General features: G+C 43.1%; 1 protein-coding gene across 1 annotated transcript; it reads left to right on the top strand.

Annotated features, from left to right (window-relative positions):
• Nucleotides 1-19,356: 19,356 nt before the first annotated feature.
• THBS3 (thrombospondin 3) lies at nt 19,357-93,977 on the top strand. Its single transcript, XM_063439396.1, has 23 exons — nt 19,357-19,609; nt 60,109-60,315; nt 60,452-60,708; nt 61,364-61,466; nt 61,895-61,921; nt 63,883-63,965; nt 64,954-65,005; nt 65,927-66,075; nt 66,938-67,078; nt 67,717-67,794; nt 68,158-68,310; nt 68,608-68,718; nt 69,073-69,180; nt 69,382-69,541; nt 69,708-69,826; nt 73,518-73,570; nt 77,876-78,069; nt 78,150-78,328; nt 83,912-83,960; nt 84,641-84,837; nt 89,219-89,391; nt 92,414-92,553; nt 93,299-93,977. Exons 1-23 carry the CDS (start codon nt 19,522-19,524, stop codon nt 93,355-93,357), a joined length of 2,880 nt encoding a protein of 959 aa, XP_063295466.1. The 5' UTR covers nt 19,357-19,521; the 3' UTR covers nt 93,358-93,977.
• The last annotated feature ends 34,830 nt before the right edge of the window (nt 93,978-128,807 follow it).

The following is a 128,807-nucleotide window of genomic DNA, read 5'->3' as shown; positions in this document are numbered from 1 at the left end:
ACAGGTTTTTAGCATTATGGGGGATCTTATTATCTATACTCATCTCTTCGTAAAAGGAATGGTATACTTGATGAGTCTGGGAGGATACCGTATCAGTCTCTATTCCTATAAACAATAATGTCCCAGGATCTAAACCCGTCCCGTATATTTGAAACCCAAATAAATTACCATATTTATCTAAGAACTTGTCGGGGTTATTTATAAGAATATGGACTGGATTGCATTCCATAGACTTACAATAAGGGCTAGTCGGCAACTTAGTCACTATCATGTCTTTGTCTACTGTCTGTCCCCAAGTTGCCCACCCCACACAAGACCAATATGGACAAAAGTTATAGTCTTTATTTGGGCATCTAGGACTTACATATTTATTTTTGCTACTGAGACAAATATATTTATCGTTAGACCCATACGTCCTCTCCCATCTAAGATCCCCACATACATTCCACGGCTTTCTACCACTCGATATCGCTTTACACGCATCAAATAGCAGAACACCCGAAGAATGTACGGATTCTAACACCGTTTTATTAATTAGGGTCCCCTGAGGATCTCCATTCCTGAGAGTCAACCAAATTGTACGAGGCTGATACTCCGGACTGAAGCACTTAGGTTCTCCTACTCCTAAATGGCACACACTATAATCTATATTTAAGTATCTACATCTCGATACATCTCCTTTACATTCGTATTGTGAATGCCAAATTAGGGTTTGGGAAATATGGTTACCTGTTCTCGTAGTCTTAATGCATACCTCACAGCTAGGAGTGTCGGTACCTCTACCTTCCTGAATATAAAAACACATATAAATAAACACTATCAAAAGCACATCTTTCGCCGTCATCCTCAGTCTTCGTCCGTGCGATGGCGCCTCAGCTTCCAGGATGTGAGGGGCTGCAGGGAATGGAGTTCTGCTCATCTTCACAGGTGTCCCTTCGAGACTTTCCTGGCTTATACACTATGTGATGGTAAGCGGACAGGCTTTATTATGGCCTTCTCACTCACACCTGTAACAATAAAATTTGTAATCCACAATAATTCCTCGTTACTCCGACTGAGTAGTGCGTTTTAACCGGATCTTGCAGGGATTCTCTGGATCTGCTGTAACTTGCCAAGAATCGACTGCTGCTGGTTTAACCCTGGAGTGATGTATCCACGGAGTCACTTCTGCTACTTTTATTGCTGTAGGGGTAGACAAGAGAACAACATAAGGACCTCTCCACTTGGGCCCTAACGGTACAGTATTCCACTCTTTAATCCACACTTGGTCTCCTGGATGATAACTATGAACAGGGGGATAAATATTCACAGGTAATCTATCTTGTACCCATTTCTGTACCTCCTCCATAGTCTTACCCAACTCTACAACCTGCTGCCGGGTAATTCCTTCTCCCAACTGACTCAAGTCCCCCCTTAAGTTACCAAGTACGGGAGGTGGTCGCCCATACATGATTTCAAAAGGAGAGAGGCCCATCCTTCTGGTAGGGGTACTGCGGATTCGCAATAAGGCTATAGGTAAGAGAACGTTCCACTTAAGTTGGGTTTCCTGACACATTTTAGCCAACTGGTTCTTTATAGTTCTATTCATTCTCTCTACCTTACCAGAACTCTGGGGTCTATATGCAGTATGAAGCCTCCACTTTATACCAAGCATATGAGTCAGTTGTTGTAGGCACTGATGAACAAAAGCTGGACCATTGTCCGATCCTATAGAACAGGGTAGTCCATATCGGGGTATTATTTCTCGTAGCAGGAATCTCACAACTTCTCCTGCTTTCTCTGTACGAGTAGGACATGCTTCTACCCAGCCTGAATAGGTGCACACAATTACCAGCAGGTAACGATGTCCACCCGATTTAGGCATCACTGTAAAGTCTATTTGTAGATCGGACATGGGGAGTCCCCCCATAAACTGAACTCCTGGTGGCTTTACTGGTCCTTGTCTTGCATTATTCTTAGCACACGTTACACATCTGCGTACAATGGCCTGAGTCAAGTTGGACAATCTTGGTATGTAGAAATGTTTTCTAAGAGATTCTTCAGTACTGTCTCTCCCAGAATGTGTCCCGTTGTGATAATTTTGGACAATTTCTACCGCTAGCGATGCTGGTATAACTATTCTTCCATCTTCTAGCTGATACCACTTGTTCTCCAGATACTTTCCCGGTTCAGTCTTTAACCACTCCTCTTCTTGAGCTGTATAAACTGGAGTCCATTGGGACAGTGGAGTTGGTATAAGAGCAGCTATATGCCCTACATACTCCTGTCTTCCTGATTCAGCAGCACGCTTAGCTGCACTATCTGCCATCCGATTTCCCTTGGTTACATCACCATCTCCTCTCAGATGCGCTCGACAATGTATGATACCGACTTCTTTCGGCTCCCACACTGCTTCCAATAGTTGTAGGATTTCAGCTGCGTACTTGATTTCTTTGCCTTCTGAATTCAGTAGTCCTCTTTCTTTATACAAAGCTCCGTGGGCATGAGTGGTTAAAAACGCATACTTAGAGTCCGTATAGATATTTACTCTTAAACCTTCAGCCAATTGTAACGCTCGTGTTAGTGCTATTAATTCTGCCTTTTGTGCTGATGTTCCTTTCGCCAGTGGCCGAGCTTCTATCACCTTGTCTATTGTTGTCACTGCATATCCTGCATAGCGGATCCCTTCTTTCACATAACTACTGCCGTCGGTGTAATATTGAACATCGGGGTTCTGGATGGGAAAATCACGAAGATCTGGTCTACTTGAGAATACTTCATCCATTACTTCCAAACAATCATGTTGACTTTCAGTAGGTTGTGGCAAAAGGGTAGCTGGATTTAAGGTGTTTACAGTCTCTAAATGCACTCTTGGGTTTTCACACAACATTGCTTGATACTTGGTCATACGGCTATTACTAAACCAATGATTTCCTTTGTAATCCAACAACGTCTGTACTGCATGTGGGACTCGTACATAAAGTTCTTGACCCAGAGTGAGTTTATCGGCTTCAGCTACTAGCAGGGCGGCTGCAGCTACGGCTCTTAGACAAGGTGGAAGTCCGCTGGCCACTGCATCCAGTTGCTTAGACATGTAGGCAACAGGTCTTTGCCATGATCCCAAGTACTGTGTCAATACTCCCACAGCCATTCTTCTTTGCTCGTGTACATATAAGTAGAATGGTCGTGTGTGATCAGGTAGACCTAATGCTGGGGCACTCATCAAAGCCTTCTTCACATCTTCAAATGCCGTTTGCTGTTCTTGGGTCCATAGGAAGGGGTCGTGCTCTGTACCTTTGATAGCTGCGTACAGAGGTTTTGCTAGTATCGCATAACTGGGAATCCATATCCTACAGAAGCCTGCTGCCCCCAAGAATTCTCGCACTTGTCTTCTATTCTTGGGTATTGGTATTTGGCAGACAGCTTCTTTTCTCTCTGGCCCCGTAATTCTTTGACCTTCAGAGATATGGAATCCTAGATACTTGACAGTTGGCAAACACAACTGAGCCTTCTTTCTAGACACCTTGTATCCTGCCTTCCAGAGAATGTGTAGTAGATCGTGCGTTGCTTGCTGACAGATTTCTTTTGTAACTGCTGCTATCAACAAGTCATCTACATATTGTAACAATACACACTCTCCTGGGATGGACTCGAAATCCAATAGATCTTGACTTAGGGCTGAACCAAATAGGGTAGGTGAATTTTTAAACCCTTGGGGCAGTCTTGTCCAAGTCATTTGGCGTTTTGAGCCCGTTACAGCGTTCTCCCATTGGAAAGCGAAAATACATTGACTTTCTGCGGCAATTCGGAGGCAAAAGAAGGCATCTTTGAGATCTAAGACTGTGAAGTAAGTAGCCCCGCCCGGAATTAAAGCAAGCAGGTTATATGGATTGGGTACAACTGGATGTATGCTAACAACCGCATCATTGACTGCTCTTAAGTCCTGCACAGGTCGATACTCATCTGTGCCGGGCTTTTGAACAGGCAGCAATGGGGTGTTCCAGGGGGAAGTACAGAATTTTAGGATACCATACCGTATGAACTTATCCAGATAGGATTGGATGTTCTTCTTAGCCTTCTGCGGAATGTGATATTGTCTTAGGCTCACTGGATAAACCCCATGTTTCAGTTCAATTTTTATTGGTGGAATATTGCGGGCCAGTCCTGGTGGGTTGTTCTCTGCCCAAACTCCTGGTATGTTAAACAATGTCTCATCACTCCTAGGGTTTTGGCTAGTCAACGCTGTATAAAGTCGCCACTCTTCTTCCTTTGGTACGGATAAAGTCATAATACCTGAAGGTCCATTAAACTTTAAAGATGTTGTTCCATCTGGTAGGAACGTAATCTGCGCTTGTAATTTGGATAGCATATCACGTCCCAGCAATTGGACTGGACATTCAGGCATATAAAGGAATTGGTGTTTTACTACGTGGCCTCCCAATGTACAGAGTCGACTTTTAAGAACCGGTCTTTCAGCACTTCTTCCAGTTGCTCCTATCACAGTAATAGTCCTTCCAGATGGAGGAGCAACTAGATTAGTCACCACTGAATGTTCAGCACCAGTGTCGATCATGAACGCACTCCTTTTCCCCCCTATTGATACATCGACCATAGGCTCCGCTCGACCAAGGGGGATGGAGCCCGGTCGGTATCAATAGTCCTCCATGACCGTGTCAGCCAATCCTACAAAGTCCCTACCTTCTCTATCGCGAGACCTTTGCGCTGCTGGAATATACCTGTCTTCCCTAACACTTCCTCTGTTCCCATTACTCCCTCTATAACCATTACTCCCTCCGGGACCTCCTCTACCTCTCGCTCTGCCTCTAAAGTTTCCGTAGCCTGCCCTGGGTTGGTCTCTCTCGTACTGCTCTCTTTGCGGACATTCGTTCCTCCAATGCCCTTCTTCCTTGCAATACGCACACTGATCCCTACTCAAAGGCTCCCTACTCCATCTATTATTGCCTCTATCTGGGCCCCGTTTATCTACGCCTGCGATCGCTACCGCTAGCATATCAGCCTTTTTACGCATCTTGCGCTCCTCCTCTTTCTTGCTTTCTGTTTCCCTATTCATATACACCTTATTAGCTACCTCCATTAGTTGGGTGATTGACATACCTGCAAACCCTTCTAACTTTTGTAGCTTGCGCTTAATATCTCCGTAAGCTTGGCTGACAAAGGCGGAGTTAACCATTCGGGAATTGTCTGCGTCTTCCGGATTAAAGGGGGTGTACAAGCGGTACGCCTCCAATAATCGGTCATAAAAGACACTGGGCGCTTCATCGCTTTTCTGGATCACCTCAACTGTCTTCGACATGTTAATGGCTTTCTTTCCTCCGGCTTTCATGCCAGCAATTATAGCGTCTCTATAGGCTCTGAGTTGAACCATATCAGCACCATTTACGTTCCAATCGGGATCAGTGTTGGGATAATGTGTTGCGGCCCATGCTGCTGGATTAGCTTGGTTCAAAGCACGGGCTCTATCCTCTAATGCTTTAATGGCTGCTTGATTTATTCTTGTCCTTTCCTCATTGTTAAATAAAGTCATTAATAACTGCTGGCAATCAGCCCATGTCGGATTATGTGTCTGTACTATTGAGGTGAACAGATCAGTCATGGCTTGTGGTTTCTCAGTATACGAGGAATTGTGGGTCTTCCAGTTTAAAAGATCGGTTGTAGTGAAGGGAACATATACGAAGACAGGGTCAGCTTGTGCCATTTGACCTGCGGCATTAATATAGGCTGACCCGGGATTCAGACGAAGAGGCATCTGATAGTGTCTCAATTGTTGGGCACCGGTCAACTGTCGGGTCTGTATGGGGCTACGTGGAGGGGCGTCAGTCATGGGTTCCGGTCGGGGAGAGATAGGGTATGGGGATGTGGGAGGTTGGTTTTGGGAAAAGGTGGTAAATAGAACACTTCGGGCCGAGCTAGATGAAGCTTGACCGGAAGTCTGAAGTGGCGCCAAATCAGGATATTCGTTTCTAATGGGGGTGGGTTCTGGTTCCGGAAGGGGAGATTTAGTACGAGGGGGGGTGGATCCTGTACTGGAGGAGGAAGCGGAAGTGGATGAGGGTAATGAGGGAAGGGTTACAGGACTTCCTGTATTTGCGTCACTTCCTCTTACCGGAAAGTAAGGGGGCGGCAAAGGGATCTCGGACTCAGGGGGCGTGTCCAAAATGGGCCTAACACCAGCCCTAGTGGACGAACAAGTCCTAGCTACCATGAGGCGACACTGTTCCTCGTGGCATGTCCGGAGCCATTTTGGCGAGTCATTTACGGCCTGTCTCCAACAGTCAATATAAGGAAACTGGCCGTAAAGTTCAGGCCTACCCGATACAGCCACGTGTAAGCGCTGTACCAGAGTTGGATCCAAACTGCCACGTGGCGGCCATGCCGCAACCAAAGTAGGCCACTCCCTAGTGCACAAAGTGACCAAACGTACAGGGGACATCTTAACCCCAAAATCACAAACTTTGAATCCCTTTTTAAAATTCTTAACCATACATCCTAAGGGATCCGGAATCGTTGACTGCGACGCGCCCATATTTAACAGTGGAACGTCGTCGACAACGATTACTATACACGCGTACTATTCAACAGTCACACCCGTTTCCTCTGGCAACAGCACCACGTGGTATGGTTACCAAGTGAAACGTACACCATAACAATAAACACTCAGGGAATTCCCGTACACACACAGCTGCTACACCAGTCACTATATAATCAATATTATGCCCTTTGGCGTAACTACACAGTCACCCACGCTATAATTCTCTATATACGAATTACCCGTCTATAACACACCCAGTAACATCGTCTTTTACAAATAGCGGTTACAGTACGGTTAGCATAGGTCAAAGCACAAGTTAAGGTCACAATACAATTATTAGTGGTTATGGTGTTAAAACATGCAATGGACGACAATGATTAGTACTTATTATACAATGTCAGTAAATATACAGGGTTATGGTACCGTGCACTATAATACAGCAACACACTATTAACACTCTCGCTAGACGGCTGAGCTCGCGCTATCTAACAAGATATACACTTTACTAAAACAATCGTTAACACATTTACAATTCCCAACTAAACTATTGGCCAGTACCTTGAATGGACTACCTAAAACTATATACACCCGTTTTGGTTAGCCACACTGCCCAATCACCACATATACATAGCGAGCTAGAGAACCGAATTTACACAGGCGCCTCTTAGTCGCACTATACAACGAGCTAGAGATCCGAATTTACACAGGCGCCTCTTAGTCGTACTATCAAAAGTCTAGTGGGTTCCAAATTTACACGCCTTCCCACTTAGCCCAGATAGGATGAGAACTAGCGAACCGAATTTACACAGGCGCCGCTTAGTCTCCCGGTCCCTCCGACCTAGCGAACGTAATATACACCCTAGAACGCTAGTCTAGACAAGACACCGGTGTCCGGCTAGGGCTATCTTACACCAGGACCCCGCCTGACTAACCAAATCAAACGGTCTGACTAAAGAGCGTTCGATCGAGCGGTGCGCCTTCGCTCCTTCCCTCCGACAGAGGGGGCAGATACAGATTCAAAAACCCCTTTGGGCCTACCGCACAATCGGTATACCCCTAGCGGGTCCTGCCGTCTAAAACAGCAGTTATCTTACCTCCTCGTTCCTGAACCTGAGTTCACACTCATCGACGGGGACACCCCAGCACTTCTCACGTAGAGGCCGATGATCTCCTGGACAACAGACCAGTGGCGCCGAGACGAAGGGAGGTCCACGCAGAAGTTCAGGGGTGCAGCCGTAGAGAACGTGGGCAAAGATAGACCGTCTCACGCCTCTGCCTCTCAGCTACCGTTGAACGATGAGCTTCCCGGCCAATGCACCAAATGATACCGGAGAAACTGACGGAAGCCAAGCACAGAGAGATGGACACAGGTTTCTTCAGGAAGGAAGAGATTCTTTATTGGATCACCGATCGGGACTCAGAGGGACTAGCGTCACCAAAATACAGCAAAGTCTGAGTACTGAATACATAGAGTACATTCCTTATATAGCACTGTAGCTCCTCCCACAATTAACTACACCCACACATACCCTTAACCTATTTAATGAATAGAGTCTAAACTCATCCATCCGGTCTAACCACGTGGCTCATCTGATACAAAGGAGAGGGACGCGTAATTCCAGTTCTTACATTCCTGCACCTGGTCAGTACAGTGATGACAGTATCTTAGCTACGTGTTATTAACTAACTGATACTACAAACACATATACATACATATGCCTTGTGGCAATCTTAGCCTGCTAAACTTGTATTTTACTGGAATTACATCACAGTAATAATGCAAGTGTGAATGTAAAACGTGGATATCTCCAGTGTAATGATATGAACAATAATTAAAATACTTCCCGGTACTACTGTGGTTGTCATTAAACTTGTCCTATACTAATATTTTTATATGACATAACTATTGACCTGTGGAATAATTTTGCCTGGTAATTATCTAGAAAGAAAACAGATTATTTTAAAGGAACATTCCAAACCCCTAAAGCATGTCATGTTGCTGAAGTCTTTTAAGGGTAACATTCCAAGCACCATAACCACTACAAAATGCGGTGACGTTTATGATGATAGGATTGCCCTGGCACCCCTCACCCCAATTTTAAGTACTCAAACTGGTTTTGAACAGTTTGAGTTCTAAACTGGTCTCCGCCGGTCACCACTTCCGTGTGCACTGCTTCCATCAGAGAGCCAGACGCCCTGTGTTTGAGCTAAACCTAGTGGTTCAGGTGAGAGCGATCAGCTCTTGTTCTCAGCCAATGAGCTGGCTTAGTTCAGGATCTTCCTGCTCTCCATCGGAAGTACTGGACGTCAGAAGAAATCATGCCATTCTAAAATGGTTTAAACTCCTTACAATTGAGGAAGCCACGGCACTCCTGTCACCACTTCAGTAGTGATTATGGTGCTTGGATTTAAGATATCATTCATAACCTTTTTCTTACTTTATAAAAAAGTGTTGAAAGTGCAGATTTCAAGAGAAGTTTGTATTTTTTATAAAGCTCCTTATTGACTGCTTTGTGCCCTAGCTCTGTGAAAAGCATTGCTGACGCAGGGTGACCATTATCGCACATGCATCCTTCTCTATGAGAAGCATTGGATTGTGGGAAGACCATCATTACTGACGATCTCTCTAAAGGGAAGTGGGGCTCAGTTAACTTTACACTGCTCCAATGTTATAAATAAATGCATTCATTTATAGCATTGTAGTATTTAATATTAATATTGGATTATGGATTTTATGAGCCTGGAGCTGGAGTTTATAATGGGCCTAATAATGACATTTTTATTCCAGACTTATATAAAACTAATTCCATGTGCATTTCTAAACTGGAAATGTCAACCAAATAACGTCTTATCTTCACAAGTAGGCTAAGCTACCGACAAATTCAGCGGAGTAGCATCCACCTAGGGCCCTGGACTTGGCCTGGCCACTTCACCCTCACTTGATAACGTGTGTATCTTGCGAATGGGTCCTGGTACATGTTACAAGGGGGGAAGTTTCCCCATTGAGTTCCCCTTGTAAATTCACCAGCAGGATGCGGGTAGTCAGCACTTTCAATGGACGCATTACACTTGAAGTGCTCCCTCATGTTATGGCGCTCCTAAGCCTGCTCTCTGTCTAATCATTGAGTGCCAGACCAGAACAAGGGATTACTCACTGGCCCCACCAGGGAATTTAACTCTGCTGGTCCACAAGGGAATCAGGACCTTGTGACTAGGATTATCTCCCACTGGACCATCAGGAATACAGAACCACCAATGGACCAGCAGAGATCATAGTCCTATCCCTGCTGGAGTAGAGTAAAAAACATCTCAACAAATTATACTCAGCCAACACACCCACTACCCAGCACATGCATCACACACAACAAGCACAAACTGTATACATACTCAGCTGCCCGCATAGACATAACACACAGCCAGTACACTAATACACATCATACACATCCACCACTATGGGGGAGGCAGAGGATGAGACACTAATTGTAGTAGCAGCTAGGCTGTGTCACAGTCAGGACACCCATTGCAAATACGAAGGAGAAACCATTTCTTTCTGGACCCCACTTCCACATATTATGTTAAATGCCAAAAAAAACTGATCTTACAATGATTGACAGGAACCCAAGATGGCTGCACTCTGTTCCAGCATAGAATAATGTCAATTTATAAAACTGAAATGTATTTTTCAGATCCCTCGCATATTTGATAAATATAAGAAAAATGTAAGCAATAATATTAAAAAAAATCTTGTGAACTTAACCCCTTAAGGACCAAACATCTGGAATAAAAGGGAATCATGACATTTCACACAGGTCATGTGTCCTTAAGGGGTTAAGCAAGAGTTTAATATACACTGAACAGCTATAACATTAAAACCACTGACAGGTGAAGTGAATAGCATTGATGATATCACAGTGCCACCTGTCAGGGGTTGGGATATATTAGGCAGTAAGTAAACAGTAATTTCTTAGATTTCATATGTTGGAGGCAGGAAAAATGGGCAAGTGAAAATATCTGAGAGTGAGTCTGACAAGGGCCAAATAGTGATGACAAGATGATTGGGTAAGAGCATCTCCAAAACGGCATGTCTTGTAGGGTGTTTCCGGTATGCATTGCTTAGTACCTACCAAAAGTGATGCAAGGATTGACAACCCGTGAACCAATGTCAGGGCCATGGGCACCCAAAGTTTGCTGATGCACGTGGGGAGTGATCACACAGAAGAGATACCGTAGCTCAAATTGCTGAAAAACGTAATGATAGAAAGGTGTCAGATCACACAGTGCATTGCAGTTTGCGAATGCCCCTGATGACCACTGTACATCGCCAAAAGTGCTTTCATTGGGGACTTGAGCATCAGAATAGGATCATGGAACCATGGAAGAAGGTTGCCTGGTCTGATGAATCAAGTTTTCTTTTAGATTAGATGAATGGCCCAATGTGCGTCAACGTTTACCCGGGGAAGAGATGACTGCAGGATGCACTATGGGAAGAAGACAGGTCAGCGGAGGAGGTTTTCTGCTGGGAAACGTTGGGTGCTGGCATTCATATGGATGTGACTTTGATATGTACCACCTATCTAGAGATTGTTGCAGACCCCCGTGCGGTTGTTCAGTAACCGAACCATATAATGTCAATTGCACGAACAGAGACTTTTACATTATATTTCACGGGGTCCATAGTCTGTGGGCACGAGGCTGGGAAGCAGGCTCCTCCAGGAACTCATGGCAAACTCACTGGAAAAGGGGAGTTTGTCACAGCTAACATGCAACGTATTCTCCGAACACAGCTCCTTCCAAGGACGGAACATATAAATACACATAATTATATATTCTGAGAGCATGGTGTTAGCTCTTCGCTCATTGCTTCTGGAGATGCCACTTACCTTCTCTCATGGCAATGGTGTTTCCTGAAGACAGTGGCCTCTTTCAGCAGGATAATGTACCCTGCCACACTGCAAAAAATGCTCAGGAATGTTGCATTGGCCTGTTCAGGGATGCCTAATGTCAAAACCGTATATATTTTACGCCTGTCATCAACATGCACAACACACTGGTAACAAATGTAAACATTGTCAGAGCGCAATAGGGCAATATAAATTAAAATAAATATTGTTTTATAAGGGTTGGAGTAACCCTTTAAAGACAACTGGAAAATAATGCAATGTCTGACAGTAACACTCCAAGCACCCTAACCACTATGGCTTGCTCCCTGGTGCCTCCCCAGCAGTCTAAGGTTTAAAACCCAAGGTTTAAAACACAAGGTTTAAAACTCAACATCTGAGGAAAGGGATTTAGGGGTGATTATTTCTGATGTCTTAAAGGTAGGCAGACAATGTAATAGAGCAGCAGGAAATGCTAGCAGAATGCTTGGTTGTATAGGGAGAGGTATTAGCAGTAGAAAGAGGGAAGTGCTCATGCCATTGTACAGAACACTGGTGAGACCTCACTTGGAGTACTGTACACAGTACTGGAGACCCTATCTTCAGAAGGATATTGATACCTTAGATAGAGTTCAAAGAAGGGCTACTAAACTGGTTCATGGATTGCAGGATAAAACTTACCAGGAAAGGTTAAAGGATCTTAACATGTATAGCTTGGAGGAAAGACGAGACAGGGGGGATATGATAGAAACATTTAAATACATAAAGGCAATCAACACAGTAAAGGAGGAGACTATATTTAAAATAAGAAAAACTACCACAACAAGAGGACATAGTCTTAAAATAGAGGGACAAAGGTTTAAAAATAATATCCGGAAGTATTACTTTACTGAGAGGGTAGTGGATGCATGGAATAGCCTTCCAGATGAAGTGGTAGAGGTTAACACAGTAAAGGAGTTTAAGCATACGTAGTCTAAAGCTAATGTAACTGAGCTCTCTGTACCCCTGGCTGGGTACCTCCGCCATAGACCGCTTCCTAGCTGGAACAGGGTACAAACCGCAACACTTCTGCCCATAGTCACCGTGGCTTGACTGGGGCCCTGGAACCACTCCTTCCTGAATCCGAATGGTGAATTCGCTCTGACGGCACTGGACAACACTCAGTCTTGGGAGCTCTAGTCCTTACAAGGACTTTCCCAGTTGAATCTCCTGCAAGCTGGAACAGCAGACACAGGGGTTAAATCTTCATTCCCTCCAATAACAGGACGACACACAGTTTTGGAGTGCAAGCTGGAGTGATTTAATGGCAGCCACAAGTGGCCTTATATGCATGTCCCCATGCAAGGGGCACTCCCCCTGGATCTGAGAATAAACCACAGTATAAACAATTACACAATCACATTGGCTCTCAGATCCAGGACACTCCCACACATAATAGGTTAATCCCTCCTCTGTACCTGGGAGATAATTGAGTCAAGCACTTATACTAAACTCAATTATCTCCAAACACAAAACACACATTTTTATGAAAAAAAAAAAAATTCTTGAAAATTACATAAAACCCCACAAAAGTTACATCCCATGATAGCCGTGATCTGAGTGACCAACATATCCAAAAATCACCCAGATCAGTTCAGGGGTTTAGGAATTTCCTGGAAGTCATTTATTTGACCGACCGCAGGCATGGTCCCATGCCCAAAACAGTTCCAGAGAATCAGGACTTATGGTCGGTCTAGTTCAGTAGTTTGAAAATGAACAAACTACCAAACAGAGTCAATAGTCTTACCCTGGAGCTTGTTCCCCTCATCCAGACGAACGATTTCACCGAATAGTGCCCTTCTAAGTTAAATAGAACCGAACGCAGGCGATGATACAAGTCCAGTGGTGTTTGGGAGTTTCTGTGTCCGATGTTAGTTCCATGAGATTCATGCCCAAAAACAGCTGTGAACAAGATGGCCGCCACCTCGTGGTTGTCCATAGGAATTGCGGCCACCCAGACGAACACTTAGAACACTGCGGTGAGAAACGTTTCAAGTTGGTAAGAGGTGTGAACAAGCTCCAGGGTGGACTCCGGTTCATGCGGTTATTCAGTAACCAAACCATATAATCCCAATTGCACGAACAGAGACTTTTACATTATATTTCACGGGGTCCATAGTCTGTGGGCAGGAGGCTGGGAAGCAGGCTCCTCCAGGAACTCGTGGCAAACTCACTGGAAAAAGGGAGTTTGTTACAGCTAACATGCAACGTATTCTCCTAACACAGCTCCTTCCAAGGACGGAACATATAAATACACATAATTATATATTCTGAGAGCATGGTGTTAGCTCTTCGCTCATTGCTTCTGGAGATGCCACTTACCTTCTCTCATCTTTTGACACATTGCCAAGTCTCCCATTACTTGCTCACCATCCATAGAAGAAAACACTGCCTTACCAGGACACAGCTCGAGAACTTTGTGGTTACGATGCCATGACGCTGTAGTGGTTACTATGACAGGAGTTCACGGGTGCCATGCAACGGTAACAGTGGCGGGGATGGGAAAAAAGAACATACCCATCTGTTGTACAACTCCCACAATGCTTTGCCAGCTGGGGATCTACTATTTGACAATTCTTGCAGGGTTGTATTTAGCAGGGAGCAGTGTTTGTATGTAATCATGTTTTGTATGCACTAAATGTGTGTGTGAATGTAGGGGTGTATTTGTGTATAATAGTGTTGTGTTTCTACATACTGTCGCCATTTGACAGCAGTGTTTTACTTGTGTGTAGTGTTTGCCTTTGAATGCTGGTGTGTGTCTCTATGTAGTGTTGAAGTTTGAATGTAGGGGTGTGTATATGTATGCACATATACATTTATACACATACACACACTGACAGACATACAGATTCCCAGACATACAGGTGCACACACAGACAGGGGCGTATTAGCCGCGAGGCAAACAAGGCATTTGCCTTGGGCGGCATTTTCCAGGGGGCGGCAAAAAAAGCCGCCCCCAAATGCCCAAGGCAAATGTCTTGTTAGCCTTGCGGCTAACAGACATGCCGGCGGGCTGCTGGGCGATCGGGCGGCACTGCCTGCCTGCCTGGCGGGCGGGCGGCCGGCGAGGGAGCACTTCCCCTGAGCTGTCTGCTCAGCTCCCTCGCCAGCCGCAGAGTGAGGCTGGGAGGCGGAGCCGGAATATGACGTCATATTCCGGCTCCCAGCCTCACTCTGAGGCTGGCGAGGGAGCTGAGCAGACAGCTCAGGGGAAGTGCTCCCTTGCCGGCCGGCCGGCTGCCCGCCCGCCAGGCAGTGCCGCCCGATCGCCCAGCAGCCACTGGACCACCAGGGAGGAAGAGACAGCCCCCCTCCCCAGCATTCCCAAAGGTAAGGAGGCTGGGGGGGGGGGGGGGTGTTAAATAAAAAAATAAAAAATGTGTTAAAAATAAATACAAAAAAAATGTGTTAAAAATAAATTTAAAAAAGTCTTAAAAATAAATTTAAAAAAAATATGTTAAAATATTTTTACAAAAAATGTGTTAAAAATTTTTTTTTAAAAAATGTGTTAAAAAATTTTTACAAAAAAATATGTTACATTTTTTTTACAAAAAATGTGTTAATGTGGGTGGGTGAGTGTGTGTCTGTTAGTGTCTGTGTCTGTTAGTGTGTGTGTCTGTGTGTCAGTGTGTCTGTGTGTCAGTGTGTGTGTCTGTTAGTGTTTGTGTCTGTTAGTGTTTCTGTCTGTGTCTGTTAGTGTGTGTGTGTCTGTTAGTGTGTGTGTCTGTTAGTGTGTCTGTGTCTGTTAGTGTGTGTGTCTGTTAGTGTGTGTGTCTGTGTCTTAGTGTGTGTGTCTGTGTCTTAGTGTGTGTGTCTGTTAGTGTGTGTGTCTGACTGTGTGTGTCTGTTAGTGTGTGTTTGCCTGTGAGTGTGTGTGTATGTTAGTGAGTGTGTGTCTGCTAGTTTGTGTCTGCTAGTGAGTGAGTGTGTGTCTGTTAGTGTGTGTCTGTTACTGAGTGTGAGTGTGTCTGTTAGTGTGTGTGTTTCTGTTAGTTAGTGTATGCGTATCTGTCAGTGAATGTGTGTGTATTTAGAATGCGGGGCGGGGGGAAAGGTTGGGTGGGGGTGGCGCGGGGGGAGGGGGGGCGCCTGAGTTTTGTCCTGCCTAGGGCAGCACAAAACCAGGATACACCACTGCACACAGACACACATACATATACACATATTAACAGACATCCAGGTACACACACTAACACACATATAAATACACAGACACACATGCAGATACACAGGAACACAGATACACAGACACACACGACACTCATACAAATACAAACACTGATACACTTAAAGATACATAGGGGCACAAAATGGCACACATGCAGACACACAGATAGATACACTAACACACATACAGACACCAGTGGCGTACACACAATCCATGGGGCCCCGGTGCGAAAACTGATTTGTGGGCCCCTCCCCTGGTGATTACACCGCGCGGGCCCGGCCGCAACCTATGCCGAATTTCTGTGTTATCACAGCAACTGAGACTGGAAGGAACATGAGTGCCCGACAAAGGTAAGTGACACCGTCAAAGGTAAGTGAGTACCGTCAGTGAATTTACAAATTGAGGCCAAAATAACCATTTCAGGTATTTTGGTGTAAAATATGACTTCCATACAACTCACATTTGAGTGAATAACCCTGATCGCTTTCCCAAAGGAAACAAACAGTTCTAGAACTGGGTCATGAGTCTTTTCCCGTGTTCCTTCAAGCAGTTAATTTCCAAAGTGTAACAGGGTTTTTGGAAAAGGCAGTTTATTAGAATTGACTGCTACTTGAGCTTATTGCCTGTCTAGAAACGACAAAGTGACTGGAAATAAACTAATTAAATAGGCCCGAGGCTCAGTTGTGTTCCTACAAGTCGCTGTGCCGTGACCTCACCTGGAAGGTATGCAAATCTTTCTGGAAAAGGAAAGGCATTTTCTCTCCATGAATACTTCTTAATCGTATGTTAAGAGCCCACCTTGTCTCCTTTTCAATAAACTGCCCGTATGTGGACAAGACCACAGCGCTGTTTCACTCCCCCTCCACCCCCCGCACCATCACCACTAATAAAGGGATAATCATTACTATTCTGTGCAGAATATGTGTGTGCCGTTATTTGCGGAGTCCACACGTGGCTGCCACAGGCTACATGCAGTGTATTGTTCAGTCGGAGCAGCGCCGTGCTGAGCAGAGAAATTTGGCTTTTTTTCTCTGTTTATATCTGATGCTTTGTGTTGCTATAGTGATCCAACACTGTTTTGGGAGCAGTCCAGACTTGTGTGGATAAACTGCTAGGCTCCTCTTATAAGTAATCATGAATTCAGAGGAATCATTCCAGACTTTATATCGTAGTTTAAAGGAACACTATAGCGTTAGGAATACAAATGTCACATCCCGTGGAGAATAAATGGTTAATTAACCATTTATTTACTTACCTTTATCTAGCGCCATGCTTCCTCGGCGCTGGTGACCTCTCCTCCTTCGTTGATGTCAGCTCCCGAGTGGAGCCAAATGCACATGCGCGGCCAGAGGCACGTGCGCATTCAAACCCGCCCGTAGGAAAGCATTACTCAATGCTTCCCTATGAGCATCTTTTTTGACACTGGACTCGGTGAGGACATCCAGCGTCAAATAAGTGCGATTTACTCAGTGTAAATCGCGGAAGCGGCCTCTAGCGGCTGTAAGGGAGACAGCCACTAGAGCCTGGATTAACCCTGCAGTGTAAACATAGCAGTTTCACTGAAACTGCTATGTTTTCAGCTGCAGGGTTTAAAACGAGGGGGACCTGGCACCCAAACCACTTCATTGAGCTGAAGTGGTCTGGGTGCCTGTAGTGGTCCTTTAACTGTGTAAGGGGCATTCTTATTTGTTGCTTTTATCTGTGATAGGTGTGGAAGTGGAGAAACTGGGAAACTGTATTCAGAGGGCGCTTGCTGTGATTGTCTCGCTTTTGCTAAATAGTTTATTCACTAAATGGAGAGTTGAAGGAAATAATAATAAATCAGATAAATTAGCCAACGCAGTTATTCTCCGAACATGCCTGTTTTGGCCTAACAAGTACCCTGGTGAGTTATCTACACTTCCAAGTCTAGTGGGCTATTCCAAATTGTAGGACAAAATAGCATAGATGCTATAGAATGCTTAGAACATGCTGAGAGTTGGAACATGTTTTCTGGTTCAGCTACTTTGGCCTGAAATGTGAAAATCACTTAAGGCTTATTTACTAAACTCTGAATTCTTGAGAAATGAAAGACAAAAGACAACCTTTAAGCAAATATCTAGAAAATAATTATGTAGAAAAATCCAATAGATGTAATTGGTGTCCCAAGTAAATTGTCGAACCCTTCTTAAAGTGTGAAAAATGATGCTGGAAGATCGCCAGCTGGCTGTAGTGGTTATGGTGTTTGGAGTGTTCCTTTAATGCTGAATTAGTGTACACTTAAATTTTTCAAAGTTCTGCAGTTTATACCGTGTCATTATATTTTGTTTCTCAAGATAGCTGTGCGTAGAATCTCCAGCGTTTATCCTCATACTTCGTCCTTGACAGGTTAAGCTGTTCAGGTTCACCATTTAATAAAGTTGCAATGGTCTGAACTCACACTCAACTGTTATCACGCAATTGTACCTCTTCTCCACTGAAATCCAATCTTCTTCCCAACAATCTGAGACAAAGAGTCCACTTACCCTGGGGCAGATGAACCTGCATTCCTGCTGTGGTCCATTAGCCTCTCATAGAGGCTCTGAATAATGCTTACTTTGCGAGTATCGTCTTCTAAAACAAACTTACCGGCAGCCAGCGCGTAACTTTTATTGTGTAAATGTAATGAAAATTCTTTACCTGGAAAGATGCAATTTAATTTACCTGCTTTTCAGCAATGTCCTGAGACACAGAAGATCGTGTTACCCTGGTCAGTTGTTTTTATTTTATCAACCTTGAAAGCATGAAAAACCCAAAAAGATAATTGCCGGGCACCATTCAACAGGTGAAAAAGTTATTTAGAACTTGAGTAAGCCCTATTGTTAGATTGAAACGTTGTTTGGCTAGCTGTGGAGACCTCAATAAATTTGGAGTACTTTTTCACCTATTGACGTGCGCTGGACATTTTTCCCTTTTTGGCTTCCATATTGAATGGGTGCGGAATTAGAGTCAATTTTTTCACTTTGAAAGATTGAGTAGATATTTTTTTGTATGTTATGAACGAATTAAATGCGGAGTTAACATATCATTAAGTTTAACGCTTGAACTATTTCTACATTTTCTGTGTTAACCAACTAATCCATCATATTGCCCTTTCTTTATTTTTTTTAATGTACACCGAATGCCCGGATTATTGAGCTCTATACAATCTGGATATTTAGCCAAACTTGAACCCACGCTGCTGTTGGCTCATAGCCTGGCTGAAAACTCATGCGTTGTGGCACAGGTGCCCTGCTGGGCAGCATGAATTCCCTATAATATCTGATGCCAGAGGAGTCTCTGGGTATTAGCTCCAGACAGACTGACCCCTCTGTGAACCTCTCGCTATGGCGGATGGTGTACCCTTGCAAGGAATTACCTTTGTCATTCTCTCTCGAGCAATAACAATACCCCAGGAATGAATTGAAAACTAGTAGAAGCTAAACGTATTAAATCATCTGAAAATATTATTATCCCGTAGCCTCACTTGGCACAGGACTGATAATGAGCCGTCTCCAAACCCGCCTGTTCATGGCGTCACTCAGCGGCGAGACAACTGCTTGCGTCCCACACTTATCCATCTCCTGGCAGGCGTGGGGTTAAACATCCATTTACACAAAGAATGTAAAGTGTAAACACTTAGGAGGGATCCCTGGTTGGAGTCTGTGTCCCAGGCTGTGCTGTGTGTGTGCAGGAGGAGAGGCAGGGTGAGGGTGGGAGAGGAGGGGGGGGGAGAGTTACTCACACTTACCCAGACAGAGAGCTGACTCTGTCATTCAAACCTTGCACTGTGCACAAAGAGCTGTGTGCGAGAGATGCCTCTGAGTGACTGACACCTTAGTGTCACTACTGTCCTGTCCTCAGCCCGAGTCTTCCCCCCGTGTCTCCCCTGTGCACCGTCTGGCTCCAGCATGGGAAAGTTGCAGTTTGTGAGATTAATCCTGCTGGTTTATTTGTGTTTCCCGTATTTTGGCAATTCAGCAAGGCAAGAACTGCAAGGTAAGAGGGATGTGTTCTCCCTGGGATTTCCATCAGTCTGTCTGTCTTTAACCATTAAAAATACACGTGTCGGTAGAGAATGGACAAATCCATTGTCCCATTCTCTATCTTCCCCTGTATTATCACACAGAATATGGGACTGCAACAGGTTTTCTCAAGCAGTGGGTTCTAAAAACTAGAAGTACATCCATTGACATCCTTTGGGATGCCTGTACCATGCTCCCTGGATCATTGTGTATCCAAGTGTGTCCTGCGCACGCGTAACCCTTTCTGTCCCAGCAACAGGAGAGAGATGCCCTCTTAATTACTGATGTACTTTTAGGAGGAGGTGTTAAGACCAGGCGTCTAAGTAGCACTAAGTAGGTCCATTGTGGGGATCAGAAAGTGTTTGAGTAAGGATTCTTAGAGCTGCTTCAGTTAGTTTGTACCGTATACTTTACAATTATATTTCAATGCAACACTGCGGAGCATGTTGGTGCTATATAAAAAATAGTAATTATTAATATTGTTGTAGCTGCAGATGAGGCGAGGGTTTTTAGTTGATCAGACCTGGAGAGATACCTATGCTACAAACTCACATATTTTGGGGTGTCTGAAGGTTTTCTTTTAATTGGAAATGCAAGAATAATGCAGATTTTATTCAGGGCTTGACATCTGAAGCATCTCAAAGCCAGTAATTGGCACCTTGGTGGGTGACCCCCTCCAGAAAGAAGTGTCAAATGCAAATATATAGGAGTATAAGTGTGTTTGTTTTGCCCTAATATATAACGAAGAAGGCCCTTACTAGGTAGTAACGTTGTGTTGAGCCCATGTGTTCAACAACTACACTGGTAGATTTAACTGAATATAGATTTACCGAAAAATGTTTAACCTGCTTCTGCACACAGAAATAAAAATGCCCACATTCCTATATCATGTCTGACGTTCTCCAGTAAAAGGGCAGCTTGGCAGTTCTCGCCCATCATGACTGAAGAAAATTAAACATTCAAACTTACCCAGATACACAAAGGAAATTAATCAGATCACAGCTACAGTCAACCTTAATTCACACCTTTCTCTCCATGTGGCGTCTCCTCCGTACATGGCTCCACCTCTTTACCTGCATTAACCCCTTAAGGACACATGACATGTTTGACATGTCATGATTCCCTTTTATTCCAGAAGTTTGGTCCTTAAGGGGTTAAAGGGACACTATAGTCACCAGAACAACTACAGCTTATTGAATTTGTTCTGGTGAGTAAAATCCTTACCTTCAGGCTTTTTCAGAGAAAATGCAGTGTTTACATTACAGCCTAGTGATAACTTCATTGGACACTCCTTAGATGTCTGTTATAGATCCTTCCTGGGTCATGGCTGCCTAAAATGCATCCAAACATTCAGTATCTCTTCCCTCTGCATGCAGACACTGAACTTTCCTCATAGAGATTCATTGATTCAATTCATCTCTATGAGGAGATGCTGATTGGCCAGGGCTGTGTTTGAATTGTGCTGGCTCTGCCCCTGATCTGCCTCTTTGTCAGTCTCAGCCAATCCTATGGGGAAGCATTGTGATTGGATCAGGCTACCACTTCTGATGAGGTCAGCAGACAGCTTGTTTTTCTGAGGCATACAGCATGCAGAGTTACAGCTTCAGGCTTGAATACAGTAAGATTTTGCTATATTTATGGAGGCATGAGGGGTCCAGGGGGCTATATGGTGTTTTTAACACTATAGGGTCAGGAAAACATGTTTGTATTCTGCTGCTTCGTGATTGGTTAATGTAGAAATCTGGCTTAACCATTTATCTCATACTGGGGGCTCTGCTCCCCTTCTGAATGGTTAATGTAGAAATCTGGCTCCACCACTTATCTTATACTGAAGGCTCAGCTCCCCTTCTGATTGGTTAATGTAGATATATGGCTCCACCACTTCTCTTATACTGAGGGCTCTGCTCCCCTTCTGATTGGTTAATGTAGAAATCTGGCTCCACCACTTATCTTATATTGAGGGCTCTGCTCCTCTTCTGATTGGTTAATGTAGATATCTGGCTCCACCACTTATCTTATACTGAGGGCTCTGCTCCCCTTCTGATAGGTTAATGTAGAAATCTGGCTCCACCACTTCTCTTATACTGAGGGCTCTGCTCCCCTTCTGATTGGTTAATGTAGAAATCTGGCTCCACCACTTATCTTATACTGAGGGCTCTGCTCCCCTTCTGATAGGTTAATGTAGAAATCTGGCTCCACCACTTATCTTATACTGAGGGCTCTGCTCCCCTTCTGATTTGTTAATGTAGATATATGGCTCCACCACTTCTCTTATACTGAGGGCTCTGCTCCCCTTCTGATTGGTTAATGTAGAAATCTGGCTCCACCACTTATCTTATATTGAGGGCTCTGCTCCTCTTCTGATTGGTTAATGTAGATATCTGGCTCCACCACTTATCTTATACTGAGGGCTCTGCTCCCCTTCTGATAGGTTAATGTAGAAATCTGGCTCCACCACTTCTCTTATACTGAGGGCTCTGCTCCCCTTCTGATTGGTTAATGTAGAAATCTGGCTCCACCACTTATCTTATACTGAGGGCTCTGCTCCCCTTCTGATAGGTTAATGTAGAAATCTGGCTCCACCACTTATCTTATACTGAGGGCTCTGCTCCCCTTCTGATTTGTTAATGTAGATATCTGGCTCCACCACTTATCTTATACGGAGGGCTCTGCTCCCCTTCTGATTGGTTAATGTAGATATCTGGCTCCACCACTTATCTTATACTGAGGGCTCTGCTCCCCTTCTGATTGGTTAATGTAGATATCTGGCTCCACCACTTATCTTATACTGTGGGCTCTGCTCCCCTTCTGATTGGTTAATGTAGAAATCTGGCTCCACCACTTATCTTATACCAAGGGTTCTGCAGCTGCTCCCCTTCTGATTGGTTAATGTAGAAAACTGGCTCCACCACTTATCTCATAGTAACAGGATGATTCACTATACTCTTAAAGGGACACTGTATCTGCTTCATCTCATTAAACTGGTTATAAAGTTTGAATTCCCCATGTGCCATAATTTCATTCAGTGTTTAATGTTTCCATACTAAATGAGAGACCCCAGCAGCCCATCCCCCTCTGTGCTGCTTTGGCTAATGAGGAAGTATTGGCCTTAAAGGACCACTCTAGGCACCCAGACCACTTCAGCTTAATGAAGTGGTCTGGGTGCCAGGTCCAGCTAGCTTTTACCCTTTTTTTTTATAAACATAGCAGTTTCAGAGAAACTGCTATGTTTATTCTGAGGGTTAAGCCAGCCTCCAGAGCCTCTAGTGGCTGTCTCACTGACAGCCGCTAGAGGCGCTTGCGGGCTTCTCACTGTGAAAATCACAGTGAGAGCACGCAAGTGTCCATAGGAAAGCATTATGAATGCTTTCCTATGCGACCGGCTGAATGCGAGCGCGGCTCCTGCCGCGCATGCGCATTCAGCCGATGACGTCGCGAGGAAGAAGAGGAGGAGGAGTAGAGCTCCCCACCCGGCGCTGGAGAAAGAGGTAAGTTTAACCCCTTCCTCCCCCCAGAGCCCGGCGGGAGTGGGTCCCTGAGGGTGGGGGCACCCTCAGGGCACTCTAGTGCCAGGAAAACGAGTATGTTTTCCTGGCACTAGAGTGGTCCTTTAACAGCAATGAGCAGCTGTGATTGGTTGAGAGTGTCAGCTGACTGCTTTTATCCTATCAGAGCTCCAAATGACAGTATGAAAGGTATGACTACAAGGAAGTGTATAATCTCTTCCTTAGCCACACCTCCAGAAGGGGCCTGACTGTGGGTGGCCAGGGACCTATATTTATTGTTAAACTGCTGGTTTAACACTGAATGTGGGACAGTACCAGAGGACTCCAGGCTCTATAACCAATTCAAAGAGATGAAATTATTACAGTGACTACTTTGTTCCTTTAATTTTCACAATTTAAACCCAAATAGCAGAACTGAAGTATAGTTGTGAATTATTACCAATTATTTTTGCCTCAGTTTTGCCCTTCATATTTAATTTGCGAAAAGTTAAAGTTTATTAAACAATCCTATCAAGGTTATTAAAGGACCACTATAGGCACCCAGACCACTTCAGCTTAATGAAGTGGTCTGGGTGCCAGGTCCAGCTAGGGTTAACCTTTTTTTCTATAAACATAGCAGTTTCAGAGAAACTGCTATGTTTATAAATGGGTTAATCCAGCCTCTAGTAGCTGTCTCATTGACAGCCGCTAGAGGCGCTTGCGTGCTTCTCACTGTGAAAATCACAGTGAGAAGACGCCAGCGTCCATAGGAAAGCATTGTAAATGCTTTCCTATGAGACTGGCTGAATGCGTGCGCGGCTCTTGCCGCGCATGCACATTCAGCCGAAGAGGAGGCGGAGAGGAGAGCTCCCCGCCCGGCGCTGGAGAAAGAGGTAAGTTTAACCGCTTCCTCTCCATCCAGCCCGGTGGGAGGGGGTCCCTGAGGGTGGGGGCACCCCCAGGGCACTATAGTGCCAGGAAAACTTTATGATCTAGACAGGACTGCGGATTTATACCATATACAACAAGCTGGTGAATATTTTAAATATTTCTATTCTATTCTCATAATATATTAATATATTTATATCAATTATCAAAGGAAAAATGTGCTTCAACTAGTGCATACATTATTCCTTTAATGGCATATCTGTTTGGCTGGCTGTGTGAATGGTGTACACAGTGACTGTATGTGTGGCTGGCTGTGTGAATGGTGTATACTGTCACAGTATGTGTGGCTGGCTGTGTGAATGGTGTACACAGTGACTGTATGTGTGGCTGGCTGTGTGAATGGTGTATACTGTCACAGTATGTGTGGCTGGCTGTGTGAATGGTGTACACAGTGACTGTATGTGTGGCTGGCTGTGTGAATGGTGTATACAGTGACTGTATGTGTGGCTGGCTCTGTGAATGGTATATACAGTGACTGTATGTGTGGCTGGCTGTGTAAATGGTGTATACTGTCACAGTATGTGTGGCTGGCTGTGTGAATGGTATTTACAGTGACTGTACGTGTGGCTGGCTGTGTGAATGGTGTATACTGTCACAGAATGTGTGGCTGGCTGTGTGAATGGTGTATACTGTCACAGTATGTGTGGCTGGCTGTGTGAATGGTGTACACAGTGACTGTATGTGTGGCTGGCTCTGTGAATGGTATATACAGTGACTGTATGTGTGGCTGGCTGTGTAAATGGTGTATACTGTCACAGTATGTGTGGCTGGCTGTGTGAATGGTATTTACAGTGACTGTACGTGTGGCTGGCTGTGTGAATGGTGTATACTGTCACAGTATGTGTGGCTGGCTGTGTGAATGGTATTTACAGTGACTGTACGTGTGGCTGGCTGTGTGAATGGTGTATACTGTCACAGTATGTGTGGCTCGCCGTGTGAATGGTATTTACAGTGACTGTATGTGTGGCTGGCTGTGTAAATGGTGTATACTGTCACAGTATGTGTGGCTGGCTGTGTGAATGGTATTTACAGTGACTGTACGTGTGGCTGGCTGTGTGAATGGTATATACAGTGACTGTATGTGTGGCTGGCTGTGTAAATGGTGTATACTGTCACAGTATGTGTGGCTGGCTGTGTGAATGGTATTTACAGTGACTGTATGTGTGGCTGGCTGTGTGAATGGTATATACAGTGACTGTACGTGTGGCTGGCTGTGTGAATGGTGTATACTGTCACAGTATGTGTGGCTCGCTGTGTGAATTGTGTCAGTAAATATCATTCACACAGCCGGCCACATTGTAGTAACAATACTTCCCACCCCTTTTTCTACCATTTGGAAGTGAAACTTCATGGCTTACTTTTTAAAGTCAGGGATATGAAGGGCAGGAGGTATGTGAGCATGCCGCAGTATTTTTTTGCAGACTGCAATAACCACCTGCAATTCCATTTATGTTACAAATGCTTGGTGTAAGTGCATCTCTTGAATGCGGGCAATGTACTCAATGTTTTCAATTTATCATTCTGATGGTATTTTTAGGATTCACACTTACAGTGACAGTCACTGACTAAATCACACCATCCCATTTTACTGATATAACTCACAGGAATCCGTACATGAAGTTCCTGATTAATCTAATGTTTAACTATTAGTTGTATGATTCAAACTGATTTAACCCCTTAAGGACACATGACATGTGTGACATGTCATGATTCCCTTTTATTCCAGAAGTTTGGTCTTTAAGGGGTTAAGGTAAAGTTGGTACTGAAACTGTTAACCAGCATCATACTTATTCACAAATCCGGTAACTTGGGGAGAATTTCAGGAAATTACACGTTTTCAAGCAATTATATTTCAACCAGAAAAAAATAAAAATTGTTAGCACAGTTATCTTTCCATCTATGCTTATTTTGACCTATATTTCTCAGTACTCCAAAACAATTCTAATTTAATAGATAACCATGTGGGATTAATCACTGGACTGTCAATTGCGGTGAAATGAAAAAAAGGATTGAAGTTTTCAGACATAAATAGCCGAACTATAGTCAAATTGGAGATCTTTCCAGCTCAGTATTTTGGCCGGAACTTAACAATTCTTGATTTCAATTCACTAAATTTCATTATTTAATGAATAAAACCCTTATACTTGTGTGTTGATCATTTACAAGACAATGTATCTTATTTACAGAGTATAATTTCTAAACACATTTTTATTGTAGTTTAAAGACACATTACTGGGAGTGTTATTGCTGTGGAGCTCTGTTATACACTCAGACACATTACTGGGAGTATTATTGCTGTGGAGCTCTGTTATACACTCAGACACATTACTGGGAGTATTATTGCGGTGGAGCTCTGTTTTACACTCAGACACATTACTGGGAGTATTATTGCTGTGGAGCTCTGTTATACACTCAGATACATTACTGGGAGTATTATTGCTGTGGAGCTCTGTTATACACTCAGACACATTACTGGGAGTATTATTGCTGTGGAGCTCTGTTATACATTCAGACACATTACTGGGAGTATTATTGCTGTGGGGCTCTGTTATACATTCAGACACATTACTGGGAGTATTATTGCTGTGGAGCTCTGTTATACACTCAGACACATTACTGGGAGTATTATTGCTGTGGAGCTCTGTTATACATTCAGACACATTACTGGGAGTATTATTGCTGTGGGGCTCTGTTATACATTCAGACACATTACTGGAAGTATTATTGCTGTGGAGCTATGTTATACACTCAGACACATTACTGGGAGTATTATTGCTGTGGAGCTCTGTTATACATTCAGACACATTACTGGGAGTATTATTGCTGTGGAGCTCTGTTATACACTCAGACACATTACTGGGAGTATTATTGCTGTGGGGCTCTGTTATACACTCAGACACATTACTGGGAATATTATTGCTGTGGAGCTCTGTTATACATTCAGACACATTACTGGGAGTATTATTGCTGTGGAGCTCTGTTATACATTCAGACACATTACTGGGAGTATTATTGCTGTGGAGCTCTGTTATACACGCAGACACATTACTGGGAGTATTATTGCTGTGGAGCTCTGTTATACATTCAGACACATTACTGGGAGTATTATTGCTGTGGAGCTCTGTTATACACGCAGACACATTACTGGGAGTATTATTGCTGTGGAGCTCTGTTATACACTCAGACACATTACTGGGAGTATTATTGCTGTGGAGCTCTGTTATACACTCAGACACATTACTGGGAGTGTTATTGCTGTGGAGCTCTGTTATACACTCAGACACATTACTGGGAGTATTATTGCTGTGGAGCTCTGTTATACACTCAGACACATTACTGGGAATATTATTGCTGTGGAGCTCTGTTATACACTCAGACACATTACTGGGAGTATTATTGCTGTGGAGCTCTGTTATACACTCAGACACATTACTGGGAGTATTATTGCTGTGGAGCTCTGTTTTACACTCAGACACATTACTGGGAGTATTATTGCTGTGGGGCTCTGTTATACACTCAGACACATTACTGGGAGTATTATTGCTGTGGAGCTCTGTTATACACTCAGACAAAATACTGGGAGTATTATTGCTGTGGAGCTCTGTTATACACTCAGACACATTACTGGGAGTATTATTGATGTGGAGCTCTGTTATACACTCAGATACATTACTGGGAGTATTATTGCTGTGGAGCTCTGTTATACACTCAGACACATTACTGGGAGTATTATTGCTGTGGAGCTCTGTTATACACTCAGACACATTACTGGGAGTATTATTGCTGTGGAGCTCTGTTATACACTCAGACAAAATACTGGGAGTATTATTGCTGTGGAGCTCTGTTATACACTCAGACACATTACTGGGAGTATTATTGCTGTGGAGCTCTGTTATTCACTCAGATACATTACTGGGAGTATTATTGCTGTGGAGCTCTGTTATACACTCAGACACATTACTGGGAGTATTATTGCTGTGGAGCTCTGTTTTACACTCAGACACATTACTGGGAGTATTATTGCTGTGGAGCTCTGTTATACACTCAGACACATTACTGGGAGTATTATTGCTGTGGAGCTCTGTTATACATTCAGACACATTACTGGGAGTATTATTGCTGTGGAGCTCTGTTATACACTCAGACACATTACTGGGAGTATTATTGCTGTGGAGCTCTGTTTTACACTCAGACACATTACTGGGAGTATTATTGCTGTGGGGCTCTGTTATACACTCAGACACATTACTGGGAGTATTATTGCTGTGGAGCTCTATTATACACTCAGACAAAATACTGGGAGTATTATTGCTGTGGAGCTCTGTTATACACTCAGACACATTACTGGGAGTATTATTGCTGTGGAGCTCTGTTATACACTCAGATACATTACTGGGAGTATTATTGCTGTGGAGCTCTGTTATACACTCAGACACATTACTGGGAGTATTATTGCTGTGGAGCTCTGTTATACACTCAGACACATTACTGGGAGTATTATTGCTGTGGAGCTCTGTTATACACTCAGACACATTACTGGGAGTATTATTGCTGTGGAGCTCTGTTATACACTCAGACACATTACTGGGAGTGTTATTGCTGTGGAGCTCTGTTTTACACTCAGACACATTACTGGGAGTATTATTGCTGTGGAGCTCTGTTATACACTCAGACACATTACTGGGAATATTATTGCTGTGGAGCTCTGTTATACACTCAGACACATTACTGGGAGTATTATTGCTGTGGAGCTCTGTTATACACTCAGACACATTACTGGGAGTATTATTGCTGTGGAGCTCTGTTTTACACTCAGACACATTACTGGGAGTATTATTGCTGTGGGGCTCTGTTATACACTCAGACACATTACTGGGAGTATTATTGCTGTGGAGCTCTGTTATACACTCAGACAAAATACTGGGAGTATTATTGCTGTGGAGCTCTGTTATACACTCAGACACATTACTGGGAGTATTATTGATGTGGAGCTCTGTTATACACTCAGATACATTACTGGGAGTATTATTGCTGTGGAGCTCTGTTATACACTCAGACACATTACTGGGAGTATTATTGCTGTGGAGCTCTGTTATACACTCAGACACATTACTGGGAGTATTATTGCTGTGGAGCTCTGTTATACACTCAGACAAAATACTGGGAGTATTATTGCTGTGGAGCTCTGTTATACACTCAGACACATTACTGGGAGTATTATTGCTGTGGAGCTCTGTTATTCACTCAGATACATTACTGGGAGTATTATTGCTGTGGAGCTCTGTTATACACTCAGACACATTACTGGGAGTATTATTGCTGTGGAGCTCTGTTTTACACTCAGACACATTACTGGGAGTATTATTGCTGTGGAGCTCTGTTATACACTCAGACACATTACTGGGAGTATTATTGCTGTGGAGCTCTGTTATACATTCAGACACATTACTGGGAGTATTATTGCTGTGGAGCTCTGTTATACACTCAGACACATTACTGGGAGTATTATTGCTGTGGAGCTCTGTTTTACACTCAGACACATTACTGGGAGTATTATTGCTGTGGGGCTCTGTTATACACTCAGACACATTACTGGGAGTATTATTGCTGTGGAGCTCTATTATACACTCAGACAAAATACTGGGAGTATTATTGCTGTGGAGCTCTGTTATACACTCAGACACATTACTGGGAGTATTATTGCTGTGGAGCTCTGTTATACACTCAGATACATTACTGGGAGTATTATTGCTGTGGAGCTCTGTTATACACTCAGACACATTACTGGGAGTATTATTGCTGTGGAGCTCTGTTATACACTCAGACACATTACTGGGAGTATTATTGCTGTGGAGCTCTGTTATACACTCAGACAAAATACTGGGAGTATTATTGCTGTGGAGCTCTGTTATACACTCAGACACATTACTGGGAGTATTATTGCTGTGGAGCTCTGTTTTACACTCAGACACATTACTGGGAGTATTATTGCTGTGGAGCTCTGTTATACACTCAGATACATTACTGGGAGTATTATTGCTGTGGAGCTCTGTTATACACTCAGACACATTACTGGGAGTATTATTGCTGTGGAGCTCTGTTATACACTCAGACACATTACTGGGAGTATTATTGCTGTGGAGCTCTGTTATACACTCAGACAAAATACTGGGAGTATTATTGCTGTGGAGCTCTGTTATACACTCAGACACATTACTGGGAGTATTATTACTGTGGAGCTCTGTTATACACTCAGATACATTACTGGGAGTATTATTACTGTGGAGCTCTGTTATACACTCAGGCATATTACTGGGAGTATTATTGCTGTGGAGCTCTGTTATACACTCAGACACATTACTGGGAGTATTATTGCTGTGGAGCTCTGTTATACACTCAGATACATTACTGGGAGTATTATTACTGTGGAGCTCTGTTATACACTCAGGCATATTACTGGGAGTATTATTGCTGTGGAGCTCTGTTATACACTCAGATACATTACTGGGAGTATTATTGCTGTGGAGCTCTGTTATACACTCAGACACATTACTGGGAGTATCATTGCTGTGGGGCTCTGTTATACACTCAGACACATTACTGGGAGTATTATTGCTGTGGAGCTCTGTTATACACTCAGACACAATACTGGGAGTATTATTGCTGTGGAGCTCTGTTATACACTCAGACACAATACTGGGAGTATTATTGCTGTGGAGCTCTGGTATAAGTATAGCAGTAGGGAACACAACATTATTGTAAAAATAATTTAACCTTTTAGGCCAAAATAGCTCAACTAAAAACATTGATGACTTTCATTTGGCAATTCTTTCCTAAAATTTTACATTCAATTTGTATTCCTGAAATTTGACATTTTATTGAATAACCCTGTGTATAATTCTTGCAGATTTTGCACACCAAACAGAACCAAAACCTAACTAAAGTGCAGTAACATCTTGGTTTCGTACGATAACATACGTCAAAACGTATATTCGATATTTTTATAACATGTCAGTATGTTCAGCACAGATCAACATTTACAGTTTTAAGTATGCAAACAAAGTTCATCTGTTCGAAATGCTTCGTCATAGGAAGTGACTCTAATTCCAACGGAAAAAAACAATCTCATAAAAAGAGCTATATTCATTTTAAGACGAGTCCGTCTGGAGTGGTTATTAGGAGTAGCTCCTGGCGTCATGTATAACCAATATAGACTAATAAACTGAAACCACGTTTTGCACTAAGTATGTAGCAATATTTAAAAGGTCGGAAATTTGGGCTGAAAACATCTACTCAGTGAGGGAGATTTATAAAATGAATGTGGTCAGAAAAGTGACGCTCGAACTGGCTGACACTACAACTACCGCATCTCTAATGAGCTGTTCCACTGACGTTCCCTGTGGTCAATGTCCTGGGCGTCCTATACCTCCCCTTTCTCTCACTCTCCTTCTTCTCTCCCACTTTACCTTTCCACCCTCCTCTACTGTATTTACTTAACCTATTTAATATTACTCCATCACTTTCTGCAATGGGCACAGAGACGGTGATCTTAAGATCTCATGGGTCACTAGAACGTCGCTATGCCACATTGAAAGTAACTGTTGCATTAATGCCAGACCATTTGATTTCTCTGAACCTGTGTATATGACTAAGATTTGCTGAATTATAAATAAATAAAAAAGAAGTGATGCTTACAACAACCTTATGGGTGTTTTGTATATTTTGCAAAGACCCCCAATGTTGCCTGGGGGTAAAGGGTAAGGATGTTTTAAAGGGACACTATAATCACCAAAAAAAAACAAACAGTTTTGGTGTATAGATCATGTCACTGCAGTCTCACTGCTCAATTTACTGCCATTTAGGCGTTAAATCACTTTTTTTCTCTGTTTATGTAGCCCTAACCGCACCTCTCTGCCTGTATGAAACAGCCAGCATGAAAACAAAATTATTTGATTTTCAATTAGATGTAACTTACTGGACATTGGAGAGGCCTGGCTGCCCGCCTCCTACCTGCTGACTATGGCCCCTGGTAAATTTGTACTTTTGAATGCAAAATTTGGGCATGTGGTATTTTATATTGCTGCTACTGGTCCTTTAAGGGCCATCCGTGGACATATTATGACTTTTAGGAACAATGCCCTTTAAGACTGTGTAGCAGATTGCATTCAGGCTGTCTTAAATATTATGTTATTATGTTCGGTAAATTGTTATGTGTATGCAGCATTTGTCTGATTGTTCGGTAGAATCACTCCATTCATTATATTGAGTGAAACTACTGAACAACCAGACCACCCAGGAATAAGTGTGCCTCCAATTACCATTTGCAACAATGTTGCAAACAGGTAATTGGACATTTATGTAATGTGTTCTTCGTCCTCTGGGTGGCCGTCATTCGGGAAACAAACACGTGGCGGCGGCCATCTTAAACTCCCGAACAGCGGTGTTTTGCCGTTGAGTGTCTGGAACTAAAATCGGACACTCGACTAGGCAAACACCGCTGAGACCTCCAGACTTCCAGCAATTCGTGTAGAAACTACCGAACGGCCCGCCGTTCGGTAGAAAGAACCCCACGAACAAGGGGATTCATTCGAATCCTCCCCAGGCTCCATAACCCAGGCAATTCGTGTGTTTTCATTCCCTTTTCTGTGACCAACTTCAGGGCCAAAATACATGGAACTATTTTCGGATACTTTTGCCATGCGGTCGGTCAAAACTTTAACCCTCCATAATTCCCGAACCCTGGTCCGATCTGGGTGATTTTTGGATATGTGTCTCACCCAGATCAGGGCTACCAGGGGATGTAACATTTAAAGGGGTAACCCTATGTTTAGGGGTACATCCAGAAACCCAGGGAATTTGTGTCTGGAATAATGGGATTATGTGTCACACTAAGAGGAGGAGATGTGTGGGAGGTAACTGGTACATTATTGGCTGTGGTACTAATTGTTGTGGATCCCTCCCTTGCATGGGAGGATGTCTTAAAAGGAGGTTGTGTGAATAAATCTGGAGTTCCTGCTTAACCCTCAAAGTGAAGTGTCGTCTCATTATTGGGGGAGGATTTATTGTATGCTGTTCCAGTTTGACTGCTAGGAGTGTAAACCCATTCACATGGTTTTTCCTTTTCGGCTGTATACAACATTCATATGCTTAAAAGTACTTATATGCTTCTCCGGTTCGGTGATTGTGGTGTCTGCCAGAGTGCTTGGAGTCCTCAGGAAGCGCTAGGAGCATCCTTCAACGGAGGTACCCAGTCGGGGTGCCCGTCGATCCGTTACACTTACTTTAAAAGTTTTTATCTCATGCTCTGTAAATTGAACTTTAATTATATACAGGAGGAACCTGCGGGGTCTAGCAAACTATTAACCCCTTAACGCCGTTACGGCGTTCTATGCCGTCGCGGCTTTAAAGGGCTTTAAAGCCGTTGCGGCGGCATAGAACGCCGTAACGGCTTGCAGCCCCAGGAGCAGAGGTGTACTCACCTCCGCCGCGATCCTCTTCTGGGGAGCTGTCTGAGAGCCCAGGCAGCCCCCCTCCGGCAAATGAGGCCCCCGGGGGCCATGTGATCGCTCTCAAAGAGCGATCACATGGCCCCCTATAGCTGGCTATGGATCTGCCAGCAGGGGGACTGTCTAAAATATTAGACAGTCCCCCTGCTGGTAGGTAGTGTAAAAAAAAAAATATTAAAATGTTATAAAATAAATTAAATGCCTTTTTATATATATATAATATGTATATATATTATATATATAATATATATACATATTATATATATGTAACGTCATACGTAATGTATTTTAATATTAATATTAGTATATATATTAATATTAAAATACACTTAGAATGACGTTACATATATATAATATGTATATATATTATATATATAATAGATCTACATATATATATTATATATATATACGCATAATTACAATAATAAATAAATAAAATAATTAAATAAATAAATAAAATATTGAAACAAAATATAAAATAAATTATATATTCATATGTAATTTCATTCTAACTGTATTTTGTTATTAATATATATATATTGGAAACAGAATACACTTAGAATGACATTCTATATATGTCTATCTATATATAAAATACAAATAACCGCAAATATATATATAGAGATAAATACATATAATTACATAAAAGATTACATTAGTATACACGTAGAATTTATATACCTATAAATGCATATATATTAAAATTCTACGTGTATATTTAAGTAATTTTTTTAACATAATTATGTCATTTGATTAATTAAAATTTGATTGACATGCCTGACAACACAGGGAGAAAGTGCAGAGAATTTAATTCGCAAGCACTATATTAGACCCTGTAACTCTCCAAGACACCATAAAACCTGTACATAGGGGGTACTGTTTTACTCGGGAGACTTCGCTGAACTCAAATATTAGTGTTTAAAACTGGTAAATTGTATTACAACGATGATATTTTAAGTAAAAGTGACGTTTTTTGCATTTTTTACAAACAAACGGCACTTTTATGGACTATATTATTGTTGTAATATGTTTTACTGTTTTAAAACACTAATATTTGTGTTTAGTGAAATCTCCCGAGAATAACAGTACCCCACATGTACAGGTTTTATGGTGTTTTGGAAAGTTAGAGAGTCACATATAAGGCTTGCATTTCATTTTTTTGACATTGAAATTTGCCAGATTAGTTATGTTGCCTTTGAGACCGTATGGTAGCCCAGGAATAAGAATTACCCCCATGATGGCATACCATTTGCAAAAGTAGACAACCCAAGGTATTGCAAATGGGGTATGTCCAGTCATTTTTAGTAGCCACTTAGTCACAAACACTGGCCAAATATTAGTTTTTTGCTTTTTTCACACAAAAACAAATATGAACGCTAACTTTGGCCAGTGTTTGTGACTACGTGGCTACTAAAAACAACTAAACATACCCCACGTTCAATACCTTGGGTTGTCTACTTTTTCAAATGGTATGCCATTATGGGGGTAATTCTCATTCCTGGGCTACCACACCGTCTCAAAGGTAACATTACTAATCTGGCAAATTTCAATTTGAAAATGGAACGTTCTATATTTGACCCTGTAACTTTCCAAAACACCATAAAACCTGTTAATGGGGGGTACTGTTGTACTCGTGAGACATCGCTGATTACAAATATGTGCATTTTGTTGCCGTAAAACCTAACAGTATTATGACATTTACAGCTAAAATGTGAGGCGGAACTACAAATTTAAAAAAAAAATAAAAATTTCTCACAGTTTTTTTAAATTTTATTCATAATAAATTGTTTCAAATACAAATATTTTATATGAAATGAAAGCCCTGTTTCTCCTGAACAAAATGATATATAATAAGTGTGTGTGCATTTAATATGAAAGAGGGGAACTACGGGTGAACAGACATATAGCGCAAATTCCAGTTTTTGTTTACGTTTTGTTTTGATCAGAACGTGTACTATTGACTCCGTCCTGAAGGGGTTAAAAAACCAGGAGATAAAAAAAATCTAAATTAGGTATACAGAATATGCAATGAAGAAAGTGTAAACATTAGAGGACTCTTTACACGAAGTGTTTAGGAAGGCTGTGTAAGTCACATGCAGGGAGGTGTGACTAGGGCTGCATAAGCAAAGTTATTTAACTCCTAAATGGCAGAGAATTGAGCAGTGAAACTGCAGGGATGATGATCAATACACCAAAACTCCTTTTTAGGGTTAAGTTGTTTTGGTGACTATAGTGTCCCTTTAAGTGCAAAAGTAGAAAAATCTCAGGTGGAATGTTTGTGCTGATTCTGTTGGTTTGCATAGTTACTGTCACACCTTTAGAACTTTGCTCCACCTTTCTGGTTATTGCACTTTTATAAATATTTCGATATACATTGGGTTTACATTCTATCCCTGGACTACAAGTGGACTACTGACCCATTTTCTTCTAATTTCTTATTATGTTTTTTTATGACTTGTTTTTTTATATCTTGTGGGTTTAAATGGAAGCTTGCCTGATTTACAATCAGGAGTGTTACAAAGTGATCGGAAATGGATCACATACCCTCTTTATGCCAAGTCTGAAACAGGTTCATTCAGCCACCCAATAGATTTGAGCGTGCATTAATTCAACATCCATGGATTAACTCACAAAACACCAGAATTGCAGCGAAAAATAACTAATCTATAAATAAAGCTCCAATTCAGTTAATGTCCCAACTATTGGAGGCGGCCGACTGAGGCAGCATGGAGGTGGCGAGGGAGCAGTAATCTTCCTGCAGTTCTTGCTCTGCTTCCTCACTTGCTGTTTACAGACGATGAGAGCCGGAATATGACGTCACTACGGCGCTGGCGTCACTAAAAAGCGCACGAGGGAGCAGAGCAAGGAGAGCAGGAAGATTATAGAGCAGCCACACTGAACCCCAGGGAAACAATGCACTCAGGTCTCCCAAAGGTAGGGAGGCTGGATGGACTTAAATAAACATGTCAATAATGTGTGTGTCTTCTCAGAATGTGTGTGTTTGTCAGAGAGAGTGTGTGTCTGTCTGTCAGTGAGTGTGCCTGTTTAGGTTACCTGCCCCCTCCGATTGCATGGAATAGGTGTTTTTATTCACCTTTTTGCCATGCCAGTTACGCCATGCCTGGTCCCGCCTCCATGGCTGTGATCACCAATCTTAATCTCAGGTAAGCCAATGCTTTCCTATAGGGAAGCATTGGGAGAATGTTACGCATGCGCGGCAAAACGCCTCATAGAGATGCATTGAACCAAACTGTGCAGCATGGCCCAGGACTTTCTAGTGGCCGTCTGAGTGGCTGTCATTAGAGGTGTTACTAGGCAGCAATGTAAACACCGCCTTTACTCTGCAAAGGCAGTATTTACATTGAAAAGCCTATAGGGAGAGGCTATGGACACCAGAACCACTACATTAAGCTGTAGTGGATCTGATGGCTATAGTGTCCTCTTAAGAATTGTATTTTTCTAATTGAAAATTTTATTTTTTTGTGTCAATCTCTTTTTATTGAGGCAATGATAAAGAATAGTATGTACATACAGGAGTTAAAGGGATACTGTAGTGCCAGGAATATAAAGCGGTATTCCTGGCCCTACTGATCCCTCTGCCTCCCTCACAACCCCCATCCCCGGCAAATAAAGGGTTAAAAACCCTTTATTTACTTACCTTATCCCAGCGCCGATGTCCCTCGGCGCTGGGTTGAAGCTCCGCCCCTCCTCCGTCAATGCTTTCCTATGGGGAAAAATCTGACGCTGGAGGTCGTCAGCCACAATATCTAAGCAATTGCAAAATACTAATTAGTCTCTTCAGGTAACGTTATTCTTAACCAGACAAAGGCAGAACTAATTATGGAATATTTATTATGAGCAAAAAAAGTCACAGTGCATGCAAAAAATAGATTTAAAAAAACGAATTATTTACACCAACAACAGATAAAAACAAAAGGGATAAAATAACAGAAGTCCTAAACATTTTTTCATTTCTGAGGAAGCCCAGCCGGGTGAAACGCGTTAAGTGTTGGTACTATAAGTATTTACTCCCTATTTGCTTTTTTTTTTAATATATATATACCGTACCCTAACAATAAAGTATTTATAATTTAAAAATAAATTTTTTAAAATATTTCCATTTTTATTATTATATATATTTTATTCATCATATTCCGGTCATCATGTATCCTGCAAATCGTAGGTGGACATAATACCACCAACGCTCTTCAAACCAGAGCAGGCCATTGCTCTGGATACTGCAAGTAGGAGAATTTGAGTATGTACATACTACACCATAAGACTTCTCTCTATTGTGTCTCCCTACATATATTGGACGTCAAGAATCACAAAGCTACAAATATCCATAGACAGGGATTGTACCGTCCAGGTGATTAACTTAGTAGCTCAACCAAGTGTGAGTGAGCACTCTATACACTTTATTTAAAATGTTTAAAATACTATTACATATTGCACTGTTTTGTTTGTTTGTTTCTGCTTCCCTTTAAGCTTATAGAAGCCACCTACTTCCAACAAATTGCAATTGATGAAAATATATCTTTCTATTTAGACACATTACATTTTGTATATATGCACCTTATTGGGGTGTGGTTTGCCAATATTCAAAGTAAAACTTCTGCCTAGGGGGCCTCTGGAAAGGAAGATGGTGACTTGTTCAAAATTAGATTTTGGCCCCAAGCAAGCACACAGACATTTCAGTATCATTGGATATATACCCTGTGGATTACCACACCTGGTCTAGAGGTGGAATTAAGGCATATCTATAGAGATAATGAGTGACCACCCCTTGTGTTCCAGACCAACATCAATCCAAATTGAAACATTTGGCTCTATCTTCTGTTATGTACCTGCCACAGAAATATTAATTGCATCTACGAATTTGTTATTATCTTCCCATTCTATACATAAGGCGGACATCACAATTCCTCCCCCTATGGCTAAGTTATGCCAATCATGTTTGGGCTTGTTTAGAAGATGGCGCTTGTCACATTCAAAATATACCAAAAATGAGGCTTAATTATTATTCTGTGGGTAAATATGAATATTTTTTCCTTTTGGATATGATACTGGAACAAGGCTAATGGCCATTAACATATCAAAGAGAATGACTCATCAATTAATAAGTACAGGCCAAATGGCTGAGCCAGACATTCAAGCTTCTCCAGTGTAGAATCTCACACCTTGCAGAGCCTTTGAGTAATCACAGGATCCATTCATAGGATAAACCCTTTTCCATATTCCTATGCAATTTACATTACCCCTTCTGTCATCTGACCTTTCATAAATCAAACTAACCCCTTTTGACCTTGACAATATTCCATCTCTACCAGGCAAGTAGATTATCTATGCACTACACAAATTACAATAAAGGACAATATTCCATAGTGCAATAATGAGTTATGCACCCTTGCCATGACACTGTCTCCTAAGGGCTTCACTTCTCATGATCCCAACGGTGCTCCCTCAGTTCTGGCTCCTGACTCCATTATGGGGTTCAGTGTCCTTCCGCTTGTGCTGCGCTGTGATTGGCAGCAGCACAACATTGAGGGGGATTCAGCACTCCGACATAAAACACTCCAGCTAGTAACCACTAAAGGTCCGGAATGCACAGCAAGTAATCACAGAGCACTGGAACATCAGTTGAGCATGAGTTACATGTCAGCCTCCACCTTCCTATCCCCTGACTAAGAGCTTTCCCCAACTGGTTAGTATCTTGTTAGAAAATGACAGGGGCGTCAAAATGCCGCCCCCAGTCAAAATGCCATCTGGAGCCATGACCCCACCGGACCCTTTGGACGAGCCGGCTCTGCATACACACATAGTGCCCAATAAATAAATCCATACACACATACTGCCTAATGCGTACACCCATACACACATACTGCCTATAAATAAATCCATACACACATACTGCCTAATGCGTACACCCATACTGCCTAATACATAAATCCATACACACATACTGCCTAATGCGTACACCTATACACACATACTGCCCAATACATCAATCCATACACCCACACTGCCTAATGCATACACCCACACTGCCTAATGCATATACCCACATTGCCAAATGCATATACCCACATTGCCAAATGCATATACCCACATTGCCAAATGCATATACCTACATTGCCAAATGCATACACCCACACTGCCTAATGCATACACCCACACTGCCTAATGCATACACCCATACTGCCTAATGTATACACCTATACTGCCTAATACATAAAACCATAAGCACATAACTGCCTAATGCATACACCCATACTGAATAGATACATGCACCCATACATTTTACATTGAATACATAATTTATAGCTGTTATAAATTATGTATTTTGGTGGTATTTAAATTTTATGTTACTTGGGTACGTTAATATCAGAGTCCCGGCATTTAGGTAAGTCTGGTGGGTGCCACTCTGCCAGCCCCAGGCACAACATGAGCCTTCAACCTGTGCCCGCTGTACTGGCACCATTTGGGGTCAACAACAGGGGTCCAAGATATGAACCAGCTTGAGATCTGAGCAGGGGCCCACCGAAGGGCAGGCTAATTGACCTGTTGTCCATTCTCACCTCTCTTGCTACTTGTTTTTTCTGTCCTGGATATAATGTTCCACCCAGGCTTAGGGCAGTGGTTTGAGATATCACCTCCGGGGACTCAAAGCACAGGAAGGCAGGCGTGGGGACTATTCTAAATCACCCAGTACGGAGGCTCGGCTTGTGGGACAGAAGTCCAGTAATAGGAACTGTAACTAGCAGACGCCATAGCTAAAAAAAATTATCTGTGAACAGACAGTGCAGCTTTGCCCATTGTAAGCTGCATAGTTGCCATTTTGTTTGTCTGTCGTGGGTGTTCGACAGCACCCTCCAGTGGGGACCGGCATAAGCTCCACTGGTCCACGGGGGGGGGTTGGGGGCTGTCAAGAGTGTCAAGGAGCTGTTGTATGGGAGCCAGGCATATGAGCAAGGCACCGGCTGTCTGCCCCGCTCCTCTCACGAGTGGACTGCAGGCTCCAAAGTTTTAAAATACCCGTATGGGCCTCAAAACTCCTGGTCTGATAGTTCACAGTAGACCATCAACTACTCGCACAGTGAGTTCACATAGCATAGATGGTAGTAGTAATCCCTGAATTTCTGCATAAAAAGGCCAGGTTCTGCAGGTGCCTCTCCAGCATGTGACCGATCAGCATGGCAGGCAGGCACCCTCTAATTGAAAATTAAACTTTGTTAATAAAACTGGCGGTGGGCCCAAGCCCAATACAAGACAGGGCTCAGGGGTACCAAGGAAGATTCTATGAGTTTACTCTTGTATGGAAATAAAAACACCTTTATTATAGGGTACACATTCCCCAAAAAGATAAAGGAAACTTATAAATAATGCTAACACATCTAATAAAATATGTATATATGTATATAAGAATTTGTCTACTCGTGACCCATTTAGCACCTAAGATACAACAGGGTTTTATTATTTAACATAAGCTAACTCATAATGTGACACTAGCCCAGCACATCTACTTCCCATCACTTAATAAGAAGGCACATGAACCCAATGGTGACTTTTATTGAGCATACAGGATCACCAGGGATAACATAGATACAGACCATATAAAATGGAGATATGTTATTCAAGCAATAAGAGTCTGAGATGAGGATAACAGAATTATTCAAACCATAAGTGGTGATAACCTCTGTTACCGCTACACACCTCGACCCTGCTGAATAAAAAACATATCCCCCTTAAGTGAGCATCTATTAGCCTTAATAATCGGGATAGGCACATCACACTATATTGCCCTAGTAGCATCTCTCTTAGGATTTCCATATACTCCTAATAGAGGAAATTGCCCTCTGATCATATTTGCATTCGACAAAGCAATTTGTTTCCCTGGAATTTGGGATAACTTGAAGACATAAATTATGGTACAGTAGGGTAATAGGACAGTAATATATATATACTCCCTCTCTACAATCCGTTAGGGGAGTAAACTGTGTCTAGGATCGATCTTCAGGATCGATATAATGTGCAACACAATTATCTCGTCCCCACATAACCTTTTTCGGTCATGCTAATTCAGGATCACATGGGCGGCAGTCTCACACACGCCCCCAATGACGTGGATGGGCGGAGCTACGATACATAGACCGCCCACTACAATTCTGGCGCGAGAGTATCCCAATAGGGGCGCCCTCTGATTGGCTACCTGACGAAAGGAAGGTGTTATAAAAACGAGCCGACGGCAGTGTCTTCTTTACCTTTGAGAAAGGCGCTTGCATAGCGCCGAAACGTGCGTTAGGTTAATGCTTTTTTAAACTATCACCGAGCACTTTGTGTGTGTTCACTAGGTGGGGGGAGGTAGATGAGTATATAGGAGTCTGATGGACATATCAGTTTAGAGTGATTCTGGGCTTCTTCGAGTTTTGTGGCCGTGTTTTCTCAGGTTTAGAACTTCAGTTTAGCACCTCTGTTACAGGAGTACTAGTGTGATCACTATTATGCCTAGGGTGTGCTGCAATTTCCTGGAGAGACTATAATTTAATGATGCCTGTATAAGATTTCCAGTGGCTAGACAACATCATATTAAGAGTACCAGTGTGATCACTGTTATGCCTAGGGTGTACTGCAATTTTTTGGAGAGACTTTAGTTTAATGAGGCCTGCATAAGATTTCCAGTGGTTAGCACTTGGGGCATTTTACCCCGTATGTAGATAATTCAACGCAGACTCAGAGATATAGGTTTAATAACCCTCCGTTAAGAGTAATAGCGTGTTTTATCTGCTGCCTATGCTGTTGCATACCACAGCAATAGCCCTTCACTTCTGGGCTGAGCAACTCATATATGGTTTTGGGGCATCCAAACCCCTTATACGAATAATGTACTGTTTGGAACTCATATGAAGGTTAAACTACTTTCCAATAGGCACAATACCGTCCTGTAATTTAAGCCTATACGAATAGTGCATTCTTGGCACTCGTGTAAAGGCAAATTATTTCTAATAGGCACAACAGTGTGGTCTCACGCTATTCGAGCTAGATACTAAATAGATATTTTTTCTATCCTAGTGCTTAAGCAGTACACCAAGCACTGGGAACGTCCTCAACTCTTTTTATGGACAGCCTAATAAAGTAGCCATATGTTGAAGCCCAGCAACTAGAAGCATTGAGTAATAGATCCAATAAGACTTTTTCAGTCCTGGATACATTTGACACAATGTTCTAAGCTTTATTACCTAACTGTATCTATCGCATTGTTGACAAAGTTATAGCTCTACATATAATACTATTTCTTTTAGGGGCTTTTTTAGCCCTCAACAAGCCGTGTCTGTATTTTACACTGACCTCTCAGATACACAAGTTAACCCTGGTCAAAGGGTCTTAGGTACTCTATTGCTCACTCCTGTCTCATTTGTATATATTACTACCTCTCTCGATTTATTTTATTAGATGTGTTAGCATTATTTATAAGTTTCCTTTATCTTTTTGGGGAATGTGTACCCTATAATAAAGGTGTTTTTATTTCCATACAAGAGTAAACTCATAGAATCTTCCTTGGTACCCCTGAGCCCTGTCTTGTATTGGGCTTGTGCCCACCAGCAGTTCCTACATTCATTTTGACATTAAGGGTTATCCCCTATCTAAGATTCTATGGACACACCATAAGACCCTGTTCTATCAGGGATCTTATTTCTTTATAACTATAATTATTCGTTCTATCCAATAGAGGTTTCAATACCAATCATAGTGTGTCAACTCTTAAATACATGACTCTTTCATAACAATATTTTACAATGGCAAATTTCTTGTCTCAACTCAAAGAGCCGAATCAATGGTGCACAGATGTGGAATCAGTTTTTTCAGATAAAGATGTAACATACCTACCAGAACATGACAATATAAATTCAAAGTTCAGGAATTTATCTAATATGTGTAAACAACAGATAAGGCTGGGGTGGGAAATAACCTCTTTACAAAAATATCAAAGTAAGTCTATGATACCGAGGGGACTGAGAATCCAGACCACACCGAATATAGAAATGGATGACCCGGCCCTATTAAAAGAATGGGAGGAAGCGGCCGATACCTGTTCAAAAAAATTTATGGATATCCTGCAAAGATTTGAGGCAGCTAGATTAAAAACGGTCAATGAAAGAGTAAAGACCGCAATAGAGGATATACAAAGCTGCAAGGATGATCCCTCTTTCAGCACACAGGAACAGAGATTAGAACAAAATCTGAAGAAATATCAGGGCAATATAAAAAGCCGTAAACACGGGAAATTCATCCGTGATAATGATGATTACAAAAAAGGTAATGTGTATAGACGCTTCAAAAAAACTATGAGGATGGACTCTGACAACTATGAGACATCTGAGTATGAAACGTCTGACACAGACAGCGAACCAACCCCCACTACCAGTAGCAATAGGAGACAACAGGGCAATAAAGGAATTCTTAAAAAAGGTGTGACTTTTTTAGGACAGCCCCCCCGAGAGGGGGAAACACAAAACTACAGACTAACAAGGAACAGGGGAAGGGCACGCAGGAGATATTAAAAGAAGATATGAGAATAGTTAACCTGTCAGATATCGTTCTCACCTCTACCCAAACAGAAGTATTGATGAGAGGACTGTCTTTTGTCCCGATCCCCCCATTCAATCATTTTGAATGGATCAAAGATGTCAATCTGTTTGGCAGAAGACTAGCCCTACACAAATTCTTTAAAATCAAAGATGAAAAAAAGGCCAAAGAATTGGGTTTCAACCTAAGAGAGTACCAATGCCTACAGGAACTGGTTACTCTTTTAGAGGAAAATGACGATACCACCATATCTACCCCCTATACAAACCTGCGACCCAGGAGCAAATTTACCCCCAACCTAAGGGAGTATAAAAATATTGATATGTTTGTAGAATCCACTACCAATTTGATAAAAACAATCAATACAGATATGCTCACGATGCAACCCAAAGGAAACCTATCCAGGACAGAATGGAGGGCACTCTGCAGCTTAAAAGAGAATGATAATATCATCATCAAGCCAGCGGATAAAGGTGGCAATATTGTGGTAATGAACAAACCACATTACATACAGACAATAGAAAACATTCTCCTGGACAATAAGACCTACAGAGTGCTTGCCAATGACCCATCAACCAAATATCAAATGGAGTACAAGGAACTCCTTGATCAAGCATATGATGATGGTATCCTGACAAAAGAAGAACACTGTAGTATCTTTATAAAGTATCCAACAACTTCAACCTTTTATGGTCTTCCCAAAATTCACAAACAATATGTAACACTTACGGCTAGACCTATCGTTTCATGCTCCAACAATCTGACCAGTAAGGGAAGCATATACGTAGATAAAATCTTACGACCATATGTAGAAACCTTACCCTCCTATCTCAAGGACACAAAGGATACCTTGAAATACCTGCAATCATTGACGGTACCAAGTGGATCTATACTCTGCAGTCTGGACGTAGAGAGCCTATACTCATCTATCCCACACTCAAGTGGGCTAGACCATGTAGGCTATTTCCTGGAAAAAAGGGGTCCGGAACATGACACCCATACCAAGTTTGTACTTAACCTTTTGAAATTCATATTGACTCACAATTTTTTCATATTCAAGGATAAATACTACCACCAGGTGCAGGGGACTGCTATGGGGACATCTTGTGCCCCCGCATATGCCAACCTGCACCTGGGTTGGTGGGAAAAGGAGGTGGTATTCTCTGCACAAAACTCACAATACACAGACTTCATCTATGCATGGAAACGGTACATAGATGATATCCTAGTGATATGGACAGGTACCAAGCAATGCTTTGAGGATTTTGTGACAACACTAAATGTAAACAAAATAAACTTGAAATTCACTATGGAATTCGGTGATCAAGTCCTCAATTTCCTCGACTGCACTTTCACGATAACTGAATCTTTGAAGATTAATACCACCCTCTTCCGTAAACCCACTTCAACAAATAACATGCTCAGATGGGAGAGCTATCATCCGATCCCTCTGAAAAGAGGTATCCCAGTGGGACAATACCTGAGGCTGAGGAGAAATTGTTCATCAACAGATGATTTCAAGACGAAAGCCAGGGTATTGAGGGAAAGATTCAGGGAACGAGGGTACCCCATAAGATGCCTCAAACAAGCCTACCAAAAGGCACTGGAAAGTGACCGAGAATCCCTTCTACAGAAAAATAAGAAGGATACGGACAAACAAATTAGGTGCATAGCCACGTATGATGCCGGCTGGGAGGAAGCGAAAAAGATCCTAAGCAGATTTTGGCCGCTCTTGACACAAGACCCACACCTAAGGGACATTATCCCCTCTAAAGTATCGGTCACGGCCAGAAGGGGGAGAAATATAAAAGATATACTGGTACCTAGCCATCTATCCACATCCAGACACACATCAAAAAATTGGCTGATGGTGCAGGGCACATATCAGTGTGGGAGATGTGTCGCGTGCAGTTTTATTGCCAAGGGGTCCAAAACAATTATGGACTCAACTGACACCACCACTATCCCCATAAAACAGTTTTTTAACTGTAATACGTCAGGAATGGTGTACCTGCTAACATGCAAATGCGGGATGAAATACGTTGGCAAAACCATACGCCCATTCAAGAAAAGAATAATGGAACACGTGCATTCAGTGACGACAAATAGAGGAAATTGCCCTCTGATCATACTTGCATTCGTCAAAGCAATTTGTTTCCCTGGAATATGGGATAACTCGAAGACATAAATTATGGTACAGTAGGGCAATAGGACAGTAATATATATATACTCCCTCTCTACAATCCGTTAGGGGAGTAAACTGTGTCTAGGATCGATCTTCAGGATCGATATAATGTGCAACACAATTATCTCGTCCCCACATAACCTTTTTCGGTCATGCTAATTCAGGATCACATGGGCGGCAGTCTCACACACGCCCCCAATGACGTGGATGGGCGGAGCTACGATACATAGACCGCCCACTACAATTCTGGCGCGAGAGTATCCCAATAGGGGCGCCCTCTGATTGGCTACCTGACGAAAGGAAGGTGTTATAAAAACGAGCCGACGGCAGTGTCTTCTTTACCTTTGAGAAAGGCGCTTGCATAGCGCCGAAACGTGCGTTAGGTTAATGCTTTTTTAAACTATCACCGAGCACTTTGTGTGTGTTCACTAGGTGGGGGGAGGTAGATGAGTATATAGGAGTCTGATGGACATATCAGTTTAGAGTGATTCTGGGCTTCTTCGAGTTTTGTGGCCGTGTTTTCTCAGGTTTAGAACTTCAGTTTAGCACCTCTGTTACAGGAGTACTAGTGTGATCACTATTATGCCTAGGGTGTGCTGCAATTTCCTGGAGAGACTATAATTTAATGATGCCTGTATAAGATTTCCAGTGGCTAGACAACATCATATTAAGAGTAAACTCATAGAATCTTCCTTGGTACCCCTGAGCCCTGTATTGTATTGGGCTTGGGCCCACCAGCAGTTCCTACATTCATTTTGACATTAAGGGTTATCCCCTATCTAAGATTCTATGGACACACCATAAGACCCTGTTCTATCAGGGATCTTATTTCTTTATAACTATAATTAATAAAACTGGCTCCTTACTTTTTTGGCTGGATCCTAGATTCCACCAAAATATGTGTCAAGACCTGCATTACTGTGAGTATTTTTGCTGTGGAGCTCTGTTATACACACAGACACGTCAACAATATGAAGCCTAGAGGAGAGAAAAAAGGGACATAAGGATCTCAGCCCAAAATAGGGTCTGTCCTTCCTAAATAGGGACGGTTTGGAGGAATGTATAGAGGAGATGTAATGGAGTCCCACGGACATGGAAAACTGTGATAAAGAGTTTATAGATAACATAGATAATTTATATTAGAGAATATAATATACATATTTCCCATCAGTACCAATAAAATATGAGACCTCTGCACTGCCGTTTTGGACCAGAACTTGGGGATTTTTGTTTTGTTTGTATGTCAGTATGTGTGCTTTTTTTGCCACCAGGGGGCTCTGTTCTGGACTATTCTGCATTACGCTCCTCTGCCATGACCATGACTGGTCATTGCTATCAGCTTCACCTGTGTTCCCACCTGCAGGCCGCTGAGCGAATGAGCTATTTCTTAGTTATATATATATCCCTCCTCACTGCCCACCGCTCCAGTCTGTGCTTTAGAAATAGACCTGCTAGTATTCATTTGTTGCTGCTATACCTAACATCTTGTGGGTTTTGGTTGTGAATTGCCCTTTTGGCTTTATTCTTTAATTAACACACCACCCTAGTGCATGACAACTGCATATCACATCAGCCCAAGCCTATTCTGGTCAGTGATGTTCTCAGTTTATCTGGACATGTCACTTAGTAAGGTATAAGTGTTTGGCATCTTCACTGAGATTCACACTTGTGCTCAAGTCTCTGAGACCATTGACATGTGATTTAGCCCACGTGAGAGTGCTTTAGCTATGTTGTGTGTATGGGCAGCTCTGGTTAACTAGTATGATCCACCGTAGCCACTAGACACCACTGAACTTGGCACAATGCATTGTTGGCATACCAGCCTACTGTATAACAACCCACAAGAATGGCTTAGTTCACGTATAGCTTGTCACCTGTGACGAGTAAGTGGTCAGGCATACCAACCTACTGACTTCACCTACATTTGAGCCTGTTTTATACCCCCAGTGTTGATAAATATGTGCAAGTCATTCATAATGTATCTTAGATAATCAATTTAGACATATTTCTCTGGTTTGAAAGACGTATTTTAAAAATTTGAATCCTTAGAACAACTGGGTACTTCTCAAGGAACGGGGTTGAGGTGCTAATGGTTGGCATTGTTCACATTTGTAGGTCTCTGCTTTTTAACCGGGCATCATAAATATGTATTTTTCATGCTATTTTATACTGAATTGCCAGTGCTTTGGTCCAGGCAAAAATGTCTGCAGGGCAGGTATGACAGGATTCTTAGATTAAGATCATGTTAATATACATTTTTTTTTTAAAATATTGACTCAATATGCAGTTTAATAAAAATGTGTGCAAACCATGGTAGGTGTACCTTTTTAATTCCTGACTGCAAATCTTTAGAAGCTGCACATGTGCAAAATGAATGCAGATGTTAGATTCAGATATGTCCGCACTCCCACTTTAAGGATAAAGAGGCAGTACTTTTTGTGTGATGTTGTGTAGGGTAGGGTAGGGTTTCTTTGTGAATTGCGGTTCACATGTTGGCTTTCTACAGTACAAAGCTACCAAATTAACAACTGCCAAATAAATCCCTGCTCTAAAAAGGAAAATGAGCATTGTGATTGGATGGGACCCTTCCTGGTCTCGGTAGTGCTTACTGGCAATGACCAGGGATTTGCAAAACATGTCAATTCTTCAAATGTGAGTGTCATTTTTTAATTTTGAATTTATTTATGCATCTTTAATAAAGTGGGTCATGTTTAGCCCAGATTTTCCTTTTGATGTTTCATATACCTACACGACAATGATCATTTCTTTTTTTTTTTTTTTTTAATTCTTTATTTTTAGTTGTGCATGGCATAACAACGAGCCCACGTAGCCACGACAGCTAGCGTAGGCGACAACAGTCAAAACAGTGTATACATGGTTTTCAAATATGCTGCACAATTTTACATTTTGGTGATACAAAAACACAGACAGTGAGCAAGTAAGACCTATTGTAATTGAGTCTTCCTGGCCGCCCTGCCCCTTTAGTTATCTATGTAGCTAGTGTTCCCTACTGGCAAACCAAGGGTGACTCTTGTAGCATACACGGGTAGCATTAGCATAGCTGTATCGAAAAACAGGAGCTATAAAGGTGGTCAAAGTCAACCCACTATCGTGTCTGAGGCCCTTGTAGGGATCTCCCGAGAACTGATTAGGCATTTCAGCTGCCGTCTGTCAGCTCGAGTTCTGAGTTTTTGCAAAAATAATCAGAGAACGCTACATGAGGGAAGAAGTATTTCGTGCGTCTTTAGTGTATATGGGCACAAGAGCCTGAATGGTGCGTGGCCTCCCCTAACAAGGAAGCCTCTGTGATACTTGGGGCTCTCTATGGGGACGAGCCCGCGGGCCCCGCTGCAGTGCCCATACCTCTCAGGTAGGTCCCTCCCAACGGCCTCCGGCCAATATATGCTAACCATATTAACAACAAGAAAGAAAGAAAAGAGAAAGGTCAAGAAGAGAACAATGATCATTTCTAATGTCAAATGAAGAGGCACATTGCAACAAACAGGACGCCAACACAAAAATATAAAAATGAGTGAAGGTCACTGCTACAGCGTCAGAGTGATGCAATCGAGACCTAGTTGGACCGTGTCACTGTCAATAAAACTGAATGGATTGATTCGTTGTGTCAGTATTGAAGTAAGGAGCAAGTCATTGGAGAAAATGAGAATACCCTAAATTAGAATGTGGACATTTCTAAAAGCTGAAGAAAAGGCTGATCACTATTGTGGTTTGTATACGGTATATTCTCCGTTGCAATACTCTTATCACCAAACACAAAGGAAGTATGTTTTTTACAACTTCTGACCGATTGTAGATAAAGATTACCACAGCCATAACTTCTGGATCTATTCTCCGACTTCATCTGTAAAATGTGGTCAAAAATGTAAGTGAGACAAAAAAAGGTTTTCAAAGAAGAAACTCTGATGAAACACCTTGATTAACATAATTTGCAGCAATCTACTGGTTATCGAATTAAAATCTACAGGCACGTTGCCTAATCCAGGAACATATGCTTTTGAGCATATACCTTGATCTACATGGACATGACAAATATTGGCCAACATTGGAAGATCTATGGATCTATGGCTGATGCTTCAAAAAAGTAACAATTCACTTTGCTCGTTGTCCGTGCCAGCACATCCACCAGGAACTTTAAGACATTGATATGGACAATTCAGTTTTCTTTTAAGCATTACCTAAGACTTGGAGCATATTCAGAAAAAAATATCTATTCTTGTATCTCAATACTGGGACTAATACCTGAATAATGTTTTTAGAATGAGTCGGACAGGCTCAGTAATGTAATAGCCATGGAATGATATCTTGATGCTAGAAATAGTCTCCCTATCTCCACTCAATTGCGTAATGTTATTCTTCATTGTTTTAACTGTTCTGAATTCTGTCCAAATATTTTCCAGATTGCTTTCTGGCAAACACAGAGCTATTTTGGATTAATTCACTGGAGATCCTAGAAATTCTGTTTCATGTAAATCTCAGAACAGATTTATTCCAATTTATGTATGAATCATGGCTAAATTATATTGGTACTTGTGTTGTATAAGCACGTCTTTGTGTTTCTATATAGAGTTTGCTCAAAACAAATGTATTTTTCCTCTTGTTACTTTTCAGTTCCTGGATAAATAAAAACCCCTACGGACTAGATATCCTTGTTTCTCTTTTCTGCAAATCTATGGGTGGTTTTAACTCTTGAGTTTTTTGTTCATGCAAAAATAAAAGAATTAGAAAAATAGCCATTGATTTGACCACCATTTAGACATGCCTTTTTACTCCAAATTGGCGCAAAGCCTGATATTTCAGACCCACTGGTACTTCAATGTATTTTTGCAATGCAATATGGAAGGACTAGAAAATCTTGACACTATGGTTGGACCAATGGTAAATCCCCTGATGTTATACAGCTTTCATGATACTTTGCTGGCTAAAGGATGGTAGTTGTAAACATATAGGGATCTACATTTTGCCCAGCCCTGCTCTATTTGTTTTATTTTTTTCAATTTGAATTTTATTTATTGAGTCAATAAAGGGGCAGTTGGGTACAGAAAGAAAGAGGGTATTCATATTCAAACAGTGGGTATACCATATATAATTTAGGTACACATCATTACATCTCTTGGCAATTAATACATACATGGATTGTGTCCAATGCTTTAAACTTTTGAAGTTGACTAGGTATCGTCTCGGGTAGATTTGCCGGATGTGAGGCGACATGTCATTGAACAAGGTACATACCCCGGGTTAGAACTAATTCTCAGCCCTAACAACCCGGCTATGCCCGTACTGTGCCTTGCCTAGGAGGTTCTTTCTCGTCAGGATGCCACGTGAAGGCAAATAGATGGTAAGCCAAATAGGCTCCTGGTGGTGGTTACTTATCCCAGGAATAAGACGGCTTTTGTAATTGGTGGATGTCTAGACTACTAGGTAGTCTGATATTGCTTTTCTTTTTATTAATGCTTCTGCCTCCAGTTCAATAGTTAGTGTGCTAGTAGTTCTAAGTTACCCTTACTAGTCCTGTGAGACTGCCAAGCTTCTATGACTATTTTGTTTTGAAAAAAGAAAAAGGTAAAGGGGGAGTTGAGGAGGAGGGAAATAAAAAAAAACAAAGGGGAGGAAGTAAACTACTTACAATGTGGGTTTATTTGACCTGTCTCTCGTGAGGATGAACTCATCACTTAGGGTGAAGCCCCCTTACTTGTAAGCTTCATAGTGCCCAGTGTTTACAGTATTTGCCATTGCCGATCTTGTAGTGCTGCTATCTATGAAATTTGAGTCGAGCCCAGCCCAGCCCAGATATCAGTCTTCGTTATCCTCTCACTGCGCCAGCTCTCTTACCCCTCTGCCTCTAGTGGTGAAGCTGCTCTACTAGTTAATTTTTTAATTTTTTTTTTGTGCACGTGTTATATAACTTGTTCCCCTTCCTCCCCTCGTTAGCGAAATGCTCATGGGGTATGGATGTTATCAGTGTTTGTATGGGCTGCAATGTATGTATCCCATATGGTGCCATGCTTTTTTGGAATGATATGCTTATGGGCCATGGATTCGTAGTCCAGATTTAAGGATATTTGAGCTAAAAGAGCAGAACACGCCGGCACTTCTGTAGTTTTCCATGCTCGGGCTATCAGCAAATTTGCTGCAATAAGAATATGGAAAATTATGGAAAATGAAAGTAGAGGCCAGGCGTGGAAAATTGTTCAGTGATATAAATAGTAAACACAAGTCAGGGGTAAGCGCGATGTCTGTCCTCAAAGTTTTGGATATTATGTCTCCCACTATGCGCCAATATCCCTCAAGCTTGGGACATGTCCACCAAATGTGGTGCATGGTCCCTTGACCTTGTAAGCATCTCCAATATACGTTAGATATGTTTGGGTATATGCTCGGTAATCTTTCCTGTACCATATACCATCTATCCTGAATTTTTCTCATCAGTTCTAGTTGAGCCACGCATCTTGACCTTCCCTTGTGGGCTATCAGTGCTTTATTCCAGACGTTCGTGTCAAATGGCTTATCTAAGTCACATTACATACACTTTTCATAAGTATGTGCTGCTGGGCCTGTCAGTACGCGGTATATTGAGGATAGTATTTTTTTGGGTGTGGTAGGGGCGAGGAATGCTCTTTCAAAAAGGTTATGATCGGTGTTTGTGTGAGTGGGGGTTATGCGTGAGTAATGTTTTCAGTTGGAGATAGGAGAACAATGCCCTTGCCGGTAAGTTGAATTTGTGTTGATGGTCTGGTAACTGCATCATACCGTTCCGCTCAAACAGCTGGCCAATGGAGGTACAGCCTCCTTCCTGCCAAAGTCTGTAGTCAAAGGATTGACAGGTTGACAGTATGTTAGCAAGATATAGGAGTAGTGTGAGCCTATTTGTTTTCCCAGCCCAGTTGTTTTTTTAGTCTATCCAATGTGTGGACAAGTAAATCAGTAGTACATAACATAGATGGCATGTTTGGGCGTTTATGTTTGGGCATCCAGGAAAGACGTTTCAGGCCCTAGGGTCAAGACCAGTGCGACTCAATTCCAATCCATCGAGGGGTGTTAATCATAGCATGGGAGGCTATCAATGTGGACAGTAGGGCTGCCCTGTAGTACTCTTTAACGTTAGGCAGTCCAAGTCTGCCGTGTTCTAGGGGTCTATGCAGGAGTTTTGTAGCTACATGGATACTGCGGTTGTCCCATATAAAACGGGTTAGCATGGTCTGGAGCTTTTCTAAGTAAGTTTTAGGGACTGATATTTGCAGCGTTCTGAGTAGGTATTGCAATTTAGGGAGGACAGCCCTGCATTAAAAGGGCACTCTAGTTTCTGCTTCCTCTAGCTTGAAGATCTTCATTGAGCTAAGCCCAGCGGTGTATGGTTTCACTCACTGGCTGAGTAAACAGTAGATGCTCTCATCCAATGAGTTTGCTATGCACGGCAGGGTTTGCGCAGGAGAGTAAACAGTTAGGTAGGGATTGGAGCACAATGGACCCCAGGTAAAAAGTCAAGCCTTTGGCAAAAGGTTTGACTAATTGTATGTGGGGGGTGGGTGCATTTCTGGTACCATAATCACTATGATGCACCACAGTGATTATGGTGCTTGGCATGTTTAACTTCTGGGTAATTAGACATTTTCCAGTGTTGCAAAAGTATTAAAATCATTTCTAAGTGTTTTATTTTTCCAAGAATTAAATATCCACTGGCTAGTCAGCTGAGAAACCATTTTTAATTACATGACTTCTCCTTTAAGCTTCCAGAGCAGAATTTGCTTTCCTCAAAAGGCATATTGTCCACGTTACCCTGTCTCTTAAGATCCTGATGTTGGTTTCTATCCAGCTAATATAAACAAAAACAATTATGTCTTGGTATTTTTCTAGTGATCTACCAAAACTTTCCTTGACTTGCTTCGGCATCAAACCTCTATCTGCCCTGAAATTCTGGGCAATTCTTCCACCAATAAATTCCTCACATTCCTAGTTACATTATAAAGTATTTAGCTGTGTGTTGTGAGTGTCTAGTCGAATGACCAAGGGTTTCTGATTCCCTCCGGATCAAACAGGGGCTCTTCTTTCTGATCCAAATTATTTACTGTCAATAATTACATTATATTTCGCTATTTTCTGACTTTTATCCTTTTTCATACCATACATCTAACATCATCATTCTTAAATTTTCCTCAATCTGAAGAACAATACGAATTTAGTCTTTTCTATATTGGCTTTTAAACAAAAAAACTATTTCTGCACAGCCAGAGAATATTTGGCAGGAATAATTCTGCTCACCTGTCAATACTCTACTGTTTTGGTAGTAGATTATGTTTGGGTTTGTTCATCAGTGTTTCCTATTTCCCTAAATTTACTGATCACCTATGGCTAGATTTCTAGGCAGTCTTCCTAAATGTAATATTGCCCTAGACACTTCTGCCAACCCAACCCTACTTGGAATAAGATATTTTAGTCCACATTTGTATATCTAGTTCAGGTCAGTGCTGACGTCAAAGACTTTGTCGGTTTTTGATTTATAATTAATAGTGCAGAACATTAACATAAGAACAATCTACTTATGCCGAATCTGCTTCTCTAGATAAAGTTCAGTACACTACATGCACGTTTTCAATTGACCTGGAAGGTAGATTTGTCAGATGCACTTCTCATTGACCTTTTGCGATAATTAATTTGCTCTTGACAAATTGTATTCATGTTATATATTTGGGTGAAGGAGAAGCCAACATTAAATGTTTCAATAATTTCATAATTTAATAGGTTTAATCCCAGATTATTATTTTTTTGACTTGTATATACGTACCCCAGAGACGAGGTCCCAATAAGTCACCACCAGTGTTCGGTCTATACGAGAGTGTTCAACAGCAATCTATGCATGGGCTACAAAGAGTGGCTGCCAAGCAGATCGTCCCATTACTGGATAGTTCAACCCCTGTTTTTGGGAGAGCTGCCCCCCTTTGTCACTTTTGATAGGCACAGGGTCACTGGTACGCACCATATAGCATGCTCCCTTTTCTGACTCCATACCTCCTTATGTGAGGCATGCTGCCATTGTAAATAAAAAACAGAAACACAACGAAATGTACTAAGTAGAGCAGTGCATTTATAATGAGTTCAGTATTTTAAAGGATTCAATGTAAGCACAAACAACTTACTAAATGCAAAGCCCCCATTTACCTGTACGTAGTGGCTTATAAATTCAACAATATGTGAAATTCACTTAATCTGTAAGACTGTCCCTCTGACGACAAGGGAGCTAGTTTCAGTGTCGGAACGAATGTACTGAGGGCTCTGATGCAAGAAATTAGCCATCTCCATCTAGCGCAAGTATGGCCAAAAGGTAGTTCAGCATCATACAACCCCCACAATGCTATGCCAGCTAGGCATCTTCCATTTGCCCATCCTTGCAGGGTTGTATTTGTGAGCAGTGTTTGTGCGTTTGATTGTAATCATGTTTTTGTATGGAGTATGTGTGTGCATGTAGGGTTGTGTATGTATGTATGTAGTTTTGTTAAATTAATGCAGTGGTGTACTTTTATGCAGGTCCGGACTGGCCATCGGGCACACCGGGCAAATGCTTGGTGGGCCACGGTGGCCATGGGCCGAGGCCGGCAGGAGCGATCACAGGATCTCCCCTGCCGGTCTATGCAGGGCCGGCACTATCCGAGCACCATCCCTGCTGCATTACATGACGGGCCATGGGGAGATCAAAGATCTCCCTCACCGGCCCACATGCAGGATATTGCAGCCACTGGCAGGGGAGAGACGGAGGGAGACAGGAGAGGAACCCGGAGGAGCTCTAACTTGCAGCTCCGCCGGGTTCCTCTCGCGAGATTCACAGGCTAGAGTTCACTCACCACTAGGACCACCAGGGATGGCAGCAGCACAATTCCCCTCCCAGGCTAAAGGTAAGAAGGGAGGGGGGATATAATCACACACACACCCTGCACCCCTGACACTCATAGCACCCACACACACGCACACATCACCCTTACTCAAACACAGCACACCACACACACTGCACCCTTACCCACACATCACCCTCACACACACACTGCACTCCTCTTGCACACACACTAAACCCCTAACACACACACTAAACCCCTGATACTCATAGCACCCTCACTCACACACTGCACCCCCCCACACACACACACACACTGCACCCCTGACACTCACAGCACACTCACACACACACACTGCACCCATCACACACAGCACAATACTCTTTCCTGGCATTTTTGTCTCCTGGTATCCCATCTATGGAGACACCAGAGAAAAAATTCAAGCAAACAGTGCAAGCAGGTTATTAAATTTGCTTGCGCTGTACAGAACAAATACAGGGTCCTTTTCTCATGCTAGACCTCTTCAGCTGCGCATGGTCTGCCCTGGAAGAGCATTGGACTAACATGCTCACTTTCTGATGAAGCGTTCTTGTCATTGGTGATGACAAAACACACCCTACCTGGCCCCACCCCCTTTTTAGTGGGCCACTGTAATTAAAAAATGCCTGGCCCGAATTTTCTTCCCAGTCCGTCCCTGCTTCTATGTAATGTTTCCAATTAAATTTAATGGGTGTGTTTGTAATGTTTGCATTTAAATGCAATTGTGTTTGTATGAAGTGTTGGCTTTTAAATGCGGTTCTATCTATATATGTGTGTGTAGTATTGGTGTGAAGAAGTGTGTTTGTATATAATTTTGGCATTTACAAAGGTGTCCAGAGGAGCACCGGCCCCTCAAATGCTGCAGCCGCCTGAGCGCTCTATAGAGAGCCACAGGTGGCTGCAGCACTGCCTGGGCTGGTGCGTCCATGAGAGCGTGCAAGAAAAGAGGGATCGGCAGGAGAGAAGCGCACAGCGCTCCCTCCTGTCAGTCCCTCAGTGTAGCGTGGCTGAGCTCTGGTCTGCAGTACAGGAACATTCGTTTCCTGTACCTGGCCAGAATGACAGGAAGTCAGTGAGCACTTCCTGTCAGTCCGGCCTGGTACATGAAACAGAAGCTCCTGTACTGCGGACTGGACCAGAGCTCGGCCATGCTACAACAAACATGCTCTATGGGAGGAGAGACCACTAGGGGTGGAGGGTGGAGTAAAGACCACTAAGGGAGGAGGGGGGGGATGGAGGAGAGACCAGTATGGAGGGAGTGGGGGGAGGAGAAGAGACCACTATGGGAGGGTGGAGGAGAGACCACTATGGGAGGGGGGAGGGTGAGGAGAGACCACTAAGGGTGAGGGGAGAAGAGAGGCTACTAAGGGTGAGGTGAGTAGAGAGACCACTAAGGGGCAGGGGAGGAGAGACCACTAAGGGGAAGGGAAGAGCTCTATGGGACGCAAGAGAGAGCTCTAAAGAACGGGGGGGAGCACCAAGGGACTAATTGGGGTTCCGCCAAAGAATTTGAAACAAAAAATGGCCGCGGGCGGCATGGGAGCAGTGAGCTCTGATCTCCCTGCTCAGCTCCCTCGCGCACACAGCAGTGATGCTGGAGCCGGAATATGACGTCACTCCGGCATCACTAGGAGGCATGCGAGGGAGCTGAGCAGGGAGAACAGAGCTCACTGCTCCCTCGCCGCCTGCCTCCACCGCTGACCTGTCTGCCAGACCTCCCGACCGCCCGCCAAGCTGCAGCCAGCCCCACGGGACCACAGGGACTTCATGCCAGCAGCCCCACTGGACCCCAGGGACTCCATGCCAGCACTCCTAAAGGTAGGGGGTCTGGGTGGAGTAAAATGTAAAAATAAAATAAAAAATTGTATGTGTTTGTCAGTGAGAGTGAATGTGTGCTTGTCAGTGAGTGTATGTGTTTGTCAGTGAGAATGTATCTGTTCTTGTCAATGAGAGTGTATATGTGTTTGTATGTGTGTCTGTAAAAGAGTGTGTGTTTGTCAGTGAGAGTGTATGTGTATCTGTAAAACAGTGTGTGTCAGTGTGTGCATCTGTGTTAAGGTTTGTGTATGTGTCACTGTGTGCATCTAAGTGTGTGTGTGTGTATGTGCCAGTATGTATCAGTGTGTTTGTATGTGCCTGTGTGTGTATCTGAGTGTGTCAGTGTGTATCTGTTGGTGCAAGTGTGTGTATGTCACTGTGTATCTGAGTGTGTGTGTATTTGTAAGTCAATACAGAGATACACACACTGGCACTTACAAACACAGATATACACACCTTGACACACACCGGCACAATTAAAAAAAAAACAAAATACGTCGCAATTGAATTTGATACACAATGTCAAAGAGTTCCACGGGAAAAATTATTGGGAACCCCTGCTCTAGACAAACACATAACACATGCCCTACACACTCCACTCCCTGTGAGCAAACTGATGGGTGGAACATGTAGGTGGACTTATAGGTGGGCCTTATGGGCATACTCACCATCAGGCCCTGGGGCCCAGACCTTGAGCTGTGAAAGGGGCCGAAAAAAATGGAGCTGCTTCACGCTTTCCCAGAACATTGATTTTTGTGACCACAGTTACAATTAGCCTCCAGAGAGCCTGTTCTACACTAAACCAGTGGAGCCAAACTGCAGCCAGAGCCCATCACCATCCTCATCTGGTTGTAAGTAGGCAATCTAGTATATTATTTGTGGCACTAATCTCTAATTTACCTCGCATTAAAGGGACACTATAGTCCCCAGAACCACTGCAGCTTAATGAAGTGGTTATGGTGTCTATATTAAAAAGCATGCAGAGACAGACTATAAACACACACTGTGTGCAGCACTGGCGTTAGTTCAAATGGCAGATCATATATGGGTGGTGCATTGTGATGTCACATGGGGCGGCAAATTGTTCTTTTGCCTAGGGCGGCAAAAATCCTTGCACCGGCCCTGCAGCTGACTGCTTTCAGCCTATCAGTGCCATAGTGTGGCTATGGCTACAAGGAAGTGTTTGATCTGTCTTAGCCATAACTCCAGTATGGGCAGGGCTGTGGGTGGCTGTTTCAGGTGATAACATCCATAACAGTGGCCAGGTACCCTCATTCAATGTTAAACTGCTTTAAAAATTCTTTAACACCAACTGCAGGGACAGTGCCAGGGGACTGCAGATACTATGACCAATTCAATGAGATAAATGGTTAAAGTTGCCTATAGCATCCCTTTAATTGTGAACGGGGCTGTGAATAACATGATCTGCAGACCTAATATGGCAGCTATCGACATCTTTGAGTATTTCCATTCATCCAATCAGTGGATCTGTGAATACGGGCTACATATCCTTTAATCTCTTGCGGGAGAAAGCTTTATGCAACAGAGAATAGAATAGATCAGATTGGGAGGTGTACTTGTCATCTAAGATTACTTGTTGTGCAAGTGCCGCAACTTCAAGAACACCAAAATCATGCTTTCTGTTGTTGTTGTTGAAGGTTTGTCATAAGTTACTAAAACAAAAAAAGTCCATAGATTTCAATCTTTAAAACCTACCTTTTTATGCTGTTGATCCAAAAGACAAAAAAAAAAAAATAATATTTGTAGCGATGGCCATTTATAACACAAAAGAAAATAAAAAAGCCTTTTTTGACTCAATTCCTTGTATTTTATTTTTATTCCACACTTTGATGCAATGGTGTGGTAATTTGAAAACTGATCACATTGCGCCATCTCTTGGGTCCCGGAGTCACTGCAATTCAGATGAAGACATCTGAATAAAATGAATGGCTTATTGTATGTCTGTAGAAACAACTGTAACACAAACAACATTGTGTGAAAATAAACAAGTAATGTGAGCCTTTAAGCTCTGTGAAACATAGTGATTACATTTCTTGCACTTTTAGTGATTGATCTACTAACGGTGAGTGAGTCCAGACACATGTCCAGCATGGTGGAGAAGATACGGTCTGAGATGCTAACGGTCAATGACATATACTTCATGTCAACTCTTCGACTGCCAGCCAAGGCAGGAGGTGTCTTATTTGGCTTCTACTCAAAAAAAGACAACACCAAATGGCTGGAGGCCTCAATTGTGGGGAAAATCAACAAAGGTTAGTGGTCTCTGGAGATGGGACGGGAATTGGTTACAGTAGAGTAAGAGGGTGGTGAAATGTCAAAATTAAAGTGCACTTTTTAATTTTGGGAGGTAATAAATCAACATGTATATTCTGTTCTCTATCTCACTAGTCTTGGTACGTTACATGCGTGAAGATTCCAAAGTCCACTCAGTCAGTTTACAGAATGCCAATCTTTCTGATGGAAACACTCACACCATGATCCTGCGTATCAGTGGCCTCCGTGGGGACACTATCACATTGGAGCTATATGTGGACTGCAAGCAAGTGGACACCAGCTTAGGTCTACCTGAGATGATGATCATCCCCCAGTTTGAGGTGGAATCAGGAGAGATACGGTCTGGACACAAAGCATACCTGAGGATGCAGGTAAAGAACTAGGTAGAAGAAGAAGGCATAGAGCTGTTCAAGTTTGTTGGTATAGAGTCCTGGGTGTGAGGTGAGGCACAGAACGTAGTGAGAGTGTAATTATAGACAGCTCAGTGTGAGGTGAGGCACAGAACTTTGTGTAGGATGCAGGTATAGATACATGTGTGTGAGGCGAGGCACAGGACTTTGTAAGGATGTACTCAAAGAAGAAAATACAAACAGCACTCTGAAATACTGCTGGTGTAAGTTTAATCAAAGTTTAATCTAAGTTTTGGTGTAATGTTTGAGTCTACGGTGAGCTGATTCGCGGTGTCAGTTTACATGGAACACCTGGGTAGATTTCTTGCTTTTGGTGCAGAACTTGTGTGCAGAGATCTTTGTTTTGTAAGGGTGTAGGTACAGAGAGCTGGGTTTGAGGTGAGGCACAGGAATTTGTAGGGATGTAGGTACAGAGGCCAGGATGTGAGGTGAGGCATTGAACTGTGTAGATGTGAGTAGAGAGCTGGACGGAAAATAGAGGGTCAGCACTGTGTGAGTATGATATATAAAGACAGGTGAGATGGGTGTCAAGACAGGGCACTGGGTATATGAGAACACAGGTAAAAAGTGACACCGACATTGTTCAAACACATAATCATTTACCCTGTTCCTTTAGGGATCTGTAGAGTCCATGAAGTTGATACTTGGTGGGTCTATGAGTCGTGTGGGAGCCTTGAGTGAGTGCCCTTTCCAGGAAGATGAATCCATTCACAATACAGGTATGCACTGTATACTAAATGCACAGCCTTAGAAACTTCTAGGAAAGGTACGCAGACTAGGGACATGGGGATGGGCTTACTGCAGCGCAGTTTAGGGACATGGGGATGGGCTTACCGCACTCGCAGATTAGGGATATGAGGATAGGCTTACTGCACTCGCAGATTAGGGACATGGTGATGGACTTACTGCACTTGCAGATTAGGGATATGGGGATAGGCTTACCGCACTAGCAGATTAGGGATATGGAGATAGGTTTACGACACTTGCAGATTAGAGACATGGGGATGGGCTTACCACACATGAAGACTAGGGATATGGGGGGGAGGCTTACTGCACAAGCAGACTAGGGAGATGAGGATGGGGTCCTGAATATATGCCTTAGAAACAGTATAAAATATTAACAATATTTCATTTTTTCCCCTTCTAGTGAATGGAGTGGTCAACTCAATTCTTGGTAAGTACATATTATTACAAGTGCATCACACAGCCCTCCTGGTCTGGTTTAGACTGGCATTGCAGGATGTCACCGGGCCTGGCCAGACCACCAGTCTAATCCCATTCACCATGTGTGCAATACCACATCACAGGCACGTTACTATCAGCTGGCAACAACTTTCAATGACCTTACAAGACAGCTCCAAATCCATACAATTACCTAGTATATCTTGCTCAGATCTGGTCCTAATTCTCTGATATGATTTTCATTACCGTAGGATTAAAAAGTCAGAATGGCCTGTAAGAGTACTTGCCACATCTAAATTAGTTTGTTATGAGAACACTGTCTAACCTTTGTTTGTTTTTAAGATCAGGGTCTTTTGTTGTTGTTTTTTTTTTTTTTAAATATAAATCAAGTTTAAAAAAAAAAAAAAAAAAATGCTTTGAGAAGCAATAGCAGTGTTCAGCATCATTGCCTGAATGTGAAGAACGTGAAGATCTTCGTAAATCGCCAAATTTAAGCATTATGGTTTCTAACAAACAGCAATGTCTCACATTGTTAGACAAAAGGGCAGCATTTATGCACCAAAACCCCTACTTTAAGATGTAGAGCTTTTGGTGTTTAGTGTCCCTATAACACAACATTCAATTAGATTGAACATCTCTAACCCTGGGGAAAGAGAAATGCTGCACCCATTTAAAGCACCTCCACTTTGCAAATAAGGCATGCATTGTGTTCTAGCAGATTCCAGATCCCTGCATGTAACTATTTGCAATTAATGAGATGGGATTTAAAGTAACATTTGAAGATGTAGATCAAAAATTGCCATTAGAATAGGGTTTATTCACAAAATACGTGTTGGCTAAATAGTTACATTTGTTTTTAAAGGGACACTATAGTCCCCAAAACAACTTTAGCTTAATTAAGCAGTTTTGGTGTATAGATCATGCCCCTGCAGTCTCACTGCTCAATTATCTGCCATTTAGGAATTAAATCACTTTGTTTATGCAGCCCTAGCCACACCTCCCTGCATGTGACTTGCACAGCCTTTCTAAGCACTTCCTGTAAAGAGTCATCTCATGTTTACACTTCCTTTATTGCAAATTCTGTTTAATTTAAGACTTCTTATCCCCTGCACTGTTAATAGCTTGCTAGATGTTACAGGAGCCTTTCGTATTTAAGGAACACTATAGGGTCAGGAACACAAACATGCATTCCTGATCCTATAGGGTTAAATTCACTATCTAGGCTCCCCCTCTCACCCCACCATAAATATAGCAAAATCTTACCTTTATTCTAGTCTGCCCTGCTGGCTCTGCCCCTGATCTGCCTTGTTGGCTGACATAATCAGAAGTGATGATCTGAGCCAATACCAATATTTTTCCACAGGAAAATATTGGATTGGCTGAGATTGCCAAGAAGGTGGGGCAAGGGCAGAGCCAAACACCACCCTGACCAATCAGCATCTCCACTTGTTCTGATGACTATAATATCCCTTTCAAGTTTAATTTACAGAACGGAAGATAAACACTTTTTAATTAAGTTACATCTGATTAAAAATGAAACCATTTTTGTCATGCAGGCTGTGTCTGTCACAGCCAATGGAGGTGTGACTAGGGCTGCATAAAACAGAAACAAAAGTGATTTAACTCCTAAATGGCAGTGAATTGAGTAGTGAAATGTCAAGGTATGATCTATACACACAAAAACTGCTTCATTACGCTAATATTGTTTTGGTGACTATAGTGTCCCTTTAAATTCACTGCAGTTTCATATACAGTGAAAATACATTTATTAATAATTGCTATTTCTTTTTTGTTATACGTTTTAATTTTGGACTATTCTGTTCTAGTCCCAGAATACATGGTAACACAGTTAAGACTTTTTTTTTTGCTGGTAATACATCCTGGTGGCTGTGTTCTGTAGTGTGTGTGCGCTGAGACCTACTTTTTTGAATACCTTTTTTTTTTGTCCACCAGGTGAGCACACAAAGGCTCTGATAACACAGATGACTCTCTTCAATAAAGTTCTGGCAGAGCTGAGAGAGGATATACGAGAACAGGTAAGCTTGGAGGAGCCCAGGTTACACTGCCATTTAGGACGTGGCATTGGTCATATTGGGGAACACACACATTAAACCCTAAAGGACCAATAACAGGCTATGCCATAAAAAATGTTCTTTCAACTCTTCAGGGAGCAGATTGGCAAATTTAAACATTAGTAATGTTTAACACATTTTGCTTTCTGATATTTGTTTTTCAAACTGTTATACATAGTGGCATGTTGATAAGGGATTAGGTACGTATTGTGATCCTGTATTGCTAATAGCACGGTCCTCTAGGGTATAAACATGCACAGTCTTTTGAATTAACATACATCCAGGCACCTTATTGTTGAAATTCACCAAGGAGACAGCAGCAAGTGAAAGAAATAAAAATGTAACAGTAATCCCTGCAAACAAAATCCTAGCTCGTCTGAGCGCTTCCTAACATTAAATTCCCTATCTCTCAAGGGTTACACAATAACAATACAGGCTTCACCAACCTAGTGTCTTGTCAACTCTCTGCACTCCAGAGGCCCACATCTAAACATTAATTTATGTTACATACAACACATACTCTCCCTGGGGTTAAAATTTCATATGCCTCTCTGAACAATTTAGCGGAAATTTAAACTCCCTAACAAACAACACCATTCACCTTATCATAGTATGTAGAATTATTTTGGTGTGTGTTATCACATTAAGTTTTTTTGATGGCCTTGGACTACACGTAGTAAAGGTGTAATGATTGTTTTGGGGAACATGTCAATGTTCTGAAGTTGTGTTTTGGATACTTCAGGACTATTTTAGTCTTGGGGCAGCTAGTGTCACAGTACAGTTGTGTATATTGACTCAGGACACAGGAGAATGTTTTTTATGGCCAAACATGACATGGTGGCTTTTCTTTTTCACAGAAAAAAATTGCTTTGGTGAGACTGGTCTTGGGGTGCAGGTGTTAGTGAACAAAAGTTTCAAAGTTAGCCATTTTTGTGAATTTTTTTTCTGGCAGGTGAAGGAGATGTCTCTTATCCGGAACACAATCATGGAATGTCAGGTTTGCGGTAAGTCTGATCCCTACCTCACTGTTCCTTGTGTGTGATCCTCCCACTGCAGTTTATGGCCAAAATGGAACTGTGGGAGATAGTGTTTGTCCCTCCTAGTGCAGGAAGGCACAGGTGGATGGTTATTATGGCACATAGCATCTACACCATCCATTGCGGGGTGACAGGGGGAGCTATGGACAAACATTTTGGTTTTCCTCCCACCTCAAGGTGATATGGACATAGGAGCATGGTGGGACATAATCAGCCCTACCCATCAGAGTGTTAGGGGACACAGTTTCTGTCCCTTTCATAGCAGCATGAGACAGGCAGGGGGAGCATTGGGACAAGGAATTAAAGACTGTCAGTACCCTGCAAGGTGGCAAAGAGATGCAATAGTACAGTCTACCCACCTGAATGTTGGGCTATGCTGGGAGGTTCTTATTAGTTGGACTGCTCTTCTCTAGGCATCATTATCACCACCGCAAACTATAGTGGTTAAAGTACCAGGAGTGCCATGGTGCCCCCAATGTGAGTGGACATCAACTTCTTACCAGAGTTCCACTATGCACTTCTCACTGTCTCTCTGCAGCCAGAAGCTCTCAGCTGAGCTAACACCAGAAATGTGGGGCCTAGCTCAATGGTGGAGAGATTAGAGGAGGATGACAGGAAGGGAGTGGCGCCATGTAAGAAGTCAAACTGTTTTTTCTGTACACATTTATTGTAACCGCCTTCCCTATTAAACAAACAGTAACTATGTTTGCAAACACAAGTAACTAAATCTATAAATCAGATCTCCCTTGTCTGTTCTGTAAAATACTATAATTAGAATTAACTAAATAACACTTGTTGTATGTATCTGTAAATTTATATTGGTTGAAAACTGTTGCCATAACCCACGTTCTAACTTTATATATCCATATCCTTGTCCTTTCACCCCAGGTTTTCATGAACACCGCTCTCGCTGTAACCCCAACCCCTGCTTCCAAGGTGTAGACTGCATGGAAACCTATGAATACCCGGGATATCGCTGTGGGCCTTGTCCCCCTGGATCCCAAGGAAATGGCACCTACTGTGCGGATATTGATGAGGTAGGTTTCGGTGTGCACAGCCTGGAACGATCTGACAGTGGTATAGAAATAGAGGTAACAATACAGGAGTGGTATAGCAGCTGGGGAAAGCAATACAATAGAAAAATAGGTTTGGGGCACAGCAGTTGGGGTAGCCATGCAGTCCGGGTGCTGCGTGGTGGTAGCCATGCAGTCAGGGTGCTGCAGTTGGGGTGGTAAGCGAAGCAGTCGGAGTGCTGCAGTGGGGGATAAGCGATGCAGTCAGAATGCTGCAGTGATGGGGGTATCCATGCAGTAAGGGTGCTGCAGTGGTGAGTAGCCATGCAGTTGGGGTGCTGCAGTAGGGGTTAAGCCATGCCATCAGGGTTCTGCAGTGGGTGATAAGCCATGCAGTTAGGATTCTGCAGTGGTGGGGGTAGCCATGCAGTTAGGGTGCTGCAGTGCGGGTAGCCATGCAGTCGGGGTGCTGCAGTGGGGGGTAGCCATGCAGTCAGGCTGCTGCAGTAGGGGGGTAGCCATGCAGTCAGGCTGCTGCAATAGGGGGGTAGCAACATAGTTGGGGTGCTGCAGTAGGGGGGTAGTCCTGCAGTTATGGTGCTGCGGTGTAGCTATGCAGTCAACAATAAGCCATGCTGTTGGGGTGCTGCTGTGGGGACCAGGGGGTAAGCCACACAATCGGGATGCTGTTGTGGGGTGATAGCTATGCAGTCACAGTGCTGCGGTGGTGGGGTAGCCATGCAGTTGGAGTGCAAGCAGTTGGGGCTAATAAAACACTATATGACCAAGACAAATCATGGAATAACATTAAGGATTTCAGTGTTGACACTAGCACTAATAGAGTTCTATGTAAGTCACATCAATAATGTCCTTATCTCCCACACAGTGCGCTTATGCAAACCCTTGTTTTGCTGGATCAAAATGTATAAATACATCACCTGGTTTCCGTTGCGATGTTTGCCCCCGTGGGTACAAAGGTAACACAGTATCTGGAGTTGGAGTAGACTATGCCAAAGCCAGCAAACAGGTAAGAAAAACCTAGGTGGAGATTGGCATAACTGTGCTTGGGGGTAGAACAGAGTGTATGGGTTTGGGAATGTTGATTAACTGGAGGTAAATAAGTATTTAGTAGGGGGCACTAACTCCAAATTTTGGTACCTGTGGCTGTGCAGATGGTCAGAATCCCTGCTCCAAGGAATATTACAGCTTGTTAGAGTCTTACTTTTTCAATTTTGGATAAGCTGGAGGTGATGGTTCTATCTAAAGGGTAGTGAGACTGGTGGTGTAGTTATAGTAGGTTCGATGGGTCAGTTAGAATAAATAGAGAGTAGAATTTAATTTTACATTTGTTTGAGTTCACTTGATCTGATGGTATGTGATTAAAATGGAGATAGGACTACTTTGTGGTATTTGGATGACAATAGTGGGTGAGGAATTTTATTGACCTCTTGGTTGCTAATGCGATTATCAGGGCCACTGGGTTTTGATGACGGTGATGAGATGAGGAGGATGCGTGCACTGGTAAGTGGGGTTGTGGAAGGTTTTTGAGTGAGCTATGTATAGTGTTGTTGTATAATATAACTCTTTACAAGGGTTGTGACTGGAGGGCTAGCTAGGCAGTGATCCCAAAATGTGGTGCTAACATTTTATTTTTTTTACTTTAAGGTTTGCAAAGACATTGATGAGTGCAATGATGGCAACAATGGTGGCTGTGCTGCCAACTCAATCTGCACCAACACTGTGGTAAGTGTCCATTTGTACATGGCTCCTCCCCCCTCACTGACAGTTTGGAAATGGCCCCTCCCCCTCACTGACAGTGTGGAAATGGCTCCTCCCCCTCACTGACAGTGTTGAAATGGCTCCTCCCACTGCACTAACAGTGTGGAAATGGCTCCTCCCCTCAATGATAGTGTGGTAATGGCTCCTCCCCTCTCACTGACAGTTTTGAAATAGCGCTCTACACTAGCATTAAGGAAGTGACATTAGTGACATTCTTGCTGGGTATCCCCTGATCTTGCCCCGCACTTTGCCGATTATATCCTGGTGCCAACAGTGTGCTGTGAATAATCTGGATTTTTTTTTTTTATGTCCATGTTCTTTCTCTAGGGCTCCTACAGATGTGGCCCCTGCAAGCCTGGATTTGTGGGTAACCAGACAGTGGGCTGCTCAACAAAAAAATCCTGCCTGGGCCCAGGCTTCAATCCCTGCCATATGAACGGGCACTGTGTGTTTGAGAGGAATGGAGATGTTACATGCGCAGTATGTCAATTTATCTAAACTTAATGTAGCAGGAATGTCATTTTACTACCTATCGCACCTGGATGTTACATTGGACTAGGCATCCATTTTTGTTTAATTCTCATACTGTCTTAGATTCATTTGAGGGGGAAATCCACAAGTTTTTTCTCAAATGAATCTGCATTGAACCATGTTTTTCTAGACTTCTAGTCAAAATACAACAAGTGTTTTTAAAATGACTAATTAGACATGTTTTGCCGGTAATCACTTCATTAAGACTTGGTATTTTCTGTTGTATTGATTGCTTTCTTTTTGCAGTGCAATGTTGGCTGGGCAGGAAATGGATACACCTGCGGACGAGACACAGATATTGACGGTTACCCAGACGACCCAATGCCATGTATAGATAACAATAAGCACTGTCGGCAGGTAGGCTGTGTCTGATATTGGATAAAAATACTAACAATTCTAAATTAGGAGATGTTGTAATTACGATGTAATCTTGAATTTATTCCTTATAAAATGCGTGTGGAACATGGGATTTATGTGTAGACCACATGCACACTAAATATAGGATTTGACATAACGGCTTGGCCTTTTTTGGCGGGTGGGGGGGATGATGTTGGCTTGAGTATTTCTTTTGAACAGGAGATTGTGGGATATTTGATGGTGCCTCCTGTGGGCTTTGGGATATCTGGACCTGTGGCATGCTCAGGTGTAGGTTTTGTGTTATACACGAGTGCACTGCAATGTACTCTTGTGATTTTTTTTTTTTTTAAACAGGATAACTGCAGGTACACCCCAAACTCCGGTCAGGAAGATGCTGATAATGATGGGATTGGGGACCAGTGTGATGAGGATGCAGATGGTGATGGAATCAAGAATGTTGAGGTATCACTTGGAATGTTATCTGTATAATCATGATTTGTATCATAACCTTCTGGTCATTTACACCAGCTGGTAATTGTGCAGTTACTGAATTAGATCTAGGCAGGTCCTATCAGTGGATATTTTGTATTTTCCCTTCGACATACTAATTCAAGCTGCACTTTACATGTTACAGTGTTTCCATGGTTTCTTTGTCCGTCACAGGATAACTGCAGACTTACCCCAAACAAAGATCAGCAAAACTCTGACACAGACTCGTACGGGGATGCATGCGACAACTGTCCTAACGTCCCAAATAATGAACAGAGGGACACAGATGCAAATGGAGAGGGAGATGCTTGTGACAATGACATCGATGGTGATGGTGAGAGAAGTTGTCTGGGTCAGATATAAGGGTTGGATAGGTGTGCATGGTTGTTACCTGTGTTGTTGTATATTAACTATCAGTTCATTCATTGTTTGTGTCTTTCCTCTATAAATGTATATTTGTGCGTGTGTACATTACATATCACATGTCTGTCTACAACCAGGTATCCAAAACATGCTGGATAACTGCCCCAAAGTGCCTAATCCTCTGCAAACTGACCGGGACATGGATGGGGTGGGTGATGCTTGTGATAGCTGCCCGGAGACCAGCAATCCCACCCAAGTAAGTCAGGTGTAATGCCAGAGTGATGATGCAATTATTCGATATGACGTACTTAGTATGCACAAAGAGGCAAACCTAAATTAATATAATAAGGGCTTAGCACTCAATTACAAAAAGGGTGAGAATCATGGCTTACACCAACATCCCGAAACTTATTTTATTTTTATTTTATTTTTTTGCACAGACTTTGCAGGGTTAAAGCCCCTGGGATAAGCGGAAGTGGTCTAGGTGCCTATTGTGTCCCTTTAATTACTACAAAACCTCTCTTACTCCTCTATTCTGCTGCTGCTTGGTATACTATAGAATTGCACGATATCTGTATACAGGGCCGTCTTTAACGCGGGGCAAAAGGGGCAGCTGCCCCGGGCCCATTTATTCCTGGGGGGCCCAAAGCATCTGCCCCTTGAGCCCCGCGGGCCCTTTAATTTTTCACCGGACCGGGCCCCTTCCCAGACAGACCGCGGCCAGACTCCTATCATTATATTTCCTGCGGGCCCTTTAATCATGAGGGCCGCGGCCGGGCCCCTAACAATGTGTTTCCCCGCGGCCGGGCTCCTCTCCCTTGCGATCATGGCTGGGATCGCATTGCCTGCTGGGAGGAGTGAGTTCCATTCACTTCCTCCCGCCCAGCTAATAGAGAGCCCCGTGGGTAGGAGAAGGAAGAGGAGGAGCTGGCAGACACAAGAGGTATTCTAAAGAAGGCTGACACCCATCACTTTAGGTCAGCCAGCCCCCACTGGACCCCAGTGCACTGCAGCAAAAGTAAGAAAAAATGTATTATTATTTATATATGTACTTGTGTATGTGAGATTGTGCATATCTGTGTGTTTATGTGTACCTGTGTGTTTGTGTACCCATGTGCCAGAGTGTATGTGTGTTTGTGTGTCAGAGTGTATGTGTATCTGTCTGTTATAGTGTATGTGTGTCTGTGTCACAGTGTATGTGTACCTATGTGTCTGTGTTTGTATGTAATTGTGTGTCTGTGTACCCGTGTGTCTATCTGTGTGTCTGTGTTTGTGTACCCGCGTGTCTGTGTTTGTGTACCCGCGTGTCTGTGTCTGTGTACCCGCGTGTCTGTGTACCCGCGTGTCTGTGTACCCGCGTGTCTGTGTCTGTGTACCCGCGTGTCTGTGTACCCGCGTGTCTGTGTTTGTGTACCCGTGTGTCTGTGTTTGTGTACCCGTATGTCTGTGTTTGTGTATCTGTGTCTGTATGTCGGTGTATGTGTATGTGTGTCATCATAGTGTATGTTTACCTGTGTGTCAGAGTATATGTGTACCTGTGTTTGTATGTACCTATGTGTCCGTGTTTGTATGTACTTGTGTGTCAGTGTGTATATGTATGTCTTTGTATCTGTGTATGTATGTGTACATGTGTGTTTATATACCTGTATGTATGTGTAGCTGTGCGTCAGTATATTTGCTTTTGCATGTGTATCTATTTGTCAGTGTTTTTTTGCTCCAGTGTATCTGTGTGTTTCTGAGCGTGTGTGCATACCTGTGCATGTGGCAGTGCATACATCCCAGTATTTCAATGCCAACACTGCACACAAATACACCCCTGCACCTGTGTGTGTAAGCGTGTATCTGTGTGTGGCAATACATACACCCCTGCATGTTCAACACTGTCACCCTCCACACAATGCCACCCCTTTCACCCAACAAAACTCACATTAAAGGGACACAATAGTCACCCAGACCACTTCAGCTCAATTAAGTGGTTTGGGTGCCAGGTCCCTCAGGTTTTAACCCTTCAGATGCAAACATAGCAGTTTCAGAGAAACTGCTATGTTTACATTTGGGGTTAATCCAGCCTCTAGTGGGTGTCTTCCGGACAGCCACTAGCGGCGCATCTGCGACGTTGGAGGCAAAGGCATATTATGCCTCCATTACGCAGAGCGTCCATAGGAAAGCATTGAGAAATGCTTTCCTATGGACACTTTGAATGCGCGCGTGGCACTTATCGCGCATGCGCATTTGGCTCCGCTGATGTCGGACATGGGAGCTGACGTCAGCGGGGGAGGAGAGGTCGCCAGCGCAGAGGGAGCCTGGCGCTGGATTAAAGTAAGTAACTGAAGGGGTTTTAACCCCTTCAGCGCCACGAGAGGGGGACCCAGAGGGTGGGGGCACCTTCAGGGCACTATAGTGTCAGGAAAACCGCTTTGTTTTCCTGACACTATAGTGATCCTTTAACTCCCCTAATGCTGTCACACTCACCCTATCACATTAATCCACCTAATCCTGTCACACTCACCCTATCACATTAATCCACCTAATCCTGTCACACTCACCCTATCACATTAATCCACCTAATCCTGTCACACTCACCCTATCACATTAATCCACCTAATCATGTCACACTCACCCTATCACATTAATCCACCTAATCCTGTCACACTCACCTTCTCTCGCACTGTCACAAACACCCTTCCATGCTTTCACACTCATCCTCCATCACTCTGTCACACTCACCCCCTTTCACCCTGTCACACTCACCCAATCACATTAACCCCCAACTCTGTCACACTCATCCCCCCAATCATGCTGTACACACCCTGTCACATGAATCAATCCCTAATCGTGTCACACTTTCTCCTCTAACCATGCCACATTCACCCCAACCCTGTAACACTCACAACCATACCACACCACCGTGTCAATTTAATGCCCCCAAGCCTGTCACAATCACTGCCCAACTTTGTCTCATTTACACCGCCCTAGCACACTCACCTTGCACAGTAACCCCTTTAAGATGGCGGGGTCCAGGGGGCCCAAGCAAATGCTTGCCCAGGGTCCAATCAATATTAAAGACAGCCCTGTCTGTATACAAAGAGGAAAGCTGTTTATATGCAGTATCTCACAAAAGTGAGTACACCCCTCACATTTTTTGTAAATAACAGTGTAAATTTGCTGTCCCATTAACCCCTTAAGGACCAAACTTCTGGAATAAAAGGGAATCATGACATGTCACACATGTCATGTGTCCTTAAGGGGTTAAAATAACTCAACACACAGCCATTAATGTCTAAACCGTTGACAACAAAAGTGAGTATAAATGTTATTTTGAGGGGACAGCAAATTTACACTGTTATATAGGCTGTACACTTACTACTTTACATTGTAGCAGAGAGTCATTTATTCCGTGTTGTCACATGAAAAAGATATAATCAAATATTTACAAAAATGTGAGGGGTGTACTCACGTTTGTGAAATACTGTAGGTCTAATATGTAGGTATGACTTTCAGACCTATAACTGAGTAACAAAGACGCTTATTGAATTGTGAGTGAATCCACACCATGCACTGAATAAAATGATACATTGCTGTCCTATTTTACAGAAGAATCTGGTTGTTTTCATTTTTTTAAAATATTTTATAATATTGCTTAAAGGGGCACCAAAAATTGCTAAAGGCATCCATCTGAATGAATTTGTCTGGGTGCAGTGCCCTTGTCTGTTAATGCCCGCAATATAAAACATTGCTTTTCTTTTGGAATAGCCATTATAAGCACATGCTCTGCTATAACAAAGTAAAAATCTGTTATAGATCAAATGCTGGTCAGAGCGTTCCTTTCCTGGATACTATGAGAAATCTCATTGTTCCTTCTTTAACTCACTCTACCCATGATGTATTGATGCTAGGATACGTCACATGCCAGCTTCTGATTGACTTTGCTTCTTTTTTTTCTCCAGACAGATGCAGACAGCGATCTGGTGGGCGACATGTGTGACACCAACCAAGATAGGTAAGTCACCTTCTGGGTAAAAGAATGGGAGAAACCATGAGTATTAAACGCACTATCCCAACCCCCCAATTCTTTACTGCTGTGTAATCATTATTGTAACCCGCACCAACTGCTTCACACCTCCACAAGAGGAACAGAGTCACCTCAGGGGCAATGTGTGTTTTTAGTTGTGGGTTTTTCAGCATATCAAAATAGTTGGATTAATATTAGTTGATGCAAATGTCAGGCTTTTGCTTTTGGAATTACAATGTGCAGATCAGACATGCCGCTAGGGGTCACAATTACACTATGAGCGTTCCTTGACTTGTACATTTTTACTGGCCAGTCAGGGCTCAAAATTTTAACTTGCCGCTATTTATTGGCAAGTGAAAATTCGCCCTGGTGAGTAGAAATCAGCCCTGGTAAGTGCTTTAAAAATCCTACAGGCTTACAGTGCTAAGTAACTTCATATGCCTGGCTGGTCGTGTAGGACCTGAAATTCTAAGCCCTGCAGTGTAATGGCTGTGAATGTTGTCAATTACGGTCTGTTTCTGTGCTGCAAAACTAGTAATTAGTGGTTGCTGAAGGATTTAAACTTCTCCCATACAGATAATTACAAGTAACACCTGGCTTCCATGCTTAATGTTAAAAAATAAATAATTACATTTTTTAAAAATTACCACCTGTCAATCAATATCGGACTAAGAACACCTGCTGCATATAGGCGTAAAGAAAGACACCTTAACAACTCTCAATACATCGTACATTAAACAAACTGCTTTAAAAAAATATATATATATTTATTTACATTTAAAGGGACACTATAGGCACACAGACCATTCCATCTCATTGAAGTGGTCTGGTAAAGTGTCCCTGTCCCCTCAACACTAAAGGAACACTATAGTCACCAGAACAACTGCGGCTTAATGTAGTTGTTCTGGTATCTGTAACCTGTCCCTGCAAGTTTTTCAATGTACACAGGGGCTTTTCAGAGAAAAGGCCCTGCTTACATTGATGTCTAGGAACACCTCTAGTGGTGTTGTACAGTATGCAGCACTGGCATTCAAAGTCTCCACGCTCTGCATGGAGGCGCTGAACGTTCCCCATAGTGGTGCATTGGGTTAATGCATCTCTAAGGAGATGATCTCAACCACGGAGGTGGGACCAGGCGAAGCCACATCACAGGGAAGGAGGCCGGGGGCCAGAACTGCCACACCCGTGCTATAGTGCCACTAGAGGTGCCTCCTGCATGTTTACTCAGTTTAACTTAATGAAAGGAAGTTGGACGTCTTCACGCCATGCAGGAGAACCTCCAGCGTCTTCAAAATCCCCATAGGAAAGCATGGATTTATTGATGCATGCGCATTAGATTTTTCCATCGGAGGAGGAGCCAGACCCAGTGCGGAGGTACCTAGGAAAGAGCTATGGTAGAAAATGTTATTTTGAACACTTTTCATGCTTGCAGTGGAGGTGGTGGTGGTGGGGACACTAGTAACTTAGGCATAGGAGCATACTGTAGCTTTAGGAATACAGTTTTATGTTCCTTTTAAGCGCTAAAGCCAATCTGCAAGCATAGTGTATGCAGTTTGAAATACTTGTGAAATGTCACAAAAACTTAGAGGGTAACTACTCAATTCAAACGTAGCTTTTATTGAAATATTGAAAGGTAAATGCATAAAAACAAATGGTAAAATCAATGTTTATTAGAGCGTCAAAGTGCCCTTTATTTTACAAGAAGTCTGAAGTAAGGTCCATTAAACATTCATGTTTGTTCTGCAGCATTCTATAAACTAAAAAGTGCTCTGAAGCTGCTAAAATGAATCAACCAAATCAAAAGTTAAGGACATGCTACACACAAATGAAGTGTACGGAGCTCTGAGGGTGGTCCGCTGTCCACCAAGAATAATATAGAAGTAGAAGTCCATAGGCGTCACAATGGAGGGCGAAGGCAAAAATATTTATTTAAGATCAAAAAATATAAGTTTCAGCAGTAATTAAGGCCCCATGGCAAAAATGTTGTATCCTTTTTTTTTTTCTTTCTTTTTGATCATTAATAAACATTTTTCCCTTACCTACATTGTGACGCCTGTGGACTTCTAATTTTATGAAAATCCCTATATCCGTCAATATCTTATAGTTCCTAAAAAACACCTATAGGTGGCTCCCAAGTGCTACTAGTTAAATATAGATAGGTTGTATAAAGACCAATCCTATATTCTCCACATGCTAAACATGTTAATTATTATTATTATTATTTTACTATTTATATAGCGCCAGCAAATTTCAAAAGTGCTTGGTGCAAAAAGCTGTAGATGACGGGAGATATGGTTCATCATTTCTGTTGTGGCAGTGACTGGTGATGCTGGGAGTTGTAGTACAAACATTAGATTCAAGTATTATTATTATTATTATTACTGTCATTTATAAAGCGCCAACATATTATGCAGTGCTACATTATTATTTATCAAGAACCAACAAATTCCGTAGCGCTGTACAATGGGTGGACTAACAGACACATAATTGTAACCAGACAAATGGACACACAGGAACAGAGGGGTGGAGGGCCCTGCTCAATGAGCTTACATGCTAGAGGGAATAGGGTATAGTGACACAAATGGTATAAGTAGGGGTAATGAAATAGGTTGCTAGAAATATATTCACTGAGAACTTTGTTTATGTTTATTTTTGACAGTTTCAGGAGAGGAGTCATGGGGGGGGGGGGGGGGGGGGGATGAAAATCTGCTTTAAAGGGACATTATAGTCACCTGAACAACTTTAGCTTAATGAAGCAGTTTTGGTGTATAGAACATGCCCCTGCAGCCTCACTGCTCAATCCTCTGCCATTTAGGAGTTAAATCCCTTTGTTTATGAACCCTAGTCACACCTCCCTGCATGTGACTTGCACAGCCTTCCATAAACACTTCCTGTAAAGAGAGCCCTATTTAGGCTTTCTTTATTGCAAGTTCTGTTTAATTAAGATTTTCTTATCCCCTGCTATGTTAATAGCTTGCTAGACCCTGCAAGAGCCTCCTCCTGTATGTGATTAAAGTTCAATTTAGAGATTGAGATACAATTATTTAAGGTAAATTACATCTGTTTGAAAGTGAAACCAGTTTTTTTTTCATGCAGGCTCTGTCAATCATAGCCAGGGGAGGTGTGGCTAGGGCTGCATAAACAGAAACAAAGTGATTTAATTCCTAAATGACTAAGTGAATTGAGCAGTGAAATTGCAGGGGAATGATCTATACACTAAAACTGCTTTATTTAGCTAAAGTAATTTAGGTGATTATAGTGTTCCTTTAAATCATATGCTTTCCTGAAGAAGTGTGTTTTCAAAGATTTTTTGAAGGATTGGAGACTGGGTGAAAATCTAACGAAGAAGAGAAGGGAGTTCCACAGAAAAGGTGCAGCCCTGGAGAAGTCTTGGAGGCGAGCATCAGATGTGGGAGTACGGACAGAGGATAGACGTAGAACTTCAGCAGAGCGCAGGGGCCTCAACGGGACATACTTGTGTATTAGGGAGGATAGGTAGATTGGAGCAGGATTATGTAGGGACTTGTAAGCAAGCACCAGAATCTTCAATTGAGCCCTATATCTAACTGGTAGCCAATGTAGGGACTTACAGAGGGGGAGGCGTGGGAGGTGCGGGCGGACAGGAAAATGAGCCTCGCAGCCGTGTTCATTATAGATTGCAGCAGTGCAATCTGGGAACACGTAAGACCACTGAGAAGAGGATTGCAATAGTCAAGGCAAGAAAGAACAACAGCATGGACCAGCATCTTAGCCGCGTCTAGTGTTAAATAGGGGCGGATGCAAGCTATGATTTTGAGATGCAAGCGGCAGGATTTGGCGATCGACTGGACATGAGGGGTGAAGGAGAGGTCGGAGTCAAAGAGAACACCTAAGCAGCGAGCCTGCGAGGTAGAGGTGATGGTGACGCCGTTGACTTGGAGGGAGACAGACACGGGAGTAGAATAATAAGGGTCAGTTGACACCTAATTATTTAACAACCCGGGAGGCAAGTGTAAATAGTGTACAGACATGACATGTAAGTGGGAACCAAGGAAACATGCTATTATTTAGCCACAAAGGTCTACTTGTGATTATTAGAAATATTTAAAGGGTTACTCCAACCACCATGACCACTTTGGCAGGTAGAAGTGGTTGTGGTAGTAGGAAAATGTATGTGCAATGTTACTGCTTGAAACGCTGCACATCCAGAGATATTTGCAATTCTGTACAGGGGGCTAACCCTCAATGACCTATTTCAGTGCAAAGCATGGTGGGATTCCGTGTTCTAGAGCTTACAATCTTCATATCCCTAAGGGACGGAGATGGTCATCAAGACACTAAAGACAACTGCCCCGACATCCCTAACAGCTCACAGTTGGACTCTGACAATGATGGGATAGGGGATGAATGTGACCAGGATGATGATAATGATGGCATTCCTGATTATAATCCTCCCGGACCAGACAACTGCCGGCTAATTCACAACCCTAATCAGAAGGACACAGATGGTGAGTTGGGGGATCCACAGGTCAGGTATTTGCCATTAAGATTGATTTTGACTCCCATGTGTTGTGCTGTTTCTTGGCAGGGGATGGCATTGGTGACGTGTGTGAAGAAGACTTTGATAACGACACCGTGATTGATCCTCTAGATGTTTGTCCAGAGAGTGCAGAGGTCACATTAACAGATTTCAGGGCTTATCAGACAGTCATACTGGATCCTGAAGGAGATGCTCAAATAGATCCCAACTGGGTTGTTCTCAATCAGGTACAGTCAAAGGAACCCGGAAACTCAACTATGTATCATGGTACAGTGTCTGCCTTCTGTATTTTTATTTGCCCTAGACAAGGAACTAATGTGCTGCTCCTAAACTCATAAAAGAACACTATCGTTATAACTATGTTTTTAAGCCTGCTTTGAAAGCTAATTTACTTAGATTTAGGGCCTCCTATAATAACGCAAGTAAACGTGCCTATATTCCATTGCCAAGACACTCCTCACCGCCGTCCACTTTGAATCATCAATCTTGAAGACTTTCAACCAACCAAATGCTTCTCATAGAGAAGCATTGAAAAATACACTTTCCTTGTGTGTTGTGGGTATGTGTCTTGCAAATGCTTCTCATTAGCTGCATTGGGATGTCGGTGAATGGACAGCCACTCTGGGTGAGGAAGGAGAAGCAGAGAAGATTAGGCTCCTACAAGGCCCTAGTCAGGTTATCAGTTTGCACCCACTTCTTTCTTCACATAGCGATGGTTAATGGGCAGCCTATCAAATTCATGGTTCCAAAGTTCCTGTCTACTTAATGGGCTCTCTGTGACTGCCAAGGATTGGGTTTTGTTGTTAATTCTGCTCTGGGAATAGGAGGGCTTGCAAAGGCTTCAGACAAGAGATCTGCAGCTTTTGCAAGATCTTTTCAGATATACTAGACCTTCCAAGTGTCGCTAATTAGGAGGGACAGTTTCTTATTTATGGGCCCAAGTCCTTCTGTCCCTTTTTTTTGTATTGAAATGTCCCTGCTTCTCTAAGAGCTCCATATTGATGTCTGAGTGTATACCAGAGCTCGACAGAAATAAAACAGTAATGTATCTTTAAACTACGGTAGATGTGTTAAGAAAACAGTCTGTCATTATTAGTGGCAGAAGTCACCTAAATTTCCCAGAAAGGTCCCACCCCTGGCCACACTCCTAAAATTAGTGTCTGTCTTTGTGCATTTAAAATGTTAGAACACAAAATGCAAGACGGGCCAAATAAACAAAGTTTACGTTTATGTGGGCCACAAAAAACTTCAGTTTCCATAGAAACGTAGGTTTATTTAGAAAAGTACAGTATAAAAAAAAGTTGCCTAGCTGACACTGGACGTCTTCGTGCTCGTAGGGCTTCAAAATAAACAAAAGAGCGAATATATTTTAAGAAATGCATTTGCATATAAACAACATTTCAGTCCAACTACCTTGACATATTAAGAAATGTTTGGTAATGGAACTGAAATTTTGAAGTCCTATGAGTGTGTTCCTTACTTTGGCTGAGATCATCAAAACTGATTATCTCAGCCAATCCAATGCTTTCCTACGGGAAAGCATTGGGAGGCTATTGTGCATGTGTGGCAAAAAGCTGCACGGCCAATCAGCATCTCCATGGAAAGCATTCGGCGCCTTCATGCAGACCCAATCTAATACACTGCCCCTCCTCCCACTCAAATCTAATACACTGCCCCCAAATCCAACAATACCCCTCCTCCCTTCACCCATCCACTCCACCATACACTGCCCCCTTCACCCAAAATAATACATTGCCCCTCCTCCCTCCCACTCTAACTGAATAGATTTCCCCCCACTCTCACCACTCTACTTTAATACACTGCCCCCCACCACTCTAATACACTGCCCCCCTCCCTAACTCAAATAAATACACTGCCCACCCTTCCCCAATTTAATACAATGGCCCCAGACTTCCCCAAATTAATACACTGCACCCTCCCTCCCATTAATACAATGCCACCACTCCCCAATTTAATACACTGCCCCTTCCCTCTCTTAAACTAATACAATGCCTTACCCCCCACTTTTACACACTGCCGTCCCCCAATTTAACACACTGACCCCCTCCCCCAATTTAACACACTGGTCCCCTCCCTCCCTCAAATGAATACACTGCCCCCATGCCCCTCTTCTCCTACCTTACAATTTGCTGTCCGTCCTGCAGTTCCAGCTCCAGCCCTGCTGAAGCAGGCCAGACGCTCCTCTGGCACTGGGAGCAGGAGTGAAGGGGGAGTGACTTCTCTGGCCTGCTCAGCAGACACACAGCCATTCTGCCCTCTTGTGGACGGGAGAGCAAGAATCAGGAAATATTTTTCGCAGCCACAGCTGAAAGCGGCCCCAGGGCAGGCGGGCCGCAAATATGTTCACTGTGGGCCGCATGTTTGACATGCTTGCAATAGGGTATATCTATTAAATAGTGATTTTTTTATTTAGGCAGTGGATTATCCCTTGAATAGTTCTATCCTCCAAAACACATATAGACCATGCCTCCAAAGTCACACTGCTCAATTCTCTGCCATTTAGGAGTTAAATCACTTTGTTTCGGTTTATGCTGCCCTAGCCACACCTCCCCTGGCTGTGACTAACACAGCCTGCATGAAAACAAAATGGTTTTATATTCAATCACATCACATCAATTTATTTCCTGCTCTGTAAACTGAGCTTTAAATACATACAGGAGGCTTCTGCATGGTCTAATCAGCTATTAACAGAGCAGAAATTCTTAATTAACCCTTAACCTTGAGATCCTGCAATAGAGGCTAAAGATGGAAGAGACTTCTTATACCTTTTTTAAAATTATATACTTATTTTAAATCTTAACCATTCATTTGGATTTTGTACCAATGTAAGAAGGGTAATTACATAACTAAACTGCATATTACAAAATGTACTCATTAAATCTGTTGTATCTTACAAAGTCAATCTTTCAACATTGTTCTTTCTCTAACTATACCCATTTCCATCTTTAGCTGATATACCACTTGTTCTTTAACTACCTCCCAAACTGGAACTTTAACAGATTTCCAATTTCTTGACACAAGGATTTTAGCCGCTTATAAGATGTGCATAATTAGTATAGAAAATTGCCCGAAATTTGGGGCTATATGTAAATGCAACAAAAAATACCCGGAGTTGGATGTAAGGGTTAAGGCTTTTATGTTTTGTAAAGTATGTTATCTAAATGGGCTTGTTATAGTTTTAATAAAGAAGACAAGTAATAAATACAAATACAAAATTAAACAGAATTTGCAATAAAGGAAGTGTGAACATTAGAGGACTCTTTACAGGAAGTGTTTAAGAAGGCTGTGTAAGTCACATGCAGGGAGGTGTGACTAGAGCTCCATAAACAAAGTGATATTGCTCCTAAATGGCAGATAATTGAGCAGTGAGACTGCAGGGACATGATCTATACACCAAAACTGATTCATTAAGCTGAAGTTGTTTAGGTGACTGTAGTGTCACTTTAAGCAAAATGTTTCACACACATGCATACAATGTTCAGGCAAGTTGGCCACACACTATATAATATATACAGTAGACAAGGAGCCACAGCACAGTGCAGGTAGGTTGTTGAAGCAAACAGTATAGGCATGGGAAATAGATACAAACACTGCCAGTGTTAAAATACACATATAACTGTACACAGTACACAATAGGTTAAAACACAATTGCTAGAATTTTTTCAATATAATATTTTTGAGCACTAAAGTGCGGTCTAGTTCTCAGTATCATGGCGGAGGCAATAGCTATATAAACATTAGACAACAGGATCTGGTTGTGTGCAGCCTTGTGGTCTACAGCCAGTTCCTGTGTACACGGAGAATCTCAGCCAGGAAGAACAACCCATGTATTGTAGTAACTTTACACAAGGCCAATTTGTTTCTCTGCACCCACCACAATAAACTGCCATGCCTGGCTCTCAATGTGGCTGAATTACCATGAACCTCCAGGCAGGTTCCTCCTGAAGTTGCCCAGCAGCAGAATGCTACACTGAGCTGTTTGCATTAATTTATTTATTTTCTTGGAAATGAAGGAGCAAGAAGTTGCCCCCTTGTGGCTGCAGGCTGTTCCCTCCAGTCCACAAACCCACAAAGAGAGATCTTCTTGCTGTCTGGAATTGCGCCCCCTAGAGGCTTACACCACTCAGACTCCCTCCTTGCATAATGCTATCTCCCTCCCTGTTTTTTAAACCTGGCTTTAAAGGGGAACCAGAGGACCCATGTCTTTTTATTTTGTTGTGCCAGTGCAAACTGCTATACTCCTGCGGTCAACCAGAAAGACAATTTTCAGATATATCCCAAAGAAAAAAAAAGCATAAATACATAAATGTATGTTTTCATTGGGGGTAGATCGGCTAAATAAATGCATGTATACTTATATTTTGGACAAAGGAGTGTTTAACCGCTTATGGCAGATTTCCAGCCTTGTCGTTAAATAACACTAGTACTGGGCACAGTGTAAGGATATTTCGCCAGTTGTAATTGAACGGCTAGCACCGTCTAGTTTAGATGCAGAGCCATGTCTCCAGCAATCTCTGGTTCCCTTCACTCACTATAAACTTACACCTTTCCATCTAATAGCACTCTTAGTCACAATTGATTAGCTGCAAAATGTATTGTTACTTTGTAAATAATAATTAAATTTTTCATGCATACCTTACATTGTCCTTACCTTACAGGCCCAGTATCCAACATTAAACCATCACATCTCCCAGCAGCCACTGCTCACAAGTTAATGTTATTGTGCCAGTACTATCAACCACTCGCCGAGGTCTACGGTCCTTTTCAGAGTTCAAAATCCGGACTCGGTATTTTAAGAATTTTTCCAAAAATAACCAGGAATTCATATCTTGCCATTAGTATTAAATAGGTAGAATAACAAGTGTCCAATTTTAATTAATCTATTTTAAATTTTGTAAAACAACCTGTTACACTGCTCTTGCTGTCAGTCGGTTCTGTTACTTCCTGGTTTGGTTAGCTCAGAGGAGCTAAACTCAAGATGCAGCAATTGCTCAGACTCAGAGCACCTGCCTTGCAAAGTTTTCTAATTGAGCTGCATTGGGAAGTCTGTGATTAGACAGCCACATTAAAGGAACACTTTAGTGTCAGTAATACAAACATGTATTCCTGACACTATAATACTGGTGTGGCTGTTTAGGTGACGAGCCCCGCTCATGCTGATTTTACTCCTTTTTACTACCTTTCTCCCACGCTGCACCAGTCCCACCGCAGCTGGCTCTGCCTCCATGTGTAAGATCATTAGTTTTGCTGATCTAGCCAATCCGGAGCTTTCCCATAGGAAAGCATTGGGAGGCTATTGTGCATGCACGGCAAAACGCCAGCTTGGCCAATCAGTCTCCTCATAGAGTTGCATTGAATCAGTGCATCTCTATGTGGAGTGTTCAGCGCTTCTATGCAGTGCGTGGAGACACTGAACGAACCTCTAGTCTGATTTACTGTCACTAGAGGTGTTACTAGGCAGTAATCTAAACGCTGCCTTTTCTCTGAAAAGGCAGCGTTTACATTGAAAAGCCTGCAGGGAAATCATATAGACACCAGAACCAATACATAAAGCTCTAGTGGTTCTAGTGACAAAAGTGTTACTTTAAGTTTATATATAGTGTTAGCTGCACATACTAGAGTAAATATTGCAAGCCAAGGTTTCATATGCCCTCAAAGAAAACATGCAAAACAAATCACATGCATATATTCTTTAGAGTAAATTTACTAAATTGTTTAGGGTTTGTCTGAATGCCTTTTTAAATGCCTATAACTAGTGATCTCACCTGAAATTTATGTCTTGTCCCCAGGGTATGGAAATTGTGCAAACAATGAACAGTGACCCAGGTCTAGCAGTAGGTAAGCCTTCCCGTCTGCACACTGCGCTCAGAATACATTCTTCTTATAAAACCACATGGTTTCTCAATCTGTCTTTATGCCTTTCACAATGCCTGCTTTATATCACATTCACTATTGTAAAAGACACGCAATACGCTGAGTATATGGGACCAGTAAATGGTTAGTGTTTTACCCCAACACCGTCAACACCATTACATGACAATGGCATTTCATTAACGTACAGGTGGGCGTCTCACCACTATAGTTTCAAATATATTTCTGGGGGGAAAAAAAAATCGACCAATGATAAAGCATATTTTGATAAAAAAAAAAAAAAAACCTTAGACCAGTAAAGCTGCTCAGTCCGTGGCTGAGTAATGAGTCACTCTGATTGTTCATAAAAAGAAGCTGTCAAACTGCAGATCATTGCAAATGGAGCCACTTAAAATCTTGAAAATGGACAATATCTGTGCTTATAATGCACATTCTGAACGGCATTCTGGGAGAGATGTAAAAATCTATCAGGGCAGCTGTTTCTGCGTTTTCACTATACATTACCTTGTTTTTAGATTTAGTAGAGTTTATTTGAGTGGTGACACTGTGCCGCTGTGGATGGGTTAAGTCCTGTTATGAATTACCCTCCCATCTACTGCGGCTTCTTCTGTCGCAACTTCTTATAATATCTGTACATGTCCTCGCAGGTTATACCGCCTTTAATGGTGTGGATTTCGAGGGCACCTTCCATGTGAATACAGTAACAGACGATGACTACGCTGGATTTATTTTCAGTTACCAGGACAGCTCAAGCTTTTATGTAGTCATGTGGAAGCAGACAGAGCAGATGTACTGGCAAGCTACCCCATTCAAAGCCGTGGCTGAGCCTGGCCTGCAACTTAAGGTAAGGTAACTCTGATCATCCTCTGAATCCACTGCGCCACCAAACCCCACTTAACCACTACCTCCACTGGTCAATCAAACTCCTCTATCCACTTCCCAATATTAGCATTACTTATGCGGTGTCCATCATGCAATCCCAGTAACAGCCCCACACATCATCTGGATCCATCAATATAGAAACATAGAATGTGACGGCAGATAAGAACCATTCTGCCCAAATTTTCTAAATACATTTTACGTCCCTGGCCTTATCTCAAGTCTAGAATAGCGTTATGCCTATCCCACGCATGCTTAAACTCCCTCACTGTGTTAACCTCTACCACTTCAGCTGTAAGGCTATACCATGCATCCACTACCCTCTCAGTAAAGTTTCTGAAATTATTTTTAAACATTTGCCCCTCTAATTTAAGACTATGTCCTCTTGTTGTGGTAGTTTTTCTTTTTTTAAATATAGTCTCCTCCTTTACTGTGTTGATTCCCTTTATGTATTTAAACGTTTCTATCATATCTCCCCACTGTCTCGTCTATGCTCCAAGCTATACATGTTAGGTTCCTTTAACCTTTCCTGGTAAGTTTTATCCTGTAATCCATGAACCAGTTTAGTAGCCCTTCTCTGAACTCTCTCTAAGGTATCAATATCCTTCTGAAGATACGGTCTCCAGTACTGCGTACAATATTCCAAGTGAGGTCTCACCAGTGTTCTGTACAATGGCATGAGTATACAACCAATGTATTCCAATGCAACCAAGCATTCTGCTAGCATTTCCTGCTGCTCTATTACACTGTCTGCTTACCTTTAATTCAGAAATAATTACCCCTAAATCCCTTTCCTCAGATGTTGAGGTTAGGACTCTATGAAATATTCTGTACTCTGCCCTTGTTTTTTTTTTTTTATTCTTTATTTTTGTTGTGCAGGTAGGTACATGACAGTATCAAACGCCACAACAGCGAACTTATATGTATACATACAGGCTTAACATTGGCAAGAGTGTGTGCACATTTTTTAAGATATAAAGTATAAGCAAGATCAACATAACAGGCTTAACAATGGTGAAGTGTTACTGCAAAGTAGGTTAGCATATGCGTAAATTAGGTGGGTTTGCTGTATACTACTGCAGTGTTTTGAGTGCTGGAACAAACAAGTCTGCTTGAAAAAACTAGGCCGGTGCTTCAATCATAAGGATCATCAGACTTGAAGAGTATCAGTTAAGTAGATTCGGTAAATAAGTGAGTGTTCGGGCTGTGCTATACAGCCCGAATGGCAGAGTGAAGAATAAAAGTGAATAAAAACAAAAAACTATTAATGCTTAACAATACTATTCTAGCTATACTTTTTGTTGTAATGTCACAGGCTAAACATGCAGTTTCGATCATGCTGGTCAGGGATATCTAGGTTGTGTGAACATGCAGCAGGTTCATGAGTGATGCAAAACAATGGCATTAGAAGAATAACATAAGAAAATAATAATAATTAGTATTGCAAGACATGCCTATTCTGGTGCGCATGTTGTACTGAGCGTTAAAATAAGGCTTATACTAAACACGCTATTCTAAGGACTCACTGCTGCATGTCGTTCAATAGTTGAACGGAAAGTTGTAGATCAACGTTTGTCATATAGTAGTTTAACCATTATTATTATTATTATTATTATTTAACCATTAACCAAGATTGAGTAGGAGCCTGGCTTGGAGTCTGGGCAGTACGGGTGAGCTACCAAGTGTCTTGTCAGACTGGTGTGTTTGCCGCTAGGCGAGTGTCTGGGCTGTAGGGTATTGCTAGCGGTAGTACTGTCTCATGGGGTGCGTGAGGCGGCGGCTATGGTCCCGCACTGTGTGCCTGTAGGGATTCCCCTTTCAGCCTATACCCACCGAGTTGTTAGAGTGAGATTAGTGTGGCCTTGGTTATGGGCTTTCGGGGTGTCTATTAGCGAGATCCCCAGGGGCACAAGGTTGTGCTAGTGAGAAAACATGTTAGGGGTTCTCAGTAAGTTTTCTCATTAAATTAGGCGGCCAGTATGTGAGAGCCCCTATATGAGTGAATGGATAGGACCCCGTCCTGAAAATGAAAGTGTAATATCTATTCATCTTGACTGGGGGGGGGGGGGGGGGGGGGATAGGGGTAGGGGTGGTCCGTAGTATGGTCCCCAGTGTGAACCCCAGTTGCTAAGGGTGCATTATAGACCTTGTCACGAGCCTTAAGGGAACGTAACCTCAGGTGGTCAACTATTTGTGGTGGAGGAACATAGGAAAACTATAGCGAAAGTAAAAGAAAGTAACAATAACAACTTGCGGTAGCTTAAATCTGAGTTCAGTATGCAGTGGAGTCCATCTTTGGGCCCGACATGGGAATAAAAATCCAGCTACTAGGGCGTTAAATTTCAGGTTTCTTCCCTGGCATGTGTTTTGCGTAGCGTGGTGCGGGGGGTGAACTCCGGTACGGTGGAGGGGTTCATTCCCAACAGAATCGTTGTGGCTGTCTTCGCTGGTTCGTTCAAGTTCAGGCCTTGCAGGTGACGTTCCAGCTCTTGGAAATTCGAAGCTTTGTATGTCGCGCCCTGATGGGTAAAGGACAGGGCTCTCGGGAACCCCCAATGGTAGGGAATGTCCTTTGCCTGTAGTTTCTGCAGTAGTGGCTGTAGGGTCTTGCGCCATGCGATGGTGCCTCTGGTGAGGTCCGGGAACAGTGATAGGGTTGATCCCTCGAATAACAGAGGAGTGTGCCCGCGGGCTGCTGTACGGATCAAGATCTTGTCTTGTAAGGTTTGAAATCTAATTATTAGGTCTGACGTCGCCTCCACTGGTGCAGTCGTCGGCCTCGGCAGTCGGAACATGCCCTCGATCCTGACCGCTTTGGCATGTTTCGGCGGCAGTAGGATGTTAAGCAGGCGTCGTATATAGTGTGGTAAGTCAGTTGAGCTCACCGAGTCTGGGATTCCCCGTACTTTCAGGTTGGTACGCCTCCTGCGCTCCTCCAGGGCTTCAGTTCTGTCAGCTGTGGCTCTTTGTTTCTGCTGGAGCTCCGCCAGTGCATGTTCCACCGCGGTGAGCCTTGAGTCTTGTGTGTCTGTTTTGCCTCCAGGAGGGTTATTTTGTGCACGGCCCCGTCTATGGCGTCTTTGTAAGGGGCCATGTCCGCTGCTATGTTCGCTCTCAGTTCAGAAAGCATATCCTTAAGTTGGTCGGCTGTGACCGGGTCTCCGGCAGCCGGTGGCTTGGCTTTTGGCGCTGCTGGTTAACTGCTCAAGGTCCCTACCCGAGTGTTGTAGGAGAGATCCTCAGAGGAGTACGAGGAGCCATCGTCTCCCGACGCCATCTTGTCCCATGCTGGCCTTAGAGGGCCTTGCAGCATCTCTCCAATATCGTGGCAGAAGGGGCCTCTGTCCGCTCTTTGCTTCTTGTTTTTTCAACCCATTGCCCCCTTAGGTAGCAGTGTGACCGCTTGAGGTTGGGTACTGGTGCTGTTTTTGCCGTTTTACAGCAATATTGTAGATCCTAAGCTCGGAGCTCGGGAAAGTGTGGCCGCTCCGTTCGGCTGCTGGCTCCGCCCCCCCTGCCCTTGGGCTTTTACGTCCAAGATACATTTTCTTGCACTTATCCACATTAAATGTCAGTTGCCACAGCTCTGACCATTTTTCTAGTTTACCTAAATAATTTGCCATTTGGTTTATCCCTCCTGGAACATCAACCATCCTGGAACATCAACCCATCAGCAAAAAGACATATCTTACCATCAAGACCTTCTGCAATATCACTAATAAATATATTAAAGAGAATGGATCCAAGTACAGACCCCTGATGTACTACACTAGTAACTAGACCTTGCTTTGAATATACTCCATTGACTACAAGCCTCTGTTGCATGTCACTCAGCCACTGGCTTACCCATTCAACAATATTGTAATCCAAACTTAAAGATTGCAGTTTATTGATAAGCCTTCTATTTGAACAGTGTCAAAAGCCTTACTGAAATCTAGGTAAGCAATGTCTACTGCACCACCATGATCTATTATTTTAGTTACCCAATCAAAAAAAATCAATAAGATTAGTTTGGCATGATCCCTGTAGTAAACCCATGTTGTCTCTGATCTTGAAATCCACGTGATTTTAGATGTTCAACAATCCTATCCTTTAACATGATTTCCATCACTTTTCCCACTACTGAAGTAAGGCTTACTGGCCTATAGTTGCCCGACTCCTCCCTATTACCTTTATTGTGAATGGGCACAACATTCTCTGATTTCCAATCTTCTGAGACTGCAAACCCAAGAACAGACACACTCATTCTCCAGGTCCATCATGCAATCTTAAACCCACTTATAAACGGGCTCAATATGCATTAGGGCCTGATAATTCGTACAGTTTTGTTTTTGCTTTGGTTTCAGGCTGTGAAGTCTAAAACAGGCCCTGGGGAACAACTGCGGAATGCGCTGTGGAACACAGGCCATACTCATGACCAAGTCCGGCTGCTGTGGAAGGACCCACGGAATGTAGGCTGGAAGGATAAGACTTCATACAGATGGCAGCTAATGCACAGGCCGCAAGTGGGCTACATCAGGTAAACTGACAATTTAAATATTGCAAGGTATTTAGTAACACATACATTATTATTATTATTTCCCTCTGCCACCCCCCTCCTGCCGCGGTAAATAAAAAGGGTTAAAAACCTTTTATTTACTTACCTGATCCCAGCACAGATGTCCCTCATACATTAGGCCTCCTCATAGGAAAGCAGTAAATCAATGCTTTACTATGAGGGAACACTGATTGTCCTCATGCATAGTGTGATGACGCCCAGAGTCAGTTACTGGACCAAAAGTCTGTTAACATCCAGGAAACTCCTCTAGTGGCTGTCTGGTAGATTTACATTGCAGCACTAAGGGCAATAAGGACACTGCACTCAGTGAGCTAAAGTGGTCTGGGTGTCTATAGTGTCCCTTTAAGTATGTTAAAAGGTCACTAGTTCTAAAGTACTTTTTTTTTTTTTATTGAGGTTATTGAGGTAATTTCCCTCATGACAAGTTAAATAGTATTACTATGAGTATGCAACAAAAGCATATCAGGCACATTAGCAACATAAATCATACCTAATTTTCACTCCGAACATGCTGCCCTTTAAGGGAAGCCTCACCTCCAGATACCTTCATATAGCCTTCAAACTTGGACCAAAAATCCTGGAACATCCTGTCCACACTCATGGCGTGCACCATGTTGCAAAGGACAAGGTGACTTCAGCCTGTCTGTGGATGCTGGCAAGCACTTACTGCAGCACTAGAGATAGATGTAGGGATAACCCCTACCGGCAAGGGGGGGAGGGGAGAGAACAGTGGAAGACCCTCGGAGAAACATTGTCATCTGGCGCATGGATCGGACGCATCTCCCACACGTTAGTTAGTAGGCCACAGGTCTGCCCCACTCTCTATCTGTTGAACACGACTGGACGAGCAGCTGGATGCACTCCACCATAACACAAAATAGTGTATCTTCAGTTTAGTAGAGTTAAAATCGTGGGATGCGTGCAATAAGGCAAACTGCTTAATTTTCAGCATTTACCCAAAGCTTTCTGGATATGTGTCCTATCATCATGGCTGTTGGTGTCCGCCCCCTGACTGCTTACTTTTTATCGCAGTTAACTATGTTGCTGTTAGCAGGAAAGTTAAAATAGGACGTAAAAGCGACACTATAGTAACTAAAATAACTTTAGCTTAATTTAGCAGTTTTTCTATATTGGTCATGCCTCCGTAATCTCACTGCTCAATTCTTTGCCATCTACGAGATAAATTACCTTTGTTTCTATTTGTGCAACCCTAGCCACACCTCCTCTTGCTGTGACTGACACATTGTGCATGAACAAAAGGGTTAATTTTCAATCAGATGTTAACTTACTTTAGACATTTTTATCTCCTGCTCTGTAAATGTAACTTTAATTACACACAGGTGATTCCTGCAGGGTCTAGCAGACTATTAACAGTGCAGGAGATAACAAATTGTAAATTAAATAGACTATGCAATAAAGGAAGTATTAAACATTAGGTACGCCAAGCAGGAATTGTTTAGGAAGGCTGTGCAAGTCACATGCAGGGAGGTGTGACTAGGGCTGCATAAACAAAGTGAATTAACTCCTAAATGGCAGATAATTGAGCAGTGAGACAGGAGCGGCATGATCTATACACCAAAACTGCTTCATTAATCAAAAGTTGTTTTGGTGACTATTATAGTGTCCCTATAAGGTAAGTTGTGTGGAGGGGATTTACCTATAAAATGTGAACTGCAAGTCCTATCAGTGCCAGGTTGTAATAAACTATTTCTTTTGTTTATCACTTTTGTGTGGGTTGCTTTAATAGATGGTTTAGAATTTATTAGCAAGTTTTGCAAACACAGAGTTTACTGCCAGAAGCCTGAAGGGAATGATTATACTCACCAGAACAAAAGCATTAAGCTGTAGTTGTTATGGTGACTATGGTGTCCCTTTAAATGGTTACAAGAACTATTTTCTCAACTTAATTTTTTTTTTTTGCGTTATGCTCTAATGGAAGCGATTGATCTTTTCCACTTCCCTTATTAAATAAAAAAGAAAACCTATTAGATTAAAATTTACCTGCAAAGGAAAATCTCATTACATTTGTCTCCAATGTGCAGCGCGTGCTGACAGATGTTATTATTACGCAGAATTTAAATTAGGCAGCCCGAAGCAGAGTTCTGAGTTGCCCACGTACAGGATTTCAAGCGGATATTCTGTACATACAAACTCCTTCCAAAAGCAGAAGTAGTCATGGTAGTTGGATAACCCTTTAAATTCACTTTTAATTCCTGACAATTCTCACGTTTCCAAATAAGCCCGTTTCGGTAACCTACTGACATACAGCCAACTCGTTATAATACAGTGAGACTGTTAGCTCTCATTACTCTGCAAGTTCAACTTTGTCAAACTGGTGTACAATGTCCTTAAGATTTACATGGAATCTCCTTTCCCTTTCACAAAAGACTTGCATTCCAGAGTCTCAGGAGTTATCCCCCCTCTTTCCCCACTAAATCTACAGAGGGTGTTCACTTACTGGAATGGGAGAGCATTGCTCCACTTTTTTTTTTGTTTGTTAAGCTGGTGATGTCAGCGGGGAGATGGACATTGCCAGGGCAACTCAATCCCAGTTAAGAATGCTGCGGTGATCGAGGGAAAGATCTTTTCAAATGAAAAGAAGCGGAACAATAGGCCCGAGAAAGAAAGCGGGTTCCTGGGTCTGGGAACTGATTCCAGGCAGTGACCCCGTGCTGTGCTTCCCAATTAGCATCCCCTCCTCTGTGTATCCCCCTTCTCCCCCCCGCACTATGGAAAGTGAGGTCATGCAGAGGGAACTGCTAAATCAGAACCGAGGTGGAGGAATTGCACCAACATGTCTCATTCACACTTTTTTTTTTCTTGCCCAGATTCTAATGTTTCTACAGTTACCTGTACTATTAATGACTGAATGAATTAATATGAATTACATATTTTTGAAGGTGGTGGATTATGTCGGGGTCCTTCTGTGGGGTTCTGGGGTCCTCAGCCAAGGATTAATGGGGTTTTTACCTCTCTCACTCAGGGTAAAGCTATATGAAGGCGTAGACCTGGTGGCTGATTCTGGAGTTATCATTGACACCACCATGAGAGGGGGTCGACTGGGGGTCTTCTGCTTTTCCCAGGAAAATATCATCTGGTCCAACTTGCAGTACCGGTGTAATGGTAAGTTTGTGGAAAGGGTGGTGTAGTTGGTTATAGTGATGGATATTCCAGTCCACACAAGTATTGGTGAAGTGCAAGTGTAGTCAAGTGCTACATGATGGAATAGCAAGGGCTATGTGAATACATGTGATGATGATTAGTGATGTGTGGGTGGTGACCGTGAGGTGTTGCACGGACCATACAAGCATTATTGTAATGCCAAGAGATACTGTGGTCTGTATATTGGTGCAAATTTCTACTGAAGGGCACATGAGATGACCTATTTTAACACAAAGTATTGAGGGCCACACATATACAGCTGGTTGTGGCAGATACATGGGAAGTCAGCTAATAAGGGGAAACATGATTATACTAAGGACAACCCAAAAGCCATGATATTCAGTTCCCCTGCTTACATATTAGGTTCATTCTTACTCTAGCCAAATAAATTAGATATTTAAATGTCACATAATTAGCAAGATAGAATCAGTGGCTGTATTGATGGGTGAAAGCCAACTGCCCAGTCTAATCTGCCTTTTATAAAATCCCGGGTGTTTTTCAGGATTTAGTTTTCTGGGAATACCTTTAACCATCTCAAGCTCTCCTACGGCTAGCAATTGTTTTTACAACTTCTCGATGAGTTGAAGCGCAAGTTCTTGGTTGAAGACTAGTTTCAGTGATCTAGAAATGAAAAGATTTTCAGGGTCAGAACTTGTCTGTAATATGCAGATAAATATATTGAGGAGTATAATCTTTCTCTTAACAGACACAACTCCAGAGGACTTCGAGCCATTCAGACGGATTCTCCTGGAAGGGAGAGAGTAGCAGACATACATCATTTATCAAACTATCGAAACTTTTGGAGTCTGTGCCCTAAGAGCCATCACCATACTGTACCAGACATTTGAACCAAAGCTCCACAGACTATGGCAGACTCCTACAGTGCCCTAGGTGGGCACAGTAGAGGGGATCTTATACAAGCTTTCCATGAATTAGGACATCTTATCTCCTCATAAAAAGCACAAAGAGAACTTGTCAAACTGGCACTGGGAATTATTACCCTATAGTTGAGTATGAATATCCCAGGAACTAACCTTCTAAGGAGGTTGACTTCTTCAATACCAGTATGCGACAGCATTCACTAATCCTCAAATTGGCCAGAGTGTAAATAACTATAACGGACTCCCCAATCGACCAGTCAAGCTTACTCAGCAGCAAAGCTCATGTGTCATGCAAACAAAATGGCTGACAAAGACTCTTGGGCCATAATCTATACACATCCATGGAACTGATAAGCTTAATGAGGACATTTCATTTTTACGGTTTAATGGTTGCTGTTTCTACGTGTTGCTTAAATTTTATTCCTCCACTGTGCAGTTGATTAATATGTCACATTGTGACCAAAATCATTACAATTTTTTCATAAAGTTCAGAATGGTTTTCTAGTGAGTGACATCTTGTGCTCTGTTCTATAGGTCTGCTTTTTTTAAAAAGTATTCTGCTATAAAGACACGTCAAGAAATTGAGCATCCTCTTCGTACGTCGGTTCTTAGACTATACTGCAAGTTGGTCTAGTCCTGACAAAATAAGAGCATATATATTGTATGGTTTTAGGAAAAAGCTGAATGATTTAGGAAGTGCTTAGTTATTAGGTTTGCATTTTATGAAACAGTATGTGAAGGTCACCTAAGGAGTGGTATGTAGGAAAAAGTTACTGAAAGGTGTTTCAATACATCGAGAAGAAAATATGTTTAGGTTAAAGGAGCCAGATCCTCATAAGTGGTAGAGAATAATGTTTGACACCTACAGCTATGAAGGAAATGTACTGATGCATTGTAATACAGAAAGGATAGCATCCTGATACTGCACAGTGTGTAATGGATGGTTTGGTGGGCATAAATTACATCGACTATGCAACTAGGCACTTGACGAGTTAGAATGGTACAGCAGAGTAGACAATGTGCTGTAGGGAGGGAGAGTCTGTGGATGGATGAAGTGGCTGTAGAAGTAGGGAGACGTGCAAGAATTGAGTAAATGAAGGGAGGGCATTGAATGTGAGATGTGAGGTGCTATAATAGGGGTAGGCAACCATTGGCACTACAGATGTGGTGAACTATATCTCTGCTAATGCTTTTGCAGCATTATGGGAGATGAAGTCTGCAACATCTGGAGTGTGAAAGGTTGCCTACCCCTGTGCTTGGGAAGGGAAGGTAAATGCTAGAAGAGAAAAATAGAATGTGACGACAGATAAGAACCGTTCGGCCCATCTAGTCTGCTCAATTTTCTAAATACTTTCATTAGTCCCTGACCTTATCTTATAGCTAGGATAGCCTTATGCCTATCCCATGCATGCTGAAACTCCCTCACTGTGTTAACCTCTACCACTTCAGCTGGAAGGCTGGAAGTGCATGCATCCACTACCCTCTCAGTAAAGTAATACTTTCTGATATTATTTTTAAACCTTTTTTTAAGAGCGGAGTAAACAGTGGGTGAAGTGCAATAGTGAGTCTTACAAAGAAAAAAACAAGGTACCAGAGAGTGGTTTAGTTTTTGGAGTGGGGGCAGCAGAGGGTGAGCGAGGACCTGGAATGCAGCAGTAAAGGATGAGCGACGCGCTAGAATAGAAAACGCAAGAGGGTTGGCGAATAAAGGAAGAGATAGAATGGAGGTAGAGGGGGTGTGTAAGGAGCTTAGACAATGAAAGTATCAAAGGGAAGCGTTTAGAGTGCGGGAAAGAGGATCAGCGAGTTACAAGCATGAGGTCAATGCGCTGTATGTTAAACGCTACAATAGAGGAAGTAATAGCTGAGCTTAAAAAAAAAAATCAGTGCAATATAGATATTGGAAAATGATAACATGAGGGCTGTAGAGGGTGGACAACAGACTGCACAGAGTGTTATGGATGTGTGGTATGAAAATGAGGTAAACCAAGTAAAGAATGGGTGAGGTGCTAGATGGCAATAGTGATGGATGGAGGGGGAGATGTGATCATGTTGAAGCTGGTGGAAGAACTGGCAGAGGGGGGACATATGATGCTATGGAGAGCATATGATCAGACCATAATCGAGATGCTATAGATGAGTGGCCCAGGGACGCAGGAGGCCGGGACGAGTGCAATATTGGAAGGGGACAGAACAACAGTGCACAGCATCCCGATCCTTCTGTATCCCCAGAAACCCATAGCTCGTTCTTCACATCCTGCATCGCGTAACTCAGAACAGATATTACAGGTTCCACTGCCATGTAAAGTAAATAGTAGCATCATGTTCTAACTCCTTAAAAGCAAATTCCTTATCAATTGTATGGCAAAGACTGTATATGTGATATATTATCAGCACAATTTCTCTGCCAGGACCAATATATAGTAACTATTAACTAGTTTCACGTAAAGTCAAAGGTTGCCTACTTCTGGTATAGGGAATAGAAAGAAAAAAAAAAGAAATATAATGTAAACTAGACTCTTCTTTAGAATAGAAAATACAATGTTAATTTTTATATATATATACCGTGTCCATACACATTGACATTACTCATCTGGGACAGAATAATGCAGGTGTGCCCAAAAGGTAGATCCCCATAGGTTTTAAAACTACAGTTTCCATGATGCTTTGTCATTCTGAAGGCATGCAAATCGTCATGGGAGTTGTAGTTCCACAACATGTAAGGATCTACCTTTTGGGCACCCCTGGAATAGAATAATTCTGCTCTTCTACAGGACACTTGGAATAAAATACAGAATAAGTAGACAGTGCTATAATGCAATAGGGTGCCATGCAATAAAAGTATTCTAAAGCACTACTGGAATGTATAGAATAGCTTGAGAAAATGACATAGCAACTTATTATATCGTGACTATGGATTGGAGAGGGAAACAAAACATTAGAATTAGAGCATCTTAGAGCATGCTGTATAATTATGCTGTATAATTATGATTCAGGACTCCAAGAACAATTTACAATACATTATACCATGCACTAACCTGAGACTACAGTGCAACTTTATATATCACACTTGGGAAATAATAGTGTGTTTATCATATAGTATACCAGGAATATAGTACAGTTTATCTGTTGTATGGAGCAGTGTGAGAATCGTAACTATAAAGTTTTCATATATTATTAAACACAATATCAAGATTTAACGAATACTACAATGCTATGCCTACAGCTGATTGAAAAATACAAATATAAATATGTGAGAATAATTAATTAAAAAGTCCTTGAATGCAATGGTAGAGAAGCTTCATGTAATCCCACGTGTTTTAGGTGTGCCAAAATTCAGATGAACACATAGTACATTATCAGCACTTTACCAGAAAACATATACTAAACATAGTAATTACTGTCTTAAACATTTCATGCAATAATTACATCACAGAACGTTGCTTCGGTCTAGCTAAAAGCCTATAATAAGATTTGCAGTATTGCAGTATTACCAGTATGGGTATGGAGAGACTGGCACACCAAGGGGCCTCCACTGTAAGCTAGGCATACAGCCATTGCCACACCACACCGAGTGGGCACCTCCTGCCTCTACTGTTACCTGGGCATGCAATGACTGGATCACCACACCGAGTGGGCACCTCCTGCCTCTACTGTTACCTGGGCATGCAATGACTGGATCCCCACACAGAGTGGGCACCTCGTGCTTTTACTGTAACCTAGGCATTCAGAGACTGCCACACCACACCAAGTGGGCACCTGCTGCCTTTACTGTAACCAAGGCATGCAGTGACTGGCACACCAAGGGGCCTCCACTGTAAGCTAGGCATACAGCCATTGCCACACCACACCGAGTGGGCACCTCCTGCCTCTACTGTTACCTGGGCATGCAATGACTAGATCACCACACCGAGTGGGCACCTCCTGCCTCTACTGTTACCTGGGCATGCAATGACTGGATCCCCACACAGAGTGGGCATCTTGTGCCTTTACTGTAACCTAGGCATTGAGAGACTGCCACACCACACCAAGTGGGCACCTGCTGCCTTTACTGTAACCAAGGCATGCAGTGACTGGCACACCACACCGAGTGAGCTCCTCCTGCCTCTAGGCATACCTAGGCATGCGACTGGGACACCACACCAAGTGGACACCTCTTGCCTTTACTGTAACCTAGGAATACAACGACTGGCACACCTACACCGAAGGAGCTTCTCAAGCTTCCATTTGATCTTGGTATGCAGAGACTTGTATATCACCTCAGGGGGTTTCTGCCTCCGCCGTAACCTGGGTATGCAATGACTGGCAAACCATGCCAAGGAAGCTCCTCACTCTTCCATGGTAACCTGGGCACGCAGGGACTGGTACACCGCGTCGAAGGGGGTTCCTTCTGCTATTCTGCGTCTCAGACTGGTACATCATCCTGTCTCTGCTGTCCTCTGCCTTACACTCAAACTCTGGTACGCCACACCAAGGGGGCTTCTCTTGCCTTTATTGTCCTTTGCCTCGCACTCTAACCTGGGACTGTTATACCACGTCGGGAGGTGGAGTTTCCCCCCTTTAGGATGAAGAGGCCCCTGAAAAGTTTGCATTGTTGAATCCTCCTTGAATATTGAGTAAGTCAGCAGCACAACTAGCTGCCATGGAGACCAGTGCTCGGCAACAGACCCAGAATGTGGAGAACAATGTACCACTAAACAAACTGTTGCTCTGTGCAAAACTGTACCACGCAGGCAACAAAGGGGAACTGAGATGGCATCATAGGATAGATGAACACACTGCGAGAGAGCCGGGAGGAAGAAAACCCTGAGAAAAAAACAGGGCAAGAGAGAGAGCGAGAACACCAAATTATACAGGGCGAGAGAAAGAGAGAACACCATATTATGCAGGGCAAGAGAGAGAGAGAGAGAGAGAACACCCAATTATACAGGGCAAGAGAGAGAGAAAACACCAAATTATACAGGGCAAGAGAGAGAGAGAGAACACCAAATTATACAGCGCAAGAGAGAGAGAGAGAGAGAGAGAACACCAAATTATACAGGGCGAGAGAGAGAGAAAACACCAAATTATACAGGGCAAGAGAGAGAGAGAGAACACCAAATTATACAGCGCAAGAGAGAGAGAGAGAGAACACCAAATTATACAGGGCAAGAGAGAGAGAAAACACCAAATTATACAGGGCAAGAGAGAGAGAGAGAACACCAAATTATACAGCGCAAAAGAGAGAGAGAGAGAACACCAAATTATACAGGGCGAGAGAGAGAGAGAACACCAAATTATACAGGGTGAGAGAGAGAGAGAACACCAAATTATACAGGGTGAGAGAGAGAGAAAGCACCAAATTATACAGCGCAAGAGAGAGAGAGAGAGAGAGAGAACACCAAATTATACAGGGCAAGAGAGAGAGAAAACACCAAATTATACAGGGCAAGAGAGAGAGAGAGAACACCAAATTATACAGCGCAAGAGAGAGGGAGAGAGAGAACACCAAATTATACAGGGCAAGAGAGAGAGAAAACACCAAATTATACAGGGCAAGAGAGAGAGAGAGAACACCAAATTATACAGCGCAAGAGAGAGGGAGAGAGAGAACACCAAATTATACAGCGCAAGAGAGAGAGAGAGAGAGAACACCAAATTATACAGGGCAAGAGAGAGAGAGAGAGAGAGAACGCCAAATTATACAGGGCAAGAGAGAGAGAGAGAGAACACCAAATTATACAGGGCGAGAGAGAGAGAACACCAATTATACAGGGCGAGAGAGAGAGAGAGAGAAAGAGAGAACACTGATTATACAGGGCAAGAGAGAGAACACCCAATTATACAGGGCGAGAGAGAGAGAACGCCCAATTATACAGGGCGAGAGAGAGAGAGAGAGAGAGAGAACACCTAATTATACAGGGCGAGAGAGAGCGAGAACACCAAATTATACAGGGCAAGAGAGAGAGAACACCAAATTATACAGGGCGAGAGAGAGAGAGAGAGGGAACACTAATTATACAGGGCAAGAGAGAGAGAGAGAACACCCAATTATACAGGGTGAGAGAGAGAGAGAACACCTAATTATACAGGGCGAGAGAGAGAGAGAGCGAGAACACCAAATTATACAGGGCGAGAGAGAGAACTCCTAATTATACAGGGCAAGAGAGAGAGCGAGAACACCTAATTATACAGGGCGAGAGAGAGAGAGAGAGAGAGAGAGAGAGAGAGAGAGAGGACACCAAATTATACAGGGCAAGAGAGAGAGAGGACACGAAATTATACAAGGCAAAAAAGAGAGAGAACACCAAATTATACAGGGCAAGAGAGAGAGAACACCTAATTATACAAGGCAAAAAAGAGAGCGAACACCAAATTATACAGGGCAAGAGAGAGAGAACACCTAATTATACAGGGCAAGAGAGAGAGAGAGGACACCAAATTATACAGGGCAAGAGAGAGAGAGGACACGAAATTATACAAGGCAAAAAAGAGAGAGAACACCAAATTATACAGGGCAAGAGAGAGAGAACACCTAATTATACAAGGCAAAAAAGAGAGCGAACACCAAATTATACAGGGTAAGAGAGAGAGAGAACACCAAAGTATACAGGGCACGAGAGAGAGTACACCTAATTATACAGGGCAAGAGAGAGAGAGGACACGAAATTATACAAGGCAAAAAAAGAGAGAGAACACCAAATTATACAGGGCAAGAGAGAGAGAGAACACCTAATTATACAAGGCAAAAAAGAGAGCGAACACCAAATTATACAGGGCAAGAGAGAGAGAACACCTAATTATTTAGGGCAAGAGAGAGAGAGAGAGAGAGAGGACACCAAATTATACAGGGCAAGAGAGAGAGAGGACACGAAATTATACAAGGCAAAAAAGAGAGCGAACACCAAATTATACAGGGCAAGAGAGAGAGAACACCTAATTATACAGGGCAAGAGAGAGAGAGAGAGAGAGAGAGAACACCAAATTATACAGGGCGAGAGAGAGAGAGTGAGAGAGAACACCGATTATACAGGGCAAGAGAGAGAGAGAACACCCAATTATACAGGGCGAGAGAGAGAGAACACCTAATTATACAGGGCAAGAGAGAGAGCGAGAACACCAAATTATACAGGGCAAGAGAGAGAGAACACCTAATTATACAGGGCAAGAGAGAGAGAGAGAGAGAGAGGACACCAAATTATACAGGGCAAGAGAGAGAGAGGACACGAAATTATACAAGGCAAAAAAGAGAGCGAACACCAAATTATACAGGGCAAGAGAGAGAGAACACCTAATTATACAGGGCAAGAAAGAGAGAGAGCGAGAACACCAAATTATACAGGGCGAGAGAGAGAGAGTGAGAGAGAACACCGATTATACAGGGCAAGAGAGAGAGAGAGAACACCCAATTATACAGGGCGAGAGAGAGAGAACACCTAATTATACAGGGCAAGAGAGAGAGAACACCTAATTATACAGGGCAAGAGAGAGAGAGAGAGAGAGAACACCTAATTATACAGGGCAAGAAAGAGAGAGAGCGAGAACACCAAATTATACAGGGCGAGAGAGAGAGAGAACACCGATTATACAGGGCGAGAGAGAGAGAACACCCAATTATACAGGGCGAGAGAGAGAGAACACCTAATTATACAGGGCAAGAGAGAGAGCGAGAACACCAAATTATACAGGGCGAGAGAGAGAACACTAAATTATAAAGGGCAAGAGAGAGAGAACACCAAATTATACAGGGCAAGAGAGAGAGAGAGAGAGAGACATAACATCAAATTATACAGGGCAAGAGAGAGAGAGAACACCAAATTATACAGGGCAAGAGAGAGAGAGAACACCAAATTATACAGGGTAAGAGAGAGAGAGAGAGAGAGAGAGAACACCTAATTATACAGGGCAAGAAAGAGAGAGAGCGAGAACACCAAATTATACAGGGCGAGAGAGAGAGAGTGAGAGAGAACACCGATTATACAGGGCAAGAGAGAGAGAGAACACCCAATTATACAGGGCGAGAGAGAGAGAACACCTAATTATACAGGGCAAGAGAGAGAGCGAGAACACCAAATTATACAGGGCAAGAGAGAGAGAACACTAAATTATAAAGGGCAAGAGAGAGAGAACACCAAATTATACAGGGCGAGAGAGAGAGAGAGACATAACATCAAATTATACAGGGCAAGAGAGAGAGAACACCAAATTATACAGGGCAAGAGAGAGAGAGAACACCAATTATACAGGGCAAGAGAGAGAGAGAGAACACCCAATTATACAGGGCGAGAGAGAGAGAGAGCGAGAACACCTAATTATACAGGGCAAGAAAGAGAGAGAGCGAGAACACCAAATTATACAGGGCGAGAGAGAGAGAACACCAATTATACAGGGCAAGAGAGAGAGAGAACACCAAATTATACAGGGCAAGAGAGAGAGAGAACACCAAATTATACAGGGCAAGAGAGAGAGAGAACACCAATTATACAGGGCAAGAGAGAGAGAACACCCAATTATACAGGGCGAGAGAGAGAGAGAGCGAGAACACCTAATTATACAGGGCAAGAAAGAGAGAGAGCGAGAACACCAAATTATACAGGGCGAGAGAGAGAGAACACCGATTATACAGGGCAAAAGAGAGAGAGAACACGTAATTATACAGGGCAAGAGAGAGAGAACACTAAATTATACAGGGCAAGAGAGAGAGAACACCAAATTATACAGGGCAAGAGAGAGAGAGAACACCAAATTATACAGGGCAAGAGAGAGAGCGAGAACACCCAATTATACAGGGCTAGAGAGAGAGAGAGAGAACACCCAATTATACAGGGCGAGAGAGAGACAGTAACTTGTGACCTGGGGGGCAAAAACGATTTAGTGTCCCACAGTGCAATCTTCTGAAAGATTTACCTGCAAGGGAATGGTAGTAATGTATAAACCTTGTATATGAATCCAAAGAGCGGTAAATACATACATTGAATATAATATATATATATATATATATATATATATATATATATATATATATATATATATATATATATATATATATATATATATATATATATATATATATATATATATATGCATAAACTCGGTACATCATTCCAATGAGCAGGGCCGTCTTTAATATTAATTGGACCCTGGGCAAGCATCTGCTTGGGCCCCCTGGGCATGCAATCACTCCCTCCACCCCAACCTAGAGGCGAAACTAATGTAGAGAGTGCGTTGGTGCAAAAAAAAATATTCAGGCCTGCCCTGTAGCACAAGAGTAAAGAAAAGATAGATCCCCATCTGTCATACAACTCCTGCGATGCTATGCCAGGTGGGGATCTACCATCCTTGCAGTGTTGTATTTTTGAGCAGTGTTTGTGCAATTGAATGTCAGCATGTTATTGTATAGAGTGTACGTGTGCATGATGGGGTGTATTTGTATGTACTGTTACCATTGGAATGCAGTGGTGTACTTGTGTGTAGTGTTTGCGTTTGAATGCAGGAATGTGTGATTGTCTGTAGTGTTGGCTTTTAAATGCAGGTGTACTTTTGTGTGTAGAGTTGGTGTTTGTATATAATTTTAGCGTTTTAATACAGGAATGTGTTTGCATGTAATGTTTGTATTTGCATGCAGGGGGGTGTTTGGATGTAGAGTTGTGTTTTAAATGCATATGTACATTTGTGTGTAGTATTGGTGTTACAGCAAACTGGTGTGTTTGTATGTAATGTTTGTGTTTGCAGGGCTCTGTTTGCATGTTGTGTGATTTCTATAACACATATACACATACACATTAACACGCAGATACACACATAGGCACACTGACACATGCTCACACCTTGACACATACTGGCACATACACACACACACTCAGATACACACCCTTTGACACACAGATACAAGCACTTTGATACACACACACACTGGCACATCCACACACAGAGATACACACACACACTGACACAGGTATGTACACACACACTCAGATACACACATACATAAAGGTATAAATGCAGGGGTGTATATGTGTACAGTGCTAGAGATGGAGTGTATTTGTGTTGGCATTAAAATGCTGGGACGTATGCATTACCACACACTCAGATGCACACTTACACACACCGACACATACATACATACATACACACACACACACACACACAGGTACACATACACACTGACACACAAGTACACATACACAGGTATACATACACACAGAAACACTGACACACAGAAAAACACAGCCAGATACACACACTGACACAAACACAGCCAGATACACACAAGGACATAAACACAGCCAGATACACACAAGGACATAAACACAGCCAGATACACACACACATATATGTGTACATTTACATATTTTAATCTCTGCCTTCTAGCAGTTCTTGGACAGCAACTCACAGCAACCTTGGCCAATATAATGTCTCAACTCTGTTCTTACATACCCTGGTCCAGAATTTGGCAAAAGTGACATTTGGAAATGGTATACAGCCTTTGATAACACTTGATTCAATAATATGTTAAAATAAATACTTTTAATTTTATTTAATATGGAACTGTCAGTTTCTTCTAGGATTTTTAACATGTACTTATTCCCTGTGTGTTACATTACAAACACCAACACTTGAATAAAAGTGATATCAGAAATAAGCAAAACAAAAAACAAAACATATTTAGCCACCCTCCTGTCTCCTTACCTTTTGGGTACAGAAAGGTGGCTTCCCTGGGGTCCAGTGGGAGCTTGCTGGCCCAGGCTGATGGGAGTCTGCCATCAGCTTTCTCAGTCCCTCTCCCCCACAATGCTTGCATCCTCCTCCGTGTGGTGTGTGCCTCCTCCCCAGCGGCACTGAGGAGGAAGTGATCTGACCTCACTTCCTCCCAGCATGCCACGGAGAAGAAAAGGGATCACAGGGCAGTGTGTGAGGGGCTAGCTGTGTGTTTGTATTCAGCCAACCCCCATATTACAAGGGCCCGGTCCAGAGCAGTATTAAAGGGCTGTGGCCCCTGATTACCTCAGGTGCTGCAGGGGGCCCGTGGGGAAGCTGCCTTAGGGCCCCCAGGAGTAACTGGGCCCGGGGCAGCTGCCCCTTTTGCCCCTCCTTAAAGACGGCCAATGAGCAACAAATACATAAACTAGGTCAGGTGTCAGAAGCCTTTGGCATGTGTGCCATGTATGACACTCGAGGTACCTTTGCACGGCACTCAAGGCTGCTAGAACCAAACAGGCTCTGGCCAATCAAGAGTCCCACTGGGACCTCCGATATCTGCTAATGCAAACCGAGCAGTGATTACAGATGGTGAGGCACAATCCTAAATTTACACATTGCAGTACTTTGAAGAAGTAATCCCAGATCTCAGAAGAGCAGTCTGTAGAAGCTATTGCAGTTCTTGCCCTTGACCTGTACCCGGCCATCCCGGCCCCCACTCAACCCACACTGCTAGACATACAGAGAGCTGCAGAACACACACAACACCACTGACACTCCACATACACGAACACAGTCCCACCAGCAGTCTCTCACATGCAATAACACAAGCAGCCCCACACATACACACCAGCAAAAACACAATATATGGAGGGGCGGGGCCTGACAGCCAAGATGGCCGGTCGCACACTTCGAGAGCTCTCTCAATACAGAGCATGAAAACGCTGATTTTGACCGACACGATAGCCACAGCAGGCCACGGGGCCCGGAAACAGACACAGCGCAACCAGCCAAACAAAATGATACCTGTCCGGCACCGGAGGGACCCCGAACAGCCCACAATGGCCATGCGGCCTAAACAGATGCAGAGCCTGAGGCCCGGGGGAGGCGGCCGATCCACTGGCGCAGAATGCGCTCACGAACCAGACTTCACCTCAGCCCTGCTACCCCCCCCTTTGGACCGGCGGGGGACATCCCGGTCCTCGCAGGGGACGGTCATCCCCACTCAGCGGTTAGACCAAGCGACGCAACCCACAACTAAGCAAGACCGACTAGGCCTCACTGAAATGGAGGCACGGACGCAACCCAAGCCCAAAAATACACTCATTAAGCCACCCAGGGACGCCCTGGAGTTCTTCAACCAGCTATGCACACGCCTGTGGAGGGGACACAATAACCGGAGACAGTCTTACAAGCGAAAGATAAGAGAGATGGCGGCCTGGATCCGCCCGGTTACCCGGCGCCGTATATGGGAGATCCCCTCAAGAGAAGCAAAGGCACTCACCCCCCCACGCCCAAGAATAACTCCCGCCAGTTTGTCTGACCTACTTGCCACCCGGCGGCACCAGCAACCCTTGACAGAGCGGGCATCTCCCTGCACAAGAGAATTCTAAAACCTCACCATAACGCCGAACAGGACAAAGCGAGAAGGCTGGCTGGCGGGCAAATGCACGACATACTCGAGGTACAGTGGGGAATCATACCAGCGAAAGCCCATACCTGGCGAACCTCCACGACTGGGGGCAACGGACTGCGCCCACCTTGGCTTCGGGACCCTATACACCCTCAGGAGGGCATAGGATGAAGATGCCTAAACAGCAAGGACTTAATGACCATCCACCTTTTCAGCAAAAAAGGGGAATTGGCATACAGTCCACATACAAACCGGACGCTTTTCTGCTTCTTATTCCCCCTGACTTTCGATATGGAACAAATTTCCAATATTCCCAACAGCCATGACTACACTTCTCTCAAGTTACCTATTGTGCCTCCTATTGCATGCTCTCTATGTGTCACCCGTGTGATAAGTAATATCTGTATGAATACTGCTATTGCCTTGATAATGACGTAACTTCAGCTTATTTTTATTCTAACCACACGAGTGTTTTGATGCTCAAGCTTAACTTTCTAAAAATGGGGACCCTAAAAATGTTTAACGTATACTGCATAATTGTTTAGCTCTGACTAGTATTACGTCAGAGGCATATCAGCTGGATGCATATTAGCTTCCCCATCCTAGCCTGCCTTGGAATGCTTTAGCTTATGTTTTAGCCTATGTCCAGCAACCACACGTCTCACAAGCATGTATATTTCGATGTTAAAGTGTATTTTATAAACAGTGCAGTGAACTAGACCTGTAACGTACGCCACTAGCTAACACTCTCTGTTACCAATCGACTAATCATAGATGTAAGTAACACAGATATAAAACATTTTTTATTTAAGTTGGCAGTACCAATTAGCATGTAAGTTTAGCTACAGTGGCTGTCAACTGTTCACATAGCCTGACCCTAACAGCAGAACATAAGCAACATGTCTATGCTATTTTTCTCCACATGCGTGTGGTTGCTGGACATAGGCTAAAACATCTGCCCTGTTCAATATATAGACATACAAACTTAGCCTGTAAAGTGTTAAATGTGCCACGACTCCATCAATGTTCTGTACTAGTCTGTATAGCCACTGTTCTGTATAGCCACCATAGAATATATACATAATCTGTGCTACATATAGCCTAGCCTACACAATGACCAAGTCTTGTTAAAGCACAACCATACCGTATGACCAACTGTAATAATATAATCTCAAGTTAAACCGTTTTAGACAGCATGTATAGTCTGACTGTTACTTTTCTTATACTTTGCTAAGCCTGTCTATGCTTAATAATATTATAAAAATGTGCCTATATAACGAATGCCATGACATGTAACGCCAATGTTTACCTATTCTACTGGATGTCGCTGTTGTGGCGCATACCGTCTATTTGTCTACTTTGTGCACACCCAAAATAAAGAATTAAAAAAAAAAAAATAAACACAATATATGTGATATCACCCAGACACACAATTCCACAAGCAGCCCCCATACACAGCCCACATTAATAGGAATCATACACAACACCATAAATTACTCGTGAATGTATGATGTACAATATAACAGCCCATATACCCACAAATACATTACAAAACAACTGCAGCACCCATAAATAACACAAGCACAATATGGCAACATACACAACTCAATTTAAAATAAATAGTACTGGCATGCCAAGGGACTTCAAGATCTTGTTTTGGCACAGTACTACCTAAAGGTTGCCTATCCCGGGGGCGTGGCCTGACATCCGATGTGAGCGGTCGCAAATACTGAGAGCTCCCGGCCGGCGGCAGTAAAACTGGCATAAACAACAGAAAATACCTACTTAATGGGCAACAAAAGGAAACAGACTCAGCTCTCATACACCCAAGAATCAGGCACGCCAAGAAACTCGAACGGTCTCGATAAATATTTCCGAGATACAGTGAAAGCGCTCGGAGGAGGCCTAACTGACAACATGGCGACGCCATCTTGCCCGCCCAAAACGCCCGACCCCAGCACGACAGGAGAAGAGATCTCCCCAACTACCAGCATTGCAGATGGGCTAGCAAACATAAGGGAAACCCTTGCACATTTACCTTCCAGGGACGAGCTGGCTAACATGATAGCGAAGCTAGAATCCTCAGTACAAGACCAAGTCTCCGCCATTTCTGCAGACATCAGGCAAGTAAACACGAGGGTGGGGGACCTGGAAGAGGACAGAGACCAAATTTTAGACAGACTCCTCACCCTAGAACATCAACAAAAAAACTGAGACAACAGAACCCACTACATTATGAGAAACACTGAAGACCTCGACAATAGAGGCAGACGAAACAACATTAGGATAAGAGGGATCCCAGAATCACAGGGAAACCCTGAAAATCTCCATAATACCCTACAATCTTTGTTTAACAAGATCCTACAGAGGCCAGAAGACACCCCAATTCTATTAGATAGAGCACACAGGGCCTTAAGACCCAAAGGCCTCCCACAAGACTCCCCCAGAGACATTATATGCAGAGTTCACTATTATACTGAAAAAGAGGACATTATGAGAAACGCCAGAGATTCTTCTGACATACTGTTTAACAACGCGAAAATACTAATCCTCCCTGACCTGGCATGGCTGACCCTGAGGGGCAGACGGGCGCTAAGACCACTAACATTAGCCCTGCAACAAGCCAATATAAAATATAGATGGGGATTCCCCTTCGCCCTCACGGCCTCCCACCAAGGAATACAAGCCACCTTAACTTCAGCAGATGAAGTAGAAGCTTTCACCCAACGCCTAGGCATTCCTAACATGGAGATACCGGACTGGTACGACATCTCAGAACCTGAAAAGACCAAACCACAAACCACGAGACAGATGGGACAAACGATGGACACGCGAAAGAGAACGTCATGGAAGACCCCGCCAGCCTCACCTTTCTTAAGATCAAGGAAAAATCCAATGACTCCTAGGAAAATAAACTGAAACAACTCCAAGAAGCGAAGGAGACAAAACCTCTAACGCTTAAAGAGACATACCACTGACTAAAGCAATACTGAACTAACTCACTCGCCTAATCACCAAATAAGGGAAGGGTAACTATACTCTGTAAATGCCGAATAGTATTGTGATAAATCAATGTATATAATATCTACGCTTACCTGCTACACATGATTGTATATGTAACGACATTATGATCAAATTAATATCTGATAACTCACGAGTACATAGACTAAAAAGCATACAATAGACATGATGTTATTACGCTAAAGAAATGTTGAATGCTATCAAACAGAAGGTTCAAAACACCATACTATTTTTAGTACTTGCCACAGACATACCTATTTAAGATGCCCACCCATACTACACACATACATAGCCAGTAACAGACGACAAGCGTCAAATGGCCGCCTACCGGAGAGTTTACTCAGATACGGAGGCAAAGAAATAGAAGCACTGTACACAGTAATATAGTGCTCCAGTTCACTTAGGACACAACCCACGGCCTTAACGGCCAAGAGCGGTACAAACACCTACCTCATTACTCAACCGCAAACTTAAACGGCATCTGGGCTAGCCCCTAGCGCTAGACGAACCCAGAGGAAAGTACCGACTCCTATTTAGAAATCTACCCATAGTAATTTCTCTCAATTGCACGCAACCTACCGAAAGGGAGATTTCTATACCCACACGAAGGGTCCAAAGTTCGTCCAGAACCCCCCCCTTCGTGATACTCTTTACCTACAACTTTATCGCAAGATACCTGTAAATAGTTAATGTTATACTGTTTAATTGTTTGTTTATTTACTTGATTTGTATGCCTGTATACTAGCAGTGTTACATTCACACACAAGTATCCACAACCAATTAATTCACCTCCCGATCACACCCAACGTACTTAAATAGTACTAAACTCCCAAAAAGTCATCCCACCTATCAAACAGATAAAATATCAATACTACACTCCGCAATGGGCTCACTGAAAATATGCTCCATTAATGTAAGGGGGCTGAACACACCAGAGAAAAGGAAGATGGTCCTAACGGACTTAGCAAAAAACAAAGCAGACATAGTATTCTTAGAAGAAACACATCTGAAAGGTGCAGAAGCCCCAAAACTCAAACATCATCAATTCCCTCATGTATATTACAATAACTATAACCAAAGCAAGTCACGAGGAGTAGCAATATTAATTGGGAAACAAGTCCCATTCACGTACTCGACACATCTCACAGACGAATCAGGCAGATTCATTATCCTGCAGGGCACAGTGGGGTCAGAACCAATTACCCTAGTAGCGATCTACTTACCCAATAAACATCAATGCGGGGCAATGAGGAAGATAATGGCAAAAATAAAGCAAAATACTAATGGCATTCTCATAATAGGAGGGGATTTTAATGTATCACTAGATGCCACTAGAGACAGCACCTCAACACATAGCACCCACCTCAACGCCACCAGAGTCCAAATGCAACACATCATCAAAACCCACCAACTATCAGACTGCTGGAGAATATTCCACCCGACAACAAAAGATTTTACTCACTATTCCATCCCAAACAAATCATACTCCAGAATAGACTTCTTCCTCATAGAACACAGAGACTTAGGGCTGATATCAGACACTTCGATAGGCCCAATGACATGGTCTGACCACTCGCCAATATACCTTACTATATCCATCCCCTCACTCCCACGCCCTAAAGGAACATGGAAATTAAACCCCTTTCTATTACAGGCACCAAAAGTGAAGGACTCAATAGAAAAATCGATAAAACAATACTTCCACGAAAATAAAACCCCAGACACCTCCGCCTTCACACAATGGGAAGCCCACAAAGCAGTAATCAGAGGGGAACTGATCAAGTGGGGAGCCCAACTCAAAAGGGAAAAAAACCAAAAAATCAATGACCTACATAAAGAAATCTCACAACTAGAGGAAGAACACAAACTATACATGACAGACAAAGCCTATTGCAAACTTCTAGCCCTTAGAGCCGACCTAAAATCACTCCTCCAAGACAAAGCGAAAAAAGCGATTCTGTGGACAAAACAGCTCCACTACGCTCAAGGAGACAGAAGTGGTAAATTTCTAGCACAAGCCTTAAAACAAAAACAAATGCTCACATACATCCCTAAAGTCAAACGCCCAGATGAGACTTACGCACACACTACAGAAGACATAGCTGACACTTTCCATAGCTATTATACATCTCTATATAACCTAAAAGACAAGGAAGGTAATACAGAAGAGATCAAATCATACCTAGAAACCAAATTCGACACTATCCTCCCAACAGCTGCCACGAGGTCCTTAGAAGAACCATTCACCATAGACGAAATTAACATAGCTATAAAACAGACCCCACATAATAAAAGCCCAGGCCCAGATGGGTTCTCAGCCTCTTATTATAAACTGTTCCAAACGGACCTAACCCCACACCTATTAGAAGCAATTAACTCCATCCCACAAAAAGAACATATTCCAAGACAGGCCTTAGAAGCGACAATAACCCTCATACCCAAACCAGGGAAAGACAGTGAGAAATGCACCAGCTATAGACCAATTTCCCTAATCAATGTGGACATAAAAATATTCACCAAAATGCTAGCGACTAGACTCAAACCATTCCTACAAAACCTCATCCACCCAGACCAAGCAGGCTTCGTCCCAACTAGAGAAGCAAAAGATAATACATCGAAAATCATAAACTTAATACATAACACGAAATACACCAAAAACCCAACACTGCTCCTAGCAATTGATGCTGAAAAAGCATTTGATAGAGTTGATTGGTCCTTCATGTTCAATACTCTAGAAATGCTGGGCTTCGGACAAAGATGGATAAAATGGATTAAGGCAATCTATTCCGTCCCAACAGCCAGACTAAAGGTGAATGGACAGCTTTCCAGACCGTTCACGATAAGCAATGGCACTCGCCAGGGATGCCCATTATCCCCATTACTATTCATCCTGACATTAGAACCTCTCCTACAAGCGGTAAGAAACCACCCCGACATTAAAGGCATCACAGTTCAACAAACTGAATATAAAGTATCTGCATTTGCGGATGACCTACTCTTCACCATTGAACACCCCGTCAGCAGCCTACCCAAATTAATCCAAGTTATAGAAGACTACAGTACACACTCTAATTTCAAAATCAACACAGACAAGTGCGAAATCCTCAATATCAACACACCTCTAGATCAAACAAAGAAACTAAAACAAAAATTCCCCTTCCAATGGGCCAACCACTCTATCAAATACCTAGGGATCAAAGTCACCAATACGCATAAAACCCTATATAAAACGAATTTCCCAGACCTATTAACAGCAATCCAAAAAGATTTACATAGATGGGACAAACCACATTTCAGATGGATGGGCAGGATTAGCATTATATCGATGAATGTCCTCCCACGCATCCTTTACCTCCTGAACACCATCCCTATACACATCCCAGGGATATTCTTCAGAAATATACAATCGATGCTCACCAAATTCATATGGGCCCACAAACGGCCGAGAATTGCCTTCAACCTACTGACCAAACCTAAAGAAGGAGGTGGGCTGGGATGCCCCAATATACACAGATACCACAAAGCAATACACCTGGGAAGGATTTTGGAGTGGTCACGAGAGGGGAAATCTAGGAAGGCCTGGGTGCACATTGAACAAGCACAAGTGCAAACTCCATTACGATCACTCCCATGGTCTCTACCCATAGACAAAGAGACCCCAACAAAAGACCTACCAACCATTTCAACCACCCTTCAAGTCTGGAAAAACATTTGCACGAACGAAGACTTTGTCCCGACACCTTCTCCCCTCTTCCCAATATCCCACAATCACAGATTCCCCCCAGGCAAGAATAACACTCTATTAAATAAACTCCAACTCAGACCAGCAAACAGGGAAGTTATGTTAAAAGATATAATCACACCAGAAGGACTCCTATCACTAACTGACATTACTGGAGTACACAAGCCTACGCTGTCACAATCGTTCCAATATCACCAACTCACTCACTTCCTATCCAAGGAAGGCTTGTTACACTGGCAACCCAGAGAGACCTCTAGATTTGAGAAACTGTTCACACGCCCGCCAAAAACTAAAACTATTTCCATATGTTACAAGCTACTACAAGATAACACAAATGGCGCACTCCCTTGGTACACAATCAGAAACAACTCATGGTTTCCCTCCCCAGTGGAGGAAAAGACTTGGAGGGGGATCTTTATGAAAATGTTAAAAGCCCACCCCAGCGTAACAATCCAAGAAATTAATTATAAATTTCTATCCCAGTGGTACACCACCCCAATAGACGTCAACAAATACGATGCCAATGCACCAACAACCTGCTGGAGATGTATGAAGGCACTAGGCACGTACCGCCACTTATGGTGGGATTGTAGCAGAATAAAGGGATTCTGGAAAGAAGTACAAAGAATCACAGATCTAGTAAGCAAAACCCCACTACCACTCACTCCAGAGGCACTCCTTTTCTTCCACACCCCACTATCCTTGAAACAATTTAAAAACTCAATAATACTCTACCTTTTAACCGCGGCCAAACTGGTAATAGCAGGGCTATGGAAAACTGATGTTAGACCCTCGAGACGGGAGTGGTTTCAAAAAATTGAACACATTCATAAAATGGAGGAATTGAGATTGTCAGCACTAGACAAATACCTAACCTACTACACAATTTGGGACCCATGGAACTCCTATCTAAGGAACCCCAGTTAATTACACTAAACTTAATGTAAAGTAATCCAATCACAGAATACAGCCAGTAGTGAAAAATGGCTCATTCCTGGGTTCCGATTGATCAAGAATAGCTTAACTGCGCTCCCCCCCCCCCCCCCCCCAGAAATCACACATATACACATGTCGATTGGAAATGCCTTGTTATGTTGATGACAGTTTTATTCTGTACGTTCATTGACAACTGTAGGAAACTGTAACACATCACCAGTATGTTACATTGCAAAACTTTTGGTACTATTCTCACATCTAAGAATCTTGATTGTACACTGCTACACCTTTATTATATATATTAATACCGAAATGTGAAACTGTTCATTATATATGTAAAACCTAATAAAAAGAAATTACATAATAAAAAAAAAAAAAGGTTGCCTATCCCTCAACTAGATGTATCATGCCAACGAAAAGTAAGTGCATAAACTTGGCATATCCGTTCTATATTGGTAGTCTATTTGTTGCAATATCTCTGTCCATATTAAACCACCATAAGATTTCCATCTACGTGCAATACAAAGTTTAACTGCTAAGAATAGATGCACAATTAAGCAATTCTGGATATGATTTCCCGGGAGATGGATGTTGAAAAGGAACATCTGAAATGATAATTACAAAATCTCTTAATATCTTAATTAAACAGATTTGAAAGACTTGATAGTGTATTTTAATTCAGGGCATCCCCACCAAATATGTAGAAAGGAGCCATCGTTAGCTACACATCTCAAACACGTTTGTAACAAATTGGGATACATTTTGTGCAGTCTAACAGGAGTTAGATACCAGCGCAGTGTTAGTTTATACTGGGTTTCTATTAAATTCATCCTATGTATGAATTTTCAGCTAGTACAAGGAGGACACTTGAGGGAGTCCAAAGACAGGGCTGATTAACGGAAAGGCGTATAAGCAGGTCTCAATAAGGGAGTAAGGGAGCGAGGCAAATACAAACAACGTGAAAAGCTAGGCCGTGTGCAATTGTGAAAATGGGAAATGATGTAACCATGTATGATGTACTTACTGTATTATGCAAAGCTGGAAGACATGTAAACCAAGATCTGAGATGTTTCCTCCCCCCCCCTTTTTCTTCCTTCTGTATCCCAAGTTTGCTTTGTAAGTGCAAAATAAAAATTGTCAAATTGAAAAAAAAAAAATTCATCCTATGTATGTTCTTCCTTACTAGCAACGAGCCTTTTATCCACTCCTCGTAGTTCGATTCAACATTCATCTCCTTTTCCCATTTAATCCAAGGTGTAATTTTTTCTTGTGGCTACAACTGAATAAAGAGATTAGCAATAGTGATGTTCCAAACAGTTCGCCAGGAACCGTTCGTGGGCGAACATAGCGTGTTCGCGGTCGTGTACACTTGCGATGTTCGGTCCGCCCCCTATTCAACATGGAGGTGGGAGGGTCTGGGAGGGAGGGTCTGCTGCTGATTGGCTGGAATGTGTCTGCTGACTGTGAGGTACAGGGTCAAAGTTTACTCAATGATGACGAATAGGGGGCGGACCGAACATTGCGCGTGTTCGCGACCACTATGTTCGCCGGCGAACGGTTCCTGGCGAACTGTTCGGGACATCACTAATTAGCAACTTTTATTTTTGTAGTGTTTATTTCAAAAAAATGAAAAATAAAAATCGATCAAAGGACTGTCTGTTACAATCATTTAAAAAAAAAAACAGTTTTCAATCTAAGAAAACGAAAAACTTCTCTAGGCAAAAGATCAAATCTAGTCTGAAGCGTATCAAAAGATAACAGCGTTCCATGAGGTGCTGAGTCATTTAGACATTTAATATTAATTTCTCTCCAACTTAACAAATTAATGTCTCCTATGTCCAATTCTATGGTTTCTATTGGCATGTTTAGCAAAAGAGAATTTCATAGTCCCAAAACTGTAATCTTTCATTTATAAAAAAAAATTGTTTCAATATCTCTGATTATTGGGTTTTGAGTAAAAGTAAATCTACTTCTTTTACTCTTAGGATCCATGCCAAAGTAAAAAGAAAGGTTCCACTCTTCCCAAATCTTGGGGATAAACCTCCCTCTGTAAAGTCTCTGTATAAAATGTTGGAAGTTATTCCAGGTTTGACCTTATATTATTTAAACTTATTTATATATATTAATAAAGCTTTTCCCAAATGAAGGTGTCCGAGTACTCGTGGGGGGTGGAGAGGGAGGTTTGGTTTATCACGCATATGCTGGAAAGGCGACTATGCATATGTCAAGCTCCAGCTTGCAGGGGAGCATCTTCACTTGCTGCCCATCATTCAGAAGCAACATGGATCCAGAACAACGCATGGTGGAACTGACAACCCTAAAATAGTCTACGCTAAAATGAACCAAAATTCTAGGCAGGCATTTTTCTCTTTATTTAGGTTTTGACAATAAAACTTATCACACAATAAACATCGGCATATTACTGTACATGTTTGAAATTTACAGCACTCCATTCAACACCTGTACAGCAATATTTAGGTCATGGTTATGCATCATCCTTTATTCCAATGTTAACCCCTTAAAGGACCACTCTAGTGCCAGGAAAACATACTCGTTTTCCTGGCACTAGAGTACCCTGAGGGTGCCCCCACCCTCAGGGACCCCCTCCCGCCGGGCTCTGGAGAGAGGAAGGGGTTAAACTTACCTCTTTTTCCAGCGCCGGGCGGGGAGCTTTCCTCCTCCTCTCCATCTTGATCGCGACGTCATCGGCTGAATGCGCGGCAGGAGCCGCGCTCGCATTCAGCCGGTCGTATAGGAAAGCATTTACAATGCTTTCCTATGGACGCTTGCGTGCTCTCACTGTGATTTTCACAGTGAGAAGCACGCAAGCGCCTCTAGCGGCTGTCAATGAGACAGCCACTAGAGGATTTGGAGGCTGGATTAACCCTCATTATAAACATAGCAGTTTCTCTGAAACTGCTATGTTTATAAAAAAAAGGGTTAATCCTAGAGGTACCTGGCACCCAGACCACTTCATTAAGCTGAAGTGGTCTGGGTGCCTAGAGTGGTCCTTTAAGGACGGAGGCAGTTGTACAAGTTCTGATCAAAACAAAACGTAAACAAAACTTTGAATTTGCGCCAAATATCTGTTCAATTGTACTTTATCTCTTTCATATTAAGTGCACCCAGACTTATTATATAACATTTTGTTTAGGAGAAACAGGGCTTTCTTGACACATGGAATATTTATATATGAAATATAATTTAATATGAATAAAATCTAAAACAGTTTGAGAAATTTAAGAAGTTTTGTTGTTTTTTTTTAGTTCTGCATGGCATTTTAACTGTGAATGTCTCCTTCCTGCTTCCCATCCTGCAGTTAGCCAGGCCCCCGCCGCACACTAGGCTCCGCCCCCGCCACAATTATTTTATTTTTTTTAAATGATCCCGGCCGGCCATGTGTGAGGTGTGCCAGCCACCTTGCTCCCCCTGCTCCCATGGGGCTCTGTGCGGCCGCACAGCTCACACATGGCCGGCCGGCATCACAGGAGCCTATTCACTGATAAGGGCTGTCACAGCCCAGCCCCAGGTGCCGTGGCCCACCGGGAAATTTCCCGGTATCCCGGTGGGCCAGTCCGGCCCTGATGGCAGCCAAGGAATGACAATTACCCTCATCATTGCATACCACTCATAAAAGTAGACAACCCAGGGCATTCAAAATGGTGTATATGCAGCTTTTTTTAGTAGCCACTTAGTCACAAATACTGGCCAAAGTGAGCGTTCATATACATTTTTTTAATTTTTTTGCAAAAAAACTGAATTTTCACCGATAATATCATTGTTGTGATACATTTTACTGCTCTAAAACACGCATATTTGTGTTCAGCGATGTCTCACAAGTACAACATTATCCCCCATGTCCAAGTTTGATAGTGTTTTGGAAAGTTACAGGGTCTAATATAAGGCTTGCCCATCTACCCATACGGTCTCCAGTACTGCGTACAATACTCCAAGCAGGGCCGGTGCAAAGATTTTTGGCTACACAGGCGAAGGTAAATTTTGCCGCCCCCCGACACACAAATAAGATGTATCTTTAGCGGTGTCCCGTCTCCCCCCCCCCCAGCCCCTCTGTGTGTCTTTCTTTCCCACAGCCCTTTTCCGTGGGTCTCTCCCCTCAGTCTGTTTTTTGTGTGTCCCTCTTCCCCTCAGGGCCCTTTGTGTAACTTTTCTCTGCCAAGCCATATAGACATAGATATATAGCTACACACACATACAGGCACACAGTCACAGAAATATGCAGGCACACAATCAAACAAACACAGTCATACAATCAACACATACAGGTACACAGACACACACATATAGATAAATAAAGACACAGTTATACAAACACAGACATACAGAGACATGAAGATGCAGGCATACAGAGACATACAGAACAAAGCATACAGATGCACACAGGCATGCAGAGACATACTTACACAGGCATGCAGGGACATATATACACAGAACAAGGCATACAGAGACATATGGATACGGTCATACAGAGACATACAGACACAGGCAGAAACACACGGACACAGTCATATAGAGACATACAGACATACATACACTTTCATACACAGACAGACATAGTCATACAGAGACACAGGTATACAAAGCAGGGGCAGATCCAGAACCTAATCGTGGGTGGGGGGGCTGGTAGTGAGTTTTAGTGGGGTAATAGGGGCTCTAATTGAGGAGTTAGGGGCTGTGGTAGGGGGACAGGGGCTGTAGTTGAGAGTTAGGGGCCGTAATTGAGTAGTTAGGGGCTGTAGTAGGGGGACAGGGGCTGTAGTTGAGAGTTAGGGGCTGTAATTGGGGGCTTAGTAAATGTAGTGGGGGATATGGGCAGCAATTGGGGGAGAGGGGCTGTAGTGGGGGTAAGGACTGTAGTAAGGGAATAGGGGCTGTACAAGGGAGTGGAAGGGATGTGAAGTAAGGGAGTTAGGGGCTGTAGAAGGGAGTATAGGGGCTGTGGTGAGAGCAAATGGGCAATGTGGTTGGAAACGGGCAGTAGAGGGGGACACGGGCAGTATGGTGTGGGCACAGGCTGTAACGGGGGACACGGGCAGTATGGTGTGGGCACAGGCTGTAACGAGGGACACTGAGGCAATAAAGTGGTGTCACATGAACAGTATGGTGGGGGTAAATGGGAATTAGAGGGGGGTCGGGGGGAACAGGGGCTGTATAGGGGGTAGGGGAAGTAGAGGAGGGAGACAGGGGCAGTAGAGGCGTGTGAAAGGGGGGCAGAGGCAGGGGGCAGGGTCTGTAGAGGGAAATAGAGGAGGCACAGGGGATAAAGAGGGGGTCACAGAAGCAATAGAGGGGGACATGGGCAGTATAGTGGGGACAGGGGCTGTAGAGGGGGGGCATGGGCTGTATGGTGGGGTAGAGGCTTTAGAGGGAAATAGAGGGGCTGTAGACAGGGCAGGGGCTGTAGATGGAAATAGAGGGACTGTAGAGGGGCAGTATGGTGGGGCAGGGGTTATGGAGGGAAATAGAGGTGCTGTAGAGTGGCACATGGGGCAGTAGAGGAGGACAGGGTCAGTATGGTGGGGGCAGGGGCTATAGAGGTGCTGTAGAGGGGCACATGGGGCAGTATGGTGGGGCAGGCGCTATAGAGGGACTTAGAGGGGCATGGGCAGAATGGTAAGGGCAGGGGCTATAGAGGGAAGTAGAAGTGCTGGAGAGGGGCACATGGGGCAGTAGAGGGGGGCTGGGGCAATATGGTGGGGACAGAGGCTATAGAGGGGCTGTTAAGGGGCAGGGGTAGTATGGTGGGGCAGGGGCTGTAGAGGGGGCAGGGGTAGTATGGTGGGGCAGGGGCATAGAGGGGCTGTAGAGGGGGCAGGGGTAGTATGGTGGGGCAGGGGCTATAGAGGGGGCAGGGGCAGTATAGTGGGGGCAGACGCATAGAGGGGCTGTAGAGGGGGCAGGGGCTATATAAGGGCTGTAAAGGGGGCAGTATGGTGGGGGCAGGGGCTATAGAGGGACGTAGAGGGGCATGGGCAGAATGGTGGGGGCAGGGGCTATAGAGGGAAGTAGAAGTGCTGGAGAGGGGCACATGGGGCAGTAGAGGGGGGGCTGGGGCAGTATGGTGGGGACAGAGGCTATAGAGGGGCTGTTAAGGGGCAGGGGTAGTATGGTGGGGCAGGGGCTGTAGAGGGGGCAGGGGTAGTATGGTGGGGCAGGGGCTGTAGAGGGGGCAGGGGTAGTATGGTGGGGCAGGGGCATAGAGGGGCTGTAGAGGGGTCAGGGGTAGTATGGTGGGGCAGGGGCTATAGAGGGGCAGGGGCAGTATAGTGGGGGCAGACGCATAGAGGGGCTGTAGAGGGGGCAGGGGCTATAGAAGGGCTGTAAAGGGGGCAGTATGGTGGGGGCAGGGGCTATAGAGGGAAATAGAAGTGCTGTAGAGGGGGCAGGGGCACTATGGTGGGGGCAGGGGGAATATAGCGGGGCAGGGGGGAGTATAGCGGGGGCTGGCGGGGGCAGGGGCAGTATGGTGGGGGCAGGGGCAGTATAGTGTATAGTGGGGGCAGGGGCAGAATGGTGGGGGCAGAGGCAGTATGGTGAGGGCAGAGGCAGTATAGTGTATGGTGGGGGCAGGGGTAGTATGGTGGGGCCAGGGGAAGTATGGTGGGGCCAGGGGAAGTATGGTGGGGCAGGGGTAGTATGGTGGGGGCAGGGGTAGTATGGTGGGGGCAGGGGTAGTATGGTGGGGCAGGAGCAGTATGGTGGGGGCAGGGGCAATATAGTGGGGCAGGGGCAGTATGGTGGGGGCAGGGGTAGTATGGTGGGGGCAGGGGTAGTATGGTGGGGGCAGGGGCAATATAGTGGGGCAGGGGCAGTATGGTGGGGGCAGGGTTAGTATGGTGGGGGCAGGGGCAGTAGAGAGGGGCTGCAAAAAAAACCCCCAAAAAACGTTTTTATTTAAAAAATAAAATAAAAGTAAACATACTGAAAGTTATTCCCCTTCCCTTCCCCTCCCAGGGGCTTACCTTGGGCCAGGAGGGAGAACCTTGCCCCTGGTGGTCGGCTGGAACAGGCTGCACTGGAGGCTGGAGCTGCAGTCAGGACCGCTGGGGAGTCTGGGAGCAGTAGAAGTCCCGCCCCCTTCTGACATCATCAGAGGAGGACGCTGACTTCACTGCCAGGCTCCTGCTGTGTGCTGGCTGCAGGGAGAGAGGTGAGATTACAAATCCGAGTCTCCAGCCAGAGGCAGGGGATTCGGATTTTTGCGCCCCCCTCCTCTGGCGCCCTAAGGCGGCCGCCTGTGCCGCCTTATGGATGCGCCGGCCCTGACTCCAAGTGAGGTCTCAACTCCAAGTGAGGTTCTGTACAACAATGCCATGAGTACTTCTCTCATTCTACTGCTAATACCTCTCCCTAGACAACTAAGCATTCTTTATGTATGAACATTCTCCATATTTTACCAAAGTTGTGCTCGGACCCTTCTAGCTGCTAATGTTTTTTTATTAAAAACTTCCTATTCAGTTGAAGTCATTCCATCCATTGGTTTAGACCACAAACACATCCACGGGTCAAGTTCTAGCCGCCTACCAAATACCTGCGATAGCAGCACCTTAGTGCCTTCCCTAACACTGATCTGATCATTTTGGGGAAGAACCACCACATGTGTCCATAGGCGCCTCGCTTCACATATAGCCTCCAACATTGGTCATTTCTGCGAAGTCTCCCGAGTAAAACAGTACCCCCCATGAACAGGTTTTATGGTGTCCTGGAAAGTTACAGGGTTAAATATAGGGCTTGCAAGCCAAATTCTCTGGACTTTCTGCCTGGGTTGTCGGGCAGGTCCCTCAGGTTGTAATTAATAAAATAACTTGATTATGTAAAAATATTCTATAAATATATTTGTAGAATTTAAATATATATGTATATATATAATTTTTACATTTATTTTTATTAATATATATATATATATATATATATATTGTATATATATATATTCAAATGGAAAGAGTGCACTCAAAGGTCTTCTTAAGGATATAAACGATTTATTTTGCCAAAATTTCAAAAGACATACAAGTCGACGTTTCAGTCCTCGTGGGACTTTTTTCTTGAAAAAAGTCCCACGAGGACTGAAACGTCGACTTGTATGTCTTTTGAAATTTTGGCAAAATAAATCGTTTATATCCTTAAGAAGACCTTTGAGTGCACTCTTTCCATTTGAATATATTGAAGGCTGAGGCAGCACCGAGGCAAGCACAAGACCGGTACATTGAGTGCGGGACATTTGCAGTTTGTATATATATATATATATATATATATATATACATATATATATATAACGTAATTCTAAATGTATTTTGAATTTAATATATGTATATTATCAAAATACAGTTAGAACAAATTAAAACTGGTATATAATTCTTTTTAAATTTAGTTTTATTATTTTTTTAAATATATTTGATAATTTTTATTTTATATATATATATATATATTTGTGTTAAGGGCTCCTGATAGTACAGAAGATACAAACACTGTTAGGTGTGGGATGGTATTACAAGAGCAAGTCGGTTGTGGTGTGCCGGAACCGACGATGAGGTAGACCTGTAAATAAAGAGGGCAAAAGTAGAAAATCAAAATTTATTACGAAACGAGCAATATACATACTTTAACCAGACATATCTTGAAAGGCATTTCTAACTTCTTGTACTGGGTTAGGTGTGTATCTAGAGTATGCAGAGGACTTCCAGCGCTGTAGTGGCTGCTCCTAAGCGGAAGGAGTGGCCCGAATAGTTATTTGCTTTTAGGCCTAGTTGTGTAAGTAATGACCTGACGTGGGTCATGAAGGTGGTGGTAGTGAGTACCGAACCTTGTAGACAAAAGTGGTTGAGATGGTGATGCTTGTAAAACCTGGGTATATGTGTCCAGTAATGTGACGGGGCACCACTCGTTGTGGGTAGGATAGTATCTAACTTCTACCGGAGGTGTGTGTTGATTGGTTTTGGAGTGATGCAGAGGCAAGATATAGTAATCCATGTGTTTCGTTAAGTGTGAGTGAAGCAGAATGTGAGTGGACTGGGTTGTGTAGATGGCGGTAAATTCTCTTGGTCTTAAAACCCATAAAAAGCCATATAGATGGCGGTTTTAATAACAAGGTTTGTGTTGTTGGCAAAGGGTTTTAAATCTAGTAGTTTGGATAGATCTTTGAAAATATTGACGTCTATGGGTAGCCTTTGCGCAGTACGTGGGGGTTCGGATCTCTGAATACCCCTAAGGATATTTTGATCTGGTAGGAGGACATGAAACTTGTGTTGATTGGTTGTAATGTTAACATGTGATGTTGTATGCCTGTTAGATATAGCTTGATTGTGTTGTATGATAATTTGAGTTTGAGGTGGCAAAAAGGAAGCAAAACCCAACAAGGATGTCATAATGAAAGGTTGTGCGATATTGTGTGATGACAGAAATCTTTTGAATAGAAGGAAAGCCCTGTCATAGGTCTTCCGGGTATTGGCGGATAGCGCTAATTGTGACAATGTCCTGCTATGTTGCATTATAGCGTCTAGTCCATGACTAGTTGGTGGAAAGGTGGAGTGGTCGTGGCTGTGCGTGCAGCTGACGGAAGTATTTGTCGAAAAGCCTGTAAATTGAAACGAGACAAATGGTCAGCAGCCGTGTTGTATACGCCTGGGACATGCACACAAAACAAGAAAAAATTGTGACACGCGGCCAGCCAGGTGAGTTTCCTCAAGAACCTCATAATGGTCAGTGATTTGGATCGACCTTTGTTTATGATGTGGTGCGTTGCTTGGTTGTCTGAGTAGCAACGTACTGACGAACCTGCCCATAGATGCCCCCATGTCACGGCAGCTGCCACAATGGGATATATCTCAAATAGAGCTGAAGTAGTTGGAAAAACTCTCCAGGTCCTGAACCTCTGGAGGCCAACTACCCCAAAGCCATTCATTCCCGTAAATTACTGCGAAACCTGTGGTAGACCCGCATCTGACCAGATGGTAGGTGAAGAGTCAGACAATTCAGGGGGGAACATGCTTTTCCCATTCCAGGTGGTTTAAAGTTTCTCCACATAAGTAGGTCTGCCGTGGCCTGGGTATCCAGGGGTAACCTGTGTGCATCATGCTAAACAGTGGGAACATGTTTAGGAGTCGTGAGATGAAAGCCCGGCCTTGGGGTATAATGCGCATGGCAAAATTTAGTGACCCAAGTAGAGATGTAATTCTTGCGGTTGCAAGTACCGAGGTGTAAGTAAAGGTTGATGTTGGTAAGAATGTTCTCTATCTTGGTGTGTGGCAGGCTGGCTTGCTGGCTGTGGCTGAGTCTAGTATGATTCCTAGGAAAGTGATAACTGTATCTGGTCCTTCGGTTTTGGTGGGGGAAACTGGGACGCCCACCTGTTTAAAAAGACTGATGGTTTCTATGAGGCTACTGGGTGGAGAAATATTCTCTTCGATCAGTAAGAAATCATCCAGTAGTGTATAACTGTAGGGCATCTGGCTACATATAACAATAATCAGCATAGTGTTTCGGCGAATACGTCGAAAATGGCCGGACTACTTTTGAACCAAACGTTAAACGTGAGAAAAAATAGTAGTGCCCGGCCCACTTAATGCCATGCAGGTGCCATAGTGTACGGTGGATAGGCAATAATTTGAAAGCATGTGTTATGTCAGTCTTGCTGAGCCGTGCTCCGACACCTGCCTGCATGATAGCCGTAATGGCGTGATTATTGGCAGAGGTGTGAGGTGCAGACAGATTGATGATAAATCTTTGTTTGTGGGAAGATTTCCCTTTATATCCGTTAAGTATTGCTTAGGGTACATTTTAATTGGACACATAGTTTTCGCCTGTGCTCTAAAGCATGTTTGAACATATATGCAATAACCTACATCCACTGTAATTACATGCACAGACATTGAAATTATTACATATTTGGGATTTTCCCAAAAACTTGATAGGACGACCCAGTTTATCTTTGGGCGTTTCCTCTGCTGAACCAGCGGAACCAGTGCCCTGTGAGGTAGTAGGTTCGTTTGCAGTGGTAGGACAAAATTGGCAGTATGGCCATGGAGGAGCAGTATGCACGGGCCGGTGTTCTCAGACCTGCAAAGTGTCTGCAGAAAATGACTGTATCAATCTCGCTCCAGTTGGACCTTGTCCCGTACTGTGAGAATGCGCCAGACACTTTGGAAAAATCCTAGGGGATGTACTGGCAGGCTAATTATGCCGGGTAAGGCGAAACCATTAATCTTGTTCTTTGGTGACAGGTGAGGCCCTGCTAGTTGCCAAGTGGCTATGAGAGGCTCTGTCTATGAGTTGGCGCGAGGGGTTATTGAGGCCACCCGTCGTAGTGGCAGGAATCGTAGGCCTCTCGGTGATAGTAAAAGAAAACAGGGGGAGGGAGTGACAGGTGAGGCCCTCTCTATAAATATTGCGAGGCGGCTAACTCACGTGTGGCCCGATGGCGTTTGCCTCCGAGACTTGGAGGCGGGGTGTTGGCCTCGCGGACCACTAAACGATAGGCAGAAATGCCAAGAAGGGAGATACCTATTTGGGCCTATACCCCTAACTTGCCAGTACTCTATGGCCTAGAAGAATGAAACGTATGTGAACTACAACGTGAGCAGGCTTACGTACCTGGTAGTATGTATAAAGTTTTGAGAATCGACAGGTATGAAAACCTGGATAAACCTAAAAAGGGATAGAGTGAGAATGGATCCCGTGAGACCTGTGTAATCTGTATAGGCTGGGATTATGGCTTCTAGCAGTATGTGTGGGAGGTGTAAAAGTCTATGAGTAGGATAGTGACATGACTGCCCGTGGTTGGTGACAAGCGTTATGCTGAGTCCGATACCTGGCAGCAGGGGATTGGCCGTGTAATGTGTATATATGGAAGGTGATCAGATGATATGCATGTCACTAAACTGATCTGGGAATGTAAGGGACTTTTTAATGTGAAAATGACAATATGCAGAATCATAAATGTTGCTGTAAAGTGACGTATGAATGTATGAACCAGAACATGTGATTCAAAACCGAAAGTCTTGTGAGACGTATATGCCGTGTTCTTGAATACTCGTGTTACGTCGTCTGAGTGTGTCAAGAAAAGGCCTGAGTTTGTAAATGCCATGTGAAATTATGTGGAATGACAATCTATGCAGAAAATGTTGTGACGTATGAGAGGTTGAACCAAGCGTGTGATTCAACCCGAAACCCTCTGTGGAAGGTAGGACCGTGTTCTTATATACTCGTGGTATTTCGTATGAGTATGATAAGAAATGGCCTGAATAGTTAGTGCCATGTAATCGTAGTGTACATGGTTGTAATAACATCTCCATTATACTATTAGAAAATAGGACTGTGTCCTTGAGCTTGTGGTATGTTGTACAAGCATGACAGAAAAAGGAGCCGTAATGTAGGCTAACCATGACTGTTGTATAACAGGATGTTATGCTAATATATCCTAATTTAATAATATATCTTGAGCCCTCACTTAAGTATAATTTATAACACATGAATAGGGAGGATATGCTTAAACATCATATGTATATAAAATACAGTCTGTGTGTGTGTGTGTGTGTGTATGTATAAAATAGATGAAGTATCAAGATGAAAAAATATATACAGAGGTACTTAATAAAAGACTAAAATTAAACTTATTTACCAGGATAATTGCCAAGTACAGAAAATTTTATAAGGATAAATAGAAACATGGTAACATACTGTGAATACTGAATAAGGATGCATACGATTGCTACATACACGGTACATAGGTTTCCGGAAACCAGAGGGTTAATTCGCCTGTGACTTGGCCGTAAAGCGTGCGGCCGTAAAGTAAGGCCGTGAAAAATCGTGACGCCGTGGGAAGTGATCCGGGCGACGGACTTACGTTTTTGAAGACCTGAGGACTCAATCAACAATGAAGACCGGGTTTTTGTGCGTGGCTGGCCGGGAGGAAAAGACCTGAAAGGAGTTCCTGGACACAGCTAACACCAACGAAACGCAGAGTTTCCCCGAAAGCAAGATGGCGCCGTCCGTGAACCGGAAGTGGATTCAGGATGCAGCGCTGACCTCGGACGGTATGGAGCCAGGTAAGGGGTGTCCCTTAAGTAGGTAGAAGGTGAGTCATACGCCCCTCCCACAATTACAGGCCAAAAGGCCTTAATACATATATATATATATATATATATATAATTAATGTCATTCTAAGTGTAATATATATATGATTGTATGTGTATATAAAAGTACTTGGATCATATCTGTATATACATATATACATATATATATATATATATATATATATATATATATATATATATGTTACGGTTACCCCCAGGCTAGCTGAAGGCTGGACCGCTTGGATGTCCTGGTTCCCGAGTGTGGAGAGAGAGAAGTGTTGTTCCGGTCGGCAGACCACCAGAGCCCTGTGAATACAAAGCAATCCCACTAGCTCTAGTATAGCTAGGATACCCATGGTTCACACAAAACGAGTTGAGGCTGCGATTTGAAGATCAAACACGAACTGGCTTTAATGGCACAGGGTTAGCGGTATTTATGCAAAATCCCAGGTCCAGGGACAGCCCCCTCTGGACCTGATGGGATACAGGGACAATGCATACAGTTGACCAATGACAATACACTGCATCGTTTGAAATAGTCCCCGCCCAACTTGGAGATGATTCCAACGGTTATGGCAATGCAATTATCTCCAAGTGCACAGAATCCCACGTGCATTTCCAACATGTAAAAACAGAATAAAATATATATTTATAACAATTTACACAATATCCCTGATATTCCACCATTCGTTAGATAGCTCAGGTCTGAGCGCATCAAATAGACGAATAGCGCTCAGATCTCACGAACGGTATGGCTAGTCTCTGTGTTATAAGTCTTTTCGTGTCTCATTGTCCCGAACACAAGATGGCGGCCATCTTTTCCGCTCGTGAATAGGCGAGCGGGTATCGGTCCCAAAACTCCTGGAACTAAACACGGATGGCCAGCGTCACGAATACCGCTCTCTGGCTGGTTGTCCCAACCCTTCAGGAACCGAACGTCGACCGCCCTGAAGGGACCAATTAGCCTGCGGTTAACCGCAGCCTCAGCGTTCTAATTACGGACACACGCTGGGGTGTTCGGGAGTTTGGATACGGTGAAAATAGTCGACGAACGAGGCCACCCTGAAGTAGTCAATTAAGGTTGTGGTTTACCGCAAACCGCAACCTCACGGTGGTCCCCCGTTCGGTTGTTTCCGAGGTCAACAGGGTTAAGTGGCGGCACACGCCAGGGCTGGGTGGTCCAAGTTCATATGCACAAATTTATAATCCAAGGGGTTCGTGTGAAATGAGTAAAAGCAATAGAAATACCGAAGGAACCGTCTTCGGTACTTTAACATAGGGTAATCCAATAGGTGGAGTGTCCGTAACAGTGCTCCCTCCTAGTGGAACACTCTGGCAGACACCGTCTGACCCCTCGTCAGGGCAGACTAAGGCTGTCCAGACTGATGGGTTATGCTGGACTCAGATCTGTTTGTCTGGACAACCCGTCCGCATTCCCGTTCTGTTTTCCAGGTCGATAAGTTATGGTGAAGTTAAATGGCTGTAAAAATAAGCTCCAATGTAAGAGTCTGCCGTTGTCTCCAGAGACTTGATTTAGCCACACCACGGGGTTATGATCGGTTACCAATGTGAATTCTTGTCCATATAGATAGGGAGTCAATTTCTTTAATGCCCACACCAGGGTCAAACACTCCTTTTCCACTGTGGCATAATTGACCTGGCGTGGCAGGAGCTTTTGGCTGATGTAGGCAATCGGGTGCTCCCCTCCATCTTCTCCTACTTGGCTGAGCACTGCCCCCAGTCCGAACATGGAAGCGTCTGTGTGGACAATGAAACGTTTGTTAGGGGCTGGGGCAGCCAAGACAGGAGCATTCACAAGAGCAGTTTTGAGAGCTTAGAAAGCTGTTTCACAGTGGGGAGACCACAGGACCTGTCGGGGAAGGTTTTTCTTAGTCAAGTCCGTCAGGGGCTTAGCTATGGTGCTGTAGTCGGGCACGAACCGCCTGTAGCATCCTGCAGTGCCCAGAAAAGCTAGCAACTGGGTCTTGGTGGTGGGGGTGGGCCAGTTGGCGACTGCCTCTATTTTAGCCGGCTTTGGTCTCTGTTTCCCGCACCCCACACGGTGACCCAGGTACTGCACCTCAGCCATTCCAAAATGGCATTTCTCTGGCTTCAGAGTCAGGCCAGCAGCCCAAATCTGATCCAGGACCATTCCAACATGAACTAAGTGTTCCTCCCAGGACTCACTGTGGATCGCTATGTCGTCCAGGTATGCGCAGGCAAACTCCTGGAAGCCATTC

The sequence above is a fragment of the Pelobates fuscus genome, chromosome 13 (genome assembly GCF_036172605.1).
Source record: "Pelobates fuscus isolate aPelFus1 chromosome 13, aPelFus1.pri, whole genome shotgun sequence".
Lineage (NCBI taxonomy): Eukaryota > Metazoa > Chordata > Amphibia > Anura > Pelobatidae > Pelobates > Pelobates fuscus.
The sequence above is the reverse complement of the archived record's forward strand: the minus strand, read 5'-3'. Positions and strand labels throughout refer to the sequence as shown.

Bases quoted from the DNA above. Each gene is read 5' to 3' on its own strand.
- THBS3 (XM_063439396.1), top strand. From the start codon at position 19,522: ATGGGAAAGTTGCAGTTTGTGAGATTAATCCTGCTGGTTTATTTGTGT. The intron at 65,006-65,926 runs GTAAGTCTGATC...CTTTCACCCCAG, and splicing joins CATGGAATGTCAGGTTTGCG to GTTTTCATGAACACCGCTCT. The intron at 68,719-69,072 runs GTAGGCTGTGTC...TTTTTTAAACAG, and splicing joins ACAATAAGCACTGTCGGCAG to GATAACTGCAGGTACACCCC.